We start from the raw sequence: 144179 nt of genomic DNA, 5'->3' as shown, positions 1-144179 counted from the left end.
TCGGGAGGAGTTAAAACTCACTCAATTATTCGCTCCTTTGCTTTGAATGGACCCAATGAGTCGAGCCCCAGCTTGCTGATCACCTGACCACACAGATGAGGGTTAAAAGGTTAGAACACTGCAGAGCCATGTGACAGAACTCTTGAGGTGAAGCTCTCCTCACCAGTCGCAATTTATGCTCCTCTTCCACGATGAAGAGTTCTTCTCTGGCAATGTAGAAGTCTGCAGCATCCAGAAGAGCTTTGAGAGGTATCAAACCGACAATCTGAGAGCCAACGATGGGCAGCTTCAGATCCTGAAGTTTTGATGAACATTGTCAGCAGAGGGCACTCAAGGTCACATTCCTCTTGTCACATATATACAGTATATTATAAGGGGCAAATTCTGAGTATCTGACATAGACATGATGACATAATGAAGATTGTTGACATATAGTTGTGGTCCGAAGTTTAAATACACTCATTCATGTGCATGAATGTCATGTTAATTTGGGGTTTTAACGATTTATTAGAACTGTTCTTTTTCTGAGTACCGGGGTTCAATCCCCGGCGCCGCCTGTGTGGAGTTTGCATGTTCTCCCCGTGCCTGCGTGGGTTTTCTCCGGGCACTCCGGTTTCCTCCCACATCCCAAAAACATGCACGGTAGTTTAATTGAAAACTCTAAATTGCCCATAGGTGTGAATGTGAGTGTGAATGTTTATTTGTATGTGCCCTGCGATTGGCTGGCAACCAGTTCAGAGTGTACCCCGCTGGGATAGGCTCCAGCACGCCCGCGACCCTAGTGAGGAGAAGCGGCTCAGAAAATGGATGGATGGATGGATAAAATTAAAGGGTCAAGATTTTCAGAAAAGCATTATCGTTAAACAAAACATAACCATAAAGAAATTAATGATGGTTGTTGTTCACTCATCAGTCATATTTAAAAAAAAAAAAAACATTTCACAAATTCTGCCAGGGTATGTAAACTTATGAGCACAACTGTACATATATGCAGTCATACGTACGTACCTCTGTCATATTGGAATGTAAGTGTAGGCTCCACTTTTTTTTATAACCACTAGTTGGCGGTGGCATTTTGGAATGAAAGTGGACAGCTTTTTCATAACCACTAGATGGCAGCATAGATTTATAAAATGTGAATGTTTTTTTCCCCATTTGCACCTATACCCATGTATAATGCGCACTATGGACTTTTGACAAAAAAAAAAAAAATTTGTGGGGGGGGGGGGGGGGGAAATGCACATTATACACGAGAAATAACGGTAGTTATTTGGTTGTGTCACCACATGGCCATGGTGTGGAAGAAGACCCAAACTGTCAGCTTCAGATGAAATGCATATCGTAAGGGTTGCCACACACAGAGTGACGCGACCAAACACGACTGTCGGGTACTGTACGGGGTTCTGTGACTAATTTTCATGAGTGGCTGACTGTCGGCTAAAAGTTTTGCTGTGATTCAAAGTTTGAATCACAGGTGAACAGCGTTATAACGTTGCAGATGTAATGGCCAATCAAAAATGCCAAGTTATTGCATGACATGATCTTTAGCAACAAAAATTAAGTTTCCAGATACAAAGTGAGATCCAGCCTGGCTACCAATTCTGCCAGGATGAGTGGTCAAGTATTCAGGCAGGATTGTGCTACAATCTTGTAGGTGGCTCCAAAAAAATCATCGGATCAAGTTGGAACTTTTTAGAGGACATATATTTGTGAATGTTAGTGAAATTCTAAATTGTGCAACCGATTCTTATTAAAAAGGATGCACCTAATCATTCTGCCGTGGAAAATGAACTGTTTAAGTTAACAAGTAAAAGCTCAAAATAAAGATGACATTATACCCACGTTGAGAATGTAAACTTCAGACCGCAACTCTATGTGTGACTTCTGACCTCCGCATCCTTGCAGATCTCCTCATAGACACGGTGGAGGGGAGTCTGCTCATAATCCAGGATGTTGGTGGACACCTGAGCGATACTGGCCTCGTCTAAGTACCAGCCGATGGCTTGCACCTTTTTCAGCAACCCTGGCTGGGATGTAGCCAAGCACGTCTAGTCATGAGAGTTCATGAAAAGTGACGTCTGACATGTAACTTCAGTTAAATATTATCAGCACCTGGTCTTTTCTTCGGCCCTGTTCCCTTATATCCAGTGCAATGCGATGCGCCTGTTCCTTGGTGCCAATCACATTTACATTGTAGGCGATGAGGAACTTACGAGCGCCTGTCACCGTGGCACCCCAGGATGCGACAAAGGTGGCGGGGCCAAAGTCTGGAGCCCACTCCTTCTGTTTCAGCTGGATGGTAGAAGTATGCAAAAAGATTGTTTTCAGGACAATTCTAATTTTTATTTTGATTCTCATACGTATCAGATTTTTTTATGTCAATGTGAATTTTTTCATATCTGACCCAGGCCACTTTCATATGTGGATATAAATCAGATATCTATCAGATGCGAGTGCAGTACGGACACTCGTCGCGCTTATCCGACCTATACGTCATCAAGAGGCGACAAATGTCACAATTGTTCGACAAAATAGACACGCGACATAAGCAACGGCGTACAAAGGAGCAGAACACAGTCAGTGGTGAAAAGAAGATGCTTTAGAACTGATAAATACAAGAAAACGTTGGCTCTGGTTGCACAAAATCCTTGAAATGACCACCAACGTGTCATGACAAGACCTACGCAAGGGGCCATTATTTACATGACATCTAAGGTAGAACTTGCATTTGTTTTTGTCATGTGAATGACTACATATAAAGATCGGATTTAACTAAAAATTTGAATTGGGCATCATGCCCTGCAGTGTGAACGTAGCCTGAGACAATATGTCAGGAAATGAGAGCTTTTACTCTCAAGGAATAGGAAATGATATCACAAATATTAACACTGTAAGCAATTATCACGTGACTCCAAGATGTCTGATATTCTATATCAGTGTTTTTACTTAGCCAAGGCACATTTATTATACATTTTACATTAGATTATTCTCACCAGCAAACAATAATTTAACAAAATTATTCATAGTGGATAGCGACTGAGCTACTGCAAATAGCGAAATATTGCAACAAATTAATGGCTATTACCTACAGATGCCACAAGATGGTGGCAAAGCACTTAAAATTGAGTTGATCATAAAGCATCAACACCATGCATCTAGCAACGACACAATCATAAACCCATGTTACATAAACGATGGTACAAAGTAGTTAAATTATTTAACACAAACAAACCGGCCGGCACGGTAGACAACTGGTTGGCACATCTGCCTCACAGTTCTGGGGACCGGGCTTCGAATCCAGGCCCCGCCTGTGTGGAGTTTGGATGTTCTCCCCATGCCTGGATGGGTTTTCTCCGGGCACTCCGGTTTCTTCGAACATCCCAAAAAACATGCGTGGTAGGTTGATTGAAGACTCTAAATTGCCCGTAGGTGTGAATTTGAGTGTGAATGGTTGTTTGTTTCTATGTGCCCTGCGATTGGCTGGCGACCGGTTCAGGGTGTACCCCGCCTCCCGCCTGAAGATTGCTGGGATAGGCTCTGGCGGCCCGCGACCCAAGTGAGGATAAGCGGTGAAGAAGATGGATGGATGGACAAACAAACCACCTTCACATGAGGCTCATCAATAGGATTATCTGGCATACTAGCCTGAATAACATACTGGCAGAACGTGATGTGATATCACAACACATGGGCAAACAAACATGCACACTAACAATAATTTCCTGTGCACTCCTGATGAGCTCTGATGACGGTGATTGTAAATCACTGTTCTACATCACCCATAATGTGTGTGGCCGGTGTCCGATTGGTTGCAAGGTTTTACCTTTTCAGCTAAAGCTTCGTACTCGCCAGCTCGCACAGATGGAAGACTCCTCCGTGCCTCGCTCCGTGCTGCTTTGCCGTAAAGGAACACTAAGGACACAGAGCTTGTTAATTTTTTTCGATCCTGAATTTTTATCGGGTTTTCTTTTCGAAAACAAAGTGACATCCAACCTGGCACATGCAGCATATCCGTCAGTCTCTGTCCAAAGACGTTGGCGCAACGGACACAGTCCTCCATACTGACGTTCTGGACAGGAATGAAAGGACAGACATCCAGCGCCCCCATACGAGGGTGCTCACCTGCACATACGTAAACTTTTTTTTTTTTTTAATTCAAGAACTATTTTTCTCTTGATTACATTAATTAATGTAACCTGAAGGTGATATAACTGGTCTGGCGGGTAAACAAGGGTGTTTATTGCAGTATAGCGTATAATGTAAATCAGATAAGGGTGTGGGGGTGTGATGCATGAAAGCTCCCAGCAGGATGGATACTGATCCAGCAGAGACCAGATGTTGAAGAAGACAATGGCTGCGGGGAGCCACTGGAAACATGAGATGCAAGACTGTGGGACGGCGTCTGGAGCCAGCGGAAAATGGCCATCATTCTGCAGACCAATGATGACGTCAGATGGGACCATGGACCAATCAGACGACAGCAATTCCATACTTCCTCTTTCAAACATTGTATAAGTCGGGGGCAAGAACAGATAGCTTTGTTCAGTCTGCGCTGTCTCTGTTGAGGCTAGGATAAGCGTAGCTGCTGACCCAGAGCTCTGTAAAATGTAGACTCCTCTGTCAGGAATAAATTGGTTGACTTTTAACACATTGTTATAATTGTAGTTCTTCCACGAAAACGAACACACATGGAACCTCGAGAGTAATAGGTGATGATAAAAAACAAGGTTCCTTCAAACCCCTCTCGTATCAATCAAAAATCACTCTGTCGCCTCCAGCTGGTTCAAAATATAGCAGGGCGAGTAAAAAAGAAGACATCCCATAACCCCAATTTTAGCGTCACTACATTGACTTCTGGGTAGTTTTCCAATTGATTTTAAGATTTTACTGATGACTTTTAAACCACATATGAACCTATGGGCATATGGGCTTTGAGCTACATAAGCAAAATTTCAACCTCTTATTAGCCAGCCTGCAGCCTCACATCCTTGAGTTTGGGCCTTCTGGTTGTTTCAAAGTCAATGCCTAAAATTGTGCCTTTGCCATCATGGCGCCTCGACTTTGGAGCAACCTGCCTGAGGAGACGCACAAAATCATTGACATCTTTTAATTCACTTCTTAAAACTCACTTTTATTGACTGGCCTTCGTGTAATGTTGTCTTCCCCCCTCCACTGTGTGTTTAAAGGCATTCTATGAATACAATTATTATTATAATTACAGTATTTAAATGGCCAGTGCCTGCAGATGGTGTCCAGCCACATTGTGGACTTACCTGAGTGGCAGCTCATGTCAATGAGGCTGAATGCCTGACGGGCGGCGTTCAGCGCTCCTTCCACCACAGCTTCAGGAGGGCCCACAAATGTGTATACGGTTCGGTTGGTGGAGGCTCCGGGGTCGACATCCAGCAGGGTACATCCGGATGTGCTGCTAATGGCCGCCGAGATGGCGTCAATAACCTGACAGGTGGCAATGATGTCAGATTCCATCCATCAATTTCCTATATCGCTTAAACCAGAGGTTGTCAAACTTTTTGGACCTAGGGATCACTTACAAAGGCTGTTCTAATTGCTAATGGAGAATATATGCATTTGAATATCGTTGGAAGATAATTCCTGATGCATACAGGTTTCCCTCACAAATTAACATATATAAGTTAATAATTTAGAAGCAAGGCCCACCGCATACCAAGAAATGCAACCGAGTGCCACTGAACCGTCACGCAGTGTGTGGGGTTTCAAGGGTGGCGGACCGTCAGCCACTGGTTTTGATGTGATTTAAAATTTGAATAGTAGGTGAACAGTGTCACAAGGTCGCAGAAGTAACAGCCAATCAAATATGCCACATTGTATCACATGGGGTTCCACAACAATATCAAACATTTTAGGTTTCAAACCGAGATCCAGCCATACCACTACAGTGTATATTGTTAGCGTTTTACAATAATACTTAAATATATAATTTCATGTGTACCTGTGACTAAAAAGAGAAACGTGGAGAGTGTCTGTTGTTTAAAATACACAAGTGCAGTCAATGAATGGGGCGATCAATTATTGCAAAGAGCCTCCTATATAACCACACTCTCTCCTGTAGTGCTTGTCCGTTTCTCTTTGTATTACAGCTGCAGCGGCCAGCGGCAATCCACTTCTGCTTTGACAATCACACCATGCTGTTTGTGGTTCAATAAAAAAAGAATACAGTAGTTAATGTGGTACCTCAAAATATTGTTTTCTGATAATGTAGTTTTTGCATTGCAGTGAGTTGGTTGTGTGTGCGAGAGTCAATGACCTGATGTACTGTTGTGGGTTGCCGTGTATTTTGTTTTTTATTATTTTTTTGCAATTGTCGAGTTTGGTCGTGGAAGGCTGTGTCGGTCGGTGTGCGGCGGGCCTAACACACGCGTAATAAGAATGCTTGAAGATTTAAAGATCATCAGAATGAAAGTGGGAAGTGGAGAGACGTAAAGCTGAAGTCACCCTGTGTGGGCAGAATGGAAAGAAGCCACCAATGCGACAGAGATTTGCAGAATGACAGGAAAGAACTGACCTCTTGATTTTTGCCCTCTGAGAAATTGGGGACACATTCCACCAACTGAGCTGCCATGTCTTCACACTGACCTCTGCCCAGAACTGGCTGGATACCTCTGTTCTCTCCTGCAACACACAAACACACACTCTCAGCTGAATCATTAACAGTAGGTCATCGCAAATGTTGTGTGCACAGCAGAAAGTATCCCTGAAGGCTAGTAGATGCACTGCAACCAGACAGTGTTAAATGTTCAATCAATCGGTACAATGTCTGATCAAAGTTCATTCAGCTCCTCACAATAAGTAACTCCAACTTGACTAACTTCACTTCATATGCAAGTCATTGTTTGAAAATACTGGAAACTATGTGATTGTTCAACAGGAACCAAGAAGCAAAGATCACACTGGCATGCTCTCGTGTTTATTTTAAAAAACTGGAATCTTCAAAAAAAATCATTTTGGGGAGGTCAAATGTCATGTTAGCACCCTTGGTTGAACATAAACTAGAGCTCTTTGAAATGAGAAGACGACAATCCTATCAACCTCGGTGTGTTATAGGTTAAAGCTAATTATACAGTAAGTGATGAATATCTGTGTGTATGTGTCACACTCAGTCACTTTCACCATTAGTGAATGAACTCAGTTTAACTTTGAGCCACTAACCACGACACAAAGACAAACAAGCTTTCACACACACTCACACCCATGGACAATTTAGAGACTTCAATTAACCTATCAAGCAAGTTTTGGGAATGCGGTAGGAATCTGGTGTTCCTGGAAAAAACCCACGCAAGCATGAGGAGAACATGCAAACTCCACACAGGAAAGGCCACACCCCAGATTCAAACCCCGAATCTCAGAAATGTGAGGCTGATGTGGAAACCAATCGGCCACCAAAACCTGTAATGAAAATGATGTTTGATTCAAGTAAAATGTCATCATCTGAAGGATCAGAATTCTAAAATCTACAAAACTATTAAGAAAAAAGGGGAAATTGAAATGACTAAATACATCCTAAGTAGTTCTAATCACACTTTTTTTTATGTGTAGTAAAATATGTTAATGTGAGTCATTCCAGAACTGCTGGACATTTTCTGAAATTTCAAATGATCCATGCGCAATCACAGAAACATGCACTTGTGTAAATAATACTGTACTTGTCCTGAGACAAAACATAACTAGCTCTAGTAAAAATGATGCCTAAATATTATTTAAAATACCAAATAGCTCGATGACTAACTTAGATAATAAATATAATAGATAAAACAAGTTTTAAATGTGCAGCATGTTGGGTGACTGGTTAGAGCGTCTGCCTCACAGTTCTGAGGGCCGTGTTCAATCCCCACCCCCACCTATGTGGAGTTTGCATGTTCTCCCCGTGCCTGGGTGGGTTTTCTCCGGGCGCTCCCGTTTCCTCCCACATCCGAAAAACATGCATGGTATGTTAATTGACGACTCTAAATTGCCCATAGGTGTGAATGTGAGTGCGAATGGTTGTTTGTTTATATGTGCCCTGCGATTGGCTGGCAACCAGGGTGTACCCCGCCTCCTGCCCGATGTTGGCTGGGATGGGCTCCAGCGCGCCCGCAACCCTAATGAGGAGAAGTGGCTCAGAAAATGGATGGATGGATGGAAGTTTTCAATGTTTTTTTTTACATCCCGAACAATTTTCCTAGTAGTTGTGGCTGAAATGTTTGTTAGTTTATCTGACCGTGGCTTGATATGAATCAACAGAACCACTAATTTTCCATTTCTTTATCACTTTTAATACTACTGATTGCGGGTTTTAAATATTTAGATATCTTTAGATATCTTTTTTCCTGATTTATAAAGTTCAACTACCTTTTCTCGCAGGTCCTTTGACAGTTGTTTTGCTTTCGCCATGGCTCAGTATCCAGCAGAATTAGTGCAGACCTGAATGAAATGTACAGGGGTCTGTCTAGAGTTTAGGAGCTCATTTAATATTAATTAATTAATATTAGTATTAGATTAATAATCTAATCAGTCATGGCAATGACACATTAGGTATTGGAGAACTCCCTAACTGGGCCGGTTTGTTGGAAATATGTCTCTACAGTACAACAAAAATGAAGCAAAGTTATCGATCAGGGCACGCAAAATGAAAAAACATACCAGAGGATGAAGAAAAGGAAAAAAAGTAGAGTAATAAAATTTGAATATCATGGAAAAGTGTATTTATTTCCATAATTCCATTCAAAAAGGGATCTAAACCCCATTGAGAATCTATGGGGTATTATTAAGAAGAAAATGAGAGGCACCAGACCCAAAAAACTGACAGCATCAAGGGAATATGAATTTACACAACTCCCAGGCAATGCTAAAGGCTGATTGCCTCAATGCCACGGCGCATCGAGGCAGTGATGAAAGCAAAGGGATTCCCAACCAAGTATTGTAGATTAACATGTCGTTTTGAAAGTACCATATTTTGATTGATTTAATGTGACCCTAATTTCTCTTTTTTTCCCACAAATACAGAAGTATAAGGTACTTTCTTCACAGTCTTCTAATTCTTTTTCAATTTTATGAGCTGGAAACCCAAATTATGTAAAAATTAACAAATAAATACTTGAAATTGTTTAACTTGTGGGCCCCGAATCTATAATCTATGAAAGTTTAACTTTTTGAATGGAATTATGAAACTTTTCCATGATATTAAATATTTTGTTTTTGTTTTTTGGAAAGGGCCTGTGTATGTTGTTACTGCAAATGGCTATTCATTATTCCCTACAGATGTTTTACTTTGCATACACAATTGTTCTATGCATTTTTCTTTTTTCTTCCTAAGATGCTTTGTCAACATTTTTGGGACAACAGCAACCCTTTTTCGAAACCGCAAAACTGAAAATGTGTGTAAATTTAAATTGATTTGTTGCTCACACTTTGATTTATTGCCCTGTGATTGTCTGGCAACCATTGGAATTCGTCGTCGTATTGCTTATTAGGCCACAAATATATCGCTCCGGCCTACTTGAGATCAAATTGGGGTGAATGTGGACTCTGAACTCAAATGAGTTAGACACTGTTGGTCCAAAACGTTTCAACGTCATTGACGTAGTGAATCTACGTAAATTACGAACGTTGTTTACGTAACGTGCAGCTGAATTTGTGGAGGACAATAAAGCTGCTTTTTAACATGTTTGGGAATCAAGTTGTAACCTTTCACGAGCCACAAACGTGTTAAGTGTGGGGTACGTCCTTCGACTTTACTGTTTTGGGAACGTCGAACGAGAGCAGATCACTTGCCGGGCCTACTAGCTAGAGACTCGCTGGCCGGCTAACCAGGCTAACCGGCTTGGGTAGATAGAGCTCGCGAGCTAGCTTGGGGTTGTCAGCAGCAGACAGTAGGTTGGTCTCATTAAAAGTTCACCGTTGGAGCCGTTTAAGTTCCTCTCTGCAAAACGCTAATGGACGAACGGAGTTTCTCAAGATGGGGAAGTATGTGCAGTAGTCATTCGGCTGCTTCTTTTGGGCAACGTTTTAGTGGATTCTAGTGGAGGATGTTGATGCATTTTGACGTTGCGTGTGCCCTGATTTATCTAACTCTGGTCGTTACTCCTTTGGGTAGCTTTGTCCTTTATTTTGTAAAGGAAGTTTTGATATTATTTGGACGAACGTTAAAGCCACGCTCAGCCAAGTTCGGAGACAAAATAGCGTAACATTAAATAGTGACAAAGAGACCGAGTGTGTGTAAATACTTCAATATTTGTCACTAAATGACGTCTTCTTTTAGAATCTCCAAGAGGACGTCGATCGAAGACTCTGACTCCACCCACCAACGGCCAAACTCACCGCAGATCTCCGTGCTTAACGTCAAGGTGATCTTTTTTCAAAGAAGGCGTTCGTTGCCTCTATTGCACCCAAGAGTTGGCGCTTTTTTTGTTGTTTCTTTTTTAAAATTTGTGTTTATGATCAGAAATCTGTGCGCGGGTGGAGTCATGGCCGCCTCCATCGCCAGAGGTCAGGAGAGCGCGTATAACAATAAATGATAAGCGGGCGAGAGTACTTGAGCGTTTCTTTTGTTTGTGACAGGGCGCATGGTAAGCTGTATTTTAAAGACGTTGTCAAAATGCTGATGGGACTGGGGAGACCGCCCAGAGAAACATCCACGACCAGTCACACAGCAGCAGGGGGCAGTAACAGCCAATCACACGGGTCAACGGAAGCTGCGTCCCCCATGTTACACAGGTGGGTTTGTGTATAGTAGTTGTAATACAGTGAACCATGTATGCGTTTGCTATTCACGAATTTACATATCTGCATTTTTTTTGGGTGAAACCTTTCTTCACATATTTGCTTAAAAAAAAAAAATCACCTATTTGTGGTTCTTGTGCTCTTTCCAAAACACCCTAAGATGCTACAAGTGGGCACCAAAACCTCAGCTAATATGAAAATAGTAATTTATGTTAAGGAAGTATGTTGAAGTGATACATATTTACTTTTCTAAGAGCTTTGTTAAGGTTAGCCTGGGTCGTTAGTGGAAATAACAGACAGACAGTCTTTGATTTATGTGTATGTTTATGCTCTGCTTAATGGCTATCAAAAAGCTCACGTTAACGACCGCTGGAGGTTTAATAGTTGCTTAACTGTTTATTTTTTAATGGGTTGCTAAGGCACCATACACACACACTTGCAGTGCATTCCATGTTTAAGCCATTTATTTTTAGGGGTAAAGTTGTAAGATAATTTTTGAAATGATACAACAGTATTTGGATCATAGTTTGTGGTATATATTACATTTTCAAAAGTTATAAGGTCCCTTTCCCCCATGAATAGCAGGGTTATAAGAAAAGATTAGATATAACCTTTATTAGTCCCACAGTGGGGAAATGTGCAATACTGTACTGTAGTTGATTGAAGAGACTTGAATGAATACACACCTATGAATGTTCATTCATACAGACTGAAATATTTACGAAATAAATATTAAGTAACAAGTAATATAAGTAATGTATAGTAATTTTGAATTTGAAATTACACAGTAGATGCCTGCCCAGAAAAGTGTTGGCTGAAGCCAAATCGCATTGTGCTTAACCTTCGAAGCCACAACATCATCAGTGAGACGAGTTAGCGCTACACACTCAGCAATACAGCCAAACGCGAAGTATCTTCAAACGTAAAATCATATCATGTCTATTTTAATATGTATTTATATTATTACAAACATTATTTTACTGTAAATTTAATAAGCGGACAATTGCACAGGTTGACCCTTTTAACTGATGTACATTGTTTTAAATCCTAATTCGGAAAATAATGTTATCTATGCTTTGCATTAAGAAATCCTCTTTATGTAAAGTGGAAAGTGAAATACTGTATGTTCTTCTCTTCCCTTTTATTTTTAAATGCACTTGACTTGCTTGAACAGTGTTGTACATGCGGACAATACTATTTTAGCAGTTTTATTTAGCTAAATATTTCTCACCGAAAATACTTGTACAGAGGATTGTTTTCACCAAGCTCCTGTTATCCATTTCGTCCACTAGATGGCGCCCAAAGCGCCCCTCAGATCATTATCTCCAGCCTGTTTCAGAGTGTCTTCCTCCACAGAAGAGTGACTATATTGGCAAAAGTATGTTTGTCTGGTCATGTTATAATCCAATTAAAAGTTTGGATAGCTTAAAATGCGGCCCTTTTCTCCTACAGGTGTTTTTTCACCTGATAAGTGTGTATTTGTGGTGGCGTATGACTCGCTGAGAGGGCAGCTGGAGAATGGGAGTTTGAGTTCCTCTTTGCAGGCATATAAAACACTACAAAAAGCTGATATTATGCAGGAGGTGATGATTAAAATCATGTAATCAGTTATGTGGTGTAGTCAGTGGAAATGTTTTCTAAAATTGATCTTTCTTCCTTACCCCCTCTTCTAAGTCTACTTCAACTACAAATGAAGCGTCTTCGTCACGAGAGACAAAAGCTCATGCTGATCGAATCCTCAACAGGAAGTCCAACAGGAGCAAGTCAAATGAGGAGCCAGGAGAGGACGAGAGAAAGATATGGATGGCCTTTTGCCGGAGGAAGAAAACGAGTAGGGTGGCTGACCTTTATCCTCGTAGCAGGAAACCAACTCGGTCGGAGCCCAGTGAGTCCTGAGCAAACTCTGCCACCACGTTTCTTGATACAGACATCTTGTGTCTCAATGATTCTGTTCTTCCAGTTGTTTTATCCAGTGAAGACGACGAGGCGGATGAACGTGATGAGGGCAGCCAGATTTACCAGACTCCTCATCGGAATCAAATACCTCATCAGACACAAGGAGGAGACCTGCAGCTGCCGTCCTTCCTGGAGCTGGACTTTTTGTCGCTTGACATTGGCTTGATGCATTCTGATGCCAGTGGGAAGATGAAGGTGAGGTGTAAAGTCGCCAAATAGTGTGCAACCTGGGAAAAGAAGTGACAGGTTTCCAGACAAGTTTCCTGTTGGGAACTGACAGGTGACACATTGTCAGTAATGGGACAGACATTTGTTGGTTGTCTATCTTTGACTTAAAACAAGTGAGTGAGAATAAATAAGGGTCTAATGAGACTGTTTTTGTGTCCAGATTACATCCAGCGGAATTGTTCTCCCGCTTAAAGGTACCAAACATTTCCTCAAAATTGAGAACTTGTGTGTCAGAATGTCTGATGTGCTGGTGCCTCTGTCCCGCAGGAGTGGAAGAAAGCGAGGTGACTGTGGTTGCGTCACAAATGCTAGGCTATGGTTTATGGGATGGCGGTGTAGCTCTGGATGGGACTCTGCTAGATGAGGTGGTAGGGCCCGCGCCGTCGCTCCTCTTCCTGTGGGTGACGGATGCTCAGGCCAACGTGCTGCACAGGGAGATAGCCCTCATCCAGAATACCAGTGCCCCAGGTAAAATTACGAGGAGTCGTCAGATTATTAAATTGTCACCCACCCTGCTCACCATGTTTGTGTGACAGTTGACATGCTGTTTCAACCTGTACAGCTGGAAAATAAAAATAAACAACTATCAACACAAAATACGAAATATGTTATGGCCCTATGAAACAAAGTTGTACATTTTGTCCATGATTGTACATTTTGTCCAAAAGAACACCATACCAACAGTAAAGCATGTTGTGGCTGCATCATGCTAAAACTGGGGCCTTAGTTAAGGTGTAGGGATTTATGAACAGTCTGAAATAGTAGTCAGTGTTCAGGCATCTGAAAAAGAAAATCCTGGTATTTGAACAGGGGTGTGTAGACCTTTTAAATCCACTGTACATACATATAGTATTGGGTTCTTCCAAAGCCTTTCATAAGCTCTGTGGAAGTCAGTTAAAATATGTTTATAATTGTTCAGATTTGGTGGAGGCCTGCACACTGACTCATTAATTTTTATTTTACATTCAAAACTACTGTAATGCGTAAAATAGCTCCGTGTACTGAAGACTGTTACTATTAACTGGTTGCCAACTGCTTGACGAATCAACGAGAATCATCTGCTGTCTCCAGTGTAAACAGATACAATTAATTTTCTGCATCAAAAATATAGTTCTGTGGCCCATATGAAGTATTAATTATTAAACTGTTCTCCCTGGGGTCAAAGGCCAACCATGCTCCATCCTTCTACTGGTGATGGCAGAGCAGCTTCCTGACTCCCAGGCTGCACTGTTGGCATCTATGTTGGAGATGACGGAGTTCAGGGAAGGCCGCTCCTCCTCAGGAGGGGGGCTGACCTCCCCCCTGGACTGGACTGATGGGCTGTTGCTCATCCACAGCTGCCCCGCCCCACTGGACGAACACCTCCTTCGTCTGCTGGGCCAGTTGCCGGTAAGACTAACGTCTTGTCTTGTCTTCTCGTTCCCGTCACCGGTGTGCAGGGGATGGTCCACCTCTCACGTGTGATTGTGTTTGTGTACCAGGAGATGTCCAATCCGCTGAGAAGAAGCTCCAGAAATCAGGCATCTGCTTTGGAGGTGGCCAGCAGGTCAAACACTGACTGCACTTTACCAGCATCTGGTTTAACAGGGGTGTCAAACTCATTGTAGTTCAGGGCTCACATACAGCCTAACTTGATGTTAAGTGGGCTGGGTCAGTAAAATCATTGCATAATAAGCTGGTGTTTTTCATTAGTACATGAGGAAAATCTTTAATGAAACGTCCTTTTACAAAACATTAACAACAACCTCAGATTTCTTAAGAAAAACATGCAATTTATTTCATGTTACCATGTTTTTGTGTGTGTTAAATCTGATCACAGTGATTGTATAAAATAAAGGAACAAAACTTTAAAGTCACAGGTATTTGGAACTGAAAAATATGGAATGGCACTTCTGAATTATTTCCTCACCATTTTCTAAAAGTGCATAATACTTCTCAAAACCTGAATTGCATTAAAAACTGTACAAATTAAAGTAAGAATGACTATATTTTAAATGTATGAGAACGGCTAACTACTATTACCACAGCTGGTGCTGTTATGAACTGAACACTGTTCAGTCACAGCGGCTACTGAAACCACCTCACGCATCCACAATTTCTTATGTATTGTGTGATCTAATCAGCCGCTGAGAAGATGACAAGGTGGTTGATCAACCGTCATCAACAATCACTGTCGGGTGTAACTACGCCGAAATGAGAAAATTGGCTTTCTGTTCAATCTTCTGTTCTCTTCTAGCGTACTTGGCTTTCTCATCCATTCACAAGTCAGGACACAGTTTATTCACATTAATGGCCTCATAGACAGTCAGTAATTATAGAACTCTTAACACATCACTCAAGGTTGCTACATTGTTTTTTTCACTTTCAAATTCATCTGGCAGGGTGGAATGAACCCCCTAGCGACCTGATTTTGGCCTACTGTCCATATGTTTGACAACACAAGTGTACAACCAATATTTAAAGTGTTTTATGACTGTGTGACATTGTTTTGCGGACAGGTTAATTCAGTATCCGGCGGCACCCTCCAAAGGCCGGATCACAGTGACAAAGGAGGACTTGGCCTGTCTGGAAAGTGGCCAGTTCCTTAATGATGTCATCATAGACTTTTACCTCAAGTGAGTCAACAGAAAGTGTCAAATCATACAAAACAGTTATTGCCTGCCTCCAGTGACTGGTGTCTTCACCCAGATTCCTCCTCCTGGAGGGTGGTGGCCGAGCCGTGGCTGAGCGGAGTCACATCTTCAGTAGTTTCTTCTTTAAACACCTCAGCAGTCGGCAAATCTCCAGTGAGGGGGCTGCTGTCGCCCCGTAAGAAAAAACTTGTCATGTTGAATAAGGAAATGGAAATGTAACCACAAATGGGAATAGAATGCAATGATTTTGTTATCAGAGATCAGTACATGAGGCACCAGAGGGTGAAGACATGGACTCGCCATGTTGACATTTTCACTAAAGACTTCCTGTTTGTGCCCATCAATAAGGAGTAAGTAATGTTGGAAAGAAATCCCTGAAACATTTATCCTAGTCCCTTCTTTCTGTTCACACCTGACTGGGTACTTCCTACAGAGCTCACTGGTTCCTGGCGGTGATTTGTTTCCCAGGTCAGGCTGGCACTCATTATGAGCAGCGTACAAGTAAGCACTAAGCACATTTACTAGCCGTGTTTCAATGGACTGGTACACCCTTCAGCAGCTGCATACATGACACGACAACACAGAGTGGCACTTTAACATGTGATCTCTTGTCTTAGGTGGAACCAAGCTCCTCAGTATGAGATCAGAGCAGCCGCCGGTAAATATAACAGACAAACGAGCAGGGGTGGAAGGATTCACCAATTAATTGATATTTATATATCAATTTATGTTCTTACAATCCAACCGCATGCATCGATAAAGCCTCAGCAAATGGTCCCTTTTTGGGGGGCATATCTGATATATTTCAACTGCAAGTCAATTATCAGTTGTTTATCAATATTAAGAAAGAAATAAAACTAATCGTGTCTCAACTTACTCTGTTACACTCATTGTAGTGAGACACTTAGTGTTTGCGAAACAAAAAGTAGGTTATACACAGTTTACATGTAAAGATATGTAGATAAGTGTTCTTTGGCCAGAGCATGTGAACTATACATAAAGTGCTGTGAAAATGTATTTAAGACCTTCCTTATTTATTTTTATTTTTTTTCAAATAATCTTTTGGTATATTTATCACACTTATATGTTTCAGATTATCACACCAATTCTAATATTGCACAAAGAAAACCGAAGTGCAGCTCCTTAATGATGATTTTTCTTATTAATATTATTTTATATTACTTTATATTATATATTCTTTAGTGAAAAAGTAACTGCCTCCTGAACCTAACAACTAGTTGTGCCACCCTTGGCAGTAATAACAGATATCAAGGCTTTGCGCAAACTAGTGGTAGTCTTCTGCATCGCTATGGAGAAATCCTGGCACAACCTTCACAGGATTGTTGTAACCCTACTATATTGGAGGGTTTTTGAGCAAGGTCATACCACAGCATCTTAATTGGATTTAGATCCAGACTTTGACCGGAAAAACCCCCCCACTCTCCCATCCCCACCCATATTCATTTTTTTCTAGCCATTTAGTGGTTGACTTGGTGGTATATTTTGGTTTGTTTTAGCTGCCAAATAACCCAAGAGCGCTTACCACTCCTGGGAAAGTTCACCACTCCTCCCAGTTTTGTCCATTCGTGGATAATCGCTCTGTCTGAGGTTCGCCGGAGTCCCAAAGCCTTGGAAATGGCTTTATAACTTTTTCTGGACTGATACTGATTTCAATCCCTTCGTTTCTTCAATGAGTAGCAGTAAGTTTGACTTCAGTGTACAGTATTGTCTACAGTGTACTCTTTGGAACCTACACCAGTACTGACCAGTATCCAGGTATTTATTGAATACACAGGTGTCAGGTTTTTACAATTAAGAAAGAAAAAAATTTAATCAAATCGTATCATATTAAAAAGTAGATTGATTGAATTATTGTAAAAAGTAATCGTTATACCCCTGCTGTTTGGTGTTTCAGTTAGTGTGTGATCTAAGATTAAAATCCAATGTCTTTTTGCAGCCATGTACAGCGCAAGGTTGCATGAGGGAGGTCACGTTGACTCGGTGAGTCTTCTGCCAAATTAGTGTACAGCCCCATGTGGCATCATTTGTATTTGACCGTGTTCCCCGTTTTCCTGCAGGCCATGCATCTTGGTCATGGACTCTCTGAAAGTGCAGCAGCATGAAAACGTTTGCAAGCTACTGCGAGAGTGAGCATTTACTATATATTCTATAGATTTACAGTGCACACGGAAAATATTTAAGAGTATTTAGAGCGCTTCACTTTTTTCGTATTTTATGTCACAGCCTTATTCCAAGGCTACTTATGTATAAGGTGTTTTGTTTCAGTATAAAAGATAAAATAAATCATGTTGTTATAAAAGAAGAATGTATTTCATTTTAGAGTTAGAAGAGTTGGAAAAATTGGGGGAAAAGCGAAGCGCTCTGAACACTTTGCTGATACACTGTATTCTATGGAAGAAGAAGAAGAAGGAACTGCATGCTAACAGGATACATTTCTGCAAGACACTTCACAGTCTTTAGCAGTGGTCACATTGCAAAATTCACCTGAGCACTAACTGTGTGTACAGCTACCTGGAGGTGGAGTGGGAAGAACGTAGGGGGGTACATCGCGTCTTCACCTCAATCAGCATGCACAGCTACAGCTGCAGCGTCCCACAGCAGGACAACAGCAGCGACTGCGGTTTGTACCTGCTGCAGTATGTGGAGAGCTTCTTTCAGGTGATGATACCATATTACCACACTCAACGTTGCTACCTTGAGCATCCCATAACATTCGTTCGCTTCATTTTTGCACTCACCATAAGAACAATGGTGCCTTGAGATACGTTGCGTGACCACGCTTGTAATTCAAAACACTATCTCAAATCATCTTTACTCATTGAAAGGAATGGAAATACCATTAATCAGCTCCTGCCCCCCCAAAAAAAGCTTTTTTTAAGAAGGAAAATAGCACTATAATATTTAACTTAAAAAAATACACAATAAGAACTCTTAAAGAATGTCAATAAATAAACAATCTGTGGATGACTAATTCATTGCGGCTCGTTCTTGTGTGTGTGATTTGGCCACTGTGGGGCAGTATAATGTGACATGTAAATGAACCTGTTTTTGTTATTCGTGGAAGTGACTGTAAACTGCAGTTATATTAGTGGTTTTTCACAGACGATAAAGAATACATATTGTTGTATTATTGTTTTGTTGTCTGTCTACTTGTATGGATGCACTGTTTGTCTTTGAATATCCATTCCCAAAAGCGTAATAACACTGCCACCTAGATGCTATTCATTACCCCGTCCATGGCGTTTCCCATTATGTGTTCGTATTAAGCTAGCAGACTTCTTTGGTTGTTAAATACATTAGTATCGATCAGTTTGACAGTAAAGCTTATCTGGGAGTGGCATTAAACAGTTTGAAACCTCTTTTTTGAAGAATTGTTGACTCTCTGCCAAACCGTTACTTGTGGAGTGAGTTAAATTCACTGCCGCTATACAGAGCTCATATCTAAAGGTTTTGCCTGCAAAGCAAATAATCGGCAGGACGACGGCTCCTATCTAAAAAAAAGCCTCATAAGTTGGTTACTCAAATCTCTAGGCACCACTTAATGTGCGACAGTATGTGCTGTAGAGGTGGCAAAAGTACTCACACTGTTTACTTATGTAGAAGTACAGATACTTATGTAAAGAAGACTCTGATAAGAGTAGAAGTACTGATTCAACTCCTGTAATTAAGTAAAAGTACAAGTACATACTGAAAAAGGGTTGTCACTTTTTAATAGTTTTATAATCGATTCTTCTATTGTTCTATCAATTAGTCCATCGATTAATTAATCGGATAAACATTTATTTTACACAAAAGTTGGAAAAATCATTGTTTTCCAATTACTGTTTATTAATGATTATTATGGTTTAATGACTAGAAAGAGTACCACAGATGCATTATTTGCCTTGAGGATGTTGATGGAAAAGTGCAGAGAAGGTCAGAAGGAGCTACATTGTGTCTTTGTAGACCTCGAGAAAGCCTATGACAGAGTACCCAGAGAGGAACTGTGGTACTGCATACGGAAGTCTGGAGGGGCAGAGAAGGATGATAGAATAATACAGGACGTACGATAGCAGCAGAACAGTGGTGAGGTGTGCTGTAGGTGTGACAGACGAATTTAAGGTGGAGGTGGGACTGCATAAGGGATCAGCCCTGAGCCCCTTCCTGTTTACAGTGGTGATGGATAGGCTGACAGATTACAGGTTAGACTGGAATCCCCCGTGGACCATGATGTTTGCAGATGACACTGTGATCTGCAGTGAAAGCAGGGAGCAGGTGGAGGAACAGTTAGAAAGATGGAGGAATGCACTGGAAAGCAGATGAATGAAGATTAGCCGAAGTAAAACAGAATATATGTGCATGAATGGGAGCGTGGTGGGGGAAGAGTGAGGCTACAGTGAGAAGAGATGGCAAGGGTGGAGGACTTGAAATACTTGGGGTCAACCGTCCAGAGCAGTGGTGAGTGTGGTCAGGAAGTGAAGAAACGGGTCCAAGCAGGTTGGAACGGGTGGAGGAAGGTGTCAGGTGTGTTATGTGACAGAAGAGTCTCTGCTAGGATGAAGGGCAAAGTTCATAAAACAGTGGTGAGGCCAGCCATGATGTACGGATTAGAGACAGTGGCACTGAAGAGACAACAGGAAGCAGAGCTGGAGGTGGCGGAAATGAAGATGTTGAGGTTCGCTCTCGGACACAATTAAACAGTATGATACAAGAGGGAGTGATGTACTCACCAATGTTTTTGCAACTGAGATCTATTGCTTTGGTTCTGATTAGTGTGAAGAACTACTAGTACGCTAAGCACTTCTGAGGCTGCTTCAGGTTCAACTACAGGTCAATTACAGGTTACTGATACTAAGGTTGCAAATAATGATTCTTGGAATAGATTAAACTATTTTTTTCCATGAATTGATAATGGTTCAGTTACTGGTGTGGTCCTAAACGGTCAGAAAATAAGAAAAGATATAACACATTGTTTGACAAACTAAAAGCAGATGTTTGCAAATATCTTATTTTGATTACACACAAATATGATGTCTGCTTTTGTGCAGGACTAAAGAAATCAGAGAATATTAACTGTTCAGAGGCTGGACTCTGAGGATTAGGACAATTTATTATTATTATTGTTGTTGTTGTTATTATTTTAAGTTAAGCAATGGCTTTAAACGATTTATCGATGATCAAAATAGTTGTCTATTAATTTGATGATCGATGAATTACCAAATAGTTGTGACACAACTCTAGACTGAAATGTACCCAAGTTCAAAAGTAGAGTTTTTACTGTCAATTACATACAATACCCCTTTTGATAAGTTGGTACAATGAAACAAAACAAAACAATAGTTTCTCTCTCATGAACTTCCATAGTACTCATACTAAGAAAATAATAAAAAAAACAAAAAACAAACGTGTTACATGTCTCATTTTCTTGTTGAGCTACCTAGCATGCTCTATCAATGTGGCGCAAATTAAGCGGATGCGTCTTCGGTTTGTATAAATGACTTCTCCGATCAAACTCTTTCTGGGGACACGGGTCTGAACGTTTCACCGAACCAGATGCTGTGATATGGACCAATCAGAGCCAAGCTCTTTTCCATAGTTAAATACAGGAAGATGAGCGCTCCAATCAGAGCGAAGCTCATTTACATGTCACATAATAATGGAAATCCAATGTCAGATGAAAAAGACCAACTAGAATAGCTTGAAAAAGGACATTTTGGTTATTTCCAACCAAAATGATCATGAAAACGCAATAAAAGAACATAAAAGGTTATCAAAATTAAATAAAAACTCAGTGATGGAAGGGGACCTTTAAATATGGCCATGGATTGGGAATATCTTGTTTCTCCGAATCTGTTGCTGTCGTCAATAATGGTCGCTGCTTCATGCATTTCATTTCCTGTTTTTGCCTTACATCTCAATCGGTCAGTCAGTCAAGAGCTCAACCTCGGGACTTTAGCTTTCTATTTACGGCGTGTGTAAAATGTGTTGTCAGTGGCGGTTAAAAAAAGTTCCAGGCCTATTTTATTTATTTTTTTACAAAGTAAGGGGTAGAAAGTGGACATCTGCTTTCAAACGTGAGGAGTAAAAGTAAGTCGTACTGATGTACTGTAGCTCAAAGAAAACTGCAACTGCTAGCACTCCTTCAGAACAAGCAGTTTTAAATTTTTGTCGGAAACAAACACAAGTCTGTGTCACACAATTAATACATTTATATCTTTGGCTCCCTAGAACCCTGTGGTGCACTTTGACCAACCTCTCCTTTTGGGCCGCTGGTTTCCACGACAACAGGTGCGGCAGAAACGTGAGGAGATCCGACACTTGATTCAGAGGCTTCACAGGAGTCAGGCACAGGCTGAAATTATTTGATGATTGTACAGTATTTTTCTTTGCTATGTATTTATTAATTTTCTTCATGTAGACAATAAAACATGATTCAATTATTATTTAGAAGCCTTCTTGATTGTTTTACTGTGATCATATGTTTGACTGATTGATTACACTTTTTTTGTGTGTGTGTAAATTGTCTGTTTTTTTTCAACTGATTTAGGACAATTTTGGATCGCTGAATCTGAAAATTAGATGAGTTTCTCTTGCTCAGGTCAGGTTTTCTTGCCAAGTTGTTAACGGTTTATTACGGTAATCAAATGTTATAAACTATGCTTACTGTAAATTGAATGTTACGTCGTCATTGTTCAAAATTCAGGGCATGAAGTTCAATTTATTTGAACCTTTAAAGCGAAAATACCTGTTCATATAAACAGAAATGTGGCCATAGTTCAAAAAGTTGACCTGATTGAGCAAATCCAATGTGATATTTGGAGTCAGCACATCAAAATTAGCCCAAATCAGCTGATAAATCTTTGACAAATGTGTTGTTGGACAGTGTTATTTTCTGTCTGTGAAACTGCAGTGTTCTTGGTACAGTATGTCAGATAGGGTTAAAGGTCAGGTACGAGAGAGAGCCTGCAGACGATCAGCTTACAGCTCGTTAGCAGGATCACACAGCACTAGGTAAACATCTTTCATTTCGAATTTGGTTGCTGTGTAAACTTTCAAAACAAATCTTAGTATTTTAGTAAGTTTCAGCCATTGCGAGATGTATGGCCTGAAGCTGATCATCCCACTTCTGCTGTTCAACATGATGTCTGATTTCCATTTAATCGATTGTTCCTTTTTTCCTCTTCCGTCCTGGTCCTAACTTGATCCTGTCTGGTACTCATGCCGCCGTAGCCTTGGCTAATCTGCCCAATGGGAGGGAAGGATTAGCGGATTTGTATCCCAGACTCCAAAAATAATCTTTGTCCTTAAGATACTGATCCTGATCGGCTACGTCCATTCGACTTCAAAGTAAAACGAGCGTTGTGGGGGTGATGTTGAGTATATTGTGCCGTGATCTTTAGACAAGCGTACTGGCAGGACTTGGAGTTTGTCCCCTGATGTCTATTAAGCTGATTATCCAATAAAAGATGTCCGCTATTGTTGACGTAGGGGTTGGTGGAGGTGTTGGGGGAAGCTGGAATCACATTCAAATCTCTCCGAGTTTAACGTGATGCTAATTTGACAGGAAGGTGATAGTGGGAAAATGTGAATGACTATAAATGTCAGCATTTACAACATTGTTACAGTTCTTTTGAACACAATACAAAAATATACTTACATGCTACCTCTTGATTCAGAGAGACTCATGTTCTTGATGAGTGTGAACTTGAGAGTGAATATGTATTGGTTATTAGAGGGGTCATCACATTGTGTCACTCAGAATTACAGTATAAACCATTGTAAAATGTGTTAAATTTTATTATGTGCAGTAGCATGGTGGAGTATTGCTGGCACGTCTCCCTGACAGTTCTGAGGTTCTCGATTCAAATCTGGGCTTTGGCCTTCCTGTGTGTTTTCATGTTCTCCCCATGTTTTCTCTGGGTTCCCCCCACATTTTAAAAACATGCATGTTAGGTAAACTGAAGACTCTGTACTGATATTCGGAACTGTTTAGAATTCCTTCCACCTTGTGTAAGGCCCCAGGTCAAGTTGAAGAAAAACTGCCCCAAATCATGACACCCACCCCCCAAAAAAACCCAACATCAATCAAAAATCAAGTTTACCTATAATGGAGCGTGGTGGTGACAGCATCATGCTTTGGAGCCATTTTTATTCCGCTCAAACTGGAGAGTTAGTCAAGTTGGAGGGCTTTACGAACAGTTTGAAATAGTAGTCAGTTTTATCACAAAAACTTCAGACTTCAACTAACAAACAAAAGAAAAGTCAAGAAAGGCCTACTAGAACATCTGAAATTGAGTTGTGGTTAATAAATGGTGGCAGGTGTGTGCTGATTCCCATTTAATATGAGTTTGAACGTGATCCCGTGCACACTTGAGACACCACAAATTTTCAGCGCTAACTTTTACATACCCTCATGAAAAGATAACAACAAATGTTTTTAATTGAGTGGTACAGGTTATCGGTCACATTAATGGTGGAAAATGTTTTTAAATGATTTATCTGGTCTTAATTTTTTTAAATCACAAAAACCTTGAATTTTAACAGGGATGTTTCAACTTTTGTATCTATTGTAAAGCAAAAAATAATGTTAATATTTTGAGTTCAACTGTAATTAATAAAGACAAGATGGGCTCAGGAGTCAGTTGACTACTGGGTTGTTTGACACGAGAAACAAAATGAGGAAGCCGGGTCAAGTAAATAACGTCTACCCGCTAACACTCATCCACCCCAACAGCTTAACAAATAGGATTAAAGCTTCCATCTGCCCACCTGAGACGAAGCCACCCAGCGAGCTTCGTCCCTCCACCTCGTCACCAACCGGCGTCTGGACAAGTGTGAGGGACATTACACATGAGCTGAGGACGTGAGCTGGGGCATTGGGTTCGATATGGCGGGAAAGCATCGCGGGTTGTGGCTATGGATATTAGGGTTGCTGCTGCTGTCTGGCTGGGTCAACATGGACACAGGTCAGTTTCTTGCGATGAAATGTTTCTCTCACCTGTTGTGGTCACCTCGCTCCTCCTTAACACTCTCAGGTGACGAGACGGAGGATTCTTCTGAAGACCTGCAGCTTCTGTTCAGGCATCATGGATCCATGACTCGCAGGAAAAGGAATCTGCTGTTTCCCAGTGGAGTGAAACTTTGCAGTCAGGAGACATTAGACCAAGCTGTCTCCAACCACCTCAACTACTTTCACCTCAGAGGTTTGTCATGTTGCTCTAATGTCTATTTCTCCGTTTTATACTTTGTGCTTAAAATGGATGAAGCGCTTGTCTTAACACATCTTAAAAACTACGTCTGGCATCTTTAAAGGCAACCGATGGCAGGAGGTCAGATGTCAGACAGCCAAATGCTTAGGTCTCCAATACATGGGTCACAGAATTTTGATTTCCTGAAGCAGGTGACAAACACAACCTTGCTTAGTGGTGAAAGGGGTTACCAACCTCTTTGAAACTGAGAGCGACCTCTTAGGTACTGATTAATGCAAAGGGCTACCAGTTTTATACAGACTTCTAAAATTTGCTCAAATTACCTTTAATTACGTCTACTGTATATGAAGACACTGACGCTGTAAATATTTTTTTTTCACAAATATCAACAATGATTTAACAAAGGTAGGATCAGATAAATATCCAAAGACAACAATTTGTAAAATTTTCTGTGTTTACATTTTCAAATGATCACTTCGTTCTTTCATTCCATTCCTAGGAAACCACAATTTCCTTTTGGCGGGGAGCTAGGTTTTTTTTTTCCCCGAACAGATCCGTGGGTGACTTGTGGTGCTTGGGGGCGACTTGGTGTCCACGGGCACCATGTTGGTGAACCCTGGTCTTGAGCTTCTGCTGTGTTCCAGTGTGTCAGGAGACGGTCTGGGAGGCCTTCAAGATATTCTTGGACCAACTGCCAGAACGTGACCAGTACCGGGACTGGGTGGGCCGCTGCATGGATGGCTCTATTAGCATCAAGGAGATTGGCGCGTTCTTCAGTCAATCGGAGGAGCACCTCAGCCTCATTAGGAGCGTGAGTATCCTATATGGTTTGATCCAAATATGTCAGTTCTACAAGTCTAATAAGCTTCTTTGAATGTCTTTTTCAGAGAGTTGGCATGGCGGCACCAATGAGCAGGTCAGTGTCTCATTGCTTGCAACACAATGTCACGTTATTGCTGAGCCATTGCATATTTCGATGCTTTGTAGCGGTGATGATACAGTAGTAATTACAGAGCACTACTGTATGTTAGTCTTATTTCTAAAATTATACTCTAAATTAGAAAAGACTAAATTTGATATTAATTTTACTTGGACAGCTACATACAGTATCTGACAAATTTAAGTACACTCATCACATTATTGTAAATATTTTCTTATTTTTTCATGCGACAAGACTGAAGAAATGACACTTTGTTGCAGTATGAAGTAGTCAGTGCACAGCTCGTTTAACAGTGTAAATTTATTGTCCCCTCAAAATAGCTCAACACACAAGACATTATTACTGTAACGGTTGGTAACAAACGTGAGAACACCCCTTTGTGAAAATGTCCAAATTGGGTCCAAAGGATGATTTGTTTTGTTTGGCCACCATTATTTCCCACCACTGACAACTTTAAATGGTAGCAAAGTGTCATTTCTTCAGTGAGTATACACAAAAACAAAAAAAAAACAAAAAAATACTCACTCTTGTGAGGACTGTACAGTATAGATAGTTTAGCTTATAACACACACTGATAATCCTAAAATTACTACAATGCATTATTGGCCTTCTGCTTCGCTGATGGGAGTGGCGCTCATTAGTGCTCAAGTAGTAAGACATAATCAGTGGAGCTAAATACAGATTTTAGGTACCATGTTTTTTGTTGGTTCTTTTTTTCAAGAATGCAGAGTTGTGGTTATCTTGCATGGCCATGATCCCTGATGTCTGTACACCGGAAATGATTTAGCCCTCTCTCTAAGAGTCTTGACCAAGGAGTAAGATGGCCTTTAATAGAAATATAGATTAGAATGGACTTTGTTGTTGCACAAACAATGAAGTTTAGCAATGAATTATTAAAAAAAAGTACAAGTACACTAAACTATAGAGGTCCATTTTGCTAAATTTGAATATTGTGAAAAACATAATTTATTTGAGAAGTTAAATTCCAAAAGTGAAAGTCATATGGTCACAGATTTACTCCACACACAGAGTGAAATATTTCAAAAGGTTTATACCATTTTTAAAAGGTCAAATTGATCTCAATTGAAATTTAAATATTACATTAAAAAAAACATCAAAATGATTCTTAATATAGAGATTAGGTACCAATAGCACTTCTGAAAAGTATGTAGGTTTATGTGTGTTCAAGGAATCTGTTTAACGTGTTTCACTTTTTGGATTGAATGACTGTAATTACAAAAAATAATTAAACAAACTTTTCTACTATATTCTGATTTATTGAGATGCTGTCGGGTCAAAAAGCGTTTTGGCAAAGCACTCCACTCTAAAAGTTTGATTTATGAGTTGTTAGTGAGCTAATGTGTATTTCAACTATCACACTATTAGCATGGTCAGCAAAGCCAGTATGACTACCTTAATGAGTGTTTGCCTTGGTTTTCATAAAGGGTCCAGCAATGCTGTATTTGTTTATTTAGAATGATTATTTACACACATGGATAACATTGTTGGTACCCCTCTGTTAATGAAGAAAAAAACCCACAGTGGCCACAGAAATAACTTTAAACTGACGAAAGAAATAATAAATAGAAATGTTATTAAATGAACCAATGAAAATCAGACATTGCTTTTGAATTGTGGTTCAACAGAATTATTTTAAGAAACAAACTCATGATACAGGCGTAGACTAAAATGATGGTACCCTTAACGTAGTATTTTGATGCACAAACATTTGAGGCAATCACTGCAATCAAATGATTTTTGTATTTTTTCACTGAGACTTCTGCACCTCTGACCAGGTATTTTGGCAAACTCTTCATGAGCAAACTGCTCCATTTGTCTCAGGTTTGAAAGGTGCTTGCTCCAGATTGCATGTTTCAGCTCCTTCCACAGATGTTCAATAGGATTTAGATCAGGGCTCATAGAAGGATACTTCAGAAGAGTCCAATGTTTTGCTCTTTGTCATTCTTGGGTGTTTTTAGCTGTGGGTCATTATCCTGTTGTAAGACCCGTGACCCGCGACTGAGACTAAGCTTTCTGATGCTGGGCAGCACATTTCTCTCTACAATACCTTGATAGTCTTGAGATTTCATTGTACCCTGCACAGATTGAAGACATCCTGTCCCAAATGTAGCAAAGCAGGCTTTGAACATAACAGAGCCTCCTCCATCTTTCACAGTAGGGACAGTGTTCTTTTCTTGGTATGCTTCATTTTTGCGTCTGTCATCATAGAGCCGAGGTGCCTTGCCAAAAAGTTCCAGTTTAGTCTCATCTTTCCATTGGACATTTTCCCAGAAGCTTTGTGGCTTGTCAACATGCAGTTTGGCAAATTCCAGTCTTGCTTTTTTATTATTTATTTTCAACAGTGGTGTCCTCCTTGGTCGTTCGTCTCCCATGAAGTCCACTTTCGCTCAAACAATGACGGTTGGTGCGATCTGACACTGATATGCCTTGAACTTGGAGTTCACCTTTAATTTCTTTGGCGGTTGTTCTTTGTCCTTTTGTTACCATTAGTATGATCCATCTCTTCAATTTTTCATTAATGTTCCTCCCCCTGCCACATCCAGGGAGGTTGGGTGCAGTCCTGTCAATCTTAGATTTCTGACAAATATGGGCAACTGCAGTCACAGGAACATCAAGCTGCTTGGAGACAGTCTTCCATCCTTTATCTTGAATGTGTTTCTCTATAATTTTCTCTCTAATCTCCTGAGACAACTCTCTCATTCACGTCCTCTGGTCCATGTTTAGTGTCGTGCACACCATGTTGCCTAAGAGTACAGTGCTCACTTGTCAGCCTTTAAATAGTCTGACTGACTGATTACAAGTTTGAAGACACCTGTGATGCTAATTAGAGGACACACGTTGTTTGAACAACATCTTTTCTAGGGGTACCATCGTTTTTGTCCAGCCCTGTTTCATGGGTTTGTTTTTTTAAATAATACCGTTGAACCACAATTAAAAAGCAATGTCTGATTTTCATAGGTTAATATTCATTAAATTTTTTATTTATTATTACGTTTGTCAGATTCAAGTTATTTCTGTGACCACGGTGTTTTTTTTCCCTTTCACTAACAGAAGAGTACCAACAATTTTATCCACATGTGTATATTCTTATTTAATTAGATACTACAATAGACCAGCTGATAAGTATGATCCTCAAAATGACTTTGTCACATGTATTTAATTGAATTGAAGTTTGGAGAGGTGAAAAACAAAAATACGTTTGCAAGCAGCATATTCCTTAATGGTATTTTTTCCATATAAATGATTTCAGATAAAGATTTTCCTATTAACCATCGTAACCAATCTGCTTTATGTTAAAAATTCTGGTTGGGCAGTTAACACTCCCGAAAGTTCAGATCCTAGGATCTCCCATGGCTGATAATTGAGCTTTATTATATGTGCTAACTTGTATGAAAAGATGGATGCAAGCTTCACACACGTCACGAACGTTGATGTCTTGTTGACAAAACGTGTGTTGTGTTTCCTCACCTGCTGCAGTGTTCCCATCAGCTCAGGCCCACCTCTGTGCAGGTAGGCCTCCATGTATCTATCAATAAGAGATGGCAGGCTGTACCTTTTCTTGGTTTTAGTTTACAACATTTTTGTTTTAGAAGTATCCGGTGACAGAAAAAAACAAATACAAGCTATGGTGCTACATCTGGAGTAGCAAGGAAGCCGCGAAAACTACTTACAATATTAAAATTATTTATTAAGCGTCATGCTAATATGTTCATTAACGTGTAATATGGAAAGTGAATTTTGCTGCAAAAAGTGTACAGTATTGTAGATATCGACAGTCTGGTTGCTGTTTTAAAAAAAAATAAAAATAAATAAAAAATAAGGTTTTCGGCTGCATATGGTTGCTTCATGAATCTATGTACATTTGTGTGAAGCTTCAGTTCTGTTCTGTTGCATGGCATACATTGATGTGTAAAATGATTAGATGCAAATATATATATATATATATATATATATATATATATATATATATATATATATATAGTTATTTTATTCTACTTTGTGTTTGCTTTCTGCAGTTCTGAAAGTTTGCCAGGGATTCCGGTTGGAGGGCTTTTGACCAGCGCCCAGCCAGGTAATGTGACCTTGAAAATGAATTATTATTATTATTATTATTATTATTATCATTGTTGTTATTGGTAGTAGAAGAGGAGTATGAGTATAAGGAAAGGAAAAAAGTGCAAAAGAAAATGGGAGCACTGACGACAATCATTATTATTATTACCATTATTGTCAATAATATTTATAATCATCTATCCATCCATTTTCCATACCACTTATCCTCACTAGGGTCGCGGGCACGCTGGAGCCTATCCCAGCTATCTTCAGGTGTGAGGTGGGGTACACCCTGAACTGGTTGCCAGCCAATTGCAGTGACACATAGAAACAGACAATTTAGTGTTTTCAGTTAACCTACCATGCATGTTTTTGGGATGTGGGAGGAAACCGGAGTGCCCGTAGAAAACGCAGGGCACGGGGAGAAGATGCTAACTCCACCGGGCTGTCCTATTTTGGTGCATCATAGAAGATCCCCCCGGTTGTCTAGACCTATGGGCCTATTGCAGCTTATCTAAGGGTTGACCCAGGACAAACCTGAGTCAGCCCTGAGAAGGAAGAGGAATAGTTTAGCCGGCTCTTAAATTGGTGAGAGAGTGTCTGCCTTCCAGACTAAATCTGGAAGATTGTTCACAGGAGAGGAGCCTGATAAATGAAAGTCTCCTGTTTTATTTTCACAGATTTTGGGAACCAGAGAGAAATGTGAACTTTGGGATCATAGTGCTCTAGTAAAGTGGTTCTCTAACTGGCCCCCACCGGGTCCGCGAGCCACAGTTTGGGGTATGCTAAATAATTAGTGAATAAATTATTGTTGTATCATTTAATGAACATATGGGAACCAGCGCGCCAATAAAACCAACATACTAAACCAATTACTTCTCCCTATCTTAGCTTTGGGATTATTAAAAGCTCCGATGTGATTGTGACGTATACAAACATTAAATCTGACTTGCCTGTATGTGTGCAGTATTTATCCATCCATCCATCCATTTTCTGAGCCGCTTCTCCTCACTAGGGTCACGGGCGTGCTGGAGCCTATCCCAGCTATCATTGGGCAGGAGGCCAATCGCAGGGCACATACAAACAAACAACCATTCGCACTCACATTCACACCTACGGGCAATTTAGAGTTTTCAATTAACCTACCATGCATGTGAAAACCCACACAGGCACGGGGAGAACATGCAAACTCCACACAGGCAGGGCCGGGGATTGAACCCAACTCCTCAGAACTGTGAGGCTGACGCTCTAACCAGTTGGCCACCGTGTGCAGTATTTAATTAAATCAAATCTAAATACGTTAAATTCCTTTCTATTAAACAAGTAATGAATAATTAGTTTGAAACATTAAAAAAAAAAAAAATTCCTATGGTGTTTAGGGGTACAAGTGGTAGTTATGTTTAATTAGCGTTAGTATTATGAGGAAAATCTCTCCCTTATAAGTGGTCCCCGGACCCAGAAAGTTTAAGAACCTCCGCTCTTGTAGGTTCATAAGGCACCACAAGCTCTCAAACGTATAATAGTTGACCATTTAGTGCTTTATGGTCAGGTGAATTTGAAATTAAATTCTACATTTTACAGGAAGCCATCGTAATAAAGCTAGCACTGTGGAAGTAGTTATATAATAATAATAATTCCCCTTGTTCGAATCAGTACTCGTGCCACATTTAGGACCAGCTGGAGAGTCTTTAATGACTTGATGGAGCAGCCATCTAAGAGAGAGTTATAGAGTTACAATAATCCAGGCTTGAGGTCGCAAGCGTGCAGTAGTTTTTAACATTAGCTAGAGGCAAGAAATATATAAAAAAAACAATTATTTTGTGCAAGTGTAATCCTAATCCAAGGTTCCTTATTGTTCTACAAGAGGTGAGGATAAAACAATCTTGATTCATTGAAGACCCTGCCTCTAAGGTCCTCGGTGCCAAAGACGAATATACACTTAGTTTGATCTAAATTCAGTAGTAAGAATTGCCGGTCATCCAATTAATTATTTCTTTAAAACACACCTTAAATTTGGATAACTAATTGGTTCATTCACATTTCATTGATAAATTGTGTCATCTGCCTAACAGTAGAAGTTAACAGAGTGTTTTTTTATAACACTGATTAAGGGAAGCATGTACAGATTGAGCAGTACTGGTCCAAGCATAGACCCCTGCGGGACGTCATGACTCACTTTTATATGCACACTCCTTGTTACTGATATTTTCAAACCGTAAACAAGCTTACGAGTAGGATTTTAACCAATTAAAGACCGTTCCTTTAATGCCAAGATCTACCGAAATAGGTACAGAGATGACTTTTTTCTGAAACAGTAAGGAAGTCATTTGTAACATTCACCAGTGCTTTCTCAGTGCCATGATGCATTCTAAATCCTCAGTGAAAGTCTTCGAATCGACGATTGTTTTTGTAGAACGTCATACAGTTGTTGTGTAACTTTTTTTCTTGAGAAGCTTGGACAGAAAAGGAAGAATTTATATTGGCCTAAATTTGACTAACACATCTGGAGCCAGATTATGAAACTTGGGTGTGGGAGGAATCTGGCATTTGTAAAAACGGTCCCATTTGGCTAGACTTGGATCCAATAAGAAACATTTCTGTTTTGTCACTGTTTGAGAAAGTTGGAGATAGGCAGTCAAAAAGGAAGAAATAACAGTAAAAAATGATGTTAAATTTAAAGAAAACATTGCAGAGAGGGAGAATGGAGACCTAAAATATTTTGTCAGCCGAAAGTCACGGAAAGGAGTCAAATTTAAAACAACTGTCTCACAATGTCTTCATTTGCATTGTCCCAACACTAAAACTTGATTACAAAAGCTGAAAAAGGGAGGGTGTCGAAGGTCACTGGTGGTCATCTGAGGTCTCTGGTGATCCCGTGGTAACAAAGTGAAAGTCCATGCATAACGAGATGTAAAGGCAGTGTTGCATAGAAATGTGCACGCAGATTTGAGATTGGTTGTGAGCAGCTATTGTCAGTCAGTTTACACCCCCAAGCAGGCACAAGCAATGGATGCCAGAACACATGCACCCTCTGCCCAGAATAGCTCATTAAGCCTATTTACAGGCCACAACCTGGTCAATTGTGAACCAGCAGCAAAGGTGTTCCCGAGGTTACTGCTGGACGAGTCTTAGGGCCGTCACAATCACAGGGCCTTGAAGTCTGGGCTTGCTAAAAAAAATTGTAGGGGCAGTCTTAAATTCAGATGCTCAGTAGATTCTCAGATGCAAACAACCGTATAATGTCAATGTGTAATGTTCGTGCATGAAAAACCAGATTTATCCTAATTAAATTGCCTAAGTTTCATCTTTTTAAAAAAAATATTTATATTTTGTTTTTTTCCTGGAATTCTGCAGTTGAAGAAACCCCATCCTCTGGTCAAGCGGATCCTACTGAGACACCCTCGCCCTCTGCACTTGAGGAAGTCCTTGAAGGAGAATTATCACAGACTCCTGTGGAGTTGACCCATGACACTGTTGTCGCTGGTGTGCCAGACGGGTCGGTAGGCTGTGGCTCTATTGTTGCAAGTCACTCTGACAAGACCACTAATGTTCCTCCTGACGCTATTGTAAAACTAATCTCTAAGCCGACTGCCCAGGTCCCACAACAGGATAGTCGTGCAGGGGTCACCGCTTTAACTGAGGAAGGTTTTCCAGATACATTTCAACAAGACGTGGTGACAGAAGAAACAAAATTGGAAAAAGAGGAAATCAAGTCTATGGAAGAGCTACTTGTAATTGTCAATGATGCCACAAACAAGGAAGACCCAATAGTGGCTACAAAAGAGTCTGTCAAATCAGTTGATGAGGCACGAGAGGAACGACCCGCTGAAGCTACAGAAGAACCAGATGAAAGTCCAGCTGAAGCACCGATTATACCTGCAGAGGCAGAGATTGTCATAGAAACTGTGGAAGAAGCTCAACTGCCACATGATGTGGCATTCAGGGACGGAATTGACACTTTAGGAGTAAAATCTATGGGAATGGAACCTGGACCTGAAGTACCTGACACACACAGTACCCATCTTGACTTAACAGAGAAGACACCTGAAGCTGGGGTTGAGACTTTGGAGGGAAAGGCTGACATGACACATTTAACAGCAGAATCCACATCTAAACATGAAGCTCCAACAAAAGCAATTCAAGAGAACATTGAGGAATCACATCCTGAATCTGATGAAGATGCAAGTCTAGTTATTTCCCTGGAGAGTTCAGAGAAATTACTGCCAGAGACTGAATCAGAGGAACCAGATGTAATGGAGGAACTTCAGGAAGACTCTGATGTGGGACGTCCATCAGCAATGATCACGCAGAGTTCTACCACTGAAGTTGATAATGGAGGTAAAATTGAAGTATTTCCTGAAGTTGAGGAAGAGCTTCCAGGTGAAGACCTTGGCCCAGTGGTCTCCTCTGAGGGTGATGAGCCCCCAGAAAGTGTCCAGACAAGTCCTACAGAGGTTCCTTCTGACAAAGTCCAGTTTATCTTTACAGATGCAACAGCAGAAGATGGAATACGTACAGAGGCACCGTCCCATGAAACAGTCGTTAAAGCCACTGTGGAAAGCAATGCCGCATTTGAGGCCACACCGAGCAGCTACGTGCAAGCCACCACAACATATGTTGTGGAGTACAACAATGGCAACTTCCCAGATTCCACAGAGAGCCCCCTGAAGGCCGATAGCAACTTACTGAGTTTCCCCTTTGATGAACAAGAGAACTCAGTGAGTCAACCACATCCAAGATCCCAAATTTCTTCAACTACACTAAACTTTTTCAATGTTCTTGCACATTTAGCTTCATAATGAAATCGACAACACCTTCCTGAGGCCTCTGAAGGAACAGATGGTGGAACTGAGCATTACACTGAGAGAAGAATCCTACAACGGTGCTCTGAGAGACCCGAGTAGCGTCCACTACCAGCAACTAGTTCGACACTTCACCCGCAGGGTATGATTGCACGACTAAGTTTAGCCTTGAGTCGAGATTTTGAGAGGTCTTGAAAGTCTCAGTGCTCAGGTTAAATGGTTCGCCATAGTTTTTCCTCAAAAAGTTCTTGATAAACAAACAATGAAAACAAACTTTGTTTCCTGTGTTTCACATCCAGATTAGAGACGCCTTTGAGAAGCTGCCAGTTTTCAAGAATGTCTTTGTCATTGAATTCAGGTACGGTTTTGTTATGCTGAAATCATTGTCACCAGACTTATGGAACTTTTTTCCAGTTTGCTGTGTTTTGTTTCTGTTCACAGACCTCAGAAGGACCTGGAACGGTACGTCTGCATCCATTTACAGTTCACATGCAAGAAGAAATGAGGTATTACAGTGGGCATTTGATATGTTTTTGTTTCGTTTTTGTCATTTTAGGGGTTTGGTGGTTCATGTCCACTATGCCATCACTTTGGCGATGGACAGTGACGGCATCTCCAATGCCACGATGGACTTCATCACGCTGCAGAACAACCTGGTGGAGAAGAACTATCCTGCTGCTCCTGAGGAACCAACTGTAGTTTACACCATCACCGACTTCCGTAACTACATTACGGAAGCCCTTCGCAAAGACAACGTGCTGACCAACAGCAGCCTTGGGACCCACTCTGACCCGCTGCTGCTGGAAAATGGTGACTAGATGCATAACTCGCTACCATTTTCTTTCGGCATTTTATTCATTCAAAATGAGGAGAATCACATGGATCAATCCCAAATTGTTGAAATTTGTCATCTGTTTGCTACAGCTGAGAATTTTTTACCTCTAGGGAACCCGACGAGTCGACCAGCCGACAACTTCTACAACATGGTGAGTTGCCGCCAAATATGAAAAATGTGCGGTCAACCATCTTCATTCCTGCTGATTAATAGGTGATAATCACCTTGGACAGGATAACGTCCTTACTGCAGAGAGACCACCCGACGAACTGAATCCGGAGATGGAAAACCGGGATATTTTTCCGAAGAAGGATGACTTCCTTTTTGACTCATACGACTCGTGGAGAGACACAAAGACTGAAGCCGTGAGTGAAAATGACGTCTTCATGGTTGATGAGAGTACAACATTTCCACCGACCCCCGAGAGGATGCCAAGTCTGCTGCCAAGCACACAAGACTGTGAGTTAAAGTAAATGGTCCAAACAAAATATGTTTACTGATTTATTTATGCTTGTCTTCCATGTTGTCTTCTTTGGTCATTTCCAACACGTATACTAATATCAGAACTACTTCTGCTTTATGTTACACATGTGTTAATGTTCCCACTTTGTGTTTCTATTTTTGACAGCTGATGAAAATATTGAAAAGGAGGGTTTTCTAGTAAACAATGCTCCTGGTCCTACAAGCAAGCCCTTCCAAGGGGACCATGAAGCTTCCAATTCTCTACTTTCACTTAAAACACAGAAAGGCCTTGAGCTTGCAGTGGAATATGGCTCTGGCTCTGGTTTCTCAGGAGATGGGCAGGAAGGGGTTCTTCAGTCTTGGGACCCGGAAACAAGCTTTTATGGTGAAAGCCATCTGGAGGTGCTGCCACCACCAGATCTGGAAGAGACAGATGAGGATGATGGAATACAGGAAGTAGGGGGGATTCTTGTTCAGTCACTAAACAGCAAACAGGATGAAGTCATGGGTTTCAGGTCCACCCCTCCTATACCTTTACATACACTTCCTACATTGGAGGACTTTAAGCCAGATGGAGACACGGACAACCCATTCTTGGATAAGGTTTTATTTACACCACACATCAGCACAGACCCTCGGTTCTCTACCACTGATCCACCTGTCTTTTCACCCAAAGGCACTTTGACAGTCGAGTTGTCTGTGCAGACAGTGGAAGCATCTGGCCTCTATGAAGAGTCACATGTGACGCAGGATCAACACAATTTGGTGGCATTTACGGGTGCTCCTCAGCTGCAGACTTGGTCTTATGAGCACCCAGGGTTCTTACCAGACGTGGCAGTGACAAGCGAAACCACAAAAGCTTCTCCTGTGCAGGAAAACACTGATGCTGCTGCAGAGTTGAAAAAAAAAGAAGTCATTGCGACTCAAAAACCTGACATGACCACACAACGACCAACATTTGAAGAAGTTCAGACAGTTGCAGTCGAAGAATCGCACTTTGAGGTTTTCCCTCCTCAATCACCTCCTGAGGAAGTCTTGCCTGTAGAACCCAATTTGCCGCTTCCAGAAACCCACCATGATGGGGTTGAAGTGTTAGAGGAACAACTTCTCCTGTTTTCTCAACCAACAACTGCAATGGTTGTGACCCTCGAAGAAGACCTGCTGGTGGATGAAATCTTAGTTGTTACAACAACTGCTGCTACTGCTCCTGTTGTCACTTTCTCACCTGTTACTTCAGACCCCAACCCCATTGCCCTCTCTCCAGAGAAAGATTCACCATTCATTCGAGTGTCAGATTCAGCGCCCGAAGATGAGGACTCACTTAATCCTGAACACTCCAATCACGAAGCTCATGGTCTGTTCAGCACACTGTCGTCAGAAGTCAGCGGGAAAAAAAGTCCTTCAACAGATGAAGATTTTGGAACAAACTTGGAAGTCCTTAAAACGACAACTTTGTTGCTTCCAGATATCACTGACAGTACAGAAGCAGATGAAATCCACACTATAAAGCATGTGCCAGGCATTGATGTCAGCCTTGACGTGTCCCAGTATGGCAGCATAGTAACACAAGGTGACAGCAGCGGCTACTCCAGTGGCGCGCAGGGCTCAGAGCTGGATGCGATTGCATTGCCGACCAGGCCAATGCAAGCCCTGACAGTGTTCTTCAGGCTACGGGTGACCAACATGGCGTTCTCCATGGACCTTTTCAACAAGAGCTCCCCTGAATACAAAGCACTTGAGCAACGGTTTCTTCAACTGGTGAGAACTGAGCCAATGTAGAGTGGAAACCGCACATGAGAATAACATTTTATGTTTGATTTTGTGTTTATGTTTCAGCTAGTTCCATACTTGCAGTCCAACCTAAACAACTTCCAGAACTTGGAGATCCTCAACTTCAGAAATGGCAGTATTGTGGTTAATAGCCGCATGAGATTTGGCAAACCAGTTTCTAGAGGTGTTGCCAATGTTGTTTTCCTCATCCTTGAGGACTTTGCTAACACTGCCTACCAGACCATGAACCTTGCCATTGATAAGTACTCACTGGACGTTGAATCAGGTAAGACGGAGACGTGCTGACTGTACATGCACATATTTTTAGCTAAGGAAGTAAGTAATAATCTTGCTGATGACAATCGATAACTGATGTTTTAGCCTGTTAATTATTGATGACTAATGTGTAAAACATTAGGCTATTCATGTTTGCCACTGCATACTTAAAGGAGACATTAAGCATTTTTTCCCAATTCAAAACAGTTCCCAGTTGTCTTGATAATATGTCAGAATTTATGTCACATCAGAACAATAGTTAGACAGTCTATATATTTGAGCTAAAGTAACATTACGATCGTGTTCTTATTTGGGGATAGGGGTGAGGATATACAATAACTGAGAAAAAAAGAGAAATGCGGGGGGAGAAGAGAAATGTGAATACCCACCACCTACCCTATTACTATGGTTGCCAGGTCCCCGACTGGCAACCATTATCTCTGTGCCATGATCGTGTGTGGTGGGGTGTAGTGCATTAAAATTAGGGAGAATGGTGTGGGTCAGGCGAGACGGTCACATGGCAATGATGACACGTAACCGTCACCCCCACCCAGGCCAGCCAGCTCCCCAAAGGATGGGCGAATGTATGTGTTGCACTAAAAATCCACAGGGGAAAGGCATGGCGGGCCAAAGAGCAGGCCAGCGTGCCGGAACACCTGGCCGAGTGTCCTCCCCAGCCCAACCCTAATTTTAAAAAAAGATCAACTGTGAATCACACTCAAGCCTTTCTAAGATGGCATAGATTCTATTTTCCCTCAAGAGGCAGCGCCGGCCCGCTGAATAACACTTGTCAATTACTACGTGGACTGTGAATGAGGACCAGTTTATGCGTTGCCAAACACAATTATGCCACGATCCCCACATTGCCGACAACTTCACCGTGCAATCAAGTATGTGCCGCTTATCAGAAGCTAGCGCTAATCTGCGCACCTAAGAAAACTCTGTGCAGCTCTGCTTACCTTTTGGCTGTGACATGATAGCGGTTCTGGGTACAGCAGTCCGGCAATCGACCTCTGGCCAAAAATGGCACTCGATCTTAGGCCAGCCTAGCTGCCAAAGCAGCAAAGTCATGACTGGAGAAAGTTGGTATGATGTTATCATCTAAATTAGCCCGACTGTTACATAACAATGGGGTCGAAGTGCGGAATGGCTCGCACACAGACACGTTTTCAGGAATAGCCAGATTAAAAACATTTTTAATTTAACACTTCATGGCTGGGCAGGCACTCCAGAGACCCAACCATTTGTATATAAACATTAAAAAGTCAATTTTCAATAATATGTCTTCTTTAAGAGGCGGCACGGTGTAACTGGTTAGCACATCTGCCTCACAGTTCCAAGGACCAGGGTTAAAATCCCGGCCTCGCCTGTGTGGAGTTTGCATGTTCTCCCCGTGCCTGCGTGGGTTTTCTCCGGGTACTCTCGTTTCCTCCCACATCCCAAAAACATGTGTGGTAGGTTGATTGAAGACTCTAAATTGCCCATAGGTGTGAATGTGTGTGCGAATGGTTGTTTGTTTATATGTGCCCTGCGATTGCCTGGCGACCAGTTCAGGGTGTACCCCGCCTCTCGCCCGAAGATAGCTGGGATAGGCTCCAGCACGCCCGCGACCCTAGGGAGGATAAGCGTTACAGAAAATGGATGGATGGATGGATGTCTCCTTTAAGAAATTAAGTGGTGTTTAGGAATACATCCAAATTTGACTTAATGTAGAAAATTATGACAAATGCACTATTGGTACACTTGTATGCTATTATCATACTTTTTCTGACTAAATTTTTACCACATTTCTGTTTTTCTAAGTACAGTACCAGTGTCTTTTTTTCTTCTTCCCCATCACCCTCTGTTCCCCTCACCAGTCAGTCCTTTAAACTGAGCTTTGCTGTCCATGGAAGTTTCAAATCCACTTGTGTACTGCTATTTTAGATACCAAAACTAAGATGCACTATAAGCTTGATCATGTACTTTATGTGTATTATCATACTACTTTTACTTCCACTTTGAAAACTATTTAATATCAAGGATCACACAAGTCTGCTTTGTGCCAATGTGTCCAAAGACTCTTGACACACAATCGATGCAGTCGGCGCATTCGCCGAGTTAATCTGTCTGGGAGGAACGTGAGCAGCACCAAGTGACACTGGTCAGCCGCCATCTTTTTGACCTCTGTCAGCACAGTTCACTCTGTGACTGCCTGTCCTTTGAGCGTCATTATTTCAGCTTCCAACCACTTAGAAATATTTTAGCATGTACTTTGTAACCGTACTTTACCTGCACTTTATTTTTATTGTATATAATTGGCAGTAAAAATGCATGTTTACTTTTTAGTTTTATACTTAAATACACTTCAGAGTCTGTACCTTTTTACCTTTACTTAACTGCAGAAGTTAAATCAATCGGGCACCTCTACTTTTGTTTTTTTTGTTTTTTTTTTAAACATGTATCCGTACTTCTACTTGAGGACAGTGTATGAGTACTTTTTACATCTCTGGTGACAAGACAAAAAGAAGGTTCTGCTGGAAATTGTTGGAAATCAAAAACTGTTTTGACAAAATTACAAATAATCTAATGACTAAAAATAGATACAAATGTTTTTTTGAAACACTATATATATATATATATATATATATATATATATATATATATATATACACACACACACACACACACACACACACACACACATAATTTGGCATTCGTAGTCCAAGTTTCACTTTCGTAAGTGAGGACTGGTAAAATACATTGATTGAAAACTTTTCTTTTCAAGAAAATGGGAAGATAGTTCTTGAATATAACACTAAGCCTTCCATAAGCCTGCCAGACAAGCTTTATGCGGCGTTCAACTTCAATGCTTGTAATTCCATTCATTGTTACAAGTTGGCCTAAATAGTTGTCGACGGCGTCTAGGACATAGTCCTCCATTTTTATATGTTTTTTGTGGACAGTAACGATTGAACACGACCTTCGTTTTGCTTTTGTTCATTTTCAGACCTGAGCAACAGCTTTCTAACTCTAATTCCTGAATACGACGCTGTAGTTGTTCAGCATCGTAAGAGAATAAAATGATGTCTGCAAAACGAAGATGGCTCAAATAAGCGCCGTTAATTTTTAAATTTAAAATTTTTTTTAATTTCTTTTTCCCAATTGAGCTTTTTAAATATTTCTTCAAGGCAAGCTGTAAATAGCTTCTGAGACAGTGGTGTTGCCTTGCCTGACCCCTTTTCCTCGACTTATTCGCACTCTTTCATCATCAATTCGTATTGAACCTGAAGAATCGTTGTATATCGATTGTAGAATGTTGATCTAGGTCGGCTCTATCCCTTGATTTACTAGCGCCTGCAGTATCGAAGTGTTGGTGACTGAGTCAAACGCTTTTTCATAGTCGATGAAGGCTACACACAGAGGCATTTCGTACTCGTGTCGTTCGATTATTTGTTGAACTGTCTGTATGTGGTCCATAGTATTAAAACCGCTACGAAAACCCGCTTGCTCTATCGGCTGTGCTTCACTGAGTTTGATTCCAACTCGTTTGTCCAGTATCTTTGCAAAGACTTTATAAATCGTTGAGGGCAGGCTTATGGGCGATAATCTCTTGGGTCCATTTTATCGCCTGATTTATGTAGCAAAATTATTTCTGCGTCTTTCCATGTCGCCGGTACGTCTTGCAAGTCCAAGCAGCGTTTAACTAGTTTTTCAAGGATCTGATTAAGTTCATTCCCGCCTGCTTTAAGCAATTCAACAGAAAGTTCATCCAGACCACAAGCTTTTCCGGCCATAAGTGAACTAATAGCAATTTCAACCTTTTCATTTAGGATACATGGAACTGGGTCTGCTTCTCGCTTTCCAGTAATCATTCGGTGAGGGTCACTGTATAGGTTTGTGTAAAATTCTTTAACTCGTTGTACGACTTCTTGGCGGCTGTGACATATCGTTCCATCGGCCATTTTCAAACCAAAAATAAGTTTTTTGTGGAGAATCGATGCACGTTTTACGTTTTTTATTCCATGTCCCGCTTCAAGCGTTTTCTGAACAAGCCGAACGTTGTAAGTTCTCAATTCTTGTCGTATGTTTTTCCGAATCGTCTTGCACAATTCAACATATACAATTTTGTTGATAAAGCTGCCCCTTTTCTTTATTTCTCTTCGCTTTTTCATTAAATTGAGAGTAGCTTTAGATATTCGAAATTTGTGTTTCGATTGACTATAAATACGGAATAAATCCTCATAAAATGCTTCCACCTCATCGTGAGTGTGGCTGATGGTCGGCGCATATATTTGTGTCAATTGAAGCGAGTAACGCTTTCTAATAGAGATGGTACATGTGGCGATTCTATCGGAAACCCTTTTGACACTTAAATGTTTTCCATCATCAAACAAATTGTAATATTAATCAAATTAGACAGTTTTTAAATGAAGGTTTTTATTATTAAGGGAGGGAAAAACATCCAAACCTACATGGCCCTGTGTGAAGAAGTGATATCCCTTAGCAGCAACAACTGCGCGTTTGCGATAACTTGCAATGAGTCTCTTACAGCGCTGTGGAGGGATTTTGGCCCACTCGTCTTTGCAGAATTGTTGTAATTCAGCCACATTGGAGGATTTTCAAGCATGAACCGCCACGAAGGGGGCAAACATGTTTTTACATCACTGTATATATTCCAACAAGGAGTGACAAGAGCACAACATGATTGTTACAAGTAACACAGCTTGACCAACCTGCCCAAGGAAAATCATTTTGTGATTCTGTGCAGGTGACAAAGCGGACCCGTGTAAGTTCCAGGCATGTAACGCCTTCTCGCAGTGTATGGTCAATCGGTGGTCGGGTGAGGCCGAGTGTGTATGTGACGCCGGATATCTGAGCGTGGACGGCCTGCCATGTCAGAGCATCTGTGATGTCCAGGAAGACTTCTGCCTCAACGATGGGAAATGTGACATCATTGCGGGCAAGGGCGCCATCTGCAGGTCAGACTTTTTTTTTTTTAAACATTAAAGTCACTCAGAGGATTGTGTGTTTATTTACGTTCAGATGGTTTCTTTTGGAAGAAACCATCTGAAAGGACATTTACATTATCAAGACCTAAACACGCGCAATAATAAGCATATTGTTAGAGTAATCCAATCAAAACCGAAAATTCTTACTTTCATGAAGACTGGATATTGTATCGAGCATCGTTATATTGTACAAGTGACTCTAATGCTGTGACAGGTTGGTGTATATTTAATGACCCTGTAAAGTGAAATCATCTATTTGTTTTTTAATTACATTATACACGTTTGAAGATAGTCACTACTGCTGTAGCGGTACATTAGGCCGACCGACTTTGGTGCAGGCAGCGTGGATTCAGTTCCGACTCAGTGACGGTGTGAATGGTTGTCCATCTCTATATGTGCCCTGCGACTGACCGGTGACCAGTTCAGGGTGTAGTTTGCCTTTTGCCCGAAGTCAGTTGGGATAGGCTTCAGCACCCTGTGACGCTGAACAGGATAAGCAGTATTGAAAATGGATGGATGGATGAATGTTTGACGATAACTGCAAAGACTGAGAACGAGGTTGTACTCAGTTGTGAATAAATAGCATTAAACTGTTTTCAGTTTTCCTGATTTCTTTTTTGGGGCATGTCTAAAATGGTGCCCAGTTTTGTTTGGATCAGTGAGTATCCGGTGCCATTACAAGTTACTTAACTATTATTACTTGTCCCATTTCTACCACTACAGTGTCCCGTTAGCTAGCTAGCTAGCTATGCCTATAGCCTGATAATGCATCTAACCTGGATGCCACAATTTAGCAGCCTATTGGAGCACTGGATGGATGCCTGTTCACTCGCAAGCTAGCTGGTGGTTAGCGCTTCTCGTTGCGGTGTGAAGAGCTCCTGGACGACTCGGTGGGATATACTTTATTCCAGCTAACGGAGGCTTTAAGCAGCTATATTTCCGCGGCTCAAACATACAGGGATGCGTAGGTGTAAAAAAGTTGCTGTATCATCCATTTTTCACCCGGGCGTGGTTTCTTGCAGTCAGCTGACACGCTCATAGCGTTAGAGAGCAGAGACAACGGCTTGAGGTTTCACCATTGTAAAGCCTCATTTTAATATACTTAGCAATTTTTTAGTCATTCAAATGTGTTAGGGTTATCAACAGCACTCTTCTCTGTGGTCATGTGTCAAATTTAGAGTGACTTTAATATTCTCAGCTGTTATACAAGTGTAACGTTAAGTTGTAAATGACGAAGCTAAAGGTATGATAGACGGCTGCTGCAAATATTTAACAACCGCAGGTGTCGCGTCGGAGAGAACTGGTGGTACCGTGGCGAACACTGTGAAGAGTATGTCTCTGAGCCACTGGTGGTCGGCATTGCCATTGCCTCAGTCGCGGGTTTCCTTGCGGTGGCCGCTGGGATCATCTTCTTCCTGGCCAGGACCCTGCGCGAGCAGTATGACACCGAGGACACAGAGGATCCTCTGAGGTTAGCACAGCAGTCACTCCGTGGTTTGTGTTGTTGTCACCACTGATTACTAACCAGTCTCGTGTGTGCCGCGGGAAATGATCTAATTTCACTTAATAGGTGCCAAAATTATTATTACTTGACTACAAATTATGTATTCTAATACAATTAATTGAATCTATCCGTGCCAGTAAAATATAGTAACAGGCAGAACAATTAAATGTTTTACGACTAAATGGCCAAAGGTACAATTAACCTCATTATTTCAGCATATATTGTTTTTGTGACTCTTTTGTTTCGCGGTGTGCAGTGATAGTTTTCTAATGTAAAATGTGACTTTGCTCAGTAAAGGTTGGTTAGCGCCGGTGTACACATTATTTTGTAACACCACTGAAAGCGGTTAATAAAAGTCTAAACTTTGTGTGGGTGATTCATGTTCTGTGTTGCAGACGAGGTGACAGCGTGCCAACTCTGGAACGTGCCACTAAATTCAACCCAATGTTTGAGAGTGACCCAGTTACGACCCAGTATTACCGCCGCTATGATGATGACCGTCCCCAGTACAGCAGCCCCACTACCACGTCGAATGAACTCAGTAGCGAGGAGGTCCGACACATCTACCAGAACATGGCGCTCACCAAAGAAGTGTGACACGTTTGTGGTTTGATCTTCGTGTGTTAAGATGGTTTGCAGTTTGTGTGCCGTGGCTAATGTTTTCTTTGACTTTACAGTCACCTCAGTTGACTTAAAGACTGGATTTACACTGTAGGTCCAAGAGCCCAATTCCAATTTAATGCTTGTATCGAAATCTAATTAAATGTACATTTCAAGTGATCCGATAAGACTGTGTGATCCAATTCCATGAATTTCCACTGCCAGGACGCATATCCTAATTGTGTCACTTGAGAGCAAAAAAATCTGAACTGTGTCACTTGAACCTTGCGGTGAAAATGCAGTCTTAGTGTTCATACATTTAGACATTATGGAGCAGCCTACAGTATACTGACTTGAATAATTGATCCATGACCTCCAACAGGAGATCCAGGAGCGTCTAAGGATCATCGAGGTGTGCGCCAGGGATCAACATTTTGCAGATTTTGTGCGACAGACGCAAGTGTAAGTGATTCCACTATAAAATGGTGCTAATGTAATGTCGGTGTTCACTCACTCAAGTATGAAATACTAATTTGCAAATGAACTTTGCTTCAGTTTGGTTTTGGAACTTTCAGAAGATTCTCCACTCACTTGTGACATTTTGCTCTTTTGTCAGAAGTAGACAAGCGAAACGTTTTTGTTTTTGTTGTTTGCGGAGCAGATTCCTAGAACGACGGGGCAGCTCCACCACATAACGAGCTGCAAGCTTAAGAGGTACTGAAGTTCACCTTTTTAATTTGCTGATTAGTTTAAGTCTCATCAAAATTGTTGCTCAAACATAAATACAGCGGCCTGAGTCTCACAAGAGAACTACCGTTATATGAATTGGCTATTATTGATAAATATTTGTTCAAAATATTTCTGGTTAGATGAATTAACAAACCCAACAAAAGACATTTCTGTCCGCGTTGTTCTTTCTCGCATTAAACGATGACCATGTTGTGCCAAAACGTTTTCTGTTAAACTTTACAAGAACGATAATAATAATTCTCATCTTAATGCAGATGGACAGTACATATACTCCTAAAGTGATGTCTTTTTTCATCTTCATATTACAACTTCAGTCTTTTTTTTTTATATATATCCCCAGCGTATGGTGCTGCTCCTCATTATGCTCATTCTCATTTCCTGGTGTTTTAAATATGTACATAACATATTCTTGTGTGCTGCTACTGTCCATTTTGCTGCTGTAAAATTGGAATTTCCCCATTACTTGACTAAATCCTTATTCTTTTCTATTCTAACCCAGGGGTGGACAAATTGAAGGGTCACATTTTTTTTTTTTTTTAAACAGACAGATAAGGCCAGCTGATGTAAACAAAAAAGTTAAACATGTAAAATATGTACCATTGTTTATTTTAATAATAAAATCATTGATTCTCTATTTTTATTTTTGTATTTGTAATTAATTATAATCAAAGAAATGAAAAAAACTTTTTTTTTTCACAAAAAAATGATCCTTTATCTAATCAAAGATATAATGAATGAAAAGTAAACAAATAATATATACATTTTAGTATAAGGACCTATAGGGTCCAGATAGCCTATATTTCACTAACAAGTTCTGTATAATTTTGTTTGCTCAAGAGCATTTCCAATATCAATCCATTTAGGAACAATTGGTAAATAACTAATTGCCCCGGGAATGCCCCTTTTTCATCATCCTTCTTCGTTAAAGTTGGTATTATACCTTATATTGATATCATATACCCTTGTACTCTCACATCAAAACAAGAGCACCCCAAAATGATGGTCGATCACTAATCTAATATGTATTACAGGACTCTTAATTAGTAAACGCTTGGTGGGCCAGATTCAAGAATGAAGTGGGCCATATATGGGCTGCGCGCCATACTTTCCCTTCCCCTGTTCTTATGTATTCCATTTTTTATTCTTCTAATATCACAGCTTTATTCTCATAAAATATTTTTTTCCCCTCATTACTTTACACAACTGTATTCTTCTAAATCTATCGCTGTTTTGTCCTAAAATGATTTTGTTCTTTTCAGGGTGGCCCCAATACTCCTTCGTACCAGTCGCCATCAACCTGATTCATTTTATTTTTGCATTCTAGAATGTTCAAATCGCTCAATTAAGTAGGCTGACGTTAACGTTAGGTTAGCAAGCATCATTCTACACAGACAGCTGCCTTTGCCTGCGACTGTGAAAGTGGTGACTTGGGCGGTCGCAGCGCCTGATTGGACAGGAAGGTGATGAGTTTTATTTTCGCAAGACAACTGTTGACCATTGACCCTTTTGACAGTCGTGTCTGATCTTTTGGCTGTCATTATCAGCTGGTATAACTAAAAAAAACATCTCCTTTCGCTTCTTGTCTCACTTTAAAGGGCCTAATTCCTTAAAATAACATATAGGAGGTGCTAAATTGCGTGTTAATTTCCTCTAACAGATTGCACCGCGTTGGCAACAGGTGTAAAAGTGGTAGAGACTGCCGTATTTAAGAGGGTTTTGCACTTTATGTAGCTCTGATGGTTTTCACCATGAAAGATTTTGGAGAGCACCACAAACACAAAATCAAGTTGGAAGTGATGGAATTGGAAGTGATAGCGGAAGACAAACAAACAGAAAACTAATTTATACCTCTGAGCATTGTGGGAAAGCCAGGAACTGCATGGGCCTTGTTTTGTTTGATTTAACTCGCCCCGACTGCGTGACCACTGGATGCATGTGCCCATCCTGCGTAACATTGTGCTTAGAACGTGGGACAGTACACCCAGAAACCTGCCCCGGGAGTGGCCAGCACCAGAGAGCCACAGAGCGCTGGAATGACCCAGATACAAGGAAACGCAGAGTTGAATGGAATATTGTCATATTGTCAAGACTCCTTTTTGTGACTGGCTCCAAGTCCACCCTTAGATCATTCAGGACTTCCAACATCACATTTCTAAATAAACTATAAAGTGTGTCTTGATCAGTTTTGTTTCTGGCATTTTACACAAGCGTGAAAGATCTGTTCTCCCCGTCATCTCTCATTTTGCTAGCGCCTCCTCATTGTAGTACACACAGCGGTGCCGTTTGCGCCTCCCTTTCAGACGTGGTATTTAAAGGCACCAAATCAGCCATTAAAGTTCGTTTCAGGTTTGAGAAGTGACATTGTGCAATGTATTTGCATTTACTCCTCCCACAATGTGCAAAATGAGGTATGGGGCAATTTTGGATGTTTGGCAGATCCAATCCTGGTTCGCCAGGTTAGTAGATCAGCTTCCACATCAAGTTTGCGCCCGTCTTTGCTCGTGCAGCCCTTTAGTAAATCAGACCCCAAGTATTTTTTTGTTTGCTGTCATGCCCTGTCCGTGTTGCTTCCACTTTCAATGATGTTTCTGACACTGCTCGCGATCTGGAAGAAATGTGGTGATTCTATCCTCTTTCCAGAAACCTTTACTTCTGTTTTCCTGGGTTTGTTCTTTGGGGCCAGCGTGACGCCTCCTCAGTGCCTTGGTTGCTCTGTCAGCTTGTGGACGTGACGCAGCTCAGGGCCCTTGAAACAAACCACTTTAGTGTTTCAACCTGGATCAGTTGTTCTTCTTGTCTCTCGGTCCAGTCAGCTGCCTGCACAGTGCAACCATGCACCCTGCATGTTTACATCAGTCGTAGATGAAGAGTAGCCTAGCGACCCATTTGCATGTTTTTTTTTTAAATGATAACCCAGTGTCGCTCTTACTAATATCATGCAACATTGCGAGCATGTCTATTTTATATGTTTATATATTTTCATTGTAATTTAGCAGTGAAGCTCAAGCTACAGACCTGCAAATTTCATGATGGCAAATTGTGCTGTATGTTTTTTTTTTTCATGTGATGCTGTTTTAGAAGTGTTTTAGCACATTGAAAGTTTCTTAATCTGTTCCTGCATAGTCTGAAGTACATCTTTGAAATGACCTTGCTAAACCTTGTCACGGCTTAATAAATGTTATTAAGGACATTGAGTTCACAAAAACAACTTTATGATTGAACTAGTGCTGCTTGGAACTCCAAACAAAGCATATTTGAAACAACATGCATGTCTACATTTTGTCTCCTTGTATTGACTTTCCTTGTGGGTTTGTTTGTCTAGTTGTCTTTGTGTTGGACAAGAAGCAAACAAGCTGCTTTGCTGCTGTTTGGCTTGTGTTTTGTATTGTGTTTTCTATCGGTCCGATCGTAGACCAACATGACTGTCTGGTGTGTTTGTGCGAGCAGCACCATTTTCTAAAATAAAATGAGAATATTTTTTACTGCGTCTCCTCATGACTCAAAATAGTTTTGTTGTCATAATGGATTTGTAACAAAATAATAAACAAGTGATGTGTTTTGATCATACATTTGGACAATGATAGGCGTACAGTCTCCAGAATATTCTATATTCCTCGAAATACTTTTGAAGTGATTTGTTTTTAAATTGAACAAAGGATGCATTCAGACATCATCCATCTTCATCAGTATCAACTTCTTCCCACAAGCATTCAACGACGCTGAACTCCCAATTACACAAACACTCACTCACTCATTGCTACTACATGGAGGCTACATTAAAACATGCCCGACTCGCTGCTACTGCGTGCATAACATGAGCGCCTTTCTGCGATTTGCACTGCGATTTTAGAATTGTTGCTAACGAGAAAGTAGTAGTATCAGTGAATTATGTTTCAGTGATAGATCTCGACTGAGAGACTAACTAACATCTTTGTATGTCGGGGAGGCCCTACAATAATCTTTGCCAAGTTTGAAAGGAAATCATTTCATTTCATTTCACTTATCAGACGGCAGACAACTATAGATTGCTAACTATGTTGACTATGCGTTAGTTGTTTTAGAACATGGCAGGTGTCAAAGGACCAACAGACATGACATTTATTTCTATAGTTTGAAAAAGAACAACGGCAAAAGATCTTTTACATACTATTTTCAATATTTCATGATTAATACTGTAAATTTTGGATCTTTAATAGATTAATTTGTCATGCCTGCTTTGCTTTGTATTGTGTTTTCACTGTGGAGACTATTGTAACCGCAAATGTCCCTTGTGAATGAATAAAGTATCTATCTATCTATCTATCTATCTATCTATCTATCTATCTATCTATCTATCTATCTATCTGTCTATCTGTCTATCTGTCTATCTGTCTGTCTGTCTGTCTGTCTGTGTCTCTGCGTGTCCGTCCGTCCAAAAGACCAAGAGGAAGTTGGAAGAATTTAACCTGAAAGTGACAGTCTTCTTTGTAGAACATAACTGCTCCTTGAAGGTAAACTTGATTATTCCCTGCCCGTGCAGTGTCAGACATGAGGTCGTCTGTGGCGGTTACATAACAGAAGACAAACAAACACTGAAGTGTGTTTCCTCTTTTCCCTTTCAGCCGTCGTCAAATTGAAGACAGCAAGACTTCCCGCAGACATTATTCAGGAGCACATGAAGAATATGTGGCTTTAATGTGAGAGGTAAAAGATCACATCTGTTGCCACCTCAATTTACAGGAGGTTTGGTACTTGAAAGTTGTGACAAAATGACTGCTAATACTGAACGACGGAATAAGAACACAAGGTTGAAGGGTAGAATTAAACGGAAGTGCGGCGGAGAACGCATCTTGGAGTTTGGCTTCTCCTCACAGAGGTTCTCATGTTGAAGCTGCTGTGGAAAATTGGCCGAAGGTCTTCGCCGCTCTCGCTTACCAGACCTGAGACTATCCAATATCGAAGTAGGGGAGCTAATATTTGTGGCAGCCACACAGGCAACTTCTGCAAACCCTTTCCAAAATTGCAGCAGAAGGGAGGGAAAGAGCGCGTCCTCTAAAAAAAACAAGACATGAAATGTGTTGATGTCAAGATATTGGGCCACTCATCACACGCTTGCCTCTTTTGGAAAACCTGACAAAGTCAAGTGGGACATGGAAGCAATCTGGTACGTCCATGGAAGTCGCTGAGGAAGTTTAACAAAACACAAGTACAACAACCAATAGAGGAAGTCGTTTGTCTCTTAAGCTTTTTTGTTAGAATTTTCCACATGCGTTTGATTGACCACTAAACTGCTTTCCCAGCAGCTCCTGAAGAACTTTCTGTGTTCTGGCTTCCCTCTTTTGGTCTCTGGCGGCAGGATCCTTAGGCCTCTGCACTCAAGTTCTGGCAAAGCATTCAAGGCGTTTGGAAACAAAAAGAGGACGATTGCCCAGGTAATTACCTTAATAGCTCCACGTAAGCGCTGTGGAGGCTGCCGGCTGCCAACCGACACAGTGATGATCAAATTGTGGTACACGAAACAATCACTGCCCAAGTACACTGTGGTTCAGTTGTATTTTAAGTTTTTCAATACATTTGCATTTTATCTTAAATAATTATTATTATTATTTTAATTTTGTTTTACATTTGTAGTTAGTTATACTGGTACAATTGTTATTGAAAGGGCGCGTTTTCAGTTTTCCCCCTCACTTAACTAAAATTACTGGAATTCTATGGGAATTAACAGGAATTTATGGAAATAAACTAGGAATTTCCAAAATTGAAGGTTGGCTCTTAATGGGGAACTTGAATAAAAGCAAGGAAAATGGTAGCTTGACCTATGAGCACCTCATCTTATGAAATTCTAAAAAAAAAAAAAAAAAATTCTAAAAATGCTTCGGAAAGGTGCCTCGTTGGCACCTTTAAACTACTTTTAGCAGAGTTTACTCCTGAGCAACGTTTATGATAGGAAAGGAGATATATTACCCACAATCCTTTACGGCAGCAATATTTAAAAGAACAGAGCACCGACAACGTTTACAGACTACATCAGGACACTCGAGAGTTTTAGGCCAGAGAGAGACTACATAAAACTTTTAATTAAAAAATACGTCGCGCGATGACGTCAGTTCAGAAAAGTGGAGTCGAATTCCTTTGAAACACTGCTGACCAGCTTATGTTCGAAAGGAGGCACCTTTTCATGTGTCCTTGACCCCATGACATATTCCAACAAAGGTTAGGGAAATGTGGCATAAAGGTTAGGAGATTGGACTTTCCGAAGAGGCCCTCTTTCTAAATTGTCCGTGAGTGTGAGTGTTTCTATGCCCTGCGATTGGCTGGTGACCAGTCCTCTGTCTACCCCGCCTTTCGCTCAAAGTCAGCTGGGATAGGCTTCAGCTCACCCATAACCCATGCGAGGAGAAGCGCTGGATGGATTGTTTCTATCTTCTTATTGATGCATAGTGTTTTTAAAATGTTTTGTCAGATGTGCAGCTAGCGAGACTCATGTCTCAAATGAAGCGTGCACTGTAAATCAGAGCAGATGGTTTGCTGATAGGTCCTTAGCGTTTTTCCATGGTCATCAGAGGTGGTGAAGGTACTCGCACTCTGTACTAAGTAAATGTAAAAAAAAAATGCGCAGACTATGTCGCACAAAAGTAAAAAGTAGAAATTATTTTTTTTTTACTGGCAATTATATACAAAGGAATGATTTGGGTTACATTTATAACTATAATGACGCCTTGAGATACATGTTGAATTTGCTCAAAACACTTGCATCGTATGGAAATGCCATTAATCCTTTCCAGCCTCCCCTAAAAACAAAACATTTTGTGTTTGTGTGTTTTTGATAAGGAAGATAGCACTCTATGTACTTCATAAAAACATAGAGGAATGACATAAGTCAACAGAATGTAAAGAATTAAAGGGTTTGTTCATTATGATTTGATGCTTCAATCCAATTCATTGTGCTGCTCTTTATGTTGTGCCCGCCTTGGCCACTGGGAGGCAGTATAATACAGTCAACAGACAAAAACTCCTCCTACTGCAATAGGAGGAGTTTTTGTCAGCGCCAGATGGGTGGGCATTCGGTCGCCCCGAGGGGCACATTGACCCCGGGCACTGGGTCAATTAAGTGATGTGACTAAATGCAAACGATCAAAATAGTTTTTTGTATTTTCATTTTAGTTTCATTCTCCTTGATCTTTATCTCACTGTTACCGCTTAAAAGTATGCATAAAGATTGACACGAAAAGGCTACACTGCAGAGACCTGTAGCAGGGCACAACTCGTTTTTAACTTTATCTCTTATAAAGTTAGTTAAAGTTATAACGGCCTTCTGGGGGAAACCGTACCAACGTTAAAAAATTGAGTTTGGCACCCCTGGTTTAGAGTAACAAAAACATGCTAAATTAGCTTAATGATAACCAAAATAATAACAATAAAATAATTATTTGTATGTTGTTGTTTTTTTTTTTTTCCAGATTTTTTTAATCAATCAAGATCGCAACAGTGTTCTTTTCGATGTTGTGTCATCATACACAAAAGCTGAAAAAAGTAACAACCCTGGTGTGGTAAAGTAAGGAAAGGAAAGATAGATATCTAACGAAGGGAGTAAAAGTACGCTTGTCAGAAAAATAAATACTCAAGTTAAGTACAAATACCTGCAAGTATTTCTCCTTCATTACTTCTCACCACTGAATTTAATTAACGAGAAAACAAGGTGGAAGTACAACAAAAGTATGCGTCGGTCATGATTAATGTGCTCAGAGCGACAACCTTGAGTGAGCTGGTGGAATATTTGCGTCTGTGGCGCAAATGCTGACCAGTCCTGTGGTGCACAATAGGCAGCTTTGTTCAGCAGGTTATGTAAGCTCGAGCGTTGGTTACCGTGATGTCATGCACGTGCTGCGTGTCAGGAGGTCTGCTCGGATTGGTTGACATCTTCAGCTTCTAGCATCAGGTGACAGTATTTTTTTTTCATTCCTAAAACATATGTATTTTTTATTTTAAAGTTTATTTGGTATTTTTATTTTATCGTAATCCACCGTCAAATTATGCATAGTTTGAACATTTTGCTGAAATATCAGACAATGACAACTTAAATAAGGATTCAATTGAAATGTACTACATCTAAAAGTTGAATGAAATTGTACCTATATAACTGTTTACAAATTAACAGTTTGTAAACATTAAAAGCAAATGTTCTTCAAACTTAAATCCAACTGTTTATATAGTCCTTTTTTTAACAGTCACTTTCATCCCTTTGACACATCATAATATTCCGACTTTATTCTAAAATTACGAGTTTGTTCTTTAAAAGATTTTTACTTTTTTTCTTGAAGAAGTTGGACTTAATTTTCACTGGATTACATCTTTTTTCTCTAAAAAATAAATAAATATATTTGTGGGATGGTAACATTACTACTTTCTTCCCCCCCAAAATCCTCTTTTTAATTCCTAAGGTATAAAGGGGTACACATGGTAATTATGTTTAATTGGCGATCAGGAGGGATTCCTTGAAAGAAAATCTCCACTGTAATGGACACCTGCACCCAAAAAGTTTGAGAACCCCTGCTCGAAGCATTATTTGGAGTCGGAGCTATGTTTGTGGCACCGTGTGGTTCGATCGTTTGATGAGAGCTGTTTCGGTTTTACAAGATGAAACATGGCGCCGCTGTGTGACGGGCCAGAGAAAACAAGCGGCCCAAATTACGTCGTGCTCAATGAAGAGTCAAGCTCGAGTTCGCCGAGAGGCGAGTTGAAACCTGTCCTTGCAGCCGACAGTCATTTGTGCCCGCTTTCAAAGCAGCCAGATGAAGAACATCTCCGTCTGATGAATTCCGGATTTCATTTGACATGAAGTTGCTTCTGACTCACCATCTATCCATCCATTTTCTCTACAGTGAACCCCATCATAGTCAGTTAGGCATTCACAAATGTTTTTGAGCCAACCTATCCTCCATTATTCAATGAAATGTGCATATTTGCTGATTTTGTGCTCAGGCCGAAGCAATAAAATCGTTACTTTGTTGCCATCTGGTGGAATTGTTTTGTTTTTGTTGTTGTTAGGTTTAATTCATGAGTGTTGAGCGTTGGCGTCCTTTGAATGCACTTCGTGCACCCTCAAAGGCAAGACTGAAAATCGTTACAATTTGCCTGTATTTTCTCGCCGATATTGTTGTCTGTGAATGCCAAAATGGCACGCTTAATGACATATATCTATATTTGGTTTTGTGTAAACAAATATAATGTGTGCATTGTTGCCCTGTGTGATGTGCCGTCGGTATGTGCTTGTGTGTCATTAGTTATTAGTATGCCAGCTAATACTACTGATGAGCCTCCTGTGAAGGTGGTTTGTTTATGTTGAACAATTTAACAATTGAAGGCAGTTCCGTGCGTTCACGATTGTGTATGTTTTGGGGTCTGCAAAACGAGGTTGCAGAGTCACTTTCATCGTTCTTTGGAAAATAAATAATGAGTATTTAATTGAAATCTGATTTGATTTTAGTTCATTCGTTTTTCGATTGCAATCCTAAATTTGAATTTGATTTCTCCACAATAGCCAATGTGCAACACCTGCCGTCAAGATTGAATGAGCTATTTGACCCCGGTAGGTCATGCATATATCCAAGAAAAGAAAACGTTTCTGAATAAAACAGATCATGACTTGAAATGATGCTCATTTGCTCACGCCACCACAGACAGCTTACAATCGTGTGTGAGAATGAAGGTGACGTCTAAAAAGGTCACATTAACTGCCTATCATTTAGCAAATACAGTATATATTTTACATTGTTAAGTGAAATGGTCCTTTTTAATTCAAGTTGACAGCAGACTAGATGCTCCACACATTCTAAGATGCTGACAGAACACAGAAGCAGACAACATTGTTGGTTCGCTGCAGGTGGATAACTTAAGTTCGGCTTTAATTTAATGACTACGACCAAGACTCAGATAGACAAATTCACTATTTTATTTGAAAGTAAGCTTCAACCAGGTGTTGTTTTTCAGTGTTCAAAATGTTTTTTGTTACATGCAGGAATTACATTTTGTGTTCTCTGTAGCATTTCATTGATTTCATAAATGCCACACACAATAGTTAATTTTTATAAATACAGGTAAAAACAACAACAACAACAACATGATAATATGCAGTGTTATCCTAACTTGAGATGTCAAAAGGGTTTTGTGGTTCCCAGTGTGTTTTCTTTGTGTGTGTGTGTGTGGGCTCTGAATATTCAAGGTTGCTGATCCCTCTTCTAGATGCATGGTGCACTCTCATTTGAGCTGAGCTGCCTCCTATGTTGTCATCTTAAAAAAAGCCATTTCGAACACATTTATTAAGAGGGGCATTCCAGTAGGAATTGATTGTTTTGATTTATGTCTTCTAATGGTAACTGTCTTTGCTTTGGGAAATAATAGACTCCCCCCAGAAAACACTGCAACCTTTTGGGTAGTTTGACCATTTAAAATTTTCTACAAAATGCATGCTTTGAATTACATTATTTGTCAGAATCAGAATCATCTTTATTTGCCAAGTATGTCCAAAACACACAAGGAATTTGTCTCCGGTAGTTGGAGCCGCTCGAGTACAACAGACAGTCAATTTACAGAACACTTTGGAGACATAAAGACATTGACAAAAAACAATTGTGCAAAAAGATGCAGAGTCCTCTAGCACTTAGAGCAGTTCGAATGACTAATATTGCAATAATCTGTTGCAATGACCATTGTGCAAAGGGCGCCGAGACTTCAAGGAGTGTATGCGGTTTAAAGTGACGAGCAGTGCGATCATCTGGGACAATGTCGGTTGTGCAAATGTTACAGATACTCCTCAATCAGTGTGCAAATGGAGCAGATGCTACTCTGGCATGATTGGCCAGTATATGCAAATAGTGCAGCATGGCGAGACAACTACAGTGAGTGCACAAGTAATACATAATTGGCCCCACAGAAATGTGACAACGAACTCAAGTCAAAAAATTTCCAGCTTGTTGTAATGGAATTATAGGTTAGGTGTTTAAGAAGTTGATCGCAAGAGGGAAGAAGCTGTTGGAATGTCTACTAGTTCTAGTTTGCGTTGATCGGTAGCGCCTACCTGAGGGAAGGAGCTGGAAGAGCCGGTGACCGGGGTGCGGACGGTCCGAGAGGATTTTGCACGCCCTTGTCTTAGTTCTGGCAGCGTGCAAGTCCTCAATGGTGGGTAGGGGGGTACCGACAATCCTTTCAGCAGTTTTGATTGTCCGTTGCAGTCGGAGTTTGTCCTTTTTTGTAGCAGCACCAAACCAGACTGTGATGGAAGAACACAGGACCGATTCGATGACCGCTGTGTAGAACTGTCTCAGCAGCTGCGGTGGCAGGCCGTGCTTTCTCAGAAGCCGCAGGAAGTACATCCTCTGCTGGGCCTTTTTGAGGACTGAGTTGATGTTGATTGCCCACTTCAGGTCCTGAGAGACTGTAACTCCCAGGAACTTGAAGGTCTCGACGGTTGACACAAGGCAGCTGGACAACTTGAGGGGCAGCTGTGGCGAAGGATGCCTCCTGAAGTCCACGATCATCTCTACAGTCTTGAGCGTGTTCAGCTCCAGGTTGTGTCGGCCGCACCACAGCTCCAGCCGCTCCGCTTCCTGTCGATATGCAGACTCGTCACCGTCCTTGATGAGGCCGATGACAGTGGTGTCATCTGCAAACTTCAGGAGTTTGACAGTAGGGTTCGCTGAGGTGCAGTCGTTCGTGTAGAGAGAGAAGAGCAGCGGAGAGAAGACACAACCTTGGGGCGCCCCAGTGCTGATGCTGCGTGTGGATGAGGTGGCCTCCCCCAGCCTGACCTGCTGCGTCCTGCCCGTCAGGAAGCTGTAAATCCACTGGCAGGTGGCAGGTGAGACGCTGAGCAGGAGAAGCTTGGAGGAAAGGAGTTCAGGGATGATGGTGTTGAACGCTGAGCTGAAGTCCACGAACAGGATCCTCGCGTAGGTCCCTGCACTGTCGAGGTGTTCTAGGATGAAGTGCAGTCCCATGTTGACTGCATCATCCGCAGACCTGTTCGCTTGGTAGGCAAACTGCAGGGGGTCCAGCAGGGGACCTGTGACACTCTTGAGGTGGTCCAGCACGAGACGTTCAAAGGACTTCATGACCACAGATGTCAAAGCGACAGGCCTGTAGTCATTCAGACCAGAGATTGCAGGTTTATTGGGGACTGGAATGATGGTGGAGCGTTTGAAACAGGATGGAACTTCGCACATTTCCAAAGATCTGTTGAAGATCTGAGTGAAGACTGGAGCGAGCTGGTCCGCGCAGACTTTGAGGCAGGATGGGGACACATGGTCCGGGCCTGCCGCTTTGTTAATCTTCTGTTGTTTGAAGATGTGTCTCACATCCTGTTCATGGATGGTTAACGCAGAAGTCAGAGGTGTGGTTGTGGTCGCGGGTGCGGCCGGGTGGGTGTGTGGAGTGAAACTGTCCTTTTCAAATCTGCAATAGAAGGTATTCAAGTCGTTGGCTAGTGTGCTATTGTCTCAGCTCGGGGGGATCGTCGCTTGTAATTAGTCAGCGATTGGAATGCATGCCAGACTGATTTAGAGTCGTTTACGCTAAACTGTTTTTCCAACTTTGCTGCATGGTTCCTCTTTGCAATGTTAATTTCTTTAGTCAGCTGGTTTCTCGCTCGATTATACAGGGCCCTGTCCCCGCTCTGATATACGTCCTCCTTAGCTTGGCGAAGCTGCTTAAGTTTAGCAGTGAACCACGGCTTGTTGTTGTAGAATGTCCGAAATGATTTTGTTGGTACACAAACCTCTTCACAGAAACTGATATAGGATGTGACAGTGTCCGTATATTCATCCAGGCTGCCAGCTGAATTTTCAAAGACACTCCAGTCTGTGCAGTCTAAACAGCTTTGAAGTTCCATCTTGGCTTCACTTTTTGACTGTTTTCACTGTAGGCTTCGCACATTTAAGTTCTTGCTTGTACGTCGGTATTAAGTGAATTAAGCAGTGATCAGACGAGCCCAGGGCTGCACGAGGTATAGCACGGTATGCGTTTTTTACCGTAGTGTAGCAGTGGTCTAAAGTATTATTTTCCCTGGTAGGACAGTCGATGTGCTGCTTGTATTTAGGGAGTTCGTGGTTGAGTTTAGCTTTGTTAAAGTCCCCGAGAATAATGAGGGGTGAGTCAGGGTGTTTTTTTTTTCAATTTCGTTGACTTGTTCGGCAAGCGTTAGCTATGCGGCGTTCATGTTAGCTTGAGGCGGGATGTAGGCTGCAGCCAGGACGAATGATGCGAACTCACGTGGCGAGTAGAATGGTTTACAGTTTAAGAATAGCGACTCCAAATGCGGGCTGCAGTGTGTGTCCGTACACCATTTTTCGTTGATATAGAGGCATATCCCGCCGCCCTTTGTTTTCCCCGATGATTCCATGTCGCGGTCCGCTCGAGGAATGTTGAAGCCGGGAAGCGTGACGGCGCCATCGGGTACGGCGTCGCAAAGCCAGGTCTCCGTGAAGCACGTGGCCGCGGAACGTCCGAAGTCTTTACTGGTCTTTAACAGAAGATGAAGCTCGTCCATTTTGTTGGGTAGGGAGCGTACATTTGTATTTGGAAATTGGGAGTTATTTTATAAGTAGTGTGTAGAGTAGTGTGTGTGTAGAATAAAACAAAAACATTAATTTGACTCAACCACATACAAAACCTATTAATGACAAAATCCGAGAAATGGATGATTTTGTAGTGGTCTCTTAATTTTCCCCCCAGCGTTTTACATGCAACGTGTCGTGTCCCATAAGTCAGTATCCACTTGGTATACTCTACACTGGGTTTTCTGTTTCGTTTCAGGTATTAGTCAGACAGATTTGAGGCGGAGGCCATCATTATTTGACAGCTTAGGCTTTGAACATTTTGTAAGCATATCATTCCCTTCCCCATGGCTTGCCAATTGACAGTATTGCAAAATTGCCACCCAGCAAGAAGTTTTGTTTTTTTCTGTCCCGACTGCAGTTCAGCGGGTGTTTGAGACGCTTTATATGCAAAGTACAGTTTACGCTATCAATGCCAAGTTTCTCAAAACAGGAACTGTTCTTGACAAACCATGCAGTTGAAGGCCTGCTACTATCACCACTATTGAAAACAGCGGACTCCTAGATGAGGCGTTCCCACAAAGTCAGGGCGTGTCTATCCGGAGGGCTGCACTGGAAATCAGTAACAGCAAGAGCTTGACTCAGCAGATGCTTACTTAATAAAGCTGTACCTGTGCCAACTTAAGGTTGTTCAAAGGCTTCAATTGAAAAAATTATGTTGCTCAACAACCTGAAGTATAATTGTACGATGAGTTGGGGCAGTAAAGCTTCTCAAACTTCTCCTGAATTGCAGTCAGGTACAGAAACCATCTTGCCAGATGGCAATTTTACAACGCTGTTCCAATGTCAATTGGCAAGCCACTGGCAAGGGAACGATATGCTTACAAAAACTGCAAAAACCTAAGCTGTCAAATGCTGATGCTCTCATGTCTGTCTAAATAAAACCTGAAACAAAATTGGAAAAAAAAAAACACCCTGTATAGTGTATATTAACTTGACGGTATAGTGTTTGGATTTTGTGTATTTTAACTGCCAAGCACATTGCGAGTCCTCTGTGAACAAAGTACTTCCATTTCATCCATTCGCTTCTCCTCACTAGGGTCGCGGGCGTGCTGGAGCCTATCCCAGCTATCTTCGGGCGAGTGGCGGGGTACACCCTGAACTGGTTGCCAGCCAATCGCAGGGCACATAGAAACCAACAACCGCTCGCACTCACATTCACACCTACGGGCAATTTGGAGTGTTCAATTAATGCATGTTTTTGGGATGTGGGAGGAAACCGGAGTGCCCAGAGAAAACCCACACATGTACGGGGAGAACATGCAAACTCCACGCAGACGGGGCTGGCTTTTGAACCCCGGTCCTCAGAACTGTGAGGCGGACGTGTTAACCAGTCGTCCACTGTGGCACCTACTTCCATTTCTTTTCTTTTAATTTTGTGTTGTTAAAAAGTTGTGTTTGATCTGGAAAGTAGGAATGAAAATGTAACATGTCCTACGACACGCGGTGCCGCCTGATAGAGTAGCTATCCTCTCTAATGTAACATGAATTTCCTGTGCACACCTCAATGAACTGCAGCTGCAGCCCAGGATGTTTATCTGCTGTGTCCTGTCGACAGATGTTTGTTGAGTGCTTCTAGTCCAATTTGCCCATTGCATTCTTGTCATTCCTTGTCATCCAAAGCTGAACGCTTCACAAGCCGCCTCCTGCTAGGCACGTTTCCACGAGTAAAAAATAAACGATCACGTGGTCTCGTTGATCTGGACTGATGATGAGCTTGTGTCTGAGTAATCAACACTGATCTAAGATTTAACTCTGCTCTCCAGGGGACGACACTCTACATTGGGTAAAGAGAGACCTGTGCTTTGAGGACGTGAAGTAAAACAGTTTTCAAAAATGTTTTTGTCATGTTTAGGGTTTTTCCTCTTTCTCCTTGGAGATGACGGGGGGGGGGTGTTATTCAAGAAGAGAAGTTCACGTTTGAGGAGAGGCCACACCCCCTGCTGCTGCTATAAATCCTTTTCTGCTTGGTTGTCTCCACTCTGAAGGCATCTGAGGGCTGCACAAGTCTTGAAGCTTTTGTCTTGCTCCTGGTCGTTCTTCTTCTAGCTCCTCATTCTCCACCTCGAGAGGTCATGGCCGGCACTGCTCCCTTCCTCCACCTCTTGCTGCTCGGCGCTGTGGTTCTGCCCAACTGCATCTCTGCACAGAGGACCCAAGGTAGGCAAACAAACAGTCTTTGAGCAATTGTCACAAGAGGAATCTTGAGAAAGCACCCAACTAATCGTTTAACAACCAATTTAAAAAGTTAGGATTTTAGCTCGAGAAAGATTTAGAAAATACATAGCTCTAAAGGGAACATTGGATTCACTTTATTTTTGGGTATTTCTGTGCTCTTTTTTCCCCAATGGATGGACTATTGTGGAAAATATAGTCAGTGACTAGTTCTATCATCATCTACCTGTGTAAGGTGTGACAGCACACAAAAAGTAAATGTTCTATCATTCCTTTAAAAACATGGTCTACCAAACGCTTGAGGTTGTATCTACGATGACTAAAACAGATTATTTGCTTTCGAAATGCGCTCTACTGGCGGGTCGAGCAGGTACGTCAATGGCTACAGGATCATCGTTCCTGATACGATATCTTTCATACTATTATCTCCAATGCCAATTCGTTTAGGATGCAGCATTTGGGGAAGACGTGATCATTTTGAAAACGGCATGTTCAGTTACACTGGGTGGGCTGGGCTTCATGATCAAACCTGTGATTGGTCCCCCTCACTGTACTCCACTTCGTGTTATGTAAGGTGATCAAAAGCTGTCAAAGTGGTGCCAAGAACAACAGGATGCCACGCTTGCCGGGCCTGTTGCGTCACATGGATGTTCATTGGCAGACGTGGCAAAAGTAAAGACACTCTGTAGTAGTTACAGATTCTTGTGTGTAAAAACAAAAAGAAGAAAAAAAAGACTGGTGACCGTCGAAGTACTAATTCAATTCCTTTGCTTTCATTGCTATTACAATGGTACCTCGACTTACAATTACCCTGACCTAGGAGTTTTTCAAAATACAAACCGTGGCTCGGCCAATTTTTTGTCTTGAGTTTTAAACAAAACGTTAAGTTACGAGCGCGTGATGGTGAACGCGAACATCCCAACAAGCAGCAGTTTGGCAGATGAGCAATTCTTCCACAAAGAGGCTAAGAGCTTGCTCCAAGCAGTTTATTATCAGTTGAAGCTTACTGTAAAACTAAACATAAAACATAGAGAAATGTGTATTTACGCTTCAGCAACGTCAGCTATCTAAATGCTAACACACGATGCAAAACGCCATAGATGGATTATTGAAACTAGCATTAATATTGAGGTAGTTATAACCCTTTGGGCAACAGATACTGGAACACAATGTAGACAGACAACATACCAATACTCATTAGCATATTCTTTGTGGAAAAAAAATGACTTTAACTGCAGCTTACAGAGCTGTTGTGACAGTCTTCTGCTTGAATTTATTATGTATGTATTATACTACAGCACAATGCCCATTGAATGATCATAAAATACAAACTCTCGAATACTTGACATTATATTTAATTATCTTATTCCTGTATGTTTTTTATTTTTTAAGTACAATATTGAAGAGTGCTATTTTTCTTATTTAAAATACATTGCAAAAAATGTTTCTTGGTGTTTTTTTTTTGGGCGCTAGAACAGATTACTGGCATTTCCATTTATTTCAATGCAGAAAGACAATTTGAGATACGAGTGTTCCGAGTTACGAGCATGCTCATGGAACAAATTAAACTCCTAAGTCAATGCACCACTGTATTCCTATCATGAGTACTATTATTATGGCGGAAGCAGAATAGATCTAAAAATGAACAGAATATGGAAAAGTGGTGGGTGGCATTTCACAAGTCAAGAATTCTCCCCACTCCTTTTCAAACATGGAAAACTAGTGTCATGTTAAATGCTTCATTGTCTAGTTTTTGTTGTTGTTTCCAAGTTCAAAATAAACAAATGAAACAAACTTAAGATCCCCGAGATCAAGATCTCAACTGTGGTTGATTTAATCGCTCGCTATTATTATTATTTTTTTTAATTATTTTGTGTCATCATTAGCGGAGGTTTATCTACTGAAGTACAGAAGCAAACTATTTATACATTCGGGCACTGGGACCGTTCTACCTCATTTATTGCAACCCCAATTACAATAGCTAGCACTTTTGAATTTCTGTCATTTCTTCTCACCTCTCAATTCAGTCCGTCGTCACAACGTGAAAGTCAAGATCAACGCCACAGGTGACACGATCATCATGAAGTTCCTGCGACCGAGTCCCGACTTCAAGCTGGAAGGTTACATTCTGGGTTACGGCAGCAGCATTTCCTCCAAACAGTTCATCCCTTTGCCTGAAAATGGGATACCCTATCAGGCTGAGTTGGGTAAATAATGACAAATATTTCCCAAAAATACAGTTTAGTGCAGGAATGAGCCAACTATGGCCTGTGGCCCTATTTTCATTGTCAGTCCTGTTACATTTGTTGCATTAATTTACCTCTTTTCCCCTTAAAAATAGTTAAAACAAATTAATTCATGTTTTATTTTGTATTCATTTATGTCATTAAATAATTGTTAATTACATTGTTGTAAACAATAAAATTAAATATAGTAAAATACGTTTACAATTTGAATTGGTTAATTGAATTAAAATGAATTCATTCATTTTTAATTAAAATGAAATCAATCATAAAATAAACTCAATGAGAATCAATTATTTTTTTTAATGAAAATAAACATTTTCCACACAGTACATGTTTGCCAACATCTGGCTGATTTTCACAAGAAAATCATAGCAAATGCATAAACCTGATGTGAAATTACACATTACGCTCTTAATACGACAGCCGTGTGGAAACAGCGAACAGAATTTTGCCTCAGATCCCCCCCCCACCCCGCATTTAAGCCAATGGCTTTTATTCCCTTAGGACCGAAAGGTCACATTTATGTCCTTTTGGTGTTGAATTTCATTCACCACTAGATCAGCAACAGTAAACCTGCTCGGAACCATCCACCAATACATGACGCTTCATGAGAAACATTGTAGGATTTTCTCAGTAGCATCATTAAAACAAATATTCCATGGTTTTTATATTGTTAGTTTTGAAAAGTTGGATAATAAAAGAGTTAGCTTGTGTATACAGCCTCACCTTGTCATCTGTCAACTACTCGATGCTATACTACTACTTCGTGAATCTGTATTACCTACACCAAGCGCTAAAATTGAATGTTGCCACACTGAAAACTGTTAAAAAAGAGTACAATTTCAAGAACAAACTCTTGAAGTTGTGAGAATAAAAAAATATAAAAACTATACCTTTTAACAGTCTTTTACAGTCAATATCTTAACACATAAACAATACAGTATATGCTAGCAATAACACAACTTTATTCTTTTTTTTTCTTGTATTATTCCCCTACTTATCCTTGCACTATAGCCACTATTTTCTTCTTTGAACAAAATCTTTGTAAACGTTCAACTTTATTCTCACAGTTAAAACTTTATTTTATTACAGTTGTGCCTTCAGATAAGATTTTGTTTTTCCAGATATGAGCCATCTTGCGCCCGATTTTTGGGCTTTGACTTGCGAGCGAAAAGACGAGATATGAGCAATGCATGGTTGCAGCAAACTCAACTCACTTCACACTAAGCAGCAATTTGGCATATAGTGAACAATTAAAAAAAGAGGCTTCAAGCTTCAAAGCTTTTCAACCTCAGCAGCACTCTACTGAGTGTCATTCATTCTAGTTACAACCTTTTCATGTCCTTTCCTTGTCAAAAGGGGAAAATGCAGAGTTGAAATGTGAAACTGAAGGTGAAATGTCTAAACATGTTCAAAAGAGTTTCTCCGTAATAGATCATTCGCCTGTCTTTTAGATGCAGAACCCAAGTACCTAGTGGCCGTGCAGCCGATCCTTACTAACGACGTGACCAAACACTGCACAGGTATGTGACTGCTTCCTGCTTTTCTTTCTGTCGGATGCATATTCTCACTTTCTCTTCACTTTGTGCACAGGAAAGGTGAATGTGGACGAGCCGCTTAATCTGGTGATTGGCAATGTCAGCCCAACAGCGGTGATGCTGTCCTGGAGGAGCCACCTGAAAAGTTCCTATGACAAGAACATCCTGGATGATTGCCTCATGGACGGGTGAGATCCATATAGTGGGTGCATCCTTGGTTTCTGACATTTGTATGACTTGGACAAAATAATCTGAAACGTCGTTTGGAGTTAGTGTCCCCCCCGCAAATTTGTTTTGTCTAATATGCTCTGCTGGTCCTCCAGTTTTATTGCATCATACAATCCGTCAGTGGGGGGCAGGCAGTGTCGGGCTGGGGAGGACACTTGGCCAGGTGTTCCGGCATTCCGGCCTGCTCTCTGGCCCGCCATTCCTTTCCCCCGCAGATTTTCAATGCATCACACACATTCACACATCCCTTGGGGAGCTGGTTGGCCTGGGTGGGGGTGACGGTTACGGCACATCATTGCCCTGTGACCGTCACGCCTCACCTCCACCAGTCTCCCTGATATTAATGCACGACACCCCACCACACACGATCACGGTACAAGGATAATGGTTGCCAGTTGTGGAGCTGGTGACCATAGTAATAGGGTGGGTAGTGGGTCTCCCACTGGACGGACTCGCTGGCTTCGACCCCCTCCCTTCCTCAATGCGGCGGCTCAGCAGCTCTGTACACCAGTTGACTAACATGCATGTGACATAGTGTAGACATTCTATGAGCTTTAATTACTTGTGCTGAGACCACCAATTACAGCACATATTATATTAACGTATCAACTCACAGGTTCTTATAGGTGTTTAGACACTAAAAAGGAAGGTTCTCAAGTGATTTCAACATAGCTCCTTGTAGTGCTGTGCGAGAATACAATATATATTGTAGTGCAATATAAAAACGTGTACCATATGATATAACCCTCTATAGTTTATAAATCGTTATTTTGATGTGTGGGCTATTGGTTTACCTCTGTTGCTACGCTAATGTAGCATCCGAGACGTCATATTCGGAATCACACTCATCTTCTAGACAGGATACGCCCTGCTCCAATATTACTGGCTGCAGAACACATGCCGCTGCACTATGATATGCTGCTGTATCCCGATAGCACACCCTATACTGCTTCAAGGCGCGAAAAGAAGTGTGAGACTTAAGTCTGACGCCGTTAATATGAATCCCACTAACCCTCACCCACCCTAATCCTAATCTTAACCCATCCTGAATCGCATTTACCCCAACCCTAGCCACAAAACCTCACCATAACAAACATCTTTGTTTTTATTTCGTACAAATGTGATACATATTTGGAATGGCCATCTCTTTTCATCTGCGTACCCTGACGTTCCCACAATGCAGGGTGTGTCTTGCCAAGAACACAAGTGGGATTCCTAGTAACGCATCTGAGATAGTAACGCAACAGCAATCGCCTTTCTATTACGTCATCCTCGTGCCTCACTCTTCAAGCGTGACTAATCAATTTGCAAATTGGTGAACCTGCGAGTGGCGGATCGCAAATACAGCGTGCGGTGGCACGCTGTACATGTCATCTTGAGGGGATGAAATAGCTCATGGTTTATGATGGCAGAAGACCTTTGCGTCCACGTTACGTGACCTGTATGATCCTGCTGAGAGATGTTCCGTTGAAGAATGGTCTCTGTTTTGTAGCTCAGTTCTCCCAGTAGTCCCTTGCCTTAACTGTAATTGCCTTTTTTTCCGTCTTCTCCCGCCTCCAAAAATAGATTTTCCCTTTTCTGTCACACAACTTGGAGAAGAGGTTGGAAAGCATGAACTTCTTTTTGAAACTACTGTACAGATGTCTCCTTGCCAGAACATGACCCGTGAGAAAGTATTAAGGAACTAAACTGTTTTATTTCAGATGTCTTCTAGAAGCATTTTGACACAGTGATTATCTTCAGGATGCCATGAATTTAATTTAAAATGTATTTTAACATTTTTATAACCAGTTACTAGTTCCATATTTTTTTTATTCACAGCAGCATGCAGGGCTTAAACCCTCAAGTCTGCAATTCATGTACTTAGCTGAAACATGTTGAAAAATAAAAAGGGTCGAGAATAGAACCCTGAGGAACATCTGCTTCTTGTTTCCATTAGTTTCTACACCATCCGCTACAGGGAGAGAAACAGGAAGTGGATCTACCGGACATGCCCGACAAGCGACACAGTCATCGACAACCTGACTCCTGACACGCCTTATGAATTTGGCGTTCGTTCCAACAAGGATGACCGCAGCGGTGCCTGGAGTAAAGCCATGATCCACAGTACCAACATGGCCGGTAAAGTGACGCTAACTGTATGTGATGCCAAACATAGCATTACAACTTCGGTCGAGTCCAGTCATTTTTAAATCATATGAATAAAATGTGTTAGTAATTAATAATAATTTATGTGCTTTCATGGTCATTTTCTTTATGTTTCAGCCAAAAAAACACAGAAGGCACCAAAGCTGCGTCTTCCTTTGGTGAAGCCACTGGTGTGTAAAGTGACAAATGTTACTTTTCATCTTTTATTCTGGCATTGTTTGTAATAACCCCCAGTAACCCCCCACTATTCACGCTGGTTAGGTATCAAGCCCTGATGCAAATAGCAGAAATTTGTGAATAATTGTCGCCCATACTTAAAATATTTACAATTGCCTATGTTAATATAATAGTTTAAACCCTAAGTATACCCCAAACTATGACCCCAAAGCACTTAAATATTGTTTAAAATCCATCTTACAAATGACTTACAGATGGTTTGATTTCGAAAAAAAATCACCGGAAGTGTGCTGACACTTGGCATGGATGTAACCGCTTCGCAACCCATAAAAAATACCTATTACTACTTTCCTATTAGTCCTTTTATGACGTTATGCGATTCTGTGCACATTTTCTAAATGCAGTGAGCCCCCGCTCTATCTTCAGGTGGGCACCTACTTACTTCCGTTGAGCAGCTAATCATTAGCATCTGATCAGCTGCTAACGTCCAACACTGCCGATAGTGATCCGGACTTTTCTTTGCATCATCTTGACAAGTTTTCCACCTTGTTTTCTCTGGTGTCAACCCCACAAGGAGCCTCGCAGACGCTAGCTACTCCTCCGCTAACATGGAAGGAGCAGAGTGTTCGGGCAACAGCTCAGTGTGTTAGAGAATGTGTTTTTCTTTTTCGTAATTCGTTTCAGTTGATGTACGTTTTACAAAAACACTCGCATAACGGTGAGTTTGTAGTGGGCGGGGTTTGCAATATACTTTTTAGTTCTATTGGAATCTTACTTATCAATAAGTATGACATCAATGCTAATTTATATTTTCAAAAATTACATTTTATGAGCAATTCTGGTCACATTCTTTGGTCCTTTCATTGATGTGAGCACTCCTACTTGTTCTTTATGTTTCAGAACCCTCTCAGGCCTCGCGCTCTCTTCCCGCCACATCCAGGTAGCGCCTCCGTCAGGATTGTTGACTTTTATCTTCTGACAAAACAGTTTATAGGTTGCAAAAGCAATTCAGCAACATGATAATCCACTGCAGCGGTGGCAGCAGCATGAAATAAACTTTCCAAAGCTGAATAATATAGGCTAGAAATACCTCTCTGTGCCTAAGTGTCCATTCAGAGAGGGCTTTCAGTGTGGGGGGTAATGTAACATATAACAGGGCATACCTAGAATAGAATAAGCAAAGCCAAGCAAATTTATTATATTGCACATTTCATACACAAGGTAACTCAATGTGCTTTACATGATGAAAAGCATTTAAAAACAAAGACAAAAAATGAAACAAAGAGAAAAATAAAAGAATAAAAACAGTGTACAGTCCAAGAAAGATCATTTAAAAGTGGGAATGCTCCAAAAAGCACGAGGGGAAAAAAAAGAGCAGTTTTTACATGGACTTAAAAACATTCACACTTGGCTGACATCATTTCTGTTGGCAATTTATTCCACAGAATAAGAATTTTTAAAAAGAATAGAATAAACCTTTATTGTCACTGTTATAGGAACAGTTAAAATCAGTTAGGCATTTCACAGTTCGCAGTGCTGAGGTAAACAAACAAAAAACAATATATAAGCACTCAATGACCAAAAAGACACACTTCTTTACAGAACATACAGTTATTCACATTTGGGAGAATGTTCATATGTTATGGTAGTAACCTGAATGTAAATAACCTGGTTATTTACATTCAGGTGTTGCTCAAATCGTGTTCTTTATATTGCACTCATATGCAAAAGGGGGTTGTAGTCATTAGTTCTTACTGTGGGTGGGGGGCAGATGCATCTCACAGCTTGGTGGTAGAAGCTGATGTTATAGACAGGTTTATTTTAAAGTTGGGCAATCTACCTGGCATGTATCTGACTGTACTGAGAGTGTAGAGTTTATACTATATCCAGGATTGTGTTTATATTTTCAGGGCCAAAGGTTAATTTGGTATGGACGCAGCGGCTTTTACTCATGTTGTGCTCAGTGACAGTATTGTTGTTACATATTATTCCCAAAGGGAACCTTTTTATTAATTTATTAATGTTTTATTGTCGAATATTTCAAATGTTTTATTCAAATGTATTAAGGATTATGTATAAGGGAAGTTTCAATGATAATTGGAAATCGGACTTTTGAGGGAATAGCTGAGATATTATTGAAGGCCATAGTGCTCAGTCCTGATTTACATCCAGGCTGTGACGCCAACTTCTAGTCAGTGTTGCAGAAAACAAAACAAAACAAAACAAAATTGCTAATGTGATGTTCGACTCGTTTGCAGCATCACACAACCGGACACAATCTCGACTTCCTTCGTTGCTCCACAGCGCTGCTCTCTTCCTTCGGTCATTATCTATGTCAAGACATGGCGGCCTGAAACACCACACTTACTCACAAGCCACTAGGGACACATCAGCACACTTAAAACTAGTTTCCTGATTGCAAGCTTACATTATTGCTCGTAGAAATAGACACATAAACGCTATTGAGTAATTGTGTGATGGTGCTTTTTTTTTTTTTCTCCCAACAGTGAATCGAAAACGGGATTTTCCCCCCATCACGCCCGCCTTGTGGACACGTCCTCGTACAGGTAAACCCACCTCCTTGATTTGAAGCGTCTAATGGTAGATTGTTCCTCCCAAATGTCTGCAGGAGGGTAGGGTTGGTAGTCACAGGGGGAGCTGCTAATTAGTAGCAGCAATAAATCCCTCTTGTTCTTCAGTGATGCTGGACAGATGCTTCCTGGGCTGCGGCCCTTCTTACTTTTCACTCTTAAGATCCTCCTCCAAACCGCAAATGAATTTAAGCCAAGATGCAAACGTTACCTGGTAGCTGTGTGGTCGTCATCCATGTTTACACAAAGTTGATTGGGAGGAATGCGACTGTTCCATTGCAGGCCTCATCGTCTTTCAGCTTTCTGTCTTGACTTGTTTACTTTCTTTTTATGAAAAAGAATCAGTTCCTTGATTGGGAACGTTTCAAGAATTTATTTAAGGAGTGTTCCACACCTGACAGATTCTCCATTCTTTTAAGATCATTTTCCACGTCAGCATGTAACAAAGAAGGTTTGAGTAATTTTCTTGTTTTGACAAGTAATGACTTATGATGTGTGTGGATGTTTAGGGTCTCTCAACAAGAAAACAAATCTGCTAGGAAAACCAAACCAATCAGGTGAGCTGAACAGTGAGCAGATGAATCAACTGTATGATCGACATCCATTTGCTAAGTTTACCTTCTCCACTAGAGAAGACCAGCGACTGGAAACACACAGACAAACTGGCAGTCCTCAAGCTCAAAGTCCCAGTGACCACAACCAAGCCAACTATGGGCAGGCCAACCAAGCAGGAACGGAAATACATCACCACGACATCACCCACAACCGCAGGTACATAGCTGTAAGAAATTACATACCAGGAGCACGGTGCAGCCCTTTCATAGACGGGTTATGACCCCAAACTTCCTCTTGCAGCCACTCAACAAGAATCATGGGAAAACTCAGACTTGTTTCAGTCGGAACCGGCCTCAGACATTGATGCCATGGGCAAAAAGCGTTACGTTGGTAAGTGTCTCTTCTCGTCAAGAATTAGCAACAATCCAGACTGAGTACGGCACCCTTCCAAAACCACAGCACCTCACGTCATCTACCAAACGGGCAAGAAAGCAGACGAGCCGTGTTCTATTACATCCTCCTTGAACTTCTTCCCCGAGGATGAGCGCAGCAACGGCAGTGTGACGGCGGCGCCCAAGTCGCCGCCCTCGAACCTCACCGTTGTAACAGTGGAGGGATGTCCTTCTTTTATCATTCTGGACTGGGAGAAGACCAACAATGATACTACAGGTACAAAACCTCATCTCAGATGGTAACTCCAGTTCCACTGGTAATATTTGAACATGTAGCGGAGCCTGACATTCTTGGTTGGCAGTCGATAATGTCACACTTGGTGTGTCCATTGGGGGGGGGGGGGGAAACAAACAAAACTATAGTAAGTAGGCCATTGCTTACTAATTTATTAGGTAACAGACACTCATGCTGCTTCCCCAGAGTATGAAGTCATCGCAACCACAAAAGGACCTGCCGGTGAGAAAGTTTCCATTTTGACCACCAACCAGACGCATACAGCAGTGGAAAACCTGAAACCTGAAAGCAGGTAAGTTAAGGTTGCATCAGAACCAACTCCACATGTAATTTTTTAAAGTACCGAATTCTCACTACCATAGGGCGCACCGTATTAAAAGACACAGTCTCAGTTACGGGGGCCTATGTCTCGATTTAACACATACATAATAAAATACACCGTATTATTGGGCGCAGCCATGGTAAAACATACGATAGCTTAATTAATACGGTAGCATGGATGCACGCTAAAACAATGTTTTTAAAAAGGCAGCGGGAGCAAAACTGAGTTCGGTTGTACTTTATTGAAGTATTTAACAATGTACTCACGTTATTTTTTTGATCAATCCTCATCCACAAATCCATCAAAGTCCTCATCTTCTGTGCCAGTGGGCAAGTTCTCCAACAAACACGCCGGGTTCCCTCTCGTCATTGTCAGAGTCAGTCTCGTTGCCGGGGGGCTGTTCAGCAATGATGCCGGCTTTCGCGAAACCTCGGACAACAGTCAAAGCAGATACCTTAGCCCAGGCATCCACAATCCCTTCACATATGGTGGCGTAACTCACCCGGCGTTGCCTCCCAGTCTTAGTTGCTTAGCGCCTGTGAGATGGGCGCGCATGGAGTCACAGATCAACAGGGATGGTGAGGCGTGGAAAAAAAACATCCGGTCTCTTTACGTACACCTCCCTCAGCCACTCTCTCATTTTCTCCTCGTCCATCCAGCCCTTTTGTTTGGCCTTAACGATGACTTCGGCTGGAAACCTTTCTTCAGGCAGCGTCTTCCTCTTAAAAATCACCATAGGTGGCGGTTTCTGTCCATTACCATGGCAACCCAGGACAACAGTAAAAGCCGACTTCTCGTGCCCCGTTGTGCGTATCGCTACCGTGGTGGTCTCCTTCTTCTCTGCAGTGTGGTTCACCGGAATGTCGAAAGGGAGCGAAATTGAGCGGCACCTTGCCCATGTTGGTGATGTGGTTGGGCTGGATGTGTTTGTCGGCAATCTTTTTACTGCAGTAGGAGCGGAAGATGCGCAGCTTTTCCTTGTAATCCGCCGGACATCGCTGCGCCACGGTAGTCCTTGCCCGGATGGATAGATGGCGCCGTTTCATAAAACGAAAGCACCAATCGGTCCTCCTTGAAAATCTTCGATTTTCATTTCTTCTGCAAGCGTTATTGCCCTCATTCGAATGGTGACTGTAGAGACGCTTCTCCCGGCTGTTCTTTGCTCATTAATCCATTGCTCGAGTTGGTCTTCCAACTCGGGCCACCTCGCCTTGTTTCCGCGGAAACTCAGCTTCGTCTTCTTGACTTGGCGAAGCTGGTTTTCCTGCTTCCGCCACTTGCGAACCATGGATTCGTTGATCTTGAATTCTCTCGCGGCTGCTCGATACCCACGTTCCTCCGCGTAACTAATAGCTTGCAGTTTAAACTGTGCTTCGTAAGCGTGTCTCTTCGTAGGTGCCATTTTCGGGGGTCCTTAGCCGAACTGAGTGCACAATGCACTCCCCGCTATATACCTACTGGGGGCGTGTCTTTAGCGTCCTCTGTCACACGCACTCTTCCCCCTTTACGTCCGCCTTTCCTCTATAGAAGCAGCGTGTCGGCAGGAAATGCTCCCAGTCAGTCAAGCGGAGCGCTCATCACACAACAACATCTACAGATTTTGGAACTCGGTGCACACATAAGGCGCGCCGCATTATAAGCCCCCCTGTCCATTCTGGAGAAAATTTAAGACTTTTAAGTACGCCTTATGGTCGTGAAAATACGGTAGTCTTCATTTGGATTGAGTGGAACAAAAGTGGAATTGAACATGTGGTGTGTTTAATGATAGCTATGAGTTTAAGGTGAAGCCAAAGAACGACTTAGGCGCAGGTCCATCCAGTGAACCTGTGTCCTTCAACACAGAGTCAGGTAGGAGACACTTGAGTCTTGCGTATGCATCTTGTTCAGAACCACTGTGGAAGTTGCAGTGATTCATTTTGTCTTCAATTTATTCACCAGCGGACCCTCGAGTTAGCGAGAACGTTTCAGGTGAGGTCAGACTTTGTCTATATCTTTAACTCATTCACTGCTAGCCGTTTTCAAAGCAGAGTTCCCCATATTGCCAGCCCTTTTAGAGCATTTTGACAGATTTTTCAAGACCCACAGAATATTGTTTTGTTTGACAATATAAGCACCAAATCTACCAAAATAAAGTGTAGACTCTCTTCTTTCACGAGAAAAAAAAAGTTTGTTCCTATTGTTTTCCGTTCTTTAGTAATCAGCAGTAGAGCACGGGTTGGATTCACAAAAAGCACCGGTTTCTGACCAAAAAAAAAAAATGAGGAAATTAGCTTTTTGCGAAAAGGAACGCCTAGCAGAACTGTGACTTTAATGCTATTCTTTTTTTCCCCCTTTGCTTTTGTGACACCTCAAACTATAAAAGAAGAAAAACAAACCTGAGAAAGGGCTTTTGACGGCTAATTATTATTATTATTTTTAGATATACAAGTAAGAAACACGCCCCGAGCGACGCTGACTCACCGCATGGCTCGAGTGTGGCGTTTTTACATGGCGTTCGCCATTCACTCCATAAACTGCATCATCTTTTCTCATGATCGCGACACACACTTTCTACTAACTACTGCGACACATACTCTTTTTATACCATTCATATACAAATACTGTTCTTGCGGAGGGTGCCTAAACTTGTCCAACTTCCAAAGCGTTGCATTTCTCTCCCTCATAGTCAATGGGACAACATGAGAATTGCCCCTTAATCTTTAAATTCAACTCAAAATCTGTGCTGATCTCGAATCCAAAGCGATGCAACAATGCCATCTACAGGGATCTGTTAGTCTTTACAGTGCTTTACAAACCTGATTTCACAGTCAAGCCAAGCGACACCAGTCCAAATGTATTTGACGAATATATTTGTCTGTGGCACGAAAGGTTTGGATTCCAGTTGACGAATATAAACGTCCACGACAATGAATGAGTTAATGATCCTTGACCAGTGGAGGACCATTTTGACAAAGTGTGGCTGTCTTGGCAGGTAAAGACGCCATCTGGACGCAGTTCCCCTTCAAGGCAGACTCTTATTCCGACTGTAATGGGAAACAATACATCAAGAGAACCTGGTACCGCAAATTTGTGGGGGTCCAGCTATGCAACTCGCTCAGGTACAAGATATACCTGAGCGACTCACTAAATGGTGAGTCTCGTTTATTGTCACCGGAACAACATGACCACTCACACCAAAGGACGTGTACTAATCCATTTGCATCACAGGTAAATTCTACAACATCGGAGATCAGAGCGGCTTTGGGGAGGATCATTGCCAGTTCGTCGATTCCTTTCTGGACGGAACGACAGGACGACAAGTCAATGCAGCCCAGCTTCCGCCTAGATCCGGTAAGACCCGTTTGATACTATGTCTCAGATGTAATTAGGAGCTCGAAGTGGCTGATTAATGTTTACCATTTAGGCTTTCATCGAGCAGTGCGACAGGAGCCTGTTCAATTTGGCCCAATGGGTGGACATTCCCACGTCAGCTACGTGTCTTGGTATGAGTGTGGAACTCCCATCCCAGGAAAGTGGTAAACTGTGACTTTGTGCCATGGCATGTCGTGGTACAGGACTTGTTTTACCTTTGCCATGGCGACGAGTGAAGCTGGCGAACCAGTCTGCCAGGAGTGGGACTCTATCACAAATAACAAAAACTCAGTTGCACGTTACCTCATCAGTGTCGACATGAGACTTCTATATTTGCAATTTGCACAACACAAATGTCTTTCTGTGGGTACACAGAGAATTTACTGTACTGAAAATGTTTTTCGCTCAACCAGGAGTCAAACTAAAAAACAGACAAAATTGGTCTTTTCTCTTTATATGTTTTAGCACAATAACTAAACTGCAAATAAACAACATGCATATGAGGAAATATCTGAATGTTAAATCAGCTACATTTGGTCATCTCCTCTTGTTGGGGAGTGGTTCATGGGCGGTGTACATTAACATTGTATAGGTTTAAAAAGCGGAACAACAGGGTGTGTCTTTTCTGTATTTTATTCACGTTATTTCTATTTACTTTAGAATGTTTGAAATGTACGTATCGTATGTATTTAGCGCCAGCTACTGACATGATGATTGACATTTAGTTGGCGTGAAAACAAGAAGTTTTGTCCTTTTTTCTACAGTGTAAAAATTTGGTTGTTTTTATGTGTGAACAAATAAAGACATTTTCATTTTTAAAAATGTTTGAGAATATTCTTGAGTCTCATACTGCAAACATCAATGAGCGTTGAGAAAAGTTGTTTCTTTGCCTGAAGATCAGAATTCAAACAATCACCAAATTGCTACAACAGAAGCAATACCATCCATCCATCCATTTTCTACCGCTTATCCGAGGTCGGGTCGCGGGGGCAGTAGCTTTAGCAGGGAGAAGCAATGCCTCTATTCAATAATACAATCCATCTATTATGCTAGCATCAGTAAGGCCATAGGGCTCTGACTGACTTCACTGATTTGAAATTTTGATTTTAGTAGACATAGAAACCATTGACTGTCGTACAATTGTAAGCACGTACATTTGAATGTGTTGGGGACATTTTTTTTGAAAGGAAGAATAATCCCATAGTCACTGATGGTGTAGCGGTACACTCGCCTGACTTTGGTGCAGGCAGCGTGGGTTCAGTTCCCACTCAGTGACGGTGCGAACGGTTGTCCGTGTCTATATGTGACTGGCGACCAGTTCAGGGTGTAGTCCGCCTTTCGCCCGAAGTCAGCTGGGATAGACTCCAGCGTCCCGCGACCCGAACCAGGATAAGCGGTGTTGAAAATGGATGGATGGATAATCCCGCAAATCTACCAGGATATGGGGGAATTCAAGAGTGGCGGCAAAGAAAACATCAGCCGGAAATTGTGTCAGAATAAGAATGTAGGCTTGAGTCTGCCATTATTACGTAACTCTGGGCCGCCATCCGTTTCTGACAGCACAAAAACATGGAAAATGTCTGTTGATACGATCACGATTCATTTGCGCAACTGTGGCATGGCATTGGCTGATCTGACCAGTCAGAGTGGCGCCTGGTTTGAACGCCCATCATTCTGCAGCACTTCAGTTAAGTGCAACATTGTGCAACAAAAGTGTGGGTGACGAAAAAGTGGCCTGATTGCGACACCCACCCTGACCCTGACAACTACTACGATTGCTACTACATTGGTTTTATATAAAGCTTTTGTAAGAGATGCAAAAAATGTAAAGAAATAATTTTTTACACTTAAAATAGTGACATTTTCCTTCATAACACCTGCTGAATAAAGATTATTCTATTACACGCAAAAAAAATGGTTTTCTATACTTTCTGCTCCTTGTCAATTGTGAGCATGTCACATTCATGATCCTCAAATAAACATAAAACCCTTTAAAGTGAATTCAGAGATTTGTTTCTAAATATAATGTACACAATGATTTGAAGATAATTGCTCGAAACGTGCAAAGACTGAGAACTACAATGAACAAAAATATAAATGCAACACTTGTTTTTGCTCCCATTTTTCATGAGCTGGACCCAAAGATCAAAAACTTTTTTTTTTTTTTTTTTTTTTAACATACACAAAAGGCCCTTTCCCTCAAATATTGTTCACAAATCTGTCTAACTCTGTGTTAGTGACTATTTCTCCTTTGTCGAGATACCGCGGATTTGGACTCCGGTCCTCAGAACTGTGAGGCAGACGCTCTAACCAGTCGTCCACCGTGCCGCCTGTCGGTAACACATTACTCCAAAATGCATTTTGACTCCATTTTGAGTAATGAGTAAAGTAAGTAATTAGTTACTAATTAATTAATTAATTAATTGATCATGTCAAGTCTGCACTAAGTTGCTCATTTAATGTGGCTTCAACTACACTAATATTTAAGTTATTGCTTCATGTTCATGTCATTCTGTAACTTGTGTGGCATACATTACCATGTAATAGGTACCGTTAAGTTTTTTTGTATTGTGGATAAGTGATGTTCCTGACACTTGGCACCTGCCGAAAGTAACTAAAAAGTTACTTTTTTCAAACTTAAGTTACTTTGGAAATCAAATAATCAGGAAAGTACCTGAGTTACTTTTAAGCTCAATTAATCAGTCAAGTAACTGTGGCAACACTGCTCCCGTGCCTGCGTGGGTTTTTTCATTGAAGACTCTAAATTGCCCATAGGTGTGAATGTGAGTGTGAATGGCTGCTTATTTATATGTGCCCTGCGATTGACTGGCCTCTCGTGTACCTCGCCTCTCGCCCTGAGTCAGCTGGGATAGGCCCCAGCACGCCCGCGACCCAAGTGAGGATAAGTGGTACGGAAATGGTTGGATGGATGAATGGATTAGGTCTATAAGAGAATGTCAAAAAAGGCCCTTGCATCCTTCAATTTCAAGCTCTAAGTCAACGTTTGTTTCACAAATACAAACAAAACAACATATTCATCCATTGAAGACAGTTTCTGCTTCTTGTTGAGTTATTGACGTCCTTGAATGGTGGTTTTTGGACATGTGGTGAGTCTTTCACCTCAACTGTACCTTGGGGCGCCATTAAAAGGACGTGCAGCCTTGAGCTGGCAAACTGTTTCCCATCAAACCCGGTTATGTAATCTGCCATCTTCCTTCATGCTTGTCGAAGCGTGTTGGCCGCGGGTGCGGCATGCCGCATTCCTGACGACCCTGCGGCAGATCAGACCAATTACAGCACCAGCGAAGCGCCATTGTCATTACCTGTCCTGTGATTGGCAATGGCGACCTCTCTGCAGATGACCTGTGCAGGCCGTGGCAAAATTACTCACACTCTGTCTATTAAGTAGTAGTATAGGTAAAAAAAAAAAAAAAAAAAAAAAAGACTGGTAAAAGTAGAAGTACTAATTCAACTGCTTTACTCGAGGGGGAGGTTTACAATTTTCAACCAAAATAAAAAAAAAAAAAACTTTTTTTGAAAGACTGTTTTGACAAATTAAAGAGTAGCAGCTGGGATAGGCTCCAGCACGCCAGCGACCCTCGTGTGGATAAGCGGTATGGAAAATGAATGAATGAATGAGTACTGACGTGCTGTGAAATAAAGGGGTCAAACACAACAAATTAATTAGAAATAGTTACTATACTAATATAGTACTAGTAATAAATACTAACTTAAATACTAAATTAAAGTACAGTGGTGCCTTGAAATACAAATGACCCGAATTACAAATTTTCCAATATACAAGCTGTCACTCGGACAATATTTTTTGCGTTGATATGCAAGGCCAAGCTTGAGATAAGAGCACTGCATGGTGGCAGTGAACTCAACTTCACAGTAAGCAGCGGTTTAGCAGATACAATTAGTAACAATTCTTCAGAAAAAAAAAGGCTTAAAGCTGTCTAATGTATAATATACTATTAAAATTTGTCAAAATAAACAAAACAGAGAATTACACGTTGTATTTAAAACAACCCAATACGTTTCGTCATTTGTTTGTATGACCGGTGGCTAAGGTGAGCACACCAGAAGGAACAGCACATTGATTTAAATTGAAGCATTAAATTATGCTGCAGTTTTTTGTTTTATGTTACCACTCTATATGTTTTTATAAAGCACCATATTATAGAGAGTCATTTTCTTTATTAAAACATAATTTTTTGGGGCGGAGGCTGGAAGAGATTATTGACATTTCCATTCATTTCAATGGATTAGATTTGAGAAACGTGTTTTCAGTTATGAGCGTGGTCATGGAACGAATTTGTATCTCAAGACAACTCTCTACAGACACCTGACGAATTTACTCAAGTACAATAACTAATCCCTTCCTTACTTGCCCCCACAGAATTTGTTCTCTGCATTTAACCCATTCCTGAGAAGCAGTGGAGGGTGTAGCGCCCGGGGATCATAACCAGATCTCGTGTCAGCACCTTGGTCAGGGGAACCGCCTGGAAATGGCCCGCACAGACATGTTTGACTGACTCTTGTGTTCCTAATTTCCTTCTCAGTTGCCATTCGGGGTGTTGGTGCTCCACCGCCAGAAGCCTGTGAGGAGTGAAGGTGCAGGTCTGCTGACACGAGGTTGTTAACATCTCAGGTCATACATCTGGTAAAACGAACGACACGTTGACTCTACAACTAAGTGGAAAACATTTTATGGGAACAAGAAATGGCCATTACAGTTTTGTGCTGACAAGGCCTCACGTGTGTCACTGCTGTAACATTTATTGGCCAGTTAACTGGCTGCAGCTGTGCTTGGTTATGTAACTAAAAGTCCTTGAAGGCATCACGTGAACTGCCAGAAGGGGACAACGCAAACAGGTTTCCGCAAAAAAAAAAAACAACAACACTGCTCTATTATGTAAAATGATGTATTATTAGCAGAGGTGGTAAGTCACATACTGCATGTGCAAGTCAAAAGTAAGTCTCAAGTCTTAACCTTCAAGTTTCAATCAAGTCCCAAGTTACTGTGGCCAAAACGAAGCAAGTCCAGTCAAGTCCCCACTAAATTCGCTGAATCATTACTTGGGTTAAGCAAGTCATACCATCTTGCTCAGTCACAACATATATTTGCACTTAAACCGCTTTACACTCGTCACTTGCACTAGTTAGCTGTAATAACACATTCATAATTATATAGTTTTATAATGGTTTCAAGCCCAGTGTGTCTATATTTCTATTACTTTATTGTGCTTTCTATTAAAAGCATAACCGACATGAAGTGTAAATACAAATATACAAAAAAAAATAATAATAATAAATGGGACAAAAGTTCATTTCATGGTATTTACATCGAGATGTGTTAAACAACTCAGGACAGAGCACCTTTTGTTTGAAGCCACCCACTTTTCAAGTGAACAAAAGTCTTGGAACAGGTATTATTAAATTAATTGAAAAGTGAATAACATTTAATATTTGGTGCCATAACCCTTACTTGCAATAACTGCATTAAGCCTGCAACCCATTGAAATTATTCACTTTGAGTTAACTGCGATTGGCTGGTGACCAGTTCAGGGTGTACCCGCCTCCCGCCCGAAGATAGCTGGGATAGGCTCCAGCATGCCCGAGATCCTTCTGAGGATAAGCTATACGGAAGAGGAATGAATGAATGAATGAAATAGAAATTATTTTCTTTGTTCTGTGTGTTGGTCATTTGTTTTCTAAAATGTAACAGTGAAGGGAACTTAAGCCCATTTTAATTAATTTCAATGGGGAAATTAGATTTTTATATATGACTGACGATCTTTGTCAAATGCAGCCCTATGGAGGGCACAAGCCAGTGCAAACTGTAGACTGGGCTTAAGCCCAGATAAATGCAGAGTGTTGCATCAGGAAGGGCATCTGTCTTAAAACTTTGCCAAAAGAATATGAACGTTCATCCAAAGAATGCCATACTGTTTCGGTCCTTGCCCGAGTTAACAACATTCGGCACATTCGGTGTTAACCGGCAGGGCGCCGGCGGAAATTCAGCTATTGTGGGTCAAAGAAGAAACGTGGAAAGTGGGCTCTTATGAAGAAAGAGAAGAGGAAAGCACAGAGCCTATCACTGAATGTGGGGACTTTAAATGTGGAGACTAAGACTGGAAACTCTTGGGAGTTGGTTGACATGGTGATTAGGAGAAAGGTTGATATATTGTGTGTCCAGGAGACCAGGTGGAAAGGCAGTAAGGCTAGAAGTTTAGGGGCAGGGTTTAAAATATTTTACCATGGTGTAGATGGGAATGGAGTAGGGAATATTTTAAAGGAAGAGTTAGCTAAAAATGTCTTGGAGGTGAAAAGAGTATGAGCTTGAGTGATGAGGCTGAACCTTGAAATTGAGGGTGTTATGAATAATTTGATTAGCGGCTATGCCCCACAGGTAGGATGTGACCTAGGGGTGAAAGAGAAATTCTGGAAGGAACTAGACGTAGTAGTTCTGAAACCTAGACAGAGAGAGCGTCGTGAATGGTGCAGATTTTAATGGACATGTTGGGGCAGGAAATAGCGGTGACTAAGAAGTGATGGATAAATTCGGCATCCAGGAAAGGAACATGGAGGGACAGATGGTGTTAGACTTTGCAAAAACGATATAAAAGGCTGTAGTGAATGCTTTTTTTCCCCAGAAGAGGCAGGAACATAGGGTGACCTAGTGGACTTAGAAGCACTCAGGTGGATTACATCTTGTGCAGACGATGTCATCGTAAGCAGGTTACAAAGTGTAGGGTACTGGTAGGGGAGAGTGTGGCTAGACAGCATAGGATGGTGGTGTGTAAGATGACTCTGATGGTGGGGAGGAAGGTCAAGAAGACAAAGGCAGAGCAGAGAATCATGTGGTGGAAGCTGAGACAGGACGAGTGTTGTGCAGCTTTTCGGGAAGAGGTGAGACAGGCTGTCGGTGGACAGAAGACTGGACCACTACAGCCAAGGTGATCAGAGAGACAGGCAGGAGATTACTTGCTGTGTCTTCTGGTAGGAAAAGGGAGAAGGAGACTTTGTAGTGGAACAAATACAGGAAATCATACAAGGAAAGAGGTGAGCTAAGAAAAAGTGGGACACTGAGAGGACCGAGGAGGGGAGAAAGGAATAAATGGCGATGCGACGTAGGGCGACGGTAGAGATGGCAAAGGCCAAACAAGAAGCATATGAGGACATATATGCCCTGTTGGACACTGAAGAAGGAGAAAAGGATCTATACAGATTGGCCAGACAGAGGGATAGAGATGGGAAGGATGTGCAGCAGGTTAGGGTGATTAAGGATAGAGAGGGAAATGTGTTGACTGGTGCCAGTAGTGTGCTGGACAGTTGGAAAGAATACTCCTAGGAGTTGATGAATGGGGAAAATGAGACAGAAGGGAGAGTGGAAGAGGCAACTGTGGTGGACCAGGAAGTGGCAATGATCAGTAAGGGGTAAGTTAGAAAGGCAATAAAGATGATGAAAAATTAAAGTCAGTTGGTCCTGATGACATTCCTGTGGAGGTATGGAAGCATCGAGGAGAAGTGGCTGTGGAGTTTTTACCAGCTTGTTCAACAGAATTTTAGCAGGTGAGAAGAGGCTTGAGGAATGGAGGAAAAGTGTGCTGGTCCCCATTTTTAAGAACAAGGGTGATGTACAGAGCTGTGGGAACTACAGAGGAATAAAGTTGATGAGCCACACAATGAAGTTATGGGAAAGAGTAGTGGAGGCTAGACTTAGGACAAGAGTATTTGCGAGCAACAGTATAGTTTCATGCCTAGAAAGAGTACCACAGATGCATTATTTGCCTTGAGGATGTTGATGGAAAAGTACAGAGAAGGTCCGAAGGAGGTACATTGTGTCTGTGTAGCTCTAGAGAAAGCCTATGACAGAGTACCCAGAGAGGAACCGTGGTACTGCATAAGAAAGTCTGGAGTGGCAGAGAAATATGTCAGAATAACACAGGACATGTATGAGAGCTGTGTGGAGTTTGCATGTTCTCCTCATGCCTGCGTGGGTTTTCTCCGGGTACTCTGGTTTCCTCTCACATTGATTGATTGGCTGGCGACCGTTTCAGGGTGTACTCTGCCTCTCACCCAGAGTCAGCTGGGATTGGCTCCAGCACGTATGTGACCCTTCTGAGGATAAGCAATACGGAAGATGAATGAATGAATGAATGAATGGATGAATGAGGCCAGCAGAACAGTGGTGAGGTGTGATCTAGCTGTAACAGAGAAGTTTAAGGTGGAGGTGGGACTGCATCAGGAATCAGCCCTGAGGCCTTTCCTGTTTGCACTGGTGAAGGATAGGCTGACAGATGAGGTTAGAGGAATTTAAATAATCGGGGTCAACATTTCAGACCAATGGTGAGTGTGGTAAGGAAGTGAAGAAACGGGTCCAAGCAGGTTGGAACGGGTGGAGGAAGATGTGCCAGTAGTCTCTGCTAGGAAGAAGGCCAAAGTTTATACAACAGTGGTGAGGCCAGCCATGATGTACGGGTTAGAGACAGTGGCACTGAAGAGACAACAGGAAGCAGAGCTGGAGGTGGCGGAAATGAAGATGTTGAGGTTCTTTGTAGGAGTAACCAGGTTGGATAAAATTAGAAATGAGCTCATCAGAGGGACGGCCAAGGTTAGATATTCTGTAGGCAAAGTTCGAGAGAGCAGACTTCGATGGTTTGGACACGTCCAGAGGAGAAATAGTGAGTATATTGGTAGAAGGATGATGAGGATGGAGCTGCCAGGCAAGAGAGCTCGAGGAAGACCAAAGAGAAGGTTGATGGAAGTCGTGAGGAAAGACATGAGGGCAGTTGGTGTTCAAGAGGAGGATGCAGGAGATAGGCTTCCATGGAAAAAGGATGGCGACCCCGAAAGGGACAAGCCGAAAGGAAAGGAAGAAGAATTATGATCTTTGTCACAGAAGAAATTAAACTCTTAAGACGAAGTACAACTGTACTTGAAGTACAGTTAAGGTCACATTGATTTAGCTGATCTGTTTAGGGTAGTTGTGGTTGCCTGTTTGAGGATTCCTCCTTGTGATGACACAGAAGAAACCACGTTATATTTATACACACACCCACACATGCTCACACAATTAAACATTTCAAGTGCATGAGCAGAGAAGGAAAAACCTGTAAGATGTCATGAGGTCACCAAACTCAACATCTGCTTCCAGTCAGCAAACTAATTTCCGACCCTGGAGAACACCACCCCCTCAGAATTTGTACAACAAATAACACCCCAGCCCCCACCCCCACCTTCCCCCGCTGTGTCAGTCGAGCCCAGCTGACCCCCTCAACGCATCGGTCTACACCCCCATCGAACCTCCCTGCAGGCAAACTGACCACCGCAGCAGAAACAACAAATAATTCCAGCATTTATGGACCTTCCAAACAGATGGCCACGTGTTTGTTCTCTCGTATCACGTGTTCATCTGTAGCCTGTGTCAGTCGGTCACGTGACCCTCACCTCGTGCTGTCAGAAGGCAGAACGCAGAGTTACTGCTGCTCTTCAAAGTCGGACAACTTGTTTGCCTGCTCTGGTTGATTTAATGTTGACGGGTCAAATGTGACATTTTGCAATACAAAATACTCTAAATGTCATTGTTTCACCCTGAAATGTTATGACTTTTCATTCAGTGACCTGAAATTCACAAAATTAAATGCCATTCATTTGTGCAGGCTGCTGCAATGTTTTTGTACTCCATTTTAGTAGACACTATGCGTACTGAAATGGGTTTTATATTTACCAGTGTGTGTTAAATCAAGGAAATGGTGGTTATGGTGGGAATCTTGAAACTATAAAATGGTACATGTTGTAATCAAATTAATCTAACCTAACGACGGTATTTCCACTCTTTATTAGTCTATCAAGGATTTCCTATTTCTACTTTCAATCTTGAGGAGACATAATGCGAGTGAAATTGAGTTGTAGTTTTGCGACCCAAACTATTTACCAAATTTTAGATTGGTCAATAATGTGTAAAAAAATATATTATTATTATTATTATTATTGTTATAAAATATAATTCTGAAAAGGTCTCTGTGAGCAAGCCGTTCTGATCATGATGTAACGGTGCAGCTAATTTGCATAATTTGTATTATTGTAAAATAATACGTTTCTTCGCTCATGGCTCGGAAGCAAGATTGGGATATATTTGGCTGTGTTTGACGCAACCCTGTTACACATACTCAGGCACTTGAAAAACAGATTTCAAAAATATTGCTGAATAAACCCTTTAGAATTAAGTAGGGGGAGTGACATTTCATCTTAATATTAATCTATTTTTTTGTATTCTAATGAAATGGTTGAGGAAAACTGATTTGCAACTAGCAAATCAATTTTGCTTGACAGTACGTGCTAGCTGTGTTAGTTACTGTACTATGCTAGTTAGCTCAGAGCAAACCTAGCTATATGAGAAAAGAAAAACTTTGATATTAATATGAGAATATGAGTAACAGGGTTGCATTGGATTGAGTGACGCTCCATCATGGCTGAAACCACGGAAAAAAATATGAAAAATATAACAGAGGCTTTACCTTAGACGTACGCAAAGGCAGATTAATTAGCTTCATGTCGTTTCTGCTAAGTCATGTAGCTCATTTTTGTGTCTCTTTCTCGAGATGGCTAAAATATTTTACAAACAGGGTTACGTCTATGTTGAGAGTCACAACCTCAAAGGATAATTCATCCTCTTTAAAATACGGCTGTGATAAATCAAAATATTTACAAAATTACAAGGATGACCTATCAATGAAATCATACAAAAAGGCAGATGTAAAGCTTATTTTATTGGTTATATTTGATTTATAGGTTGGTCATCAAGAGAGAGGGACCAGAGATAAATGCCATATGGGGGCTGCTCAAGAGCTATTTATTTGGTATTTTAAATTTAATTTAGGATTCGCTTTTACCACCGCTACAGTTACATTTTGTCTCAGGACAACTATATTTACACAATTGCATGTTTTTGTATTTTGTGGCTGGATTATTTGAAATGTTATGGCCACCAGTCCAGGTTGTACCCCACCTCTTGCCCAGAGACCTACTTTAAAAAAAAATAAAAATAAAAATAAAAAAATAAATTAAATCAACTTCATGATTTAAATTTGGCAAGTGGCTACAAGTGCCGCCTGCTGTGATTCTCCATAAATCCACATGGAGGAGCTAGCGTCTTGTAATAAAATTATATACACTGTACAGAACTGTGTGCGCGCAGGCATTTAGGCTCTATTTTTAAAAGAAAAATATTATTAACCGTAGTTATAGAGTTGGAGGAAATGTTAGGCACCAACATGTTGGAAAAACACTCACTTTTTGTTATGTTTTCAAGAATAATCAGGTCATAAACCAACCTATATTTTGCTGTGTTTGGCACAGCCCTGTTACAGATCTTCACTCGGGCGACTGAACTAAAAAAAAAAAAAAAAAAGTTTCTAATTCACAATTCAATCTATAAGCTTAAATGTTATTTGAATACTAATTTAATTGTTGCTATTATAGTTGAATCAGGACTACTTACCACAATGTTATTACACAAGTATCTGAGTACTGCGTGTACTTTTGCCACCTCTGGTAAAAATGAATTTTTACTCGAGTGCAGGTCGGTTTCAGTCTGTATTTTTTAGTTTTACTTAAGTAAAGGAGATGAATTTATGCTTCCATTATACTTTCTACTTCTTTTTGCACATGTATCGCTACTTCTGCTTATAAGTACAGACTCCGAGTACTTTTGACACCTCTTTACGTGTAATTGACAATACGAATTAATTTTTACTTTGTACTCAATTATATTTCAGTGTGCACTTTTTTTTCTTACTTTTAATTTCGTAAATGCAGGATTTTTTCTTTTTTTCTCTTTACACACCTACTTCTATGCTAATACCGAGTGTGAGTATTTTGCCACCATACAATTGGCAATCGAATTTCATTTTTACTTTTGTACTCAAGTGCGCTTCAGATTCTGTATTTTGTACTTTTAGGCGTTACATCTGTATATCTCGTCGTCCCCCGTACTTCTTCCTGCTTAATGTGAGTAATTTTGCCACCTCTAGTTGCCGTATCCTGTTTATTTTGAAAGAGAGGCCGGAAGCGTAGAATAGCACGGACATAATTGACGCTCGAAAGAAGCCGGAGTGAAGTGAAGTGAGGCGCAAGAGCGGACCGGCGCACGCGTACACGTGCACACGCGGACATAACATGGCATTCTTTTCTTCGACAGTCTCAACACGATTTTCCAATTCTTGATTTAAAAAAAACAAAAAAAACTCCGTATTTATTTTTTCCCCCTTCAAATTATCATCATCAAGTTGGAATATATGTTATAATACAATACACTCGCGCAAGCCGATGCTGTTGGACTGGACGCTTCCTTTTTGGACACACGGGAGCGTGCGTGTGCGCGTGCGACAGCGATGACGACATATGTGGTTACTTGGGCACGGGGAAAGACAAATAAAACGTTCCCCGCCGAAGACAAAAAGGTGAGTTGAACATTTCACTGTATTTTTGTCAAGTTAACGTCGAACTTTTCAGTGTCGTTGGGTCGCTCGAACTTAGGTTTACTCGTTCTGCAGGGGCGGATCTAGAATCGTTTGATGATGGGGTGGCACACGGGCAGAGGCAAAGGGTGGCACTTTAAATTACATCATGGACAAAGTAAAAGAGTCAAAAAATACAGCAGCTTGTCAATAATAATATTTGACTCCTTTATTTCTGGTGTCTGTGACATTCCCGCTGCAGGTATTTTGACTCCAATATTTCTGATAGCTTTTCGACCTAAATTTCAACTTCATTCAAGGTCGATTGGGATTGTTCATTTGTCAGTGTGGTCTGCTGTGGTGGACGTCATACATAACATGACATCTTTTTAACTTGATGATAAGTTTTAGATTTCTTTTGTTTGGACAAATATTTTTCAGGTCAACAGAAATTCTCTCACCCGGACATCAATTTGGATTTGATGACTTTAGACTCGACAATATGTTACAAAACTTTGCAACTCGACTCGTGACTTCACGTAGACATGAACCCATTGCTCCTTTGACCAAAGCACTGGAAAAACAACACTTGGTAGCTTTCTCTTTTGATAGCTCTATGTGCAACTTGCAGCTTTAACATAGAAGAATATGATAAGTGACAATAGAATAGAATAGAAATATCTTAATGATTACTTTTTATGTCAAAGCGCCCCATGCCATTATTATATTACTGGCCTGCCATACATAAATCAGCAATAAATGTGACAGTTAAATAAGGTATACATTCCAAGAACCACTGTTAACATACACAGAAACGACAATGACATTTAACGTAACAATAAGAAAGTCAATTATTGCAAAAACAATTAAATAAACAATCTACAATGCATTGTGGTAATTGCGCGGCTTGACGTCACGTACGCTTGTTTTCGTTAGCAGCTAGCTTTGTGCGCGATCACGCAAATAGTTACACGGCGGGCCGGCCGTGCGCTGTCTGGGCTTCCTGTACATTACAGTCTGGTTTAATCAGTGTTGTGTTCTCAAGAATCAGTCTTGAACTGTATTTCTTTTTTTTAATTCACTTTATTTACCAATCGATCAGCACATTGCGATCATCTACTCAACATGCAACTACGTTGTTCTTCGTGTCTTTTTATTTTCGCCTCTTTTTGCAACGTAATCTGTCACATAGTGCTCCCAAGTGGTCCAAGTGAGTTACCACAGTCGGATAAAATTGTACCTTTATAACGAGTTGACAAACTTGTGTTCCTTTTTTTTAAATTAAATTAATGCCTTATGTTTTTGATACTCACAAGAAATGCAGTTTCCTGCTTTATGCACATTGTGAATTTAAGGAAAATACTGTTGATTATCTAAAAGAGGAACCCAATTGGTCGTTCATTATTAAGTGAAATGTCTCATTTTCTCTTGTGTATTCACAATTGCACTTTAATCAAGCAAAAATATATTTTATCCCGATACTTGATTATTCAAATACAATTGTCAGCAGAATACTCAATTAGTAATTGCAGCACTGCTGGACGCAAATTCTTATTTGTGACAGGTCTGTTTAATGCCACTTCAGAAATAAAGTGAAAAAAGTAAGTCATAGCATAGCATTTTCATAGAATAACTGAAAACGTACTATTGATCGGTTTTGAAGGGGCAATAAACTCAGCCAACCCCCCTTGATTTGCTTTGACGGTGCAAAAATTTGGATCAGCGGCCTAGTTTTCTTATAAAGGTTCAATGCACTTATCAAATTTGTTTTGATAAAATAAACATGATTTTAAAATATATTAACTATCTAGTCAATACATAATATACGTATTAATTAAATATTATATATATTAAAATGGCGGGACGGTGGACAACTGCCTCACAGTTCTGAGGACCGGGGTTCAAATCCCGGCCCCACCTGTCTGGAGTTTGCATGTTCCCCCCGTGCCTGCGTGGGTTTTGTCCGTTCAATCCGGTTTCCTCCCACATCCACAAAACATGCATGGTAGGTTGATTGAAGACTCTAAATTGCCCGTAGGTGTGAATGTGTGCGCAAATGGTTGTTTGTTTATATGTGATTTGCAATCGGCTGGCGTACAGTTCAGGGTGTACCCCACCTCTCGCCCGATGATAGCTGGGATAGACTCCAGCACGCCCGCGACCCTAGTGAGGAGAAGCGGCTCAGAAAATGGATGGATATATTAAAATATGATTGTATTTTTTTTGTGAGTAAAATTAGGAGTCACTGATAGTGTAGTGGTACACTTGCCTGACTTCGGTGCAGGCAGTTTAGGTTCAGTTCCCACTCAGTGACAGTGTGAATGTGAGTGCAAACGGTTGTCCGTGTCAATATGTGCCCTGTGACAGACTTGCGACCAGTTCAGGGTGATCAGCTTCAGCAGAGGATGTAGTTCCTGCGGCTTCTGAGGAAGCACGGCCTGCCACAGGAGCTGTTGAGTCAGTTTTACACAGCAATCATCAAATCAGTCCTGTGTTCTTCCATCACAGTCTGTTTGGTGCTGCTACAAAAAAGGACAAACTCCGACTGCAATGGACAATCAAAACTGCTGAAAAGATTGTCGGTGCCCCCCTACCAACCCTTGAGGACTTGCACGCTGCCAGAACTAAGACAAGAGCGTACAAATTCCTCTTGTACCCTCCACATCCTGGTTACCGGCTCTTCCAGCTCCTTCCCTCGGGCAGGCGCTACCGAACAATGCCAACTAAAACAAGCAGACATTCCAACAGCTTCTTCCGTCTTGCCATTAACTTCTTAAACAGTTGTCTTACAATTCCATTGCAACATGCTGCCAATTTTCTGTCTTCAATTTGTTGTCACATTTCTGTCGGGCCAATTATTCATTACTCGTGCACTCACTGTAGTAGTCTCGCCACGCTACACTATTTGCATGTCTGTTGTTGACCAGTACTGGCCACTCATGTGCCTGAGTAGCATCTGCACCACTTGCACACTGACTGAGGAGTATCTGCATCATTTGCACAATCGACATTGTCCCAGATTATCGCACTACAAGTCACTTTAAACTGCATACATTTCTTGCAGTCTCGGCGCCCTTTGCACAATGGTCATTGCACCGGACTATTGCTCCATTCGTCATTTAAACTGCTATAATTGCTAGAGGAGTCTGCATCTTTTTGCACAATTGTCAAAACAAAAAAACAAAACAGAAATTGTGCCAGCATTATTAGATTTCTTGCATCCTTTTATTGCTCAGTCACTGTGGTTCCCAATGTCTTTGTCTCAAAAGTATTATCTGTCTTTTGACTGTCTATTGTCGTACTAGAGCGGCTCCAACTACCGGAGACAAACTCCTCTACTGTTTTTGGCATACTTGGCAAAATAAAGATGAAGAGTGTCTGAAGCTGTGCTTTATCTGGTCCCTCATCTACGAGGACCCGTTTGCCTTGTGTGATCCTACCCCGGCTGTAAAGCCCCAACAACTGAGCTCAAAGGATTACCTGCACAGTCCAAGAGGGTTCATTCAAATGACAAATTCAAATTTGTTGCCAGCATAACCACTTTCATTCAAACTTAATGTTTAGTGAAAGACAGACACGCAACCTTTCAAATGATCAGCTTGCTTACAAGGCATTTATATACATGCATGAATCAAAATAATTCACCTTTCAGTAGTACTGACAAACAAAACTAGACCAGTGTCACAATTGGGTTTTCATGGTGTTGGTTCACAATTGGGTTTTCATGGTGTTGGTGTGGAGGCAAATGGTGGAGCCAAGCTCAGCGCAGCAGGGAGACAAGACAGGGGAGCATGAGTAATCTTAAAAAAAAAAAAAAAAAATTTGTTACCAGGCTCATGGGAAATTCAAAATACTCAATAAACAAAGTCCCCCCCCCCCCAAAAAAAACTAAATTCACAGTAACAAACAAACACAGGGAATAGACTCACTACGACTAGAAACCTGACGTGACTCAGGCAACGTGACTTGCAACAACAACAATGAACTGACACAGACTGAAAGAAATCAACTCGAACTCAAGCTGATTGGTAGATACAAGGAGCAGAACTGATGAAAACAGGTAGGGTCAAAAACCTAATGAGTAGACATGAGATGAAAAAGGGACAGGGAAAACATAACATACCTTGAAACAAAAACTAAATCTAATCAAAACAAAGTCAACAAAAACACAGATCATGACAACTACAATGAATCTTCAGTTTAATTGTTGTGATGTGTAAGGTAATCCATGTTTATTTACTGCTGCTTGAGTAGTTGCTGTGCAATCTACTCTTTCTTGTCATCATGACTAGACTCTCATGTATGTTGCAGGTGGATGCCAGCACAGCTTTCTGGATGGACCCTCCAGCCTCCGTCAGTTTAGAATCCAAGTCTCTGGTGGAAAAAAAACTCCTAAGAAACAGTGTTTTCCCTCCAGGTATACATGCTATCTCAACAGATCAGGCCGGACCTGGCACATCTCTCCCGCCTGCTTATGGATTTTCCAAGAATTCCTCACCAGAGCTGCAGAAAGCACTCGTCGTGCCTGCAGCTGGAGGCATAGTCACATCCAATGACAAGGCTCTGGATTCGGGCCTCAATAGTATCAATAGCTTCCTGAAACTCCCTTGGATCAGTCCTAACACTGATGTAACCATGTACCCCTTTCTCGACATGGCGTATAAGGCCTCATTCCTGTCCCAGTCTTCCTCATTCATATACCAGCAGTTAGCATACCAGTCTCTGTGCTTATCCGGTACAGAAAGCAGCTCACCTGAAGATAGACTCTTCTACTTACCCTCATACATTCCTGCATGTGTTTCTTCCCAATTGGAACCTCAGTTCAGAATGCATGCGTCCACCCCAGCTGCCCTCACACAGCTGCACACATTGCAGGGACCTCTGGTACATCAAGAACCATCTGCCTTCAGCACCTCTTTCCACCAGGAGCCCCTATCATCTGCTTTTCACTTTGATGAGTGTCATCTTAACAAAAGTAGTGCAAAGTCCTGGCTCTTCACTTCAACCAAGACTGGTCCTTCCAGCAGCAATAGCTCTGCTTGTGATCCAGTAAATAATTCTGTTCCAGCTTCTGTCTCAGTGTTGCTTCCAGTTCCGACAACAGCAGACTCTAAAAAGACTTCAAAGAGGAGCACCGCATTGTCAGCTGAACTTTCTGGGATTTCTCCCATCAACACTGGCAGCCTTAGTTCTGAACTAGACTCCCTGAGACAAACCAGCGGTAGTCGACACATTGACTCTAGCCCAGAACAGTGCACTCCTGAGAAGTGTCTGTCACCTGCAAGGACATCAATGGACAGAAAAGTAAATCAAATACCTTGGGATCTTTCTGCCAATAAAATGAAAGGCTCATTAAGCGGGTTCCAGTCCAAATTAGATATTCGAGCCCAGTTGCAATATGGGATATTGGCTGGTGAGGAGCAATGCCTAAAAGACGTTTTTTTTCCTCCTGCAACTATATCAGCAAATAACCAGGGAACCCCCAAAATAACTCAGTTTTCTCCCCCCATTTTAAGTTTGGATAAGACTGGACATTTTTTACAGAATCAAACCTTACCTTGCTCAAGAGCAGTTCAGCTTGGCAGCCCATCCTCACCAAGATCTTGTGAACCATTCCCTTCCACAAAGTTGGGCCGGCAAACAGTACATGTTCTAAACAGTAAAAATACACACACATTCTCTGGAAAACAAATGTTTTCCAAGGCTGAAGGTCAAGACAACCAACCAAATCTACCAAAGCAACAACAGCCACACGTGGAACTTGGATCCACTTCCAGACGAATCCACACTGACTCACATGTTCCACTTGGTTTAGGCTACTTTCCATACTCGGTTACAAACAATGGGTCCTTGCAGCACATAACTGTACCAGACAAAGGACCTGGCCACCGCCACCCCATCCTCCTTGGCCGCAGCAGTGGCCGGACTCACACTTCCACAAAAGAGGGTCTTCCCCACATAGTAGATTCACAGGGTACTTCGTCTGCTGTCACAGCTCACAAGGACTTCAAAGAATTCTCAAACAAGACTCTGTCTAAAACCTGGAATGTAGACCAATGCAAAAATCAAGAAAGCCAAGAAAAGACGAGCCAGGCCAAGAAATCAGATCCCGAACAAAGTGGTAGTGGCAGCAAACACACTTTAAACCAAACCTTAACATCTTTTTGCAAAAGGTTCATTGAGGTTAGAGAGAGCACATATTGTGTCGCTGTGCCTTTTGAAGAAGTTGAAGATGATTTATCGCCCAATAAGGACAAAGGTTTCCTTGCTAGCCAGACTACAGGGCAACAAGGCATACAAACCTCCACATCCCAGCCACCGTCTCTTTATCACAACTGTTCTTCACCTCCTCCTCCTCCAAGCAAGGCAATATCAATGGAAGATTCTCTTAGTCCATCTCAAGACCTCCCAGACCAGCAGACGATGCATTGTGCACGAACGTCTCCTGAACAATTTTTTAAAAAGAGGCCAAGTAAAGTCCCATGTGCTTCTAACAGCTTGGAAAGAGGTGAATATGGTGCTGATGGACTTGATGAAAGTGATGAAGAGGACCAGGTCAATCAGAACCTCTCCTCAAATATCTGTGCAATCAAAGAAAGTTCTTGTATTTGCACCAGTACCACCCGATTCCTGGAGAGTCTAGCTGTTGGATGCAGCACTCATTCAGATGGTTCAGTTTGTACCAGTAAGACACCAGCATGTGGCGATGCCTGTCTGCAAGTCCCAGCTGGTGGAGTTAACACCAAAACTCTGTTGTGTGTCTCTATTGACAAGAGAGAACAAAACACACCAGATGGTGCCCAAAGCATTGATCCCAAGCCTCCTGCATATGGACACAATGTCAGTGGTTGCTTAGCTCAGGATCATATGCTGGAAAATCATTCCACAGTCACCATCTTTAGCGATGGGGAGAACACCAAGGACATCATGGATCTCCAGTTAGGTGTGGGTAAAAATACTGGCACCAGCACCCCTACTGAACATTTTTCTAGATCTTTGGACAATCAACCAAAATGTGAGACCAAGGAACCTTGTGTTTCCCAGTCCAGCTGGACGAGTCAAGAGCAGTGTAAGGTATGAGCCATCTCTTTTTTTCTTTTTTTTTTAAACAAACAATGCATTTTCCCAGTAGCACTACAAATTTGGAGCGTTGTGGATTAACAAACAAAATAGTCATGCTGATGAATGTTGATGTTTAGACTTTCAATCAAATGTGACGCAGTTTTGCTTAGAACTCAGTTTAAAAATAGAACCTTGTTTGGTTTTTAGTTTTACAGAATATAAACACGATGTTAATAGTGTTCTATAATTTTTAGTGAGCACAAAGGTGAATCCAAGTGAACGCTTCACTGTGGTGGTTCTAGCAGAGTAAGGTGACGGGAAATCAAGGCCTAATGACAAAGCTGTTAGTAGTGATTACCAGTGGTTGTTAACAATAATACTCTCAAGGTCCCTTAAATGAATTTTTTCTTCAGATTTTTAGTTAGCAAATATGTATTGTGTTGTATCCTAATTTATGTGGAAAGACATGGACAGCAAACTGAACTTGGTGTGTTTGTTCATCAATGTACTTTAACCATAGCCTCTTGCCAACAATGAAAGTGGGTTTCAAGAGGGAGTAAGTCACATACAGTATGTGCAGCTCATGAGTAAGTCTCAAGTCTTAAACTTCAGGTTTCAAGCAAGTTGTGACCACACTGAATTTCAAGCAAGTTCAAATTTCAAGTCTAAGTCAAGTTGAGTCTTTCTGAGTTTAAGCCAAGAAAGTCTCAAGTCCTAAAATTGGCAACCTAAGTCTGACGTGAGTTATGTCATTCAACTGGTGTCCTCAACCTCTGTAAAGTGGGTGCTCTGAACAGGCCGCCAGTGTGGTTGCAATGTTTGACCACTGTGAAAAGCGTTTTCAGCGGACAAAGTTGCACAAAGAGTGTTTAAATTATTGGTTTCGATATTCTGTAAGATTAAGATGATGCCTTCTTCTCAGCTCAAGAAAAAACAGGAAGAGGAGATGTCAGCAGCAGAAGAGGCTGAGCTGGCAGATGGCCAGTGGGGCGACGCAGGAGGGGTTGAAGGGGGAGGGTTGGAGCGTTGCCAGCAGAGTGAGCGGAGGGTAGGAGCCCCCCCTCCTGCAGTCCACATCGAAACACAGACAGGTAAGAGAAATTCCTGAGAGTTGCGTAGGAGAATGTTCATTCTCACATGCATGCACACTTTTCCTCTTGATCTCACTTAACATGGTTGTAGGAACAGGCATGCTTCAAGTGTCGCTTCATTTCTGGGCTTTGAGCAAAGAAAAAGGCTGCTATGGTTTATACTATAATCAGCGTTTATTGTTTGAGAAAAGAAGGTTTACAGTAAAATACTCATGTAATAGAGAAACAGCTTTGAAGACTTAACTGCTTTTTTTTATCCCTCACAGCCTGTTCATTTAATGTTGCAGGTCAATATCTTCATTATAATTGTCTATGTTAAATTATGCACTACAGATCTTTTTAAAATGTAGTTGTTGCCTGTCTGATATTAATAAATGAATGATTAATCCTTAATCAACTTTTCAGAGAAAACATTGCAGGTACTTGTTTTTGCAGGTGCAGATCTCGGGCCTGTGTCAAGACACCCTCTGATCACTGTATGACGTCTGTTCCTTGTGTTTAGGATGTATGATCATTTATATGCTGTTTTACTCTTTAACTGTTTCAACCCTTTCAAGACCAACAGGCGCATGTTTCTGCAGGAACTTGCGCAAATGTGATAGGAACACAAACAGTTCTCTGGACCTTTGCAAGCTCCTTCTTACCAAACTGTTACAGTACCTCTGCACCGTAAGAAATACATGCATACATGACATGTACAGTGTCACAATTTTAAGATTGTTACAATTACAACATTGTAATTGATTTGACAAACACATTGGTAAAGCCAAAATAATTTTTTTTCGGCACGGTTCAAATTTGACCCAAAACGTCCTGTGTACACAAATGTTGTTGCACCTGTACAAAAGAATTACTTTTTTTCATTTATAACTATAACTATTTAATTATTATTTTCATTTTTGTTTATTTTGAATCACTTTAGGAAAAGTAATCAAATTTCAGAGTAAAGAATGACATTCAGGTTACTGCTGACAAATGTCACGAGTTAATAAAGTGACATTATATTACTTTATCGTGATGAGTGGCGAGGATCAAGCCCACTCAAAACGTTAGCCTTCGCCCACCCGATGAATTTGTCCTCAAATAAATAATAATAAAAAAATTTGACTTTTTTTTTTTTTTTTTAACAAAAATAAACAAAAAAGTAAACCTCACGAAAATCGGTTGAGCAATTAGCAAGATATGACTGAATTTCAATGTCCATGCATTGCCTTTGAAGGTGAAATCGACCTTTCCAAATTTCAGAAGGGTAATTCCCAAAATTAGGTCATGGGCTCAGGCCACCCAAGGTACTCGACCTGGACTCGCCCCTGATCGTGATGCAGGTGCACAATCACCAAACATTTGTGTCAACGTCCTTGTAGGCAAGGATGGGTGCTTGACAGAAAAAAACCAAAATGAAGAAAGACACAAAGGAAAGGGGATCCTGTCACAGCCAGAGCTCTGTTTCACCAGAACAATCCATCCTCTGTGATAGGACTCAGAGGTTTGGATCCCAACATGTCGACAAACCGGGAGCATATGTTCAGCCTGGAGCCGTTTCACCAGAGCAGCATCAGTGGTTGCTGGAGGAAGCGAAGAAGAACGGAAGACAATGGGACGAAAAACGCATTTACCAATGGTACTGGTTTGTTGTCACCCTCCATACAACCAGCTCTGTGCTCTTTATAATGTACAGTGGTACCTTGACTTACGAGTACCCCAATTTACCAATATCTCGAGTAACAATCCATCCTTGGGTCGTTTATTGTTTTTATTTATTTTAAAAAAAAATGTTTGGTTTAGTTTTTTTTGCTTTGTGTTGGAAGCAAAAATTAGACTCTAGGGTGAGCTTTTTTTCTAACAATGATGTCTATTCTGCCTGACCGTGTGCAGTTTGGCAGATCATGACAATTTTGCTTCAAGCTGTTTATTGCCACTCACAGTTGAGGTTTAGTGTAACACACTATTTATTTAACCAGACCACATAAGTTTGTCTTATGCAAGCCCACTACATTAACGCTAACTCATTATGAATTGCCAGAGATTGGCAAAAAAAAAAAAAACAGCATCGATATCATCAGAATCAGAATCATCTTTATTTGCCAAGTATGTCCAAAACACACAAGGAATTTGTCTCCGGTAGTTGAAGCCACTCTAGTACAACAGACAGTCAATTTACAGAACACTTTGGAGACATAAAGACATTGACAAAAAACAATTGTGCAAAAAGATGCAGAGTCCTCTAGCACTTAGAGCATTTCGAATGACTAATATTGCGATAGTCCGGTGCAATGACCATTGTGCAAAGGGCGCTGAGACTTCATGGAGTGTATGCGGTTTAAAGTGACGAGTAGTGCGATCATCTGGGACAATGTCGGTTGTGCAAATGTTACAGATACTCCTCAATCAGTGTGCAAATGGAGCAGATGCTACTCTGGCACGAGAGCCCAGTATATACAAATAGTGCAGCATGGCGAGACAACTGCCCCTTGGTTGCCGAAGTGTGCACACCAGGAGCAGCACGATAAAGTACGCTTCAAAAACCGTTTAATTTTTGTAAATTATTTTTAATCAAGTTATTACTGTATTTATATACATTTTAGTGTGCGATTTTTCTTTTTAAAACATGCTACCAAATTTTGGGGTGTTTTGGGGGTCTGGAACAGATTTATGATGTTTACATTCATTTCAATGGGGAAAGTTGATTTGAGTTATGCGCGTGGTCATTGAATAAAACTCCTAAGTCAAGGTACATTTATTATATTATTCATAATATTATACTTCACACATGCACCCCAATTCCTACTGGTCAACACAACAGATGTGATTCTGGAGGATAAGCAAAAGAGTTGCATTGAGCTGAATGGCCCCTGCTTCAAAAAGGCCCACCTACCTGCTGATGATCTGACAGGTAAACCACATTTTTCCCCCTCTTTAAAGATGGCATGCCTCAATTAATCCCTTTCAGCAAATGAATTTCACACTTCACAAAGACACCTGTTCTTCCCACAATTTAAAATATAACATACAGTGGGTACGGAAAGTATTCAGACCCCCTTAAATTGTTCACCCTTTGTTATACTGCAGCCATTTGCTAAAATAATTTAAGTTCATTTTTTTCCTCCATTAATGTACACTGAGCACCCCATATCGTCAGAAAAAAAACAATTGTTGAAATGTTTGCAGATTTATTAAAAAAGAAAAACTGAAATATGAGACAGCCATAAGTATTCAGACCCTTTGCTGTAACACTCATATTTAACACAGGTGCTGTCCATTTCTTCTGATCATCCTTGAGATGGTTCTACACCTTCATTGGAGTCCAGTTTTTTTGTCTATATAAGACGTAACAGTTCACAGAGCATGTCAGAGCAAATGAGAATCATGAGGTCAAAGGAACTGCCTGAAGCGCTTAGAGACAGAATTGTGGCAAAGCACAGATCTGGCCAAGGTTACAAAAAGAATTCTGCTGCACTTAATGTTCCTAAGAGCACAGTGGCCTCCATAATCCTTAAACTGGGACGACCAGAACCCTGCAGTCAGGAGATGGGAGAAATTTCTAGAAAGTCAACCATCACTGCAACCCTCGACCAGTCTGGGCTTTATGGCAGAGTGGCCCGAAGGAAGCCTCTCCTCAGTGCAAGACACATGAAAGCACGCATGGAGTTTGCTAAAAAACACCTGAAAGACTCCAAGATGGTAAGAAATAAGATTCTCTGGTCTGATAAGACCAAGATAGAACTTTTTGGCCTAAATTCTAAGCGGTATGTGTGGAGAAAATCAGGCATTGCTCATCACCTGTCCAATACAGTCCCAACAGTGAAGCATGGTGGTGGCAGCGTCATGGCTGTGGGGCTGTTTTTTAGCTGCAGTGACAGGACGACTGGTGGCAATCGAAGGAAAGATAAATGCAGCAAAGTACAGGGATGTCCTTGACGAAAACCTTCTCCAGGAGTTCTCAGGACCTCAGACTGGGCCAAAGGTTCACCTTCCAACAAAACAATGACCCTAAGCACACAGCTAAAATAACGAAGGAGTGGCTTCAGAACAACTCCGTGACTGTTTTTTAATGGCCCAGCCACAGCCCTGACTTAAAACCAATTGAGCATCTCTGGAAAGACCTGAAAATGGCTGTCCACCAATGTTCACCATTCAACCTGACAGAACTGGAGATGAGCTGCGAGGAGGAATGGCAGATGATCCCCAAATCCAGGTGTGAAAAACTGGTTGCATCATTCCCAAAAAGACTCCTGGCTGTATTAGCTCAAAAGGGAGCTTCTACTAAATAATGAGCAAAGCGTCTGAATACTTATGGCTGTGTGATATTTCAGTTTTTCTTTTTTAATAAAGAAATGTCAACACTTACATTTTTTTCTGTCAATATGGGGTGCTGTGTGTACATCAATGATGAAAAAGATGAATTTAAATGATTTTAGCAAATGGGTGCAATATAACAAAGAGTGAACAATTTAAGGGGGTCTGAATACTTTCAGTACACACTGTATAACATTTTTTTCATTTGATTACGCTATCGTTACTGCCAAACAAATCATGCGAGTAATGGCTGTTACGACACCTAATGGGACAAACCAAAAGTTGAAACAAGTTGACATGTTCTCCCATTCCCCCCTTTTTTTCTTCTTCTTCCCTGTGTTCTGGACATCCATCCATCCATTTTCTGTACCGCTTTATCCTCACAAGGATCACGGGCGTGCTGGAGCCTATCCCAGCTATCTTCGGGCGAGAGGCGGGGTACACCCTGAACTGGTCACCGGCCAATCGCAGGGCACATATGAGCAAACAACCATTCGTACACACATTCACAGTCTTGGTCATTTTGATGTTTGCAGAGTTCCCGGGGATGACGTCAATAAATTTGCCACTACCCCAACAGAGAGCGAGCAGTATACCCATCAGCCAGAGGAGGGAGTAAAATCATATTAATTGGCATTTGAATACATCTTGTTTATGTTTTTCCATGTTAAAAGTTAGTGTCAAGTAATTGCAAATAAGTGCCGCTTTGCCACTTGAAAGAGATTGATTCAGCGATGGAAGATTTCATCTCGATTTTACTCAATGACAAAGAAACATTTTCCTTTTGTCTCATTTTAATTTTGCATTGAGTAGTTTGACAGTTCCTCAAGTTTCATTCCTTACATTGCAGCAATGAGGTGCTTGTAAATGCATTGGCATCTGCATTTTAATAATATTTAGGATTTTGAGAAATAGCTACAAAAATACGAGAAAATATGTTATTGTGAATAAGTTATGAGAGAGAGATATTACAGAAATTTGTAATTTCTATAACGTCACGTTCTAGCCTTAGATTTACTCATTTTTAAAATTTTCTCAAGAGCAAATGAGGTCAATGTTGCTTTAACTTTTTAGTTTAATGTTAAATAATTCAGCTTTTGCTTCCCTCTAACGCTTCTAAGTTCTTCTACATAAGATTATTATTGTCTAGCTGTGATTATGCATTACTAATAAAAAAAAAATATTGTAATCGTTACACATGCCCAATTAATTATTCGCTCAAATTGGTCACTTAATCACAGCATAAGCAGCGGCAACAACCGCAGCACGGGGTGAGGGGCGTAGTACTTCGACAACCCCTGACTCGTTTGAAATTTCGGCCGAAAACATTTTTAGGTCTAAAAAAAGAGGACATGTCTGGCTAAGAGGACGTCTGGTCACCGACATCAGCGTGTTAAGCTAATGCTTACTTTAGTTCAAGCTAGCCTAGCTATAACATGTTCTTTACACAAAACGATATTTTTAAAATATGTTGACACAACGTTACCTTTATATGTCGAATTATTTTCCTGCTCCGCTTTTCTTCTTTTGCAGAACTGTGCGCCCGAGGGCTTAGCTGTCCTTTTCATGATGGAAAAGAATTCCAAAATCACCTGTATTGTTCTGACTGATTGCTCGTTCGCTGACTTGAGATGCACCCCCACGTCATGTGACGTGACTTGCCAAGTAACAAACACAGTTACTTTCGTTTATTTTTTAATTCTATTTCTTATTTCCAAGACAGAAACGTAAAGGGGGCGCATGTGGGCGTCACTAATTATTTTCTGATTTTATTTAAATATTTTTCCAGAGGAGGAGGGCGCTGGCAGTGCGCCCCTCCAGCAGATGGCGCCCTAGGCGACCGCCTATGTATGTATGTGGGCTGGCCCTGAATTAGAGATGGGCCCGACAGTTCCTTTGAGTGTACTGAATCATTCGAATCAGTTCATTAAAAAGATTCGTTCACCGAATCGTTCAGTTATTTTCCACAAAATAATTCAAGTGCTTCCACATTCAATTAATGATGCGTCACTGAGGTTCAGGTTCACTCAACACATTCACCGAAGGGCTATGCGTTATTGTTGTCATGTATTATACACTAGGAAAGGCGGGGAGATTATTTTAAAAAAAAAAAAACATTATCACCTACCTATCTCTCTCTCAGCAAGCTCTCAAATACCCGGCTTTGGTTGCGAGTTGACTGACCATCCTTCCGCGTCTCCTGACGTCTAGCTAGGCTCTCGCCGGCCGGCCTGACTTTTCTGCATTCCACCGTGGTGGGCAGCGTCGCAGACACCAGCCCCTGCCACACGGGCTTTCTGCTCACTCGCCTTACTGTTATTGTCATCTGAAAGCGTCTTGGAGTGTCTTGAGAAGCGCTATATAGGTTTAATGTATTATTATTATTATTATTAATAAATAAAAAGCTTTAATAATCACATTAGAGACACAGAGGGAGTGATGTGTACGTATATACATTTATTATTAATTTACATTTATTTTAAAAATTTGTTCTTGTTTTCATGTGCTTGACTGACTCAAAAATTAGCCATAAGCTTGAAGCTGTGACTGAAAGCTATCCCCGCGAGGACGTCAGGACTTGCGGTTAAAATCACTCATGAATACGTTCACTGCGTAGTACGTTGTTCCTTGCGCAAACTAATCACTTATCGTACTAGTACATCGCTCCTTAGCGTATCACAAACAAAGAAGTTCAACGAACGAATCACTCGTGTCTAACGGATCGCGAACGATAAGTTCAACGAACGAATCACTCTTCAGTTCTTCAGTTCCTCAGTACACCAGTTCACTGAACGAATCACTCAGTTCACTTAAGTCCCTCCCCTGAACGAATCACTCTCCAGTTTTTCAGTACACGGGTTCACTGAACGAATCACTCTTCAGTTCCTTAGTACACCAGTTCACTGAACGAATCACTCTTCAATTCCTCAGTACACCAGTACACCAGTTCACTGAACAAATCACTTAGTTCACTTAAGTCCCTCCCCCGCCTGCACAGCACTGCTTGACGCTGGCTGCTCATTGGTCATTAGCCAAAGGGAGTGACAACAATTAGAATTTTTTTGTTCCAGGGCTTCCCTTAAAATTGTGAAGTGTTGTAGTATACAGTGGTACCTTAACTTACGAGCTCTCCAACTTGTTTTATTTTTTTGTTTTAGTTTTTTCCACAAGTTGTTGCGCAGCAAAATTTGAATTACAAGCGAGCTTCTGATAGGCTGTCACTTGAGTAAAGTGAAAAAAGACTGACAGTCGCCGATGCACTTTTAGCCATTTATTGAATGGGAGAAACAGTCAAAGCTGAGCCGGAGTTATAGCAGCTTATGTTACTGACTAGGCCACGCCCCTTAAAACCACACATCAACATGAATACTTAAACGTGCATGTGACTTTTTATTTAATTACATCTCATAAACCAGTTTATTTCCTTACATTCTCTTTTATGATGTTTTCATGTTTATACTGTATTTTACTGCTACTTTGATCCAGTATTATTTTTCTATATTACAAACCCAATTCCAATAAAGTTGGGACGTTGTGTTAAACATAAATAAAAACAGAATACAATGATTTGCAAATTTTGTTCATCCTATATTTAATTGAATACACTACAAAGACAATATATTTAATGTTCAATCTGACAAACTTGATTGTTTTTAGCAAATAATCATTAACTTAGAATTTTATGGCTGCAACACGTTCCAATAAAGCTGGGATAGGTGGCAAAAAAGTTGAGGAATGCTCATCAAACACTTGTTTGGAACATCCCACAAGTGAACAGGCTAATTGGGAACAGGTGGGTGCCATGATTGGGTATAAAATGAGCTTTCCTGAATTGCTTAGTCATTCACAAGCAAATATGGGGTGAGGTTCACCTCTTTGTGAACATGTGCGTGAGAAAATAGTCCAACAGTTTAAGGACAATGTTCCTCAATGTACAATTGCAAGGAATTTAGGGATTTCATCATCTACGGTCCATAATATCATCAAAAGGTTCAGAGAATCTGCAGAAATCACTGCATGTAAGGGGCAAGGTCGAAAACCAACATTGAATGCCCGTGACCTTCGATCCCTCAGGCGGCACTGCATCAAAAACCGACATCAATGTGTAAAGGATATCACCACATGGGCTCAGGAACACTTCAGAAAACCAATGTCAGTAAATACAGTTCAGCGCTACATCCGTAAGTGTAACTTGAAACTCTACTATGCAAAGCAAAAGCCATTTATCAACAACATCCAGAAACGCCGCCGGCTTCTCTGGCCCCGAGCTCCTCTAAGATGGATTGATGCAAAGTGGAAAAGTGTTCTGTGGTCCGATGAGTCCACATTTCAAATTGTTTTTGGAAATTGTGGACGTCGTGTCCTCCAGGCCAAAGAGGAAAAGAACCCTCCGGACTGTTATGGAGGCAAAGTTCAAAAGCCAGCATCTGTGATGGGATGGGGCTGTGATAGTGCCAATGGCATGGTTTACTTACACATCTGTGAAGGCACCAATAATGCTGAAAGGTACATACAGGTTTTGTAGAAACATATGCTGCCATCCAAGCAACGGCTTTTTCATGGACTCCCCTGCTTATTTCAGCAAGACAATGCCAAACCACATTCTGCACGTGTTACAACAGCGTGACTTCGTAGTAAAAGAGTGCGGGTACAAGACTGGCCTGCCTGCAGTCCAGACCTGTCTCCCATTGAAAATGTGTGGCGCATTATGAAGCATAAAATACGAGAATGGAGACACTTTGACTGTTGAAGAGCTGAAGCTGTACATCAAACAAGAATGGGAAAGAATTCCACCTCCAAAGCTTCAACAATTAGTGTCCTCAGTTCCCAAATGTTTATTGAATGTTGTTAAAAGAAAAGGTGATGTAACACAGTGGTAAACATGATCCTGTCCCAGCTTTTTGGGACCGTGTTGCAGCCATAAAATTCGAAGTAAATGATTATTTGCTAAAAACATTAAAGTTTAGCAGTTTGGACATTAAATATCTTTGTAGTGTATTCAATTAAATATAGGCTGAGCAGGCTTTCCCAATCATTGTATTATGTTTTTATTTATGTTTAACACAACATCCCAACTTCATTGGAATTGGGGTTGTAAAAACATGACAAAAATGTTTACTGTTTTTTGGGGAGCGAGAATGGATTATTGGCATTTCATTTCATTTCAGTGGGAAAAGCTAATTTTAGTAAAATTACTTACGAGCTTATTCAGCGAACAAATGAAAATTGAAATTCAAGGCACTACAGTATACCTGTTAGCTGTTGTTGTCAATACAAAAGTGCATTAGATAAGAGGCATAGACAATAAGTACTACAATGCTAATAAGTATTGCTTATCTGATACTGTAATTTCGTTGTGCTTATAAAATCTGTATGAGACTACATGTAACTTAAAATAATAATGTTAGCAGTAATGCTATTGCCAATAAATGCGGCTAAAGTTGGTGATCTGCCGCTGCCATGCTGGATGTTGGAAACAATTTTTAATGTTAAAAATTACATGAAATAAAATGTTAGGTTGTGCTAAGGTAAAATGACCAAGCACTTTTACTTTTAAAGCATCTAAAGTCACTGGGAAAAATTTGAGGCCATTTTAGGCTTTTTATTGATTCCGTCTTATTATGTCACTGATAAATATAAACTTGCCTGTATTTTTTCCCATTAGTCCACATGGCCCCGTCTCTAGGGTTGCCTCCTTCCCCAAGGCAGGTGGGCAGTCTTGGCCTCTGTCAGCCCTCCCGCCTCCAGGAGAAGCATCAGAAACTGAAGGAGATCAACAGCGTCTCTTCACTCCTCCCGTTCTCATCTGATGACGACCTGGACAAACCCACAGGGAAACATCCATGCAAGACCAAGGACACAATTGAGGCAGCAGAGGAGGCAGATGAGCAAGTAGAGGATGGGGAGGACATGATTTTGCAAGTGAGTAGTGAAAGTTTCAAATTCTACAGAAATCTTAGCAGGACAAAATAATTCAGTGTCACGTCCTGTCACATATCAAATTCAAGAGAATCCTCAACCTGGCAAGCATGTTCGTGACAGCGGTGAAAGAATAATTTCCCAAAGCTAATACTAAATGTGGGGCAGTGTGTGTGCCTTGACATGGGCAGCGAACAGTGTGGTGTACAGTGAAACCCTGTTTATTGTGGGGGATATGTTCCGGACCCACCCGCACTAGGTGGAAATCTTTGATTTCGAGACATCATATAAGTTTTTTTTGTTTTTTGTCTTTACCCTCCCAGATGCAGTTAACACATTTAGAGGTAAATGGAATGTACTGTTGCCTTCTAAAAGTGAGTTTAAGGTAAGAGGCAAAGATGAAATAACCTACGCACTGCCCAGCACTCGGAAATAATTTTAGTAATGCTTGCCAGGACACCGAACGAATAATAAGACAGAAACGGGGTAGATATCTCATTTTTACGAGGGTACTTTAATGGCCGTCTTTGGTAGGAATGTTTCAAACCACATGTACAGTACATCAAAATAGACAATATCATTGGATCGAGGATAGAAACACAGATAAAATGAGCCTGAGTAAACACACTTTTTATAGTGTTCCTTAGTCGCTGGTCTCATTCTCTCGCTTTCACAGTCCTTCAAAAAGAGGCATTGCGTGCTTGCGTCAAGTTCACTCACTCATTCAGTGACTCCCACTTGAAGCTTACTGGAAAAAATGACACATACAGTAACACAAAAGACAAATAAACATTGTATATTTAAATGCCAAATTATTGCCAACAAACCCATATTTCATCTAACAAAAGTCTGCTGTCTTAATGCTAACATATAATGCGAAACACCATATAAGGATTAACAGTAATTAACATCGATAAACAACTGTTTCTTTGACACGCACAGAGCAGCAACACATCCAAACAACAGGGAAAACAGCATTACTTAGAGAAATACTGTATATTCTCCCTGCTCTGTGGGAAAAACTATTACCGCAGCTTATTTTGGGACCTTCTCTGCCTCTTCTTCTTGCTCTTTATTACGCTGCATCTACATCCAGTAAAGCTCAGTGCTGCCCGGCATATTGCCACACAATGTAGTACTACACTGAAGGGAGGTAAGTATCGATTCTGAAATGCTGTAACTATAAATTTGGACAATTGTTTGAAAATGAACGGCCTGCGATAGGCAATAGCAGGGGAGCACTGTAATGGGGAAAAAGAAGCATACTCCCCTCATTTGTCAAACGTGGCTGAAGCAGTGTTCTAACATGGCCATGTATTGGCATATACTCTCTTCTGACATTCAGCCAAATGCTTTATAACTGAAAGCCTTCCACATCAAACTGGCAATGGATAATGACCCTAAACCGACTGCGAAAACAACTCAAAAGACGTTTTGACTGCAAAGAAATGAAACATTATATGACCAAGACAGACTAAGCATGAGGACAAAAGTGAAGGCATCGAGAACCACAAACAAACAAGCATCTTCATTGTGGTTTAGTAATTGAAAAATTACCAATGATGATTATATTCACAATAAAGTTAAATTGTCGGAATACTATTGATACTATTGATATATACCAATTATAAATATCCATCCATCCATTTTCTGAGCCGCTTATCCTCACTCGGGTCCCGGGCGTGCTGGAGCCTATCCCAGCTGTCATCGGGCAGGAGGCGGGGTACACCCTGAACTGGTTGCCAGCCAATCGCAGGGCACATAGAAACAAACAACCATTCGCACTCACAGTCATGCCTACGGGCAATTTAGAGTCTCCAAATAATGCATGTTTTTGGAATGTGGGAGGAAACCGGAGTGCCCGGAGAAAACCCACGCAGGCACGGGGAGAACATGCAAACTCCACACAGGCGGGGCCGGGGATTGAACCCGGGTCCTCAGAACTGTGAGGCTGACGCTCTAACCAGTCGTCCACCGTGCCGCCCAATTAGAAATATAACAATCATTTTTCATACTTGAAGGGAAGTCCATTGAAGTCTTGGGCATCACCACTTGGACATACAAGGGTACCTTGACTTACAAGCTTAAATCGTTCAGAGACCACGCTCCTCATTCAAATTACTCTTTCCCCATTGAAATGAATAGAAATGCTGTTAATCCCTTCCAGGCACCCCCACCCCAAAAAAAGCAACACATTTTTGTAATGTGTTTTTCACTAATTAAAAATAGCATGCTACAGTATTGTACTGTATAAAATAACATAAATAATGAATAGTAATTATTAGAATGTGTTCCCTGCGATTGGCTGGCGACCAGTTCAGGGTGCACCCCGTCTCTCACCCGAAGTCAGCTGAGATAGGCCCCAGTACATTTGCAACCCTACTGAGGATAACCGGTTCAGAAAATGGATGAATGGATTAGAATGTGAAGATTTAAACAATGTTATTAGCCATCCATTCATTTTCTGAACAGCTTATCCTCACTATGGTCATGGACATGCTGGAGCCTATCCCAGCTGACTCTGAGCGAAAGGTGGGGTACACCCTGAACTGGTTGGCAGCCAATCGTGGGGCACATGTACACAAACAACCATTTGCACTCACATTCAGGCGATTTAGAGTTTTCAATTAACCTACCATGCATGATTTTGGGATGTGGGAGGAAACCAGAGTACCCGGAGAAACCCCACGCAGGCACGAGACGAAGATGCAAACTCCACACATGTCAGATTTGAACCAAGGTCCTTAGAACTGTGAGGCAGACGTGCTAACCAGTCGTCCACCGTGCCGCCACAATGTTTTCAAAATAAATTGAGTTTATGGACATTGTCGGTACGGTGGACGACTGGTTAGAGCGTCAGCCTCACAGTTCTGAGGGCTCGGGTTCAATCCCCGGCCCCGCCTGTGTGGAGTTTGCATGTTCTCCCTGTGCCTGTCTGGGTTTTCTCCGGGCACTCCGGTTTCCTCCCACATCCCAAAAACATGCATGAATTGGAGACTCTAAATTGCCCGTAGTTGTGACTGTGAGTGGGAATGGTTGATTGTTTGTATGTGCCCTGCGATTGGCTGGCAACCAGTTCAATGTGTACCCCGCCTCCTGCCCGATGATAGCTGGGATAGGCTCCAGCACGCCCGCGACCCTAGTGAGGAGAAGCCGCTCAGAAAATGGATGGATGGATGGACATTGTGCCGCTTCTTCTGGTGTACGTGCCTTGGCCACCAGGGGGCAATGTATTGCGTACGTACGTTAGTACATTCATACTATAAATAGACACTGTACACCCCAAATTTTTCAAGAAACAAGCCAGATTGCAGATTTTTTTTCTTTGATTTGCAAACAAAAAGTTGAGATATGAGCTTTGTCTGGTGGCAGTGAACTCAACTCACTTCACAATAAGCAGCAGTTTGGCAAATAGTGAACAATTCTTCAAAAAAGAGGTTTGCTGTTTAATGTCACTCTCAGTTAAAGTTTACCGTCAAATGAAACAAAAATATTTACACTCTGTGTATTTAAAACAACCACATAGCTTTGCCTTATAAAAAAAAACAGAAAAGTCAACTAGTTCAATGCCACACAGTTAGACATTCCTGTAAAGACTCCAGTTATTTACCATATACCATACAGTAAAATACTTTAAAGTAATGCAGCCCTATGGGGGGCACAAGCCAGTGCAAACTGTAGGCCGGTCCCAAGCCCGGATAAATGCAGAGGGTTGCGTCAGGAAGGGCATCCGGCTTAAAACTGAAAAAAGTGGAACACTGAGAAGACCGAGGAGAGGCGAAAGGAATACATTGAGATGCGACATAGGGCAAAGGTAGAGGCCAAACAAGAGGCATATGATGACATGTATGCCAGGTTGGACACTAAAGAAGGAGAAAATGATCTATACAGGTTGGCCAGACAGAGGGATAGAGATGGGAAGGATGTGCAGCAGGTTAGGGTGATTAAGGATAGAGATGGAAATATGTTGACTGGTGCCAGTAGTGTGCTAGATAGATGGAAAGAATACTTTGAGGAGTTGATGAACGAGGAAAATGAGAGAGAAGGGAGAGTAGAAGAGGCAAGTGTGGCGGACCAGGAAGTGGCAATGATTAGTAAGGGGGAAGTTAGAAAGGCATTAAAGAGGTTGAAAAATGGAAAGGCAGTTGGTCCTGATGACATTCCTGTGGAGGTATGGAAGCATCTAGGAGAGGTGGCTGTGGAGTTTTTGACCAGCTTGTTCGACAGAATTCTAGCGGGTGAGAAAATGCCTGCGCAATGGAGGAAAGGTGTTCTGTTGCCCATTTTTAAGAAGAAGGGTGATGTGCAGAGCTGTGGGAACTATAGAGGAATAAAGTTGATGAGCCACACAATGAAGTTATGGAAAAGAGTAGTGGAGGCTAGACTTAGGACAAGAGTATTTGTGAGCAACAGTATAGTTTCATGCCTCGAAAGAGTACCAAAGATGCATTATTTGCCTTGAGGATGTTGATGGAAAAGTACAGAGAAGGTCAGAAGGAGCTTCATTGTGTCTTTGTAGATCTAGAGAAAGCCTATGACAGAGTACCCAGAGAGGAACCCTCTGCGTGCGGAAGTCTGAAGTAGCAGAGAAGTATGTTAGAATAATAGAGGACATGTACGAGTGCAGCAGAACAGTGGTGAGGTGTGTTGTAGGTGTGACAGACGAATTTAAGGTGGAGGTGGGACTTCATCAGGGATCAGCTCTGAGCCCCTTCCTGTTTGCGGTGGTGATGGATAGGCTGACAGATGAGGTTAGACTGGAATCCCCGTGTTCCATGATGTTTACAGATGACATTGTGATCTGCAGTGAAAGCAGGGAGCAGGTGGAGGAACACTTAGAAAGATGGAAGCATGCACTGGAAAGCAGAGGAATGGAGATTACCCGAAGTAAGACAGAATATATGTGCATGAATGAGAGGGGTGGTGGGGGAAGAGTGAGGCTACAGGGAGAAGAGGTACCAAGGGTGGAGGACTTGAAATACTCGGGGTCAACCGTCCAGAGCAATGGTGAGTGTGGTCAGGAAGTGAAGTAACGGGTCCAAGCAGGTTGGAACGTGTGGAGGAAGGTGTCAGGTGTGTAATGTGACAGAAGAGTCTGTGCTAGGATGAAGGGCAAAGTTCATAAAGCAGTGGTGAGGCCAGCCATGATGTACGGATTAGAGACAATGGCACTGAAGAGACAACAGGAAGTAGAGCTGGAGGTGGCGGAAATGAAGATGTTGAGGTTCGCTCTCAGACTGACCGGGTTGGATAAAATTAGAAATGAGCTCTTCAGAGGGACAGCCAAGGTTCGATGTTTTGGAGACAAAGTTAGAGAGAGCCAACTTCGATGGTTTGGACACATACAGAGGAGAAATAGTGAGTATATTGGGAGAAGGATGATGAGGAAGGAGCTGCCAGGCAAGGGAGCTCGAGGAAGACTAAAGAGAAGGTTGATGGATGTCATGAGGGAAGACATGAGTGCAGTTGGTGTTCGAAAGGAGGATGCAGGAGAAAAATGGAAAAGGTTGACGCGCGGTGGCGACCCCTAAAGGGACAAGCCGAAAGGAAAAGAAGAAGAAAATACTTTAAAGTTATTATACAGTAATTAATTACAGGGGGGGTGTATGTGTGTGTGAGAGAGAGAGCGAGAGAGAATGTGAGTGTGCATGTTTTTTTTTTCTATTTGTGCTCTGTGTTTGACTGGCCAGTCCAGGGTGTAACCCACCTCTCGCCCAACGTCAGCTGGGCTAGGCTAACAAAATGGAAGGATGGATGCATGTCTTATCTGCAGAAGTTTTTGTTTTGGCGTCATGCAGGTTTCTCCGGATACATGCTCGCCACCCCTGCAGCCAAACCTTGCCATCAGACCAACGCCCTCAGAATTGCATCATCTAATTGTGAATAAACACGCAGGAGAGACGCTGCTGCAGCATGCCGCTCGGCTGGGAGACAAGGTAACTTACTCTCCGATAGAGCCTATATTGTTGATTGCTTAAAAATCAGCAATATCCCATACGGGTAAGCAGATTTCTACTACCATGCATGTTTATTTTGCTGATTTTGTTCATCTTGATTTTATTTTTATTTTTAAGGGAAAATATTCAAGTTGAATCATGGAAACATTAAAGGACCAGTAAAGCAGCCAAAAAAATTTCTTGTAAATTTGAGAAGAGTTTGAAGAGATTGAATGAATTACCAAAAAATTGCAAAGCATGTAAAATCAGGCTTCGAAAGGATCGAGAATTGAGATGTCTTTCAGCTTCCAGACACTTTGGGCATATCGCTGAATGCTCTGAAAACCCTGCCCCTTGGAAATTTAAACTGCCAATCAAATTTGTGCCTTCTCTCCCAGAGAATTCCCAGCGATGCACATTACACACGTTCTCACGGGCCGCAGAGAAGCACTCTGTGGCAGTCAGCCACCCTCTGAGCCCCGGCGTAATGACCTGAAGTCGCACCGCTAGGACAATTTTCCATCCTTTGCCTCCGTTGAAATTCAGTGGGCCGTTAATCCTGCTGCTGTGACCTCCGTAGGGTGCACCAAATGTGGCCGCAGCAGTGTGATGGACCGCCCAGGGGGACTGTGATTTTTTTTCTTCTCCTACTTGCCCCGCAACAGCCCTGACGCCGTTGCCCCGAACCTCCGTCCTTTACTCTGGCCGCTGGCAAGTGGCCACCAGTATGTCGTAGCCGTCCGCTTCGTCACTGTCTCGCTACGCCCTGCAGATAAACTGTAACACAAAACACATTACACTTCAGGGGAGATGTATTTTTGGGAGTTGTAGCCATAGTTTGATGGCTGACTAGATGCTGTAGTGGTAGAACTAGGCCAACCTATCATGAATAAGGAAGTGGCAATTCCGTTGAATGGCCACTGCATGGAATAAGGGTGCTAGGCGTTTATATAGTGGGGGAGGGGACAGAAAGTATAGGCCCCTAGCCCTGAGCCTTCTTTCATCACTTGGCTAGTTTTTAGCCTGCCCCAAAAATTCAGCAAGCTTTGATGGCGAAAAGAATTTTGAGCTAGATCTCAGCAATTCAGTACTATATTGTTTTCGGTCTTTACACATGTTTTCAGCACTGTGAATATTCTCATTCATCCAAGTCATTTCACTCTCAGGGCATTGAATCGATCGCAACTGCAGAGGCTTCGAGGACAAACTTAACAATCCTGTTGCAATCGATTCACTGTCCTGAGAATTACCCTCAAACATTTAATGCATTTAGAAGAAAAAAAATGACTTTACTGGTTATTTAAATTTGAAACTGAAATGCTGACGATGCTCTCTTCCCATTGTCTGTTGGTCTTGCATGCGACCAGGACGCAGTGCTCTACTGTCTGCAGCTGAGTCTCTGCAACGTCAACCACAGAGACAACGCTGGCTATTGCGCCCTGCATGAGGTCTGCAGTCGCGGCTGGCTCAAGATTGTGCGCCACCTGGTGGAGCGTGGAGCAGACGTCAACTGCAGCGCTCAGGACGGAACCAGGTATGATATTTACTTGGGATTCCGGTTGAAAATATAGTTTCTCACTAAAGGGACTGCACCCCTCACATCTTTGTATGTATTTTATTATATATATATATATATTTTTTTTTTGGGGGGGGGGGGTGGCACACTGAAGAACTGACACTACAATGTTGTCAGTGTACAGCTTTTGTGTAAGTGTAAAATTACTGTCCCCTCAAAATAACTCAACACACAGCCATTGATATCTTAACTGCAGGCACCAAAAGTGAGTATACACCTGTCTGAACATGTCTAAACTCGGGCCAATTAGCTATTTTGCCTCTCACATGACCTCCTGTGTCATGTGATAGGTGTGAATGAGGAGCAGATGTGTTAGATAAAGTGTTATTGCGCTCAAACTCTCTCATACTGGTCACTGGAAGTTCACTTGGTACCTCATGGCAAATACGTAACACTCTGAGGATCAAATAGTATTGTTGCGCTACATAAAGATGGACTAGGCTCTAAGAAGATTGCTGACACCCTGAAACTGAGCTGCAACATGGTCGCCAAGACCATAAAGCGGTTTAATAGGAGTTCCACTCAGGACAGGCCTCACCATGGTTATATTTTTTTAACAATATATATTTTGTGTATGCTGTGGGTACGGAAAGTATTCGGATCCCCTAAAATGTTTCACTATTTGTTATATTGCAACCATTTGCTAAAATCATGTAAGTTCATTTTTTTTCCTCATTAATGTACACACAGCACCCCATATTGACAGAAAAAAAAGAATTATTGATTTTTTTGCAGATTTATTACAAAAGAAAAACTGAAATACTGAAACACTCATATATTTAACTCAGGTGCTGTCCATTTCTTCTGCTCATCCTTAAAATGGTTCTACACCATCATATGAGTCCAGGTGTGTTTGATTATACTGATTGGACTTGATTAGGAAAGCCACACACCTGTCTATATAAGACGTAACAGTTCACAGAGCATGTCAGAGCAAATGAGAATCATGTGGTCAATGGAACTGCCTGAAGAGCTCAGAGACAGAATTTTGGCAAGGCACAGATCTGGCTAAGGTTACAAAAACAATTCTGCTTCACTTAAGGTTCCTAAGTGCACAGTGGCCTCCATAATCCTGAAATGGAAGACGTTTAGGGCGACCAGAACCCTTCCGAGAGCTGACCGTCCAGCCAAACTGAGCAATTGAGGGAGAAGAGCCCAAAGATCACTGTGGCTGAGCTCCAGAGATGCAGTCGGGAGATGGGAGAAAGTTCTAGAAAGTCAACCATCACTGCAGCCCTCCACCAGTCGGGGCTTTATGGTAGAGTGGCCCGACAGAAGCCTCTCCTTAGTGCAAGACACGTGAAAGCCTGCATGGAGTTTACTAAAAAAAAACACCTGAAGGACTCCAAGAAGGTGCGAAATAAGATTCTCTGGTCTGATGAGACCAAGATAGAAATTGTTTGCCTTAATTCTAAGTGGCACGTGTGGAGAAAACCAGGCACTGCTCATCACCTGTCCAATATAGTCCCAACAGTGAAGCATGGTGGTGGCAGCATCATGCTGTGTGGGTGTTTTTCAGCTGCAGGGACAGGGAGACTGGTTGCAATCGAAGGAAAGAAGAATGCGGTCAAGTACAGGGATATCCTGGAGAAATTAATTCTCCACAGTACTCAGGACCTCAGACTGGGCCGAAGGTTCACCTTCCAACAAGACAATGACCCTAAGCACAGAGCTAAAATAACGAAGGAGTGGCTTCAGAACAACTCCGTGACTGTTCTTGAATGCCCAGCCAGAGCCCTGACATAAACCCAATTGGGCATCTCTGGAGAGACCTGAAAATGGCTGTCCACCAACGTTCACCATCCAACCTGACAGAACTGGAGAGGATCTGCATGGAGGAATGGAAGAGAATCCCCAAATCCAGGTGTGCTCCCAAAAAGACTCATGGCTGTATTAGCTCAAAAGGGTGCTTCTACTAAATACTGAGCAAAGGGTCTGAATTATTATGGCTGTGTGTTTCATTATCTACGGTCCATAATATCATCAAAAGGTTCAGAGAATCTGGAGAAATCACTGCATGGAAGCGGCAAGGCCGAAAACCAACATTGAATGCCTGTGACCTTCGATCCCTCAGGCCGCACTGCATCAAAACCCGACATCACTGTGTAAAGGAGATCACCACATGGGCTCAGGAACACTTCAGAAAACCAATGTCAGTAAATACAGTTCGGCGCTACATCCGTAAGTATAACTTGAAACTCTACTATGCAAAGCAAAAGCCATTTATCAACAACACCCAGAAACGCCACCAGCTTCTCTGGGCCCGAGCTCATCTAAGATGGAAGGGGAAAAGTGTTCTGTGGTCCGATGAGTCCACATTTCAAATTGTTTTTGTAAATTGTGGACGCCAAAGAGTAAAAGAACCATCCGGACTGTTATGGACGCAAAGTTCAAAAGCCAGCATCTGTGATGGTATGAGCCTGTGTTAGTGCCAACTGCGTGGGTAACTTACACATTTGTGAAGGCACCGTTAATGCTGAAAGGTACATACAAGTTTTGGAGAAACATATGCTGCCATCCAAGCAACGGCTTTTTCATGGACGCCCCTGCTTATTTCAGCAAGACAATGTCAAACCACATTGTGCACGTGTTACAACAGTGTGGCTTCATAGTAAAAGTGCGGGTACTAGACTGGCCTGCCTGCAGTCCAGACCTGTCTCCCATTGACAATGTGTGGCGCATTATGAAGCGTAAAATACGACAACGAAGACCCCTCGGACTGTTTCAAGCAAGAATGGGAAAGAATTCCACATACAAAGCTTCAACAATTAGTGTCCTCAGTTCCCAAACGTTCATTGAATGTTGTTAAAAGAAAAGGTGATGTAACACAGTGGTAAACATGATCCTGTCCCAGCTTTTTTAGAACGTGTTGCAGCCATAAAATTCTAAGTTAATGATTAGTTGCTAAAAACAATCAAGTTTATCAGTTTGAACATTAAATATCTCGTCTTTGTAGTGTATTCAATTAAATATAGGTTGAACATGATTTGCAAATCATTGTATTCTGTTTTTATTTATGTTAAACACAACGTCCCAACTTCAGTGCAATTGGGGTTGTACATTAATGAGGAAAAAAATGAACTTAAATTATTTTAGCAAACGTCTGTAATATAACAAAGTCAACAATTTAAGGGGCTCTGAATACGTTCGGTACCCACAATATTCATACATATATTTATATATATATATACATATATCCATCCATCCATCCATTTTCTGAACCGCTTCTCCTCACTAGGGTCGCGGGCGTGCTGGAGCCTATCCCAGCTGTCATCGGGCAGGAGGGGGGGTACACCCTGAACTGGTTGCCAGCCAATTGCAGGGCAAACAACCATTCACAGTCACACCTATGGGCAATTTTAGAGTCTCCAATTAATGCATGTTTTTGGGATGTGGGAGGAAACCGGAGTGCTCGGAGAAAACCCACGCAGGCACGGGGAGAACATGCAAACTCCACACAGGCGGGGCACCGTGATGCCTATCTATCTCTCTCTCTCTCTCTCTCTCTCTCTCTCTCTCTCTCTCTCTCTCTCTCTCTCTCTCTCTCTCTCTCTCTCTCTCTCTCTCTCTCTCTCTCTCTCTATATATATATATATATATATATATATATATATATATATATATATATATATATATATATATATATATATATGTATGTGTATATATATAGAAGTGTCAGCTTGAGAAAGCGGAAGTGATAAGGAAAAAAAAGCAAAAAAGCTTTTGCGGCTATTTTTCAAAATTGTCATGATGGAAATTTCCAAACGCAAATACAATTTAATTACCCATTTTCGTCCAGTAATGTAATGGTTTACAATTGGCTACATTTAGTAATTAAATTACATGCTCTAGTGACATGTAATTCGCTCCTCCCAAACACTGGCTAATATATGTAAAAACAAATGAAGCCTAAACAGCTGCTATTGTCGTCTTTGGTAGCTTTTTGGTGGCATCTTGTGTTAAACAAAATAAATTGTCGACATTTAAATTTCCTACATGTCCTTTGTCAGAGTCCCCTTCGCCATTCACCCGAACCGGGAGGAAGTGCTTCGTAGGTTGCACATATACTGCACTAGATTGTTCTGCATGGCTGCCGTCCCAGAAGATAGCATCTTTTAAAGGTTATGCACAAGAAAGCCTTCAAACAGTTTACTGAAGACAAGATGATGAAGGACTTTGATTATTGTCACCATGTCCTATGGTCTGATGAGCCCAAGATAATATATTATAGTTCAGAGGAGTCAAGCATGTGTGCAGCAACCAGCAAACTCTCATGATCGATGTCCTGAAGGTTGTGTGCCTTGATTTCCATGCCATGATTCCTTGCAATGCACTCGATTTTGCCGACCCAACTGTGCAGTATGGAGCCACAGATAGTTCGTGGCTACAAATATATATTTTTTTGTTTGCACCTTATTCCTATTCTGTGGCCACAAATGATCTTTTTTCTGTGCATGTAATGTCTATATTAAGGCCACAATAAAAACAGTCTGTTCCCATGTCATATCTGGGGATCCATACACATTGAACAAACAAGCAACAACAACAAAAAACACTACATTATTTCTTATTGAAGAATATAAGCATGACAAGTTAGTCGGGCAAGTGAAAACACCACTAACATCTAACTTCGATAACAAGCCTCCATCTATTTTCTTTGGTCCAGTCTGTAGGGTTGAAACTGAGGGATGAAAGAATCCTTCTCAGAAGGTTCTTAACTATTTTTTCATGTCATCATTGTGTTGAAGGGAGTAATGCTCCCTTTGCTATGGCACACTTGTTGGCTTGTTGTTTTCAAAAGGCTTCTTTGCAATCGCATCTTCTTTTGCCAGCAAAGTAGTTACTATATATCCTCACTGCCTTCTGCTGGTTGCTGCAAGTCAAGTCATTTACTCCTAGCAGTTTTGGGTCCAATGTGCTCGTCCTGTTAGTTTGATCCATGGCAAAGCTGCGTCTCTTGTGTCTGTTGTCAGGCCACTGCATGACGCTGTTGAGAACAACCACGTAGAGGTGGTGCGTTTCCTGCTGGCCTGTGGCGCCGACCCCACCCTGACCTCTTACTCCGGACAAAGACCAATAAACACGACCAACAGTGTTGCCATGGAAACTTTCTTAGAGGGTAGGTGGGGAATATATTTTTTAAACCTTTGTTTCCAAACAATACAAGTGTGTTTGTCTGAGGTTTTTGCATGCCGTTGGCGTTGGGCCGAAACATTGCAAGTCCAAATGTGGCCAATTTTATATTTTATCACAAATTGATAGTATTGGCCAGTCTCCACATGCTTATGTTATATTTTTAATTTACTGACCAATATAGAGTGTTGAAAACGTCTTGCTTTCTTTCACGATGCAATGTTAATTGTTCAACAAACATGCCGTTTTTCTGGTTTTCTGAAAAGTGATGGTTTTGGCGATACCGGGACTGTGCCCATTGCCAGCGATATGAAGGAAATTCTTCTCCATAAATCAAAGCTACAATCATTCATAAATTCATACTATAATAGGACGAATCAAAGTTGAATGCACTTCACAAGGCACGTCAGTATTCTTGCTAACAGTTCACATGCTGATTACGGGATGGGTGTAATAATTGATTAATCATTGATTGTTGATAATTTGTTTGATTGTGTGAGATTGAGTGTGTGTTGGAAAAAAATGGTCTGTCTTAACTAGTTTGGGGTCTAAGACTATGTTTACATTGTCAGGTTTGGTTCGGGTAAAACAAATTTTGGTTTGATCGTGTGGCTGTAAGTATTCTCCTTCATCCAGGTCATTTCATTCTCAGGGCATTGACTCAATCGCAACTAGACTGTTGTGCTTGTCTTAGTTTCCTCTGTTAAGGGATGGTCTTTCCACCTTCACGTACGTATATTGAGTGAGAGAGGCCATCTCCGTTAAGATGGAAAGACCATCCCTTAACAGAGAAGGGGGTGAGGACACCATGTATCTCCCAATGCCGTCCTTTCGTCCATTCCAAAGAATGCCTTAAAATAACACAAAAACATGGCTTCCTGGGGACATGAGGCAGCCCCGTTACCATTTTACAACTGAATGGAATATTAATGAGGGAGTTTCCACCTAATGACTCTTGTTGATGGACAGTGGCCTCTCTGCCAGACAGCCTAACGACTATCCTTTTTTTTTTTTTTGCATTCCAAAAGAATGATGTCATTCATGGTTTGGGGCGTGCCTGTAATTTGGAGCATAAATAGTTGAGTTTTTTGTCACACCAACTCAGGCTACTGCTGTCTTAACTCAGCCTTGTTGCATGAACTGATGAAGCCTCCTTGGATGAGAGGCAAACCGTCTTCTCAGACAACCAGAATAGTCCCAGTGCAATCAATTCAATGCCCTGAGTCTGATAGCATGGTCCCTTAGAATGTGAACGCTATCATCCAAATCCCAGTCCACGCAAAACAAGTGGAAAGAGACCCCTTGAAGAAGGGGGTCTGAGAGACAAAGAGCTTTGTAATGTCGGCGAGGAGCTCAATTTAGCCAGCGTCGTTAGCGGACGTTACGAAGAGTCTTCATTGAATGTGTAGGATTTTTCTGAATGGAGTGGTTGTGACAAATCTCAAGAGTTACTCTGAGTTTTATGATATCAAAGTGTTCTGGGATCCTAGTTTGTGGTACAGAGGTTAAGTTCCAGAAGCCCCTGCGATGAACAAAATCCGCAAAGTAGCGACCAAATATTTATTTTATTATTTACATACATTTTGAGGCTTTATGACTGATGCGGCCCACTTTATTAACCTTTTCCATACTCTTATAACCACTTCCTATTAAGGATGGGGCTACGGAATATTTTTAGAATCGATTATTCAACTGATTTTTCGATGTATCACAGATGAAGGGATCCCCCATTCCGGGATGACCAGGCTGTAATGGATGCCGGCAAAATGAATCAGATGATATATATTTATATATCTATAAAATGCTCGTTTAAACAGTATGAGAGTCGGTTTAATGAAATGAAACATCGCAGATAGACGCCTCTTGGGGTGACGTTCTCCTCAGGACCTGTTACAGTCAGTCAATGTGGTAGTAGAAGTAGAATCCGCCACAGCAACGCCTTTGTGTTAGTAGACCTACGGTAGTGGAGAAGCAGCAGTAAAACAGGCCAACATCCAGGGCATGATGCAGGACGAGAGACTAGTTGCATACTAGGTGCGGTTCAACCTCAAACTGGCTAATTAGCAGAATGACTTGGTCATTGTAAATAAAGTACATAGAATGTTGAACCAAGGTTAAACAATCCACTTTTAACACAGCAGCCGTGTGAGCTCAGAGTAATGCGAACTGTGTGAGTGATATAGAGAGACAATGAAATGACAACAATGAGTTAGCACACTGTACACCTAAATCCTATATATTATAGAAGACAACAAGCAAAACAAGCGTCATTCGGACGAGCTCGAGAGAACAAGAGAAAAGTGCTGCAGTGTGCGTGCGTCCACCAGCCTGATTACAATTCACCGCCTGTGTTTGTTCTCTCCCTCCAGAGGGTTTTAATGAGGCTTGGCTGCTGAATCTCAGAGCAGCTTACCTCCGCGTAAACACACACACACACACACACACACACACACACCTGCCGGCATCCGTCTTCTCTGAGCGATCAGCCTCCCCCGTCTGATAACGCCCGTCTCTCACTGTTAGTGCAGTTTCTTTTGTTGTCTTTCTGACGCTGTCGTCTCGGGTCGCTAATGGCCCGTCTTTCTCGCTCTCTCTACAGAATATCTGGCTGATCTCCAGGGAAGGCCGGAAGGTCATTCTGGAATCTGCTGGGATTTTTACGGCAGTTCCGTGTGCGGTTAGTTTCACACAATCACACAAAATTGCACGAAGGAATGCTAAAAGAATCAACGGGATTGAAGGAATCAGGTGTACATGAGCTCATGAGACCAAGTTAATTTAATAGGGAATATATTATGGAAAATTGACTTTTGAAATGTTTTGTATACAAATACAGTGGTGCTTTCAGATTCGAGTGCCTTGATTTACGAGTTTTTCGAGGTACGATCCGTCGGATTGGCTGTTTTTTTTGTCTTGAGATACAAGCAACCATTTTTGATATGAGTGCACTTCAGACCACCACGGCTAGACGGCGGCAGCGAACCGCTCAACATCTAGCTACCATGAATTCACACTGGATTCCTTGCAGTGGAAGAACAATATAAGTTGATGGCAGTATTTTTTTTGAATGAAGAAAATAAGCATCATATTGTAAAATATTAATACATCTACATTTTATTTTCTTTTGCTCACAACACAAAGCAGAAATTGATCAAGCAATGGCTCCTAACTCGAAAATTCCTAAGTTTGGACACTCGTAAGTCAAGGTACCACTGTATTCTGCGGTATGGATAGCAACAGCTTCATACAGTACATAAGTTAATTGAACCTTCTGCCATCTAGTGGAAGAGCATTTAATAGCTAGCTAAACAAAGATACATTATTGTTACGCACTTGTTTGGGAATCAATACAATGTCAGAGCCTTTATACAGCATTGACAGCATCGTATTTCTTTGCTGCTGATTTTTTTGTGGATTTGTTAGAACCATCCAGTGAGGGCGGAGTTTACAACATCTTGGCCGACCCCCCTGGGCCTGAAGATGAGGAGGCGGATGATGAGGAGGAAGAGACAGAGCAGCGGGTCAGAAGGGAGGGGTTTGAATTTGAGCTGTCAGACCAACCACTGCTTCCCTGTTACACCCTGCAGATGTCACCATCAATGTGGTAACTGTCGCTGTCTGATGACCTTGCGCTGTGGTCCGGAGGTTCTATACGCGGTTCGACTGTTTGCAAAGTGGAATAGTAATGAAAGACAATAGAAGGACAGTTGAACAACCGCGATCACAAATGATAGCAGCTAATTTTAAATTATAGTTGCACTGATTTTACACTGTTAGTAAAAAAAAAGGGCATTTTTCAGCCCTTTTCCTCATGTTGCTCTTCTTTATAAATGGAACGGAATGGGGGAGTGCTGACATTTTGAGCAACCGCAAACTCATTCGCTAGCTATTTTGAATCGGGACTCCCAAATAATGATGAGGGAAAATCTCCTTATTCCCTCCAGCGCGCAGAAATTTCTTGATTTTATTATACTCATTATTGTCCCTTAAGGGGAAATTCAACTCACACTGTTGCATATTTCTACAAAGTGGAGGTAAAAATACACAGGTGGATTACATCTTGTGCAGATGATCTAATCTGAAGGAGGTTACTGACTTTAAGGTAGTGGTAGGGGAGAGTGGAGCTAGACAGCATAGCATTTTGACCAGATTGTTCAACAGAATTCTAGAGGGTGAGAAGCAAGGTTATGATAGTAAACAAAAAAAACGAACAAAATAGCGAAAACTAAAATTGTAAAAACATTTTTGTAGACAAAATGAAATTAAAACGAGAATGTTTAAAAAAAAAAAAAAAAAAAACTTAATTAACTAAAACGACATTTTACGTTAGCAAAACTAACTAAAACTATATACTATAATTATAGCAAAAAATATCCTTTGTTTTCATCTTTATCAGTGAAATTGCGTATATGAGCTTTTGGTGTGATTTTAAATGTATTTATTTGGGATAAATACAACAACACTTCAGCAACAGCAGGAAAACTTGAAAAGCTTTGTCACAATCATCATATAACAATAATAACAAGAACAGGGATTCTCAAAGTTTGGGTCCAGCTAGGGACACCTTACATTGGAGACATTTTTCCAAGGACCCACTCATAATTCTAACACCAATTAAACATCTCTTCATGGGCGTAGAAAAATGGCCCAACAATAAAATAATAGCTGGAAAATATAAATTACAATAAATTGCTGTTTATACCTTTGTTTTTATCAATCAATCAATCTAGCTATCAATCAGTCAATCAAGTTTTACTAAGCAGACTCATAGTCCATGAGAAAACACATACGCTGTACAGTACAGTACAAAATAAGAGATGTAAAAGGAAATTACATCAGGAAAATCTTTATATTTAATGACCATAACTATTTTTTACCCAATTCCCTTACAAGGAACAACAAGAATCTAAGACATTTCTCATGCACTGTCCATTATGCATGTATTTATTTCACTGTTACACTGGAGGAATTTTTGGCTGAAAGGTTACTCAATCAATTTCCAGCCACTGAATCGTTTCGGATCATATCATTCTAAACGAACCAATATCCTCCTTGAATTGAATCCGCAACCACAAATCACGATACGAATCATTGCTAAAATGGGTCATTACACCCCTACTTACAACAGTGCAGGATGTATGAGGGCAGCAGAACAGTGGTGGGGTGTGACAGAGGAGTTTAAGGTGGAAGTGGGACTGAGTCAGGGATCAGCCCTGAGGCCCTTCCTGTTTGCAGTGGTGATGGATAGGCTGATAGATGAGGTTAGACTGGAATCCCCATGAACCACAACGATCTGCAGTGGAACATTTAGAAAGGTGGAGGCATGCGCTGGAAAGGAGAGGAATGAAGATTAACTGAAGTAAAACAGAATATGTGTATGAATGAGAGGGATGGAGGAGGAAGAATGGGACTGTAAGGAGAAGCGAAAGCAAGTGTGGAGGACTTGAACAATGCAATGGTGAGCAAGGGAAGGAGGTCAAGAAAAGGGTCCAAGCAGGTTGGAATGGGTGGAGGAAAGTGTGTCCTGTGACAGAAGAGTCCAGAATGTTGGGTGAATTTATAAGACAGTGGTGAGGCCAGTAATGATGTATGGCTTAGAAACAGTGGCACTAAAGAGACACCAGGAAGCAGAGCTAGAGGTGGCAGAAATTAAGATGTTGAGGTTCTCTCTCGGAGTGACCAAATTGGATGGGATTAGAAAATGAGCTCGTCAGAGGGACGGCCAAGGTTAAAACAAGAAGAAGAAAAAGAAGAAGACGCACATTTTGTGGCAGGCACGCAAGGGCTGATGTCAGAGTGAAAAGGGCACGGAAAAAGTGCTGCACCTCTTTGGGGAGGCTTGTTCAAGGTCACCTCAACAGTAGCCAGGAAGCAGAAAAGCATCTCTGTCAAATAAAACATTAAATAGATGATGCTTTTATTTTGACGTGCACTTGTGTAAGCGGTATAAGCAAGGAAGAGCAATGACTTGAGTGTTTCTAACTAGTGACCTTGTCACTCTGTTTCGCCACTTTTCTGACTCACACACGATGGAGGGAAAAGTGGGATTTGCCCTGATAATCATTTGGGAGTCCCGACCTGTAATGGCTAATATGAGGTAGCGGTCGGTGCTCAAAATGTCAGCACTCTTAAAAAATGTAGAACTCATGCACACTGTAGACATGTTTATGTGAATGTTGATTAAATCATGATATAATGTTAATATGTGTACTGTATATGATATTTTATTGTGACTGTTTCTATTTTTGTTTAACGTTTATTTTCTAGTTATAACAACATACCGTATCTATACAAGTAGCACCTTATTAAAACAATACATTTTATTTTGTTTTAAATGAATACATGAGTAGTGTCACTGATGGTGTAGTGGTACATTCGCCCGACTTTGGAGCAGGGAGTGCGGGTTCAGTTTCCAACAATAAATATGTGTCTAATAAAATGATGAAGACATTCCACATTTAACACGGCCCTCTGAGGGAAACCACGGCTACAATGTGGCCCATGACAAAAACAAGTTTGACACCCCAGATTTAGAGTCTCTGTTGCTGAATTGCAGGCGTGCATGTCAATGAATGGGGCGATCGATCATTGCCAACAGCTTCACAAAATAGCCGCACGTTCTCCTTTTTTCTGCTCGTTTCCTCTTTGTGGCCATCTGCTTTTTCCTTGACAATCGTGTCATATTTTTGTGGTTCAATAAAAATAATACAGTACAGTATGCCATGAGCACAAACTCTGACACCAAGAACAACTTGCCATGTGGTGAAATATCTGGGAACACGGATGATAACGTGAGGAATCACCATTATCGGAATGCGGACAGCGAGGATGTTCCTGGAGCAGTTGACGAAGGGTTTAAGAAAGCGAGCGGTAGCGCCACCGAACAGATGTCCGGCCTCTTGCGACCACGATGGTCAGACTGGAAAAATGGACACCACGTGGCGAAGAAATTTGGCAAATGTCAGAGTTCATATCAGGGACTTGGGACTTGGGGAAAAAAAACTCACGTTAGATCTTCTTTTCACATCTTCATTTCAATCGGTAAGTTGACTCATTGACATGAAGGGCACAAAAGGGAAGTGTTTTGTGAAATTAAAGATGCAACCCAACCAAGCACTTTATATAAATAGCTGTGCGAAAATGCCTTCAAAAACCTGATGACAGAGGTTTGGTTCCCCATCTATCCCATTACATCTTACGAGCTTCTCTGTACAACTATTTACAACATCCACGTGATTTATCCTCCTCTCCCACAGATTCTGAATTCATTTAGATTGTTCTTAAAGGATATCTGAAAAAAACATAAACCTTTTGGGGTAGATCTGGCGGCTCAAACCCACAAGTTTTTGTCATCGTTACAGTTCAGACAGTCCATCACTTTTCTACCACCTGGAAGTTATCTGGTGCCTATTATTTACAAACATGATGACATGGTTTTATACTATTCAATGTCTTTGACACCATAAAATATTGGGAGGGAGAGCAAGGATGTTTTCAAATGAGAACGAGAGAGAAACATGGAGGAGGGAAGAAAGACGGTTTCAAGGTTCCCTTTTTTTATTTTCGCTCACGCACACGCACACACACACACTTACAGTACACATGCATTGTCACACACGTAGCACCAAGACAAGGTCACTCACACACACACACACACACACACACACATCTTCATGCTTCACTGGCAAAGCTTTTAACGCTGGTTTCTCTCTCCATCTCAGACGGTTGCTCTCTCACTCATTCCTGCTCTTATCTGACCTGCTCGCTCTTTCATGAGGAAAATTAGGAAATCAATTAGACCCCCAACCTTCCTCCTTTCCTCCCTCTACGTCCTCTTCTTCCTCCATATGTCCTGATGGTGGTGAGACGTGACGAGGAGCAGACATGACATTAACGTGGCTCTCTCTTCATCAATTGCAATGACTAATTTTGCTTCTCTTTCGCCACATCATGTGGTCAACATTCAAGTTAAAGTGTCATTTCCAAGCAGGGGCGTATTAAGTCATTTGGGGCTCCAAGACAAACCCAGTCATGGGGCCCTCGGCGTCAAGAATGGTGAGCACAGGGCCAGTCTGGGGGATGCGACGTACCGCTGTCGTCGCCCAAAGCGCTTTGTCAGCAGCCGCTAAAGTCACAGGCCGGCTGGGCTGGAAAGGGGAGTCATTTGAGGAAGAGAAAAAAAAGTGTACAAATAGTCTTGCAATCACACTCTTGCGAGGGATGTAATGCAAAATGAACTTCCGCGCCCGGTGTGAATGTAGCAGTAGAACACTTTTTTATAGAAGGAACACATTTTGGCAAACTGACATTTATGGCCTGACGTTGGCCAGTAAATAACATTAAGAACAACCAGCACAAAACGCAGATTACCGAACATTTATTTAAAAAAAAAAAAAAAAAAAGAGGAAATGTCTCAAACAGAATCAAATATAATATAACGTTATTGTCACAGGAACAATGAAAATTAAGCATTTCACAATTTGCAGTCTTGAGGTAAAACAAATATATAAGCACACAGTTATAAAAAGGACACTACCCTTTTGACTGCTTTAATACTTGCTTATCTTCAGGATGAAAAGCATCATGTGTCACTCTCCACTTCACAGTTGACACTGACAGCAGTGCGACTGCAACTGGTAAGTGTGTCTGGCTCTTGTAGTTGTCTGTTATGCACATTCCGCATCACCATAAAAAAAACGGTTGAAAGCTTTGATAGTTTTGATTTTTTTTAAAAAACAGTTTTCCTCTCGCCGTCTTCTATTCTCTGCTCCACTGGGATCAATCTGTTTCATTTTCCTCATAACACACCAACAAGTTTGTACGTTTTTGCTACCCTCTGTCTGGATAAAAGCTTCACATGTGCAGTAAGAAGATGGATTAGTCCATTGCATGAGAAGGGGGAGCACTCAAAACGATTGAATGTTTTTAAGCGAAACAAGAACAATTGTCAATTAGCTTCCCGACTTGAAAGAGATTCATTCATCCACTGAAGATTTCATCTAGAGCTCACTCAATGACCAAGTAACCTTTCCTGTGTTGGCCTTTTATTTTGGCATTCAGTGGTTTAGTTCATAAAGATGTTTCATTACCTCCATTACTTACGAGCAATAAGGTCCATAAAGTGCTTTTAGGTGCATCGGCATCTGAAATATATTCCCCAAAATAAATGAGTGTTAACTGGACTTAACATTGTGAAATCATTGTGTGGTCTGCGCCCTTTTCCTATGCGTGTGAAGCGGGGTCAATACGTTTCATGAAAACATGCCAGGATCAAGAAATATATACAACATACTTCTTTTGATGTCAAGATTAGCTCATTCTCGGGGCAGATCTGAGCTTGCCCCCCGTGAGAGACTGGAGGAGGGATAAGAGAACAATGGGCACAACAACTGCCGTATCAACAACAGTAAGAGTTCAACTGTGTATTTGACGCATGGGCACATCGCCAAACACAGATCCCCAGTAATGAAATACTCAATGTTTTGTCACATCAATACTATCATCAGTATGAATGTATTAATATTATTTAGTGCAATTGTGCCAAGGATTTGTGTCCATTCCTAATCGTCAACTCACTACAAAACCATTAAACGAGATGATGGTTGCACACCCTGAACTGGTCGCCAGCCAATCGCAGGGTACTTATAAACAAACAGCCATTTGCACTCACATTCACACCTACGGCCAATTTGGAATCTTCAATCAACATAGCATGCAAAACCGACACAGGCACAGGGAGAACATGCAAACTCCACACAGGCGTGGCTGGGATTTGAACCCCAGTCCTCAGAACTGTGAGGCAGACGTGCTAACCAGTGGTCCAATGTGCTGCCTATTTACATATATATTTAACACTTAAATATATAGCGATTAGATTTGAAATATGTGTAATATTTAATATTTGGATTTAACTACAAAGTTGACAAATATTGCTCTAGATGTGCAGAAAAGTGACAACAATTTTTTTACACACTGTTTGAAACTAAATGTGACAAAAACTATTTTCAGTGTGAGCCGCTTCACAAACAGCGCCCATACGCACATACACACACACACCTGCACGCACACACAAATCATTAATTGCCTGTTTGTTTATGTGTGTGTTCACGCCACATTATTAAAATTGGCAGGAGAAGGAACGAGACAGACAGAGATCTCCCTCGGCCTGTCCCTCCTTCGCACCCCACATCCCCCACCCGTCTACTCGTTCTGTCGCCTGCCGCCTTTGTCCGCCATCCTCTCGTCCGTCTTCCTCCTCCTCCTCCTCATCCTCCGGTCGTCCAATTAAGTTCCTGTCGCTGCCTCGTTTCTCATCCCGTTGCCAGGGGCTGTCACAGCGAACCATTGAGGACGCTAAACTATTTCCTACCTTGCATCGCTTTCAGCAAACCCATGTGCATTAATAAATGTCGACAGAAATTGCTGCAAATGTTCGAGACGGACACAAAGAAACATGAACACATAAGCTTTTGTCTTACAGGAGAGAGGTCGGGTGGCTCCAGGAAACATTTAAAGGGTAATGCAATATGGGCACATGGTTGAAAATCACACTTTCATCTTCTATTGAAAGACGTTCTGTTTCTTCCGTGAAATTTGAACATTTAAACTAGGATGAGGTGGATTTTAAGTTCCATTTGCACTACTGGAAGTACAGTGATTGGGTTCCGATCCCATCTACGAATAGCTAAAATCTGTGAATAATTGAAATCTCCCTAAAAAAACAAAAAAACGTTTATGGCCTACAGATGCAAGAAGATGGTGGAAAACCACTACATGAAGATCCTCATCGCACTTCAACATAGTTCCTCTGCACAAAGATGTCAGAAGATATCTGTAAAGCACCATATGAAGCTCCTCAACTCACTGCAACGTACAGCCTTGATAATACAGTACGAGTGGCTGGACTTTTGAGTTTTGGGAGATACAATAAATTTTTTGCTTTGACTTGTGAGGGAAAACTTACAGTAGGTACGAGGCCTGTATGGCAGTGAACTCAACTCACTTCACAACGAGCAGCAGTTTGGCAGAGACTCAGTGAAGAATTCTTCAAAAAAGGAAAGTTCAAGCTGTTTATTAACACTCCCTCTTGTTTACTGTTGAACTCAACATAAAAAAGAGAAAGAATTACATGTTGTCTTTTTAAAACAACCACATAGCTTAGCCGTCAAGTCCGCTAGCTTAATGCTAAAGCTAACACAAAATGTGACATATGCTAACATCTATCCTATAGCTTCAACATCTATCCCTCCTCTGCGAAGAACAACAAGTAGTAGCTGAGGAGTGGTGATGTCCCCTGCATGCATATTTCTGTGTTATGTTCAACTTTGTTCATGTAGTGCTTTCCCAATAGCTGCAGCTGTACCAAAGCGATAGATAGATAGATAGATAGATAGATAGATAGATAGATAGATAGATAGATAGATAGATAGATAGATAGATAGATAGATAGATAGATAGATAGATAGATAGATAGATAGATAGATAGATAGATAGATAGATAGATAGATAGATAGATAGTTTATTGAGATTGTAAGAGACATTCCGCTCAACAAAAACGGGGCTGTTGCAAAAATGCTGCCCATTAAGGCACAAAACAACAAGGACCCTGCGGCCGTACCGTCACGCGGCATCAGTCCAATAGCGCCGACATTCTCCTCGATCAAAATGGTGCTGTTGCAAACGTGTGGGCGTAACCATCAAAGTGCTGACATTCTCCTCAAATGAATGTCATGAACAAAAACGCCCAAAACACGTCCACAACAGGTCCACACGCCCTGGAATGAATATTGACTGACAAAAATGGGTGGAAAAATACAAATTCAAATGAAATATTTAGCAGAGGTCTTGTAACAGGTTTAGAACGCAAAGGTGCCATCTTTGAAGAAAACTGACCCCAGATGGCCAAGGCACGTACACCAGAAGAAGTAGCATATTGACCATTAGATTCTATTTAATTATGTAATTACTGTATGGTATGTTTTTATTAAGTATCATTTCCCTCATCATTAAAATACACATTACATTGTTTTTTTTTGTTTGTTTGTTTTTTGGTGGGGAAGTCCTGGCTGATGCTGATACAATATCACGGAGTCAACAGTGAGTTGACAATAATAAAAGAACATAACGGAAAGTACATGAGCTTGGACGGAATGTAATTCATCTTTAAGCACGTTCACCTTCATGCCGCTCACTTTGTTTGTATTGGTACAGCTGTTTTTATCTATTGCTATTAACAGCACTTGTATGACAGTTAATGTTAAAATGTTATTTCAAAAACAATTGGCTATCACAGTAAATACAGTCTCATGATGGTGACAGTAACCACACACACAAACACGCGCACACACTGGTTCTGTATTATACGTACATAGTCATACTGCCCCCTGTTGGTCATCATTAAACAACCACCGTTTGGACCACATGACAGACTTCCGTAAAAAAATAATTACCCAAATATTGTCATTGAGGCAGCCAAGTGAAGGGGAAATGCGTTCAAATCTTGGCTCAGGGTTTCCTGTGCAGCGTTTACATGTCCTCCACGTTCTCGGGTTTACTACGGGTACGCTTCCTTCCTTCCACACCCCGAAAACACACGTATGCATGTATTGCAAGACTCAAAACTGCATATGAAAAGAATGTCAAAAGTAAAAAGTCGTCCAAAAAATAAAAACAAAGTATAGATATCTGAAAAATCTACTTAAACAGTACTGAAGTAGGCGGCACGGTTGAAACTGGTTAGCACTTCTGCCTCACAGTTCAGAGGACCCGGGTTCAAATCCGGCCTCGCCTGTGTGGAGTTTGCATGTTCTCTGCGTGCCTGGGTGGGTTTTCTCCGGGTACTCCGGTTTCCTCCCACACTCCAAAAACAGACATTGTAGGTTCATTGACGACTCGAAATTGCCTGTAGGTGCGAATGATTATTTGTTTCTATGTGCCCTGCGATTGGCTGGCGACCAGTTCGGGTTGTACCCTGCCTCTCGTCCGAAGATAGCTGGGATAGGCTTCAGCTCGCCCGTGACCCTAGTGAGGAGAAGTGGAAAGGAAAATGGGTGGATAGACAGTCCTCAAGTATTGGTACTTCATTATTTTCCACTACTAGACATTGGACAAGTGGAATAGAAAATGGATGGATGGGTGTACTTGAGGGAAGTTCTTGACTATGTCCACTGGAGAGCAGCAATATCCCGCATGTTGAATGACACTGTTGTTCTCCTGCCTGGGGGGACGCAAAGGGGGGAGTGAAGAAGTAGTCATGAGACCGTGTTTGCTCTCCTCCAGACAGCATGTTGGTCATATGAGCAGCAGCAGAAGAACAACAAGCAGCGATGGACGGCTTGCCCCGCTGGATGAGGAGGTGCTGCTGTGGCAGGGGAGCGGAGAATGAGGGGGGCATAGGACCAGGAGAGGGAGAGGAAGAGGAGGGGGAGGGGGAACAGGTGGAGGTGTTGAAAATGGAGGAAAGGAGCATCGAGAAGAGCAAGAGTTCTTCATCGCTGCCGGCTGCTGAGGTATCTGGTATTCACACTAGTTGAGTGCTTCCAATATACTTTCAGCTGCTTCGTGTTTTCTGGATTTGTCTGTTCGATGTTTTATATTGGGGCACGGTTGACAAGTGGCTGGCACATCCACCTCACAGTGCTGAGGATGCGGTTTAAAATCAAGGCTCTGGCCTTCCTGTGTGGAGGTGGCAATTTTTTCCCGGAGGTTTTCCCCAGGTACTCTGGTTTCCTCCCACATTCCGAGAACATTTATAGGTTCGTTGAACACTATACATTGTCCGTTCATCTAATTACCCTCAATTCCCAATTAATTCCCATGTAAAGTTTCTAATTTGTAATACAATGAATCCACGTATATTCACAAATTCACCTATTGGCGGATTTAGTTTTTAACCTATCCTCCATTAGACCCTGAAACACTTATTCACCTTTGTCTTCAAGCCAAAGCAATAAAAGTATAACTTTGTCGCCATCTTATGCCATCTTGATGCCAATAAACTATGCTGAAGAGAATTGGGGATCTTCATTTAGACCAAACTAGTGCTTTGTCACCATCTTGTGGCATCGACAGTGTTGGCATCTAAACAGTTGGGAATCGCTGTCTTTCCAAAATTCCACAGCTTAACTTCCCAGGAAAAATTTGCAGAAATTTTCCACCCCTTTGCAACCCTAGCTGGCATAGGCTAAAGCTGACTTCTGACCCTAATAAAGCGGCACAGAAAATGGATGGATAAATGCATTTTTTTATATTGCGTTCCCTTCTGTTCACTTTGTTTCTTGGATTATTATTTTTTTTTTTAACTCAAGATGTTTTTTCAACTTTCTGTCTGCATGGCCCAGCTGGATCCGGACAGTTCTGGCCCGCAGCCTCACTGGTTCCACACACTGCAGATGCGACGGCTTCGGGTGCAGCGAGGCCGTAGTAACAGTGACCCATGGAGCCAGAAAAACTGCCAGGACCCCTTCATTTGGGTCAGCTGACACCCATCATCAATTTCACAACTCAGGTGACGTTTAACGGCACCACTGAAGTAGAGGCCTGTGTTACAATAGCGTGTGTGTGTGTGTGTGTGTGTGTGTGTGTGTGTGTGTGTTTGGGATCAGAAACCAGGTCTTCAGTTTGGAACAGCCAACTCATACGTGAGCCTGGAGAAACTTGGTGAAGGCTCATACGCATCCGTTTATAAAGGCATCAGCAGGTCAGAAGTCACATGACTGGGTGTCAAATTTTAAGGTGCTTGATGTGATTACTGCAGAGGTAGCAAAAGTACTCACACTCTGTACTTAGAAGTACAGATACAGATACAGATGTTAAAAAAAAGGCCTAATAAGTACTGATTCAACTCATCTAGTTAAGTAAAAGTAAAAAGGTGGAGACTGAAATGTACTAAAACAACAACAGTAAGGACAAAAATATAAATTATTTTCTACTGTCAATGACTTCAAGTCCCAGTTGACCTTTACTGTAAAACTAAACATAAGACAAAAATAATTACATATTTTGTATTTAACTAAAACCACAAACGTTTTTTTCGAAAGTCTGCTGGTTTAATGCTAACGCGTGATGCAAAACGTCATAGACAGGCTAACGAATCTAGCATCAACATAAAAAATCATCAGAAAAATAAATACCCAAAGTACAGAAGCCTGAGAAATCTACTTAAGCACAGCAACGAAATAGTTTTGCTTTGTTACTTCCCACCTGTGGGTTTTCAGTGGTGATGGGTGCACAGGGAGCTGCTGCTGCTGATTATGATGAAGATGATGATGTTGTTTTTGTTGCTGCTGCTGCTGCTGATGATGATGGTGATGCTTCCTTGGTTTGTGGAGGATCAACGGGCAGCTTGTGGCGCTGAAGGTGATCCAGACAAAGACAGAGGAGGGCATGCCGTTCACTGCCATCAGAGAAGGTAATAAGCAACACACAAACACACGCACACTTTGCACATTGTAAAAAAACAAATGTACAGTACTCACCTTTTGACATGCCATTACTCATATCTTTCATATTGATTGAGGTGTTTATTAGCAGAAAAATTAGGGCTGTCAATCGATTAATGTTTTTAATCAAATTGATCACACTTGAATTTTGATTAATCGTGATTATTAACAGGTGCCAAATATACCACACAGAGTGCCACATTTTGCTTTGAGATGGTATTTTAAACTTTTTCATGCTTCGATGAAAAGAGAGTTCAGCGCTGCACCACAGACAAATTATATTACTTTGTTTTCCCATCGGGGTGACTTTTGAAGGAGAATTTGGCGTCAAGCACACCTGTCGGAGTCTCCTTATCCTCATCTTTACACTGGCGTAAGCAATGACCTGATCACTGACCTTATAGCACCCTGCCCCGCATTTCAGATATCCATCCACGGTTAAGGTAAAGGAGCGTGTGTGGTCAAAATAAATTGGGCGATTAATCTGAGTTTATACATTATTAATGCCATTTTTTGGGGGGTGATTTATCATGTATTAACGCTTTAATTTTGACAGCCCGGATAAAAATACAAGTCTGATGAGTTACATTAGAGTGAATAACATTCAATTCAGCATAATTTAATGGCATGAGAACATTTTGACATTCTCCACCTAGTCTAGTCACCTAATTCCTGCTTCAGCATGCAGGAACTGAACCCACGCTCCCAAGTGTACCACTGCAAAATCAGTAGTTAAAATGTATTTATTCATTGTGTATTCATTTATCTAATTTTAATTGATTTATTGTACATAAAAATAAAATATGCAGTAAAATAAATTCTGAATGATCCAAATGTTATAATTTTATTTCAAAAATATTTTATTTTACATAATTTTACAGACACATTTTAACCTTTTTTTTTTTTTTACACTTGTTCTATTACAGTATTGCCTAATTAATTAGAATGAAATTAAATATAAATAATACTATTCACTGAAGATATGAGAATTAATATTTAATTAATAAAATAAACTGTTCCACATATTTAAAATACACATTAGATTCATTTTTTTTTTTTTTTTTTTTAAACCTCATTGGCAGATGACCTGGACTATCTGTCCTCGAGCACAAAAGTTTGCCCAGCCCTGCATTAAAAGATGAATAAGAAGTCGTCCTTTGTTGTCAAAGCCAAATGTTGTTAATCCACAGCACAACGGAAAGAATTGTCCTCGTTGCACTTTTAGAGGGGGTATACATATGTCAATCCAATCCCCCTGCCCTGCTCCCCTTTGACTGATCCAGTGTGTGTCAGTGTCAGTGTCGAATATTGTGATTCATTGACAGTGTGACAATAGAGCACTTCTTCTGTGTGCGCGCGTGTGCGTGTGTTTTTGTGTGTACGTGTGTGTGTGCTTGCGCGCACAGCCTCACTGCTCAAAGGCCTGAAGCACGCCAACATCGTCCTCCTGCATGACATCATTCACGCCAGAGACTCGCTCACCTTCGTATTCGAATACGTGGTACGATGCCCTCGTATGACCCGCAGGTGGTGGCATACACTGTCATGGGCTTCAGGCACCAGCAGACGTTCAGTTGTTCATGCGTGTGATTGCAGCAGACGGACTTGGCCCAGTACATGAACCAGCATCCTGGAGGTCTACACTCTCATAATGTGCGGGTATGAGTCCCTATGCATTCATCCATCCATTTTCAATATTTATTGCCAATCCCACCTCTGAAAAAAATGCCAGAGTGCAAGTGGAATCTAGACTGGCTACACCAGTCTAGATCAGATGAAATGGATCTTCTCCTCGTAGGTCTTCATGTTCCAGTTGCTGCGTGGTCTCACCTTCATCCACGACCGCCGGATCCTCCATCGAGACCTGAAGCCCCAGAACCTGCTCATCAGCTACTTGGGAGAACTCAAACTGGCCGATTTTGGTCGGTTTCTATATGTGGACTCTACCTGCTGCATGTCATGTTGATGTGACGATATAGACCCACTTTGTGGTTCCACGTGCAGGTCTGGCTCGTTCCAAATCTATCCCCTGTCAGAGCTTCTCCTCCGATGTGGTCACGTTGTGGTACCGCCCGCCTGATGTCCTGCTGGGATCTACAGATTACTCGACAGCGCTGGATATCTGGTGAGTCTTGGCTTCGAGTAAATGGTCAGAACACCATTGAGATGAGAAACACTAGAAATAAATTTATGGTGTGTGTCAGGGGCAGAGGTGATGGACTTGAGTTAGACTTCAAGTCAATTACATTTTAAATGCGACACACACCGCAGAGAAGAGTGTTTGTTCACAACCCTGCTAAAAAAATCACCAAATTTATATAAACTAAGGCCTCATAATGGTGAAAAATCAAGCCATTCTCTCCACACTCAGATGCTGTCTGAAGTTCTGAATGTATTGAAATCACGCCACACTCAACTGTCAACTGTCAATGAAATACCACAACTTCGACCTAGAAAAATGGATGCTACTTTGTCTACCATATTTCTTATACCTACGCATAGCTACATGTTTTAACTGTAAAAATCATCTTAAAGCCACCAATGGCTGGAATATATCCCACCGAATCGCAACGAGGCACTCTAAAGCTGCTTTGACAGCGCGAAACCCCTGTCCTCACACCGGCTGTCAAATTCCCCTCTCCTTGCTATTCCGCTGAAGGGGAGATGCATTTCTGGGTGTGGGCTTAGCTAACTAGCTAACTGCACGTTGCAAGTGCGCCGCATAACCGCTGATGCGAACAAAGGCGCTCAGGTTCTTTGATAGTGGGGGAGAGGTGACTGACTCTTGCCCAAGTGTGTCACTGTGCCCCATTTTAGCCACACCCCAAAAATATCATCCATCCAGCCATCCATTTGCTGTACCGCTTTATCGTCACAAGGGCCGCGGGCATGCTGGAGCCTATCCCAGCTATCTTCGGGCAAGAGGCGGGGTACACCCTGAACTCGACGCCAGCCAATCACACGGCACATAGAAACAGGAAAACTGAAATGGTGAAACACATTTGACCACTACATCTCTACAAATGAGTCCTGCAGTACTTAGTTCTCAGAGTATGCACGTTTTCGGCAATTATCGTTAAACGTATAATGTATTTACAGTAGAAGCATAGGCCTCGACATGGCTTGATTGATTTTTGCCACAGTAGGGTGACTGGTTAAGGTTAAGACTTGAGACCCATGACTTGCAATTACTTCCATCTGTGTCCAGGGGCGCTGGTTGCATCTTCGTAGAGATGCTGCAAGGTTCGCCGGCATTTCCAGGAGTCACAGACGTGTTCGACCAGCTCCAGAAAATCTGGATGGTCGGTAGAGCAAACATTTTTCCTGTTTTAATCAAATTCCCTTTTAATGAAATAAAGTAATGATTTTTTTTAACTTAGCTGCACAGATGCAGGTGACAAAGGCGATCCTTGACGAAGCCGGTCACTTTGTGCCCCTGCAGGTGCTTGGAATCCCAACAGAGGAGAGCTGGCCCGGAGTCAGCCGGCTGCCCAATTATCAGCCGGGTCAGTCTGGTCTTGTCATACCCACTTCCTGTGTGCTCCATAGACATCGATCCATAGAGGCTGCCTTGAGTGGGTTAACCCATTGTTGTGATAAATCAGCACGTTCGCCATATTGGATGTGTCAGTTCCACCTGAAGAAGAAGAATCATCTATATTTGTCGAGAACACATGCACACAAATTTTTTTTACATAATTTTTCATATACATTTTAACCATTTTCAGTTCTTACTGTGGCGGTGGGGTGGGTGCATTTCACAGCTTGGTGGGTTTTTCATTCATTTCCCGTACCACTTATCCTCACTAGCAGGATTTGCAAATCATTGTATTCTGTTTTCATTTATGTTTAACACAACGTCCCAACTTCATTCGAATTGGGGTTGTGTGTATATATATATATATATATATATATATATATATATATACATATATATCATACATAAGTGTGATCAGGCGATGATACATTAACATGGTGGCCCTCTGAGGGAAACCGTACCAACAATGTGGCCCTCGACAAAAATTTGTTTGACACCCCTGATTTAGGACAATCTGAGAAAAATATAATTTGCATAATAATTTGGAACGTAGTGCAGTTAGTCTACTACTGTGCATAAATGTCATACAGTATTAGAAATCAGTCGTGGAAAAATGTTAAAATTAAGAGTTTCTAGTAGTGCACAGAAATTTCTTACATTAGGGGAAGGAAGTAGCAGAAAAACGTCCTTAGTAAAACAATTATTTTGCTAGTGAGCAGAAAATGTCATACAGTAGTGGAAAGAAGTAGTTGGGAAAAAATGGCGCTAGTAAGACATCGTTGTTCTAGTGCGCCCGAGTTGTTCCACTTGTGCGCAGAAATTTCATACAGTACTGGAAAGCAGCATGACTGACAGGGACCCAAGAAAAAAGTACATGGTCCTCTGTACTTTTTTCCAGGGCCCCCTGGAATGATCACATGACAGTTGATCTTTGTTTTTTTTAGTTTGCTATGATCTTTGTTGTTACAGATTGGTCTCTTTCCTGTAAACTGAAGCCAATTCGCTCTGTGTGGAAAAGGTGAGAAAGGAAAAGTCTCGCCAAAAGAAATACTTTTAACACACTAATGTGCTAACACACTGCTCATAAAATACGAGGTTCTCTTATTCTAACTAACGTTCCAGTGACATTATGAGTTATCTAAGCGGATCTGGTTCATCTGGATCAGGTTGAGTCGACTCCCATACAAAACTGAAGACCTAGTTCAGAAGATGCTCATGCTGCCGCCTGCAGACCGGATCTCAGCGGCAGATGCCCTGGAACACCTGTATTTTAACTCCTTGCCGCCGCCCGTCATGCACCTGAGGGACAGTAAGAGCCGACCCCTTCGTGCAGGTGGTCATTGCGATCATTTAACATCCCGTGTCAATCTCTTCTCTTTTCCCAGCCATGTCCATCTTCAAGGTGCCCGGCGTCCATTTGGAGACAGAGTTCCGCAACACCTTCAATCCTAGCGAGCGAGTCAAACCTTCATTTCTGCCTAACGCCAGGTTTTGGTGACATCTTCAGCCTGAGAAGATGAGCAATCAGTTAAACCTGAACATTGTGATCTTTTTCCATGCACAAATAACACGCAATTTTGACCCAGGCCAAAAGTATTCTCATAATAAATATGTATATCCTATTATGAACTCCATCCATCCATTTTCAACACTGCTTCTCCTGGTTAGGGTCGCGGGGCGCTGGAGCCTATCCCAGCTGACTACGGGCAAAAGGCGGACGACACCCTGAACTGGCCGCCAGTCATTCGCAGGGCACATATAGACACGGACAACCATTCGCACTCACATTCGCACCGTCACTGAGTGGGAACTGAACCCACGCTGCCTGCACCAAAGTCAGGCGAGTGTACCGCTACACCAACAGTGACCCCTATTATGAACTATAGCGCTTTAAAAAAAAATTTGTTAATAGCCTGCCTGACAGAAATAAATGAATGATTAAGCACAAATTTTCATGGAAAAGGGAAAGTGTAGTTTTGCAGGAACAGCGATACCTTGCGATACGAGTCACCTGACTTACGAGTTTCAGCGATAGAAGTCGTCGTGTTTACCCTGACTTGCCAGAAATTGAGATAGGAGCGCTGTATGGTGGCAGAAGTGAACCATTCTTCAAAGTAAGCTTCAAGCTGTTTATTGCCACTCCCAGTAGCAGTTTACTGTCAAACTAAGAGTAAAACAAAGAGAATTAGACTTTGTGTATTTAAAAACAACCACAGCTTCAGTCAAGCCCAGTTTGCTTAATGGTAACAGCTAAAAGCATACAGACAGCATCAGGGACGATGACGACTTTGAGCACATCCGTCTCACAGTTCACATGTTGGTGGATTCAAATCCGGGCTCCTGTGGGTTTTGCATGTTCTCACCCTGTGTGATTACAGTCTTTTTTATTTTTTTTATTTTAGGCTGGACTGAATTAATGGCATTACCATTCATTTCACTGTGGAAAGATGATTTGAGATACCAGCGTGGTCACGGAATGAAATAAACTAATTCCTCAAGACACCACTGTACTGTACTGTACATGTTTTTGCAGGTGTAGCTCTTGCACCTGTGTCAAGACTTATGTTTCGTATGTACAATCGTTTCTGCGCTCCTTTACACTTTGACTGTTTCGAGATTCCCCCAGGACTTGTCAAAGAGCAGCATTTGCATGTATTCAAGGGAAATGTGATGTAAACACAGACGGTTCTTGGGACAATTTCAAACTCCCTCTTGCACTCTGTCCTAAAAAAATACACACATTTATGGTATGTACAGTTTCACAGTTTCATGATTTCCATCACTACCACCATTTTCCTCAATTGCACACACACTGGTATTTCCAAAACCAAATTTAGTAGATAGGGGTCATATTTAATCCGAAACGGCCTCAGTGTAGACAAACATTGTAGCACCTGTGCCGAAGAATGGCATTTGAAAAAAATGTTGATTTTTGTGAATGTTGGGTCACTTAAGTCAGCAAATTTCATGGTGAAAGAATGACATTTGATGTATTTTTATTGCTGTCAAATATCAAAATGGGTTAAATTTAACCCGAACAGTATGTAAGCATTAAAAGGGAAATTACAGTCTAACATTTTCTGAACTCAAAGGGAAATTTCTGTTGGATGCGAGAAGCTCCCCAGAATAATGACTGCATATTTAATTTCACCACTTGCTCTCTTAGCGTCTGTTAGCATCTCTTAGCTGCTCGTCAACTCCGTCCCCAAGAGTCATGATGAATAATTAATCTAATTTGTGTGGAAAATAAACCCTTTTTAATATTGCCTATGTTCCATACGAGCAAAATATCTCAGTAAATGCGAGAAAAACAATTTGAACAGACTGTGAGACAAACAAATGAACCCTCGGTGGCAGTAGCGTGACACAGGTAGAGTTTAATGACACTGTCAAGAAGTCAACTTTTAAAGACCAGCAGTTCTAATTGTTTCTACAAAGCAGAGAGAATATTTAATGTACCTGTGAGTATTATTGGATGTTCTCTTTGAACTGTACAGTATGTGTTACTGCTGCGCTTATGCTAAAGCAACAGTTGTTGGATGGTTTAAAATGTAAAATAGTGATGCCATTGCATGATTTTCATTTGCCCTTCTTTGGCTTTAGCCATTGTGTGTTAGCATTATGCTATCAGACTGAAGTTAGGCGGATGATAATGGCAGTGATGCTGTGTTAAAAGTACTTCGAATGAACATTTACGACAAATAAACAGTTTGAAGCAAGAAGACTTTTCCTCTCATTTGGAGGAGTGTTAGCTAACTGCAGAACTACACACGGCGCTGTCAGGTAGATCAGAATACATAAAAATATGAGAGAAAACAAAAACAGCCAACCCTACATCCATCCGTGCTAGAGCGGCTCCAACTTTGTGTGTTTTTTGGACATACTTGGCAAATAAAGATGATTCTGATTCTGATCCATCCATCAATTTTCTTTACCGCTTATCCTCACGAGGGTTGCGGGCTGCTGGAGCAAACAAAAATTTAAAACAGCAAACTGGAACACAAGCAAAAATACAGCTAATGCCACAACAAAATATGGACAACAAAAAAATTAAGTCTGCGATTGGCTGGCAACCAGTTCAGGGTGTACCCCGCCTCCTGCCCAATGACAGCTGGGATAGGCTCCAGCACGCCCGCGACCCTAGTGAGGAGAAGCGGCTCAGAAAATGGATGGATGGATGGATGGATGAAAAAAATTAAGTCACGTTTTCGGCATGATAAGGGTGTGCGTTTGAGCAGAGCATATCTGAACACTGATCAGAATGCTTCAATACGTGCGGATTTGATTTAAAATCGTGAACATGGAGCTCATCAAAAACGTTAATGAACAGTAAACACAATTTTAGTGGTAAAAGCTAAGAATAGACGCCGATCCTGGGATTGGGAAAATACGCAAATAAGCCAAAACCTTTATTTCAAAGATGGGGTGGGGGGAAAGTTGCAGCTTCAATTTGAATCTTTATGGTAGACATGAACAAAAACTGTTACTCTTGTAGGCCATTTCTCTAGACATGCTAAAATACTGTGTCCTCACTTATGAATGCCCCCAATTTACGAGATTTTCAAGTTACAAGCTGTGCATTCTTTTGAGCCAGAATCTGAGTTAGGAGTGAGCTTCAGATATGCTGCCACATGAGTTAAGTAAAAAAAATATTTAAAAAATAAATAAATAAAAAGTAGAGCCACCGTCGCCGATGCACTTTCAGCTTTTTGTTGAATGGGACAAACAGTCAAACACATGAATACAAATGGAAACACTAGCAAGGAACACAAAGCAGACGCTCACACTGAACTAACTGCAATTCGATTTGATATACGAGTGATTTGAGTTATAAGCTTGGTCACGGAACCAATTAAACTTGTAAGTCAAGCGGCCACCGATCCTACCACCACTACTGGCAGATCACAAGCGACATTCACAAACTTTATTTACATCCAAGCGACGCAACGTCTTGTATACAATTTTAACATTACATACAATAACAAACTTTTTGCCTGTTTGTTTCTTTTGTTTGTCATCACGTGAAACTTGTCGGCGATGTCAAACAAATGTGTTTATCCACAAAAAGTTGTTTTCCTGGAACGAGTTGATTAATTAATACATTACCATTTGTTTGATTCTTCTGATTGACAGCACGTAGCACAAAGTTCGGAAAGATAAAAGAGGAAGAAGCTTTGTGTGAATATTTTACTGCGTGTTTGTTTTTTCGGCGAATCTCTGATCCTATCCGTTGACAAAAATTCATTCACGACACTCAAACAATGTCAACATAAATAAACATTAGCCTTTGATTTTTGCCCTGTGAAGTTTGTGACAATTGACAAGTTTGATTTCAATTGTTTTAATGAATGCAGCCCTATGGGGGGCACAAGCCAGTGCAAACTGTAGGCCGGTCCCAAGCCCAGATAAATGCAGAGGGTTGCGTCAGGAAGAGGATACGGCTTAAAACTTTGCCAAAAAAATATGAGCGTTCATCCAAAGAATTTCATAGCGGATCGGTACTTGGTGTATCTTCTGGCAGGAAAGGAGAGAAGGAGACTTGGTGGTGGAACCTCACAGTACAGGAAATCATACAAGGAAAAAGGTTAGCTACGAAGAAGTGGGACACTGAGAAGACCAGGGAGAGGCGAAAGGAATACATTGAGATGGGACATAGGGCAAAGGTAGAGGTGGAAAAGGCCCAACAAGTGGCATATAATGACATGTATGCTAGGTTGGACAATAAAGAAGGAGAAAAGGATCTATACAGGTTGGGCAGACAGAGGGATAGAGATGGGAAGGATGTGCAGCAGGTTAGGGTGATTAAGGATAGAGATGGAAATATGTTGACTGGTGCCAGTAGTGTGCTAGATAGATGGAAAGAATACTTTGAGGAGTTGATGAATGAGGAAAATGAGAGAGAAGGGAGAGTAGAAGAGGCAAGTGTGGTGGACCAGGAAGTGGAATGAGCTCATCAGAGGGACAGCCGAGGTTCGATGTTTTGGAGACAAAGTTAGAGAGAGCAGACTTCGATGGTTTGGACACCTGCAGAGGAGAAATTGTGAGTATATTGGCCAGGCAAGAGAGCTAGAGGAAGACCAAAGAGAAGGTTGATGGATGTTTTGAGGGAAGACATGAGAGCAGTTGGTGTTCGAGAGGAGGATGCAGGAGATAGGCTTCCATGGAAAAGGATGACGCGCTGTGGTGACCTCTAAAGGGACAAGCCGAAAGGAAAAGAAGATTTCAATTGTTTTAATGTATATTATTTTTAGACTTTGGTGCATTTTTCTGTTGTGTGTTGTAAACATCTGTGGTTACAAACTTCTTTGCTAGCTCGTTTATTTTTTGTCCTGTTTGAAAGGCAGTAT

The 144179-nt window shown here is 41.5% G+C and overlaps 6 protein-coding genes across 11 annotated transcripts in view; 5 read left to right on the top strand and 1 right to left on the bottom strand.

Moving 5' to 3' along the window:
- ftcd (formimidoyltransferase cyclodeaminase) overlaps nt 1-6601 on the bottom strand; it is a 13942-nt gene extending 7341 nt beyond the window's left edge. The window contains exons 1-8 of the mRNA XM_061693052.1: nt 6545-6601; nt 5274-5457; nt 3994-4122; nt 3824-3912; nt 2113-2292; nt 1890-2027; nt 164-295; nt 22-83 (exon numbers count right to left, since the gene is read on the bottom strand). Of these exons, the coding sequence (XP_061549036.1) occupies nt 22-83; nt 164-295; nt 1890-2027; nt 2113-2292; nt 3824-3912; nt 3994-4122; nt 5274-5457; nt 6545-6601 (971 nt within the window). The remainder of the gene's footprint in view (nt 1-21; nt 84-163; nt 296-1889; nt 2028-2112; nt 2293-3823; nt 3913-3993; nt 4123-5273; nt 5458-6544) is intronic.
- A 3026-nt stretch (nt 6602-9627) lies between these two features.
- LOC133406366 (sentrin-specific protease 7-like) lies at nt 9628-21970 on the top strand. 3 transcript variants are annotated; one of them, XM_061683931.1, is made up of 21 exons: nt 9784-9981; nt 10277-10361; nt 10460-10503; nt 10576-10731; nt 12030-12115; nt 12190-12320; nt 12412-12622; nt 12698-12888; nt 13082-13115; nt 13189-13389; nt 14087-14310; nt 14403-14467; nt 15420-15536; nt 15610-15729; nt 15812-15904; nt 15988-16055; nt 16172-16212; nt 17512-17555; nt 17633-17701; nt 18083-18233; nt 21783-21970. In XM_061683931.1, the coding sequence occupies exons 1-21, from the start codon at nt 9974-9976 to the stop codon at nt 21918-21920; spliced, it is 2277 nt and encodes a 758-aa protein (XP_061539915.1). In that variant the 5' UTR covers nt 9784-9973; the 3' UTR covers nt 21921-21970. The 3 variants fall into 3 exon arrangements, with proteins under 3 accessions (XP_061539923.1, XP_061539915.1, XP_061539933.1); XM_061683939.1 differs by lacking the exon at nt 9784-9981 and adding an exon at nt 9628-9734 and having other exon boundaries at nt 10277-10503; XM_061683949.1 differs by lacking the exons at nt 12030-12115; nt 12190-12320 and having other exon boundaries at nt 9785-9981; nt 12483-12622.
- A 2351-nt stretch (nt 21971-24321) lies between these two features.
- Nucleotides 24322-49254, top strand: LOC133406348 (interphotoreceptor matrix proteoglycan 2-like). 4 transcript variants are annotated; one of them, XM_061683903.1, is made up of 21 exons: nt 24322-24520; nt 24590-24757; nt 25408-25574; nt 25651-25679; nt 29202-29234; nt 29741-29796; nt 33132-34495; nt 34569-34721; nt 34879-34937; nt 35021-35041; nt 35136-35389; nt 35525-35565; nt 35648-35873; nt 36043-37634; nt 37713-37932; nt 42673-42883; nt 44196-44384; nt 44813-45008; nt 45400-45479; nt 45679-45731; nt 47027-49254. In XM_061683903.1, the coding sequence occupies exons 1-20, from the start codon at nt 24442-24444 to the stop codon at nt 45710-45712; spliced, it is 5172 nt and encodes a 1723-aa protein (XP_061539887.1). In that variant the 5' UTR covers nt 24322-24441; the 3' UTR covers nt 45713-45731; nt 47027-49254. The 4 variants fall into 4 exon arrangements, with proteins under 4 accessions (XP_061539887.1, XP_061539877.1, XP_061539903.1 ...); XM_061683893.1 differs by having other exon boundaries at nt 35504-35565; XM_061683919.1 differs by lacking the exon at nt 29202-29234 and having other exon boundaries at nt 35504-35565.
- Nucleotides 49255-61280: 12026 nt separating this feature from the next.
- Nucleotides 61281-76196, top strand: LOC133406341 (target of Nesh-SH3-like). Its single transcript, XM_061683880.1, has 18 exons — nt 61281-61516; nt 63559-63738; nt 65232-65300; nt 65371-65503; nt 67483-67664; nt 67809-67861; nt 68769-68808; nt 70376-70435; nt 70969-71016; nt 71090-71230; nt 71315-71404; nt 71474-71683; nt 71888-71993; nt 73792-73871; nt 73962-73991; nt 74995-75153; nt 75231-75353; nt 75427-76196. Exons 1-18 carry the CDS (start codon nt 61432-61434, stop codon nt 75540-75542), a joined length of 1905 nt encoding a protein of 634 aa, XP_061539864.1. The 5' UTR covers nt 61281-61431; the 3' UTR covers nt 75543-76196.
- Nucleotides 76197-87506: 11310 nt separating this feature from the next.
- LOC133406332 (uncharacterized) lies at nt 87507-125032 on the top strand. The gene is made up of 11 exons (XM_061683868.1): nt 87507-87844; nt 92153-94915; nt 95826-95994; nt 97472-97615; nt 98798-98887; nt 105956-106212; nt 112008-112145; nt 113513-113679; nt 118695-118840; nt 121454-121531; nt 122278-125032. Exons 1-11 carry the CDS (start codon nt 87776-87778, stop codon nt 122460-122462), a joined length of 4206 nt encoding a protein of 1401 aa, XP_061539852.1. The 5' UTR covers nt 87507-87775; the 3' UTR covers nt 122463-125032.
- Nucleotides 125033-132293: 7261 nt separating this feature from the next.
- On the top strand, nt 132294-140334 carry cdk15 (cyclin-dependent kinase 15). Its single transcript, XM_061692925.1, has 13 exons — nt 132294-132362; nt 133194-133325; nt 133458-133552; nt 134184-134263; nt 135701-135795; nt 135891-135953; nt 136093-136216; nt 136299-136419; nt 137503-137596; nt 137737-137800; nt 138802-138850; nt 138999-139141; nt 139218-140334. The coding sequence occupies exons 1-13, from the start codon at nt 132306-132308 to the stop codon at nt 139328-139330; spliced, it is 1230 nt and encodes a 409-aa protein (XP_061548909.1). The 5' UTR covers nt 132294-132305; the 3' UTR covers nt 139331-140334.
- Nucleotides 140335-144179: the final 3845 nt, after the last annotated feature.

Source organism: Phycodurus eques, chromosome 1 (genome assembly GCF_024500275.1).
Source record: "Phycodurus eques isolate BA_2022a chromosome 1, UOR_Pequ_1.1, whole genome shotgun sequence".
Lineage (NCBI taxonomy): Eukaryota > Metazoa > Chordata > Actinopteri > Syngnathiformes > Syngnathidae > Phycodurus > Phycodurus eques.
Note: the sequence above shows the minus strand (reverse complement) of the source record. Positions and strands in the feature narration are given on the sequence as shown.

Excerpts from the sequence above, each read along its gene's own strand:
- LOC133406332 (XM_061683868.1), top strand. The coding sequence starts at position 87,776 with ATGACGACATATGTGGTTACTTGGGCACGGGGAAAGACAAATAAAACG. Across the intron at positions 87,845-92,152 it reads TCCCCGCCGAAGACAAAAAG|GTGGATGCCAGCACAGCTTT; the intron begins GTGAGTTGAACA and ends TGTATGTTGCAG. Across the intron at positions 112,146-113,512 it reads CCGCTCGGCTGGGAGACAAG|GACGCAGTGCTCTACTGTCT; the intron begins GTAACTTACTCT and ends GCATGCGACCAG.
- LOC133406366 (XM_061683931.1), top strand. Across the intron at positions 12,116-12,189 it reads GAGTGACTATATTGGCAAAA|GTGTTTTTTCACCTGATAAG; the intron begins GTATGTTTGTCT and ends TTTCTCCTACAG. Across the intron at positions 15,537-15,609 it reads ATCATAGACTTTTACCTCAA|ATTCCTCCTCCTGGAGGGTG; the intron begins GTGAGTCAACAG and ends GTCTTCACCCAG.
- LOC133406341 (XM_061683880.1), top strand. The coding sequence starts at position 61,432 with ATGGCCGGCACTGCTCCCTTCCTCCACCTCTTGCTGCTCGGCGCTGTG. Across the intron at positions 70,436-70,968 it reads GTGGACACGTCCTCGTACAG|GGTCTCTCAACAAGAAAACA; the intron begins GTAAACCCACCT and ends GTGGATGTTTAG. Across the intron at positions 71,994-73,791 it reads AACCTGAAACCTGAAAGCAG|CTATGAGTTTAAGGTGAAGC; the intron begins GTAAGTTAAGGT and ends GTTTAATGATAG.
- cdk15 (XM_061692925.1), top strand. The coding sequence starts at position 132,306 with ATGGAGGAAAGGAGCATCGAGAAGAGCAAGAGTTCTTCATCGCTGCCG. Across the intron at positions 133,553-134,183 it reads GTTTATAAAGGCATCAGCAG|GATCAACGGGCAGCTTGTGG; the intron begins GTCAGAAGTCAC and ends TGGTTTGTGGAG. Across the intron at positions 137,801-138,801 it reads GCTGCCCAATTATCAGCCGG|ATTGGTCTCTTTCCTGTAAA; the intron begins GTCAGTCTGGTC and ends TTGTTGTTACAG.
- LOC133406348 (XM_061683893.1), top strand. The coding sequence starts at position 24,442 with ATGGCGGGAAAGCATCGCGGGTTGTGGCTATGGATATTAGGGTTGCTG. Across the intron at positions 44,385-44,812 it reads GACACAGAGGATCCTCTGAG|ACGAGGTGACAGCGTGCCAA; the intron begins GTTAGCACAGCA and ends TCTGTGTTGCAG. Across the intron at positions 45,480-45,678 it reads TTTGTGCGACAGACGCAAGT|ATTCCTAGAACGACGGGGCA; the intron begins GTAAGTGATTCC and ends TTTGCGGAGCAG.